Below are 140,267 nucleotides of genomic sequence, written 5' to 3'. Positions count from 1 at the left end.
TAGCCAAGTAAGAATCCCTCATCCACCTTAGGTGAGAATTTAGATGAGCGAGGCCTCTTACTTAAAATAAAACATTTGCTCCCAAAGACACGAAAATATGAAACATTAGGCTTCTTACCACTCAAGAGTTCATATGAAGTTTTCTTTAGGATCTTGTGGAGGTACAAGCGGTTGATGGCATGACATGCGGTACTCACGGCCTCCGCCCAAAAGACATCCGAAGTCTTGTACTCATCAAGCATTGCCCTTGCGGCTTCAATGAGGATTCGGTTCTTCCTCTCAACAATGCCGTTTTGGGGAGGATCATAGGGGGCAGAGAACTTGTGCTTGACTCCTTCTTCATCAAGAAATTCCTCCACTTGAGTGTTCTTGAATTCTCCTCCATTGTCGCTTCGCACCCTCTTGATAGTGAGATCATAGAGGTTTTGGGCTTGCTTTGCGAAGCGCTTGAAGACATCTTGAGCTTCGCTTTTGTCATGGAGAAAGTACACCCAAGTGAAGCGTGAAAAATCATCAACAATGACAAAACCATACTTGTTACCTCCAATACTTATGTAAGTCACGGGCCCAAATAAATCCATATGTAGAAGCTCAAGAGGGCGTGTTGTAGTCATGATGTTCTTGATAGGATGTGGATTCCCAACTTGTTTCCTGCTTGGCAAGCACTACACACACGATCTTTCTCAAATGTGACATTAGTGAGCCCGAGGATGTGTTCCCCCTTTAGAAGAGTTGCCAAATTCCGCATTCCAACATGGGCTAGTCTACGATGCCATAGCCAACCCATGGAGGATTTAGTAATCAAACAAGCTTCTGGATTCACTCTATCCACATCAAAATCGACAAGATAGAGATCACCCTTTAACTTGCCTTTGAATGCTACGGAGGAGTCATCCCTTCAAAAGACGGTCACATCCTCATTGGTAAACAAGCAATTGTAACCCAACTTATATAATTGAGAAACGGATAATAAATTGTAGCTTAATGAATTGACAAGAAGATCATTAGAGAGAGATTGATTATTGGAGATGGCAATTTTACCTAGACCAATTACCTTTCCTTTACCATCATCTCCAAATACAATATTCTCACGAGTTCCGTTCTCCTCATCAAGACTTGTAAACATACTCCTCTCTCCAGTCATATGATTGGTGCAACCACTGTCCACAACCCAACTTGAACCACCGGAGGAGTATGCCTACAAAAGAAATCAAACTTGGGATTTAGGAACCCAAACTTGTCTAAGTTTGGGTCCCTTGATGTTAGTTACCAAAGCCTTTGGCACCCACACACAAGTGCGGTACTCATCATTGTAATTCTCATTAAAATAAGCAACCACTTTTCCCTCTAAATTTTTGGAAATTACATATGAATCATAGTAAAGACCATCTGGCCGGAACCTCCTGGCATTATGCCCGGAACTTCCGGTCATGTCTTGTGCACGGCCATTGCCCCGGAACTTCCTGGCAAACCGGCCGGAACTTCCTGGTGGGAATTTTTGAGAGACAAAGACTCCCACCCGGAGGTTTCGCCCGGTTTGTCCGGATGTTCCGGGTCCCTGGCAGCTCACAAGACCAGTCACCTCACTTGCTTGTGGAGCTTTACCTTCTCGCACAAACATCAAGCATTCTTTCCCATTTACCATCACACGCTTAGACACAGGACTTCCACCCGAAAACCCGAACCCATGTCCATCCTTGTTAGGATGAGCGGTGATGGTCTTGTAAAGGGCATCTTTTGAATGGTATGTCTTCATGCATCCATATTTCACCAAAGTGCACAACCTTTCATTCTCTTTCTTAAGAGCTTGCATAGCATCAATATTAGTAGCATAAGAGTTCAAATCAATATTGTAACACCTAGCACAACCATTGCTAGTAGAAGGGTTAGAAGAATTAGAAACCACATTTGGTTGAGAGGTGCTATTCCAAAGAGTGTCAAATTGAACTTCAAGATCTTTATGACTTTTGTCTAAATTAGCAAATTTTTCTTGAAGAGTTTCATTGACATCCCTAAGGCTAGCTAAAGAACCATTAGCCAAATTAAGCTCATTAGCAAGTTGTTCATTTTTAGCACATTCTTTAGCTAAGCTCTCCTCTAAGGCAAGGTTTCTTTTCTTCTCAAGAATAAGCAATTCTTCTTGCCTTTTGAGTGATTGTTCTTTACTATTCAAAGCTCTCATTAACTTAGCCAAATGTTGCATAGCGGGTTTGCTAAAGCTCTTAAGCACATCATCTAATTCATTATCACTTTCCTCATCACTAGAATCAACATCAAGAGAAGTTTAAGAGGGCTTTTGAGTCATCACCTTGCGGCCTTGGGTCATGAAGCAAGAGTAGTGGTAGGATACGTCGTCGTCATCACTCAAGTTGTTGAAGAGACGCTCCTTGCTTGAAGAGGATGACTTGAAGGCGACGGTAGCAACACCACCTTCTCCTTCAACCTTGTCTTTTGACTTGGGCATGGGCTTGACCTCGGGATCTTCTTCATCTCCGGAGTACCACACTTCCGCCATGTGTGCCTCCGCCACATGAGCACGCTCCGGCTTCTTCTTGCCTCCCTTAGCATTAGCTTCATTTGACTTGGGACAATCGGCAATGAAGTGGCCATATTCGCCACAATTGAAGCACGCTCTCTTTGATTGCCTCTTTCCCTTGTCATCGTCCTTCCTCCCTTTGCCATAGCCACTCTTGCAAAGAAAGTGCTTGAATCTCTTGACAATAAAACCCATTTCTTCATCTTCACTTTCTTCACAACTTGACTCTTCTTCTTGTTTTGCCTTCAAAGCAACTTCTTGATTTTTGATCATGGCGGCATTCTTCACCATTTGTCTCACTTCACGAGCTTCCTCTTCTTGCATCTCATGAGACACTATTCTTCCAAGAATGTCACTTGGGGTGAGTCTCTTGAAGTCTTTCCTTTCCCGTATCATTGATACAAGAGTGGGATTTCTTGGACCAAATGCACGGAGAAGTCTCTTATTGACAAGAATCATCATCCTATCATACATCTCTTGTGGTGTCTCCTTGTCATCCATCACAAATCTTCTAAGCCTTCCTTCCAATAATTCAATCTTGGCCTCACGAACGGCGGGAGATCCCTCATGAGCCAATTGCAAAGTATCTCATATCTCCTTGGCCTCCTCTAGTCCATCAACCTTGTTGAACTCCTCCGGACTCAAGGCGGAGAGAATTGCATTGGAAGCTTGAGCATGGCGGTGGATGAGTTGTTCTTGCTCCGAAGTGAGCTCCATGTCATCATGGGGTATACAATACCTGTACAAACAACTTTCCAAATACTTGGATGCAAAGATATTAGATGCAACTTCATCTTGTGCTTCCAAGCAGCATAATATGTCCCATCAAATTGAGGAGCACGCCCAGAAGGCACGGAGACGAAGTTGTGAGAGGGAATAGTAAGTTTGCTATAATCAAAAGGTATAGTAGCTCCCTTGGGTGGTGGAGTTCCCTTGCTGCTTGCTTCATCTTCATTTCCATTTTCCCCGTTCTTTCCCCCTAACTCCGACATCGTGGATCACTCAAAGCGGTGAAGCTTGAATCAAGAGCACTTTGCTCTAATACCAATTGAACGATCAGAGATGTAGCCTAGAGGGGGGGGGGTGAATAGGCTTTCCTGAAATTTTCTCAACAATCGCAGCGGTTAAATTGACAGGGCCCGGAACCTCCTGGTGATGAACACCGGAACTTCCGGGCAGGATGAGTAGCCCGGAACTTCCGGAGTTCTTGAGCTAGGAACTTCCGGGTAGCAGAGATAAATTAAAACAGAGATGAAAAACAGGTCCTAGCAAGAGAAGTTTAGGCACACAGAGGAACAAGATGAAGATTGCAGAATATCAGCAGATTCACACAAAGATCATGTACAAGAGAGACAAAGACGATTTTTTCCCGAAGTTCGGATCACATGAATCCTAATCTCCGTTGAGGTGCTCCAAAGAGCCGGGTCTCGATTAACCCCTTGCCTCACTTATGCAAAGATCCCAGAAGAGGTCCACAGCCTTCAACTCAACACTTCTAGGTCATTTTCTAGAATTGAGTGACTACCAAGATCCAACTCAAAATTTCTTCTAGAAAAGACCACAAGTGCAAGTTGCTCTACCTAGGACAACCTCTGAAAACTCAGCACAAGAATCTTTACTCACTTACCTCGTTTCCTTGCGGAGGTGAGGAAAACCTTCACAAACTTTCCCGGGACATCCACAAGATCTTTGGAAGCTCACGGGCGACACCTAACTGTCTAGGAGAAGATCTCCAAGAGTAATAAGCCCAAGTGACAACCCACAAGGTATCCAAAGTGCTCAATCAAACCTAATCTTCAAGCCATCTCCAAAACACTCCTACTCTCTCATCTAATCTCTCAATCTCACAAGATAGGCTCTAGATTTGAGTGGAGGAAGTAAAGGAAGCTTGGGAGTGGCTAGAAAACCCTAGAACAAGAATGAGCAGAAGTGGAATGGCCAAAGGGTGACCTGGGGACGAAATCCATATATATAACAACTAGGTGACGTCATCTAGCCGTTACTCACAAGTTTGAACTGGAAACCTGCTAGGAGGTTCCGGGCAAAAGTGCCAGGAACTTCCGGGCAGTACTTAGGAAATTTTTTTCAAATAAACGGCGCCCGGAAGTTTCGGCCAGAACCTCCGGGTAGCCCTCTCTGTCCCGAGGAGAAAATTATTTTTCAAAAATGATTCCAAAAATATTTTGACTCATGGATATGACTAAGAGCACTTTGTATACCCTAGAACCACACTTGAAACCCCTCTTAATAGTACGGTTTTTTCTAAACTCAATTTCAAAAGTGAAAAATCTAGTCTAATCACCTTCGTTGTTTTTTGCACTTAGGAACATTCAAATTGGGGGGTCTCCTTGCATTCTTAGCCATCACAACTCGCTTTGGGACTAAACTCCTATGAATAAACTTGATAAACACGTTAGTCCCCTTTAACCACCTTGTCATTAATCACCAAAACCCACTAGGGGGTTTAAGTGCATCTTCAAAGCCCATTCCACTAAAAAAATTAACCAGTTGAGTTACACTCACTTCGTTGCTTCGGTGTATCATGATAATCTCAATTCAACTTTTAGACATTTTCATGTTTGCCTTGGTGGTTTCCAGAAAAGTGAAAAATTTCTTAGCTTTTTATTATGATCTTTTACCAAACAAACTGTAGAACTTTTTCAAGATCATTTTTCGGTATCTGATTTACCTTTGGCAAAATTTGCTAAAGGACACTAAAAGTTTATGGTCTTTGCTATGAGACATTCAAAGCACGCGTATCTTTTTGTGGACACCGTAAAAACATGGTAATTAGCTGCTGGACACCCAACATATTATATTTTATTATATCCGGTCAAGATGGAGAGAAAAAAGAGTGTTGGAAGTACCATTTTCCCCCTCGGATCGATCGGCTTCTGAAGGTGATTGTGACTATCTCGAATCAGACCAAATTCGATCCCCTCTCCTCGAACCCTAAGTTTTGGGGCAATGATGATGGTGCGGCAGCGAGTTGCGTCGACAACGGTGAGCTCTGGTGAGAGCGGTGGCCGATTGAAGCAACACGGTGTTGGCATCGATGGAGCTGTGAGCTCAGATCACATACGACGATGGCTGGAATTAATGTGGCCCCCCAACGAAAGTCACCCGGGAAGGGGTCACCCAAGGTGAAGAAGGTGGCGGTGAAGAAAATGGCAGGCAATATATCTCTTTTGAATCAACCGCCACTCCCCACTGCTTGAATCTGCCATCACCGCAACTTGTTGATGCACCGTCCTCACCATCATTGACCGCTTGCCGCTGCACCATTCTCAGGAGATTGAGAGTGGAATGGGTCTAGTTCGAACCGGTCCCAATCAGATTAAACAAAGATAGCCCCAAGGGCAAACTTGCCTTTTATTTAAGTTTCTCTCACCTTCTTGACTGAATATAATAAATTATTCATCGGGTGTCCAGCAATACCAAGTTTTTGTGGTGTCCACGAAAAGATACGTGCTCTTTCTGTGTCTCATGTCTCAATAAATACCAAAAACTTTTCAGTGTAATTGTCCTTACCTTTTTCACCCAATGCTCAAGCTTGCAATTGATATTTGGAATGCAACGTGCAAGGGCTTTTACTCAAGAGTGGAAAAAGTATACTTTGACTCCCTTAACTATGGCCCGAGTATGATTCATAACCTTCAACCACAAAACCGGGTATATCAACTCCTCCAACTATCGAAACCAGTGCAAAATATATCCCTGAGTGGTTTTGGAAGCGGTTTTGGCTGACGTGGCGCCTACATGGCAGTGTTGACCCGGTCTTCATCCCACGTGGCGTTGACGTGTCGCTTATGTGTCATTTTATAATAAAAACAAAAAAACAAAAAAATGTGGGACTGACCTGTCATTCACATAAAAAATAGTGGGACCCACCGACATGTGGGCCCCACATGTCATCCCCTTCCTCCTCCTTCCTCTCCCCTCTTCTCTCTCCTTCCTCTTCCCCTTCGACTTCCTCTTCCTCCTTCCTCCTCTTGCGCCATGGCAGTGCTTGTCGCTACCTCCAGTGTCGGGATGGCGCTCCGATGTCGGTCACACGTCGTCTCCGCCGCCGGCGGAGTCAAACCACTTGCGCACGGCGAAGTCGTCCCGCGATGGCTTGAGGACGAGCGAGAAAGAGACAACGCCGGCTGTGTTGACCTTGACGGCCATGGCCATGGCTGAGGCGGTGGCGAGTGAGAAGCTCGGCGGCGGCCGGCTCTAGGAGGAGGCGGCGGACAACGGCGGCTGGGGCGGACACGACGGTCTCGTGGGCAACGGTGGTCCCCTCCCCTTCTTTTCATGCTGATCTTGGTGTGTCCTTCTTCCTTTTATTAAAAATGTGTTTCTCTCTCTTTTATTGGCTTTCTGGGCGCATCTGTTGCTTTTTTTCTTTGAGATTAGTTTCATTGGTTTACCCTGCCAAGCATACAGGTTCTTCCATCTGTTCAGTTCTTGTTCTTCCCTCCCATTCTGATTCGGCTCCTGGGAATTTTCTCATCCCTGCGAAATTTTTTTACCGTTTGCTTGCACATCATCACAAGGCTCTAAATTAATATGTTTTTGTTTAATCGTTTGGTCTTAAGGTGGTTGGACCGTTAGCATCTTCCTCCTCAAGCTGAAATCTGGGAGGGGTCGTTACCAGCGGGGTCCCGAATGCGACGACAGTGGGAAGTCGAACCCTGTGCGCGACGGTGCTCCAGGACAGGCGGCGGCGTCAGGACCGAAGTGGTTTTCGGTGGCGTCGCGGATAGGAGGTGAGGCGGGCAACTCCGGAGCTCGGTGATCAGGCATAAACCGGTGCGGCGCAGCAGGTGGGCGGCGGCGCTTGGGCCGAGAGAAAGGAGAGCGAGGGGAGCGAGGAGGACGCAGAAAGAGGAAGAGGAAGGGGAAAAGGAGAGAGGAGAGGGGAGAGGAAGGAGAAAGGATGAAGATGATGACATGTGGGGCCCCACTATTTTTATGTGTGAATTACATGTTGGTCCCACGTATTTTTGTTTTTGTTTTTATTCTAAAATGCCACATAAGTGACACGTCAACGACACGTAGGACGGAGACCGGGTGAACACTGCCACGTAAGCGCTACGTAAGCCAAAACCACCTGGGATATATTTTGTACCGGTTTTGATAGTTGGAGGTGTCGATATACCCGGTTTTGTGGTTGGAGGTCATGAATCATACTCGTGCCATAGTTAAGGGAGTAAAAGTATACTTTCGCGGTCACGAAAAGTTTGGGCCGCAGGGCCCACAATAGAGGATGACACGGTTTATCTGTGGGCTGAATTGGGCCTTTTTGGTTGACTCGAATCTGCCTTTCCCCGTCTCGCTTCCTGTAGCAGAGTAGGGAGAGCGCAGACACACACCCCCCATACTGCCACAAGGGCCGCCGCCGCCGCCGGGAGCGATGGCCGCCGCCACCTCCATCAACGCCGTCCCCTGCTCCGCTGGTCGGCCGAAGCGGAGGAGCCAGCGCCGCGGCGCCTCTACGGTCGCCGTGCGCGCGTCCGGCGACGCTAGCAGTAAGCCCCACTCGGACCACTCTCCCCTTCAATTCCGGAGCTCGAAGGCGTTTCACTTCACCCATGGCCTCACCGCCGCGTTCGCTTTGCTTTTGCTTCGCTTCGCTTCGCCGTCGGTTCGACGCGACAGCCGTGACGCTGCTGGACTACGGCGCGGGCAACGTGCGCAGCGTGCGCAACGCCATCCGCCACCTCGGCTTCGGCATCCGCGACGTGCGCAGCCCGGAGGACATCCTCGCCGCCGACCGCCTCGTATTCCCGGGGGTCGGCGCCTTCGGCTCAGCCATGGACGTCCTCACCCGCTCCGGGATGGCCGACGCGCTCCGCGAGTACATCCGCAGGGACCGCCCCTTCCTCGGCATCTGCCTCGGCCTCCAGCTGCTCTTCGACTCTAGCGAGGAGAATGGCCCGAGTAAAGCTCCTTCTCGCTCTCGCCTCATCGTTTGTTTGATTGCTATTTGTTCCATTGCTAGCCTGCGAATGAACGATGGCCTCATCGTTTGCTGGATTACTAATCTGTTCCATTGCTAACCTGTGATTGAATGAACCGGAATTGATGGTATTATTGTCCAATGCAGTAAGCGGCCTTGGTGTGATACCTGGAGTTGTCAGGCGATTTGACTCTTCGAAGGGTCTCATTGTGCCTCACATTGGCTGGAATGCTTTGGAGATCACCAAAGACACGCAGCTGCTGAAGGGAGCTGAAGGCCACCATGTGTACTTTGTTCACTCCTATCATGCTCTGCCTGTAAGGAACAGCTCTTTTTCAGATGCTCTTTCGTTAGTGGACTTATGGAATGTGAGTTATTTCTTTCTTTTCACATGCTTAGTCAGATGAAAACAAAGAGTGGATTTCTTCTGTATGCAACTATGGCGAGAGTTTCATATCATCCATCTCAATGGGCAACATTCAGGCAGTTCAGTTTCACCCAGAAAAGAGCGGAGGTAAAATGCAGTTTGATATTGAATGTGTTATGATATGCCATAGCCAAGTATGTACAATGTATTTTAAGACAGGATTGAAACATGTAGATTCTTGAGTTCTGATAACTTGACTGGTCTTGATCACCAAGGTCTGTTAATACTTAATAATGCAGAATATATAGATACTTCAGATTTTTCTAAGCATACCCATTATTGTTTTACTGCAGCTACTGGGCTTTCAATTTTGAAAAATTTTCTCAGTCCAAACTCTTCAGGATCAAAGGTAGCTGCTATATGTATGCTTATTGTTGCTAGTTCCTTTTCATTAACTTCTTCGATGTAAAAGTTCATACTTGCATTTATAACACAGGTCCCATCTCGTAGGAAAGCATCGAACCTTGCAAAGAGAGTAAGCTTTGTATCGCCAAATGTTTTAGCGTCAATGCAACTTCCATTCTCGCCCTTCTTACTGCCTTAAAATTTCCAGGTCATTGCATGTCTTGATGTTCGGTCAAATGATAGTGGGGATCTTGTGGTAACAAAAGGTGACCAGTATGATGTAAGAGACCATAGTAGTAGCAAAGAGGTACCAAGCTCTATTCATTTCCCCTAAGAATTGTTCAACTTTTTACACTTAAGGGTTAGATCTAAGTTCGTGATCTTGAGTAGTTTGTGGTACTTTAGGGATAATTCATCTCCCAAGAATCTGATGAGCCAATGTAATAGTTTTATATTATAAATGCTTGGTATGACTGACTAGTTGTGTAGAAACATTATTTGCCTAGTGCTTGAATATCTTTGCGTTCTATATCTGTAGGTAAGAAACCTCGGGAAGCCAGTGGATTTAGCAAGCCAGTACTACATAGATGGTGCTGATGAGGTATTTCTCTACATAATGCTTTCTTGTTTTCTGTATGTGAACTTATGATCTGATGTTGTGAAAAAAATTCTCCTTTAGGTTAGCTTCTTGAATATAACTGGTTTCCGTGACTTTCCGTTGGGAGATTTGCCAATGCTAGAGGTTTGTTCAAGACCTAAAACCTCCAAATGTTTTCATCATTTCCCTTATCCAGCGAGGTGACATGTTGATATTTATTTCTAGGTATTACGTTGTGCATCTGAGAAAGTATTTGTGCCACTTACAGTTGGTGGAGGTATAAGAGACTTCACAGATGCAAATGGGAGGTCAGTTCCATTTATGTTCATGAGTACCATGGATTGAAATGTTTTTCTGCCAAGCAATCCCTTCTCTTACTGACTTGATGAGATAGTTTTTTCTGCAAATGATTCCCAAAGTACCTTTTCCTTCTCTAGGCAGACTTTTTTTTTTTTTGTATTCGATCTTTCTTAGGAATTAAGATAGCCTGTTATTTTATTTCTTTTTCGTTTTTTCCCTGCAACTCTGCATATTTATGTTCTGATGTTCAATCTTACAACCTTAAGTGCCTCTCCCCCATCTTTTTGAGGTGTTATTTGTTGTTTGTCAATAGTCAATACTGAGAAGGAAAAGGACAGACAGAGTAATTATGTATTCTTCCCTTGTCAGATACTACTCAAGTTTGGAAGTAGCGTCAGAGTACTTCAGGTCTGGTGCTGACAAGATTTCAATTGGTAGTGATGCCGTTTTTGCTGCTGAAGCCTATTTGCAGACTGGTGTATGTATTTTATTTTTCCATACAATCTTCATCTATTTCCCAATTATACAGTTCTTTTTGTGTATCAGGTAAAGACAGGAAAAAGCAGCTTGGAGCAAATCTCTAGAGTATATGGCAACCAGGTTTTCCACGAGAAATCCAGTTACAATTTGTTTATTACCGTATACAACCAAAACATTATTTTTAGTATTCATGTTAGCAGCTAATCTTCATAATATATGGAAAACATTCCTCCTTTTTTTCTTCCTAAAAAATATCACAAAAAAGTTTTTGTTCTTCCATCCATGTGCCACTAATTTCAGAGGTGTATCCATTGTTGGGAACTCTGCTATTTATATTGAATTGGTGACTGATAAGTTTTTTGAATAAAAACATATAATGTATCTTCTGCATTTGCTCAAGACTTGGTGTGATTACTTATGTTCAACCTTGTTATATAGCATTCACCTTAGTCATTGGTATACCATATATCTATTCATGTCCTACTATTATAGTTATTAACCTGTCAATCACTAATTGCAGTGATGATATTTCTCTTATTAGGCAGTTGTTGTAAGTATTGACCCTCGAAGAGTATATGTCAAGAATCCGGAAGAGGTGCAATTCAAAACTGTAAAGGTGTCCAATAAAGGTGCAATTCAACCACTCATCCTGAATCTCTATTTGCATTTCAAGCATTAAGATCTCATGTACTTTTTTCAGGTCCATTAGGAGAAGAATATGCATGGTACCAGTGCACAGTAAGCCATTTGTTTTCCATTTACTGCTAATTTCGCGTTACTCTCATATCCATGCACATAAGGGGTATCTTTGTATATTCATATGAAAAGTTTTTCCCAGTACGCAGGAATATTATTACCCAAAACGCCCATACCAAATTTCAGACTGATTAAAACATGTGCTTTCTTCAGATATTTGGTGTACTACCTTTTAGGCAACATTAAATGACTTTATGCTGGCATAATCTACTGTGGCATGCTGTCCTTTAATAAGATTGCTCTTTTGTTCCAACAAGTGTTGTTTATGTCTTTTCCAGGTAAGTGGTGGGCGTGACAGCCGTCCTATAGGAGCATATGAACTAGCCAAAGCAGTTGAAGAATTGGGTGCTGGAGAAATACTTCTTAATTGCATTGATTGTGATGGTATGTTCATGGTTTTGAACAGTTCAATATTATGCTTTGCCTGATTTTTATTTACGCAATATTTGTAGATTTTCTGCTAAGTAATAGCAAAGTGGAACCCACTAACAATAACCAGAACATTCTAGTTATGTTTTTCTTTCAAGAATCCAAGTTTTCCTTTGAGGCGTACAATCACAGTAAACTTTGTCGTCATTAATAGACCAGTGGTAATCACACATGCATTATTGACTATTGGTAGCAGTTTGACCATGTATGTAACACCTTAAAAGTTTCGGTTAGGGTGGTTTTTGCCGGTTGACTTTAATTTTCACTGTCTCCATTACTCATGTTAAGAGGTACTCCCTCCATCCCATAATATAAGGCATGGTCAAACTTGGCACAGTCTTCAAAACTAATCTTTGACTTATAATTTATCATATGCTATAACATTTATTGCAGCAACATTATAACCATCTTAAAGTAAATTTAAATGTCAATCCAATGATATTAATTTTAACAAATAAAATTTAATTTATATTATAATAATTGTTGGTCAAATGTTTTTAAAGTTGAATCTTGGAATATGTGCACGTCTTATATTATGGGATAGAGGGAGTATAAAAAACAGGTGAATAAAGACAAGACGAATGCCAATATGCCATGATGTTGTTTTATTTTTCAGGCCAGGGCTGCGGATTTGACATAGATCTGGTAAAAATGGTGTCAGATGCTGTGACTATCCCTGTCATTGCAAGCAGTGGTGCTGGTACTGTCGAACATTTTTCTGAGGTCTTTGAGAAAACAAATGCTTCTGCTGCCCTTGCTGCTGGCATTTTCCATCGGAAAGAGGTATTGTCCCGCCTTGTACTTTTTATTCAGCATGCTATGCCTGGAGCTCTACATGATAATCCTTTATTCCTTTTCTTGCAAGTTCTGGAAAACTTTGACCTAGCTTACGTTATTTGCATTTGCTCAGCAGTGTTAGTCTGTTCTATATGATCAACAGAGCTACGTGCTCAGTTAATAATACTTGCCCACGTTATGTTAGAATCTTTGTTCACGTTCCATAGTACCTGTATAGTAAGATTATTTAGGGTTGTTGGACGTAACTGAGCGCTTCTGCTTTATCACAGGTTCCGATTTCAGCAGTGAAAGAGCATCTGGTAGATGCTGGCGTGGAGGTCAGAGTGTAGGATGGAAATCCTTTGATCTATTGGGAAAATAAATCAGGGCTTTGTAACAGTTGTGTGTTCTATTTTGGGAATAAGATGGTAATTCATAGGCCATGGATTGGAAATGCAATTTCGTAATAAATTGTTTGAAATCTTCTGTTTGATTTTTTTTCTGCCTGTATATTACTTTTTGTCTTTTCTTATATCAGACAAAGCTAGAAAAACTAATTCAGTCCCAATTAGTTGCTACTCATGCAAACAAATTTGGATTCTGTTTGGTTTACTGCAAATATTGACAAGATAGTCTGGTAACATCAATATTGTGTGACGAAGCAAAGTGGACGAAATGATCCATTTCAATAATCCGGTGAATGATCTGAAAAGGAAAACGCTCGAGAACCCCAACCTTTAACCAGTAGTCCACAATGTGGAATTTGCATGAGCCTTTGAAAATACTGGCAGTGCCAAGGGCCACAATAAAGAAACATAATTAAATCAGAACAACCAGTCTATCAGGACCTGAGCAAGCATAATAATACAGCTAGCTGCTTTGTATAGATTTTTATAGCCTATCTCTCAACTCACTCATACAGTGGTTAACTCTTCACTATAAATATATGGTCTACCTGTCTGTCTTACAGATTTTCTTGGTTCATGTGTCTAAGCCAGCTGTAAACTTACAACCCGCCTTTTATCTCTCCTCTCCTCTCCCATCCACCTCAGCATTCAGTCTTTTTATAGCTCTCTATTATACTTGCTCTTAGGCTGTGTTCGAGAGGCCTCACCTCCCGCACACGCAAAACGGAGAGACGTATTTTCTTATGATTAATTAAATATTTACTTTTTTTGAAAAATGGATTTATATGATTTTTTAAAGCAACTTTTGTATAGAATTTTTTGTAAAAACAAACCGTTTAGCGGTTTGAAAAGCATGCGTGCGGAAAACGAATGAGGTGAGTTGGGAAATTTGGTGAAAGAACTTGAGTCTCAAAAGTTTCCTGCTAACAATAGTAAAATTTGAAGTTTCTTGCTGACTGTAGTAAAATTTGAGCTAAACCAGAACTTTTAGAGGCAATTCGTTTCGAAGAGAGTATGAAACGGGCGATCGGAATTCTTGCTTACGATGTTTTATGCAATATCCCACTCCCCCGAGCCGCCGCTGCCGTCATCGTCATCATCGTCGCTGTCGTCCCCGTGCACCAGCGCGTCGACCAGCCGCGCCCGGGCCGTGCGGATCACCGCGCTGTGGCGGGACGTACGTGTGCGGCTCCTCCTCGCGGAACACCACCACCGCCGTCCCGTCGCCGGCGGCATCGGCGTCGTCGTCAGCTCAGCCGCGGCCAGTCCCACCCAACGGCGCGCGCGCTGTCCACTCCGGTACGCTGCGCGGCGCCTTGACGGGCAGGCAGCCCCAGCCGACCATCTCGTCGCTGAGGTTCGGGGAAGGATAACCGTCGCCCGGCCTGGCGCCCCTCGTACCCACCCGCTCATCACCGGCTGCGTGAGGACGATGTACAGGGTGCAGCACCCGGTGCGGGTGGCCACGCCAGCCGAGCCTCTGCTTCCGTACCATCTCCTTGCTCAGCCTCCCCTACTGTCCAATATGAGTACTTCATGCAGTAAAAAAAGTTAATGTACAGTACATAATGTAAAAATGCATGTATCAATATTAGTAGACCAACCGCATAGCACACATTTCTCTCTTTTTTTAAGACTCAAGACTTTATTAAAGAATAAAGATAAAGAGTCCCCGGATATGAAATCCCATTCTTTCAAAAGGGAAAGGACAGTCTGGGCGACCGGGGTTTGACTCTAGTGGACCATGAACCAAAACAAGACAAGATATATATGTATGTCTAAATTCATTAACATCTATATGAATATGGACAATGCTAGAAAGTCTTATAATATAAAATAGAGGGAATAATATTTTATTTTCATAAACCTCAATGTCTATTCAACATCGATACATATGAGCATGGTTTCACAATTCACACTAAAAAAAACCACATAACTCGGGGAACATATTTTGCTAAATTTTTCTATATTCAAGAGTAATAGCCTAATAGGTGTTGCCATTTGTTCAATCTCTCAAATAGTATTTGGGTCCACATGTATGTGAGATAATTCGGTGGCATGTGTGAATAAGAAGATGAATGCAAAATACGATGCATGCCACAAGTTATTAGTGGTAAAAACATTTTTTCCCTTGTCTTTCATTTACATGTTTAAGTGTTACATGCACAAGGTTTTGGGGTTGATACTTGACACCTATAGCCCGTTTCTTTCTTAATTAGTTTGTTTATTCTACTTTTGGAATGAAAGATGATATGCTTTGAATAAATTGGGGGAAGCTCTAATCTTCTTGTGCTAGTAGGAAAACATAACTATACTTCTTGTAAAATATTCTTCCATTTAAATAAGAGAAATTTATAGTTGGAGTTATGAATTATAGGGACAGATAAATAAATTTAAAATAATAGTGGTGGTAGTGGTGAATCTCCTGCCATGCCACCACCTCTGCTACTATTCTTTCTACAGAATTCTCCCTAAGCATGCATTTTCATATTATTTATAGGTGTTTTACGCCATTCCCTTCTTATTTCGCTTATTAGAACCACAATGTAACAAGAAAAAAAATCTAAGATGTTCCAAGTATTGTGTATATGTGGAATTACTCTATGGAAAAAAGAGCGAACAATAGATTTGATGCAAAACTAGATGCAGCGGCTAAAAGATATACATTTGGTTATTGATGAAAATATAGGCACTTATATTCTTGAGATCTTGGGCATAATACTAAAATTATATTGTTTATACATGGGAATATTTCATCAACGGCTATAAAAAAATTGTGTCGCATAATTAGATATTTTTGTTGGCATTGGTCACACTACTTCATAAAAAAAACATAATTTTTTCATTACTTCAATGTTTCTTCAACATCGATACATATGAGGACAGTTTCACACCAAAGTAAAGAAATCACATAACTCGGAAATCAAACTCTACCAAAAATTGTCTATATACATACCCTTGAGGGGTGAGACAGCACGACAACGCCCTCAAGAGGAGGAATGAACCATCGTTGTCGGTCCGGCCAAGGCCGGACTGAGTTTTCACCCGCCGCTCACCACCTGCAAATTCACGGCTGACGCACCAATGCTCCACCACCACACAAGCTCTCCCGACATGTGGGATCCCTGCACCGGCGTCCCCCGCCGGCCAACCTTCGTGCGCCGAAGACCGCACCAAAACCACCGGCAGCTCCTCACACCTAGGTCGCCTCCTCCACCGTTGGCCGCGCCTCTCGCGCCAAGCCGGCCTCCATCTCTGCCGCCCACGCCTCTCGCGCCGAGCCGGCCTCCGCTGCCATCGGCTACGCCTCTCTGCGCCAAAGCCGGTCTCCGACCCCTCCACCAAACGATGCCGCGCCGGCCAAATGCAGCCATCTCCCACACCCTCGGCTAGCCGTCCGAGGCCGCCATGCCTCCGGTGACCGCAGTCGCGGCCACCACCACCGCAGCCGCTGCTGTTGAACGCCCAGCCACCTCGCCGTCGCCATCCTCACCTCGCACCCGACTCCTTCCCTGCCTCCACTTGCTTCCACCAGCGACCCGCTTCCACCGACGTCGCCACCGTCTCCACAGTCATGGCCGCCGCAAGTCGGACGCCGTCGTCACTGCCACCGATGCCAGCCACCGCCTCTGCGAACCGCCACCACTGCCAACGGCCACTTCGCTGTCGCCCTCTGCCGCGCCGCCGCCAAGTCCTCCACCGGCGTCGTCAGCCGCCGCCGCCACCGCCAACTGCCGCGACTACCACTGCCGCCGCCGTCGCAAGTCTACCACCACCGCGGGCCACCCTCCAGATCCGGCCGAGAGGCACGGATTTGGGGGACACCGCCACCGTTGCCACCGAGCACCGAGCCGTCGCCGCGCAAGGACCACCGCCGTCGCCTTCGCGCCCTCGGCCGACACCATCCCCGCCGCCTTCAACCATAACCGCCCGGCGGCGCGCGTCCCTACCTTCGCAGCCGCCACCCCGCCAGATCCGAGCGGAGTAGCCCGAAACTGGCGGTCACCACCGCCCCATCGTGGACGCTCCCCTGCCCGCGTGAAGCGAGGTCGGCGAGACGCCCCGCCACCGCCGTCCTTGCGGCTGGCCGGCTTTGCGCTCGGGCGGTGGCGAGACGGAGGGGGAGGAAGGGAGGGGCGGCCGGGTTCGTCGCCTCCCGTGCCGCCCCAGGGGAGAGCGACGCAAGAGTCGACAGTATAATTCCCTGACTTGCTTACAAACTACTTGCAGTCACATGATCCTATGTAGTTTTCTGTAGCAGTGACTATTTGTTCATCATCATCCCGAATATATATATGATCTCTAATTAATATATTATATTGTGTCATAGTAATTGATTTGAATTGCAAAGCAGTAAAAGAAAATAAATCGAAGTAATTCGTTTTCAGAGAGAACAATGACAAATCCTTAATTCTTGCTATGCTGTCACCAATCAAAATACTCCTACGTTCTCCCTCTTCATCTTCAAACCACGAACGCACCTCTTCCTCTCCGCGCCTCCAATGACATGTGCACGGCCAACCGGCCGCGCACGACGTTGGCCGGCGGCCCCCGCGCCGGGAACCTCCAGCCCTGCAGCTTCACCCATTCACCGAACTCCCGGATCCCCTTGACCAGGGCCGGCAGGCCGTCCTTCTCCCTCCTCTTCCTCCCGCGGTCCTCGTCCTCGTCCTCGTCGCCGTCGCGCAGCAGCGCGTCGACCAGCGCCACCCGCGCCCTGCCGATCACCGCGGTCCGGCTGGACGTCTGCGGGTCCTCCCTGTGGAACACCCTGACCACGCCGTCGTCCTCGTCGTAGTAGACGTCGCGGCGCTCCACCTCGAGGTCCAGGGACAGGCGCCCCCAGTGCTCCCGCTGCAACGGGAGCTCGAAGGCGGCGCTCCAGCCTTCTACGCGGAGAGGGTGGTCGCGGCCCTCGGGAAGCCTGCACCATCCCAGGTGCTCGCCGCCGACGTACGCGTGCAGCACGCAGCGCGACGGCCAGACGTCGCTGGAAACACGGATTTCAGAGCCTTCGTAGATCGGGCGCTCGTACTTCGGACGCTCGATGCGGACGTGCAGGTTGAAGCTCCTCGCGCCGTCGTCCTCGACCTGCGCCATTGTTGTTGCGGGTATCGATCTTGCGCATGCAGTGCAGGCGTATATATAGCAGATTCGTATATATAATATATGAAGTCGGATGTAGATCTCCTTTAATAAATAAGAAGAGGTATAACCATGTACGGTGCTCTTAGTAGTATATGGTTTCCAAGATGAGATGAGAGCTTATCACCAAGTACGGTAGTTTATCTCCAAACTTTAAATGGTTTGGTAGAGATGTATATAGATATGCGTATAGCAGTAGAAGAGGCGAGCACCCCAGCGTTCACGTGATTGGTACTCCCTGTTTAGTAAAGAGAATATATATTAGGTATGTGCAGGTGCAAAATATGATTATAAGAATATAAATTAAGTATGTGCGTCCAGTTTTCGATCGTATATATTCTTTTGGCCTTCGAAAGTGAAAGAGAGAATATATTAAGTCCCTATTTATTAGTTAAGAGTGGGACTATCTATATTTATATTGTGTCAAAATTCTTATAAAAATTAATTAAATTTCCGGCATGTATTTACACGGTAAACTATATATCTTGTACAATAAATAGCATGCATTTATTTAACACACAAGAAAAATAAGAAATAATGTCAATAAGTAGGAGATACATATGAGAGACGCAATATACTTAAATATAGAAATTGGATTTGCTAAATATCATTTCATGCACTTGAAGCCTACAATTATATTGTAGGGCTATGCACTGCAACTTTGTTCGGACGCGCCTACGGATCGGTCACCCGATCCGGGGCCGGGGAAATCGGGCGCTGACATCAGCATGACGTCAGCGCCCGATTTACGTGCAAAACTACTTTAAACTGATTTTTCTCTTAAATTACTTATTCAAATCATGATCCGATTGCACCATTAAATTCGTTGCAATTAAATCTTTAAAACAAGACCACACATGGATATATTCCGACGGAAGTTTTTTTTAGCTTATTATTGAATTATTTTTAAATGTTGCACGATGTTTCACCAGGTATATCGGAATTGTTTCACTAAGTAGATCGAAAATGTTTCACTCGTTTAAATCGGGTGTTGTTTCACCTTATATAAAAACAATGTTTCAGCAAATAGCGAAAGAATGTTTCAGTTCACTGCAACATTTGATCCATACATAGGAAAACATTATAAGTACACTAGGTGAAACATTTTTCAGTGGAACAAAAAAATAAAACGAATTCCCTTAATAGGGGTTTCCAAAATATGCGGATTTTTGGTTGCAATGGAATATTTCAGTTCACTGCAACATTAGATCTATACATAGTGAAACATTGTGAGTACACTAGGTGAAACATTTTTGGTGGAACAAAAAATAAACCAAATACCCTTAATAGAGGTTTCCAAAATATGTGGTTAATTTGTTGCAATTGCAGGTGGGGCAGGCACTATGGTGGGGCCCAGCAGCATGCATGCAGGCGCCTGGGGGGAGGGCTGCGCGTGGGGAGCGCCCGATCTGGCTCCCCCGGCGCCGGTCGCCCGGATGGTATCATTTTCCACTTTGTTTCTATGAAAAAAGGATTTTGTATTTATTAATTAATAGTAGGAGCGATGAAAACCATTGGAATGACATCCATTGGATGAGGAAAATGACTAAAATTTTAGTCATATGAAATTTAGACGCCTCTAAAGAATATTTAGCAATCACATGCATGGTGAAAAAAATAGTGATTGCAGTAAAAAAAACATGGGCGTCACATTTTTAGAAAAATGTTTTTTCAACTAGTCTTCCCTTATTACAAGTTGTAGAGAACGAATGAAGCATCGGGATATTGAGTCAAACTTTTCCGTTACATGAAAACATACGAAAATAAACAATGGTCAATAATAGAACTCATAGCTATGCTAATTAGAAATGTTTGTTGACATGAAAAAAAAAAGAGAAATATCATTACTTCGGCTAACACAATGACTTAATAACGACTCTTAGCCTATGAAAAAATGAAAAGAGTAGCAATAAAAATTATCTTTTGGACTAATGGTTAGAATACCTTATAAATGAATATGTATCGTCTAATAGTTTATACCTAGCTCTACCTTTAAATAATGTTACTTAAAATAGGACATGGGAATCCCCAAAGATAATACTCCATAAAAGACTTGTGCCCACTCCATATGTTAATATGTACGTACATCAGAACATCGGCGGAACATAGTCCAATAGAGAACATAATGTTCCTTCGACAAATAAACTATTGTGACCGTTGTACATATACAAATGAGACGGCTACGCTTGTTCGTGTTTACCTATCGTGTCATCTCTTTCTATCTCTATACTAGGGCATTATCAATCGAAAAAAATTACGGGTGAGCGTTCACCCCGCACGAACGTCCTGATCATTTCCATTTTTTTTACTACTACGTAGTTTCTATTTTAAAAGTTTATATACCCAAACTTTTATACATGTAAAGTTTATATACACAATTTTGATTCAGGTTTCGGATTTAAATGTTTATACATAGGATGCTTTTATTGTATAAAGCTTTTATGTATAAAATCCTATATATACAGTTATAGTTATATTTATATGTATAAATTTTTGTTTAAAACATATATGTGAGTCTCAAAATTATGTGGATGAACTTATATGTGAATTGAAAGCCAAAAATCTAAGTAAAAATATATATAGTTTCTGGATTTTGATTTTTTTTAATAATAAGGTTTTAAATACATATTTGTGAATAGAAATATGCAGGATCCACATGAGGTTGGCTATCCGCGCCCACTGTCAACGGGCAGATGCATGTTAAGAAACTATCGTCCATCGGATATCACTTGTATTAATATTGTGGAACCAACATTACGTGCGAATATTAAAAACAATAATTTATATATAAGGTAGTCCGGAAAAACTAGACCGGACTAGCTCCATCCATTAGAGTTCTTGTCAAATATATGTATACAAAGTTAGTTATAAAGTACTCCCTCCGTCCCATTTTAAGGTCCCCATCGTTTGGCTTATTTCCTAATAAGCCAAAACGGCTTATTAGGAAATAAAAATGAATTTGTGGGTAGAACTTTTATAAATGTGTTCTTTGTGACTTAAAAGCCAATGTTGAAAAAGAAACTACGTTGAAAATATCTCAAAATCAATCTCAAAATTAAGCTTGAAAATTCAAATTTTGGCTTTTTCTTTGGCTTATTAGGCCATCCGATGGGAGCCTAAATACAACCATGACTTTCCATGCCCAACTTAAGTCGTCCGTTTTATTTGAAAATTTTTATAATTAGTATTTTTGTTGCTATGAGATGATAAAACGCGAATAGTACTTTATGTGTGACTTATGTTTTTAATTTTTTCAAAAAAAATTCAAATAAGACAGAAGATAAAAGTTGGGCACAGAAACTTATGGCTTCACTCAAATGGGACGAAGAGTTTCTTCACTCAAATGGGACGAAGGGAGTAGGACTTAGGCCGTGTTTAGTTCCTCCTCCAAATCTTTTTTTGATGTATAAGGGCGCACATTTAAAGTATTAAACGTAGACTAATAACAAAACAAATTACAGATTCCGTCTGTAAACTGCGAGACGAATTTATTAAACCTAATTAATCCGTTATTAACAAATGTTTACTGTAGCACCACATTGTCAAATCATGGCGTAATTTAGCTCAAAAGATGTCACGCCCCGAACTAGTCCCGAGCGAAACTAGCCCGTGACGCTCCAAATTAACCTGTTAATCGATATCAGTCCCAGGAAACAGTGCTGGTATCACAGGAAGACAGAATATCACAGCAACAGAGGTCTCTTTATTATAGAGTAGGAGTACAGTCATGTTGGGCTGCGGACAGATCCCGAGCTCACAACTGCATTACAAAAGGGAAGCGGAAGCCTAGACTTGGACCACACATCACAGGCGCGACTTGGGAACTAGGCCGAAACCCTAAAACTCGTCGTAGCCGGCTTGCTCCTGGAAGAACTCCTCATCGGCGGGATCCGCTTCATCTTCTTCAGCAACTGGGGGGATTATTTATATAGAGCAAGGGTGAGTACGGGAGTACTCAGTAAGCCATGGGAAAAAAAGTGTTTAATGCAAGCTTCAAGGAAAGGCTGTTGTTTTTGCAATTGATTTTATTTGAACTTATTTCTGAAACGACTAAGTGAGTGCTTCTCAAACGACACGGATGAGACAGTGCGTCTCGTCCGGTCGGAGTATGTGCAATGTATCAGTCTTTTGAATTGTTCAAGATTGGCACCCGGCCAACAGCTTTCAAACGGCCACCCAGGCCTGGCTGATCCCATCAGCCGCAGATTTTCCAAACATCAAACCCATTTCACAACAGCAATTTCACAAGGCAGTAGTCAAACAAAACTACGCTAGGAATCACCTCACATCCGCCCATGACCGTGGGCACGGCTGTTCGAACAGTTTAATAACCTCTGCAGAGGGGGTACACTTTACCCACACGACATTACTAACCTGGATCATCCAGCCCGTGCAAAACGGCCACGTCTGGAGACCTTGAGGCTTTCATGACAAGGCATTTCGAAAGCCGACACAGGTTCACCATATGCCAACGAGAGGGGTCCCAGACCAACACCAGGTTAGGTCCCAGACCATGCTGTACCAGGAAGCCCGGGGGTTCTCCCCGACACCACCCCGTTGAATCCACATGTCTCTTGGCATCATGGCTCCCCCGATTAGCTAATTACTCAGCCAGGGGCGTCCCATTACACCCATGTGGTCGCACTTGCCTTATGTTCGGATGAAATTCCAAGGAAACGGTCCTTAGTGCAAGAGCGGGAAACCGTACTCCCGATACGTTCCCCGGTCCGCGATTTTGGAAATTCATTTAGTTCGCAAGCACCGACCCAGGTGTCGGGTTTTCCAAGTCTTTTGTAAAACCCTAAGTTTTACCCACCGTTGGATATTTTAAATTTGAGGGGAGGTGTTCCAATGCCCGTGCCCGAAGGCCCGTGCATCAAAGCACAACAGTCGACAAAGGAGGTTTAAGTGTTCAATAATTCAAGGAGGGTAATTGCAGCAATTAGGGTTGGGGCCGCGGCCGAATTACTTGTGTAAATCCTATTCATGCAATATTTGCGGAAAAAAAGTACTTAGATTTAAATTATAGGTGCAAGATGATCAAAGGTGACTTGCCTTGCTCGAGATCTTGAGCTTGATCCTCGAAATCCTCGCACTACGGGTCTTCGGGCTCCGAAACTACACGCGAAACGGGACAACTCAACAAACGGCAAAAATAAAGCCCTATTATTGACCTCTAAGCGTGCCATTGGATAGATCTCGAGATTTGAGGAATTTTGGAAGTCGAACGGAGTCAAACGGACTTACGGTTGGGAAGATATTGAATTTCTAAGATTATTGGATTTTTGGTCTAAAGGAAAAGGATTTATTTAAACCCTTTTTGAAAAAGAAAAGAAAAGAAAAGAAAGAGGGAGGGAAATTAGACTTCCCTCGGGCGGCTAGGGCGCGGCCCGAGAGAAAGGGGCGGCTCGGCCGAGTTTAATGGGCCGGCCGGCCCAAGAGGGCGGCCCAAGGCACGCGCGCGGGCGAGGAGGAGAGAGAGAGCCGGTGGGCCGGGTCTATCCCGCGTGGTCCCGGGTGGGACCCGCTTGTCAGCGGCTCGGCTCACCGTGAGCGAGGTGCACGCGGGGCGTGCTAGGGTTTGCGTAGGGGGGCGCGCGCATGCGCGCGGTTTGCGGAGGACGCGGTGCGGCAGGCCCACGCGCAGCCTCACGGCTCGCGGTGGACCGCGTGCACGGGGAGGGAAACGGAGGGAGCGGCTGGCCGAGTCGGTCGGCCTGGTTGCGGCCGAGGTGGCGCCGACGTGGCGCCTACGTGGCAGCCACGCGGACCGGCGGGAGGTAGACGACGACGCCGGCCGGAACGGACGGCGGACGACAGCGGCGAGCGGCGGAGTGAACCATGGCGATACAGGCGAAGGCGAGCACACCGGGATGTTGCACAGGACGAGGGGAGACGAGCCAACGGCTCGGATTCGCCGGGGGATGCTCGACGGCGGCGGCAACCGGCGGCGGAAGAAGAGGGAAACGGCGACGAGGTCACGAGGGGCCGATTCCCGGCGGTGAGAGCATCTACGCGGCTACGGGAATCCGTTGCTAGCGTCGGATTAAGAGGAATCGCATCGAGGGAGGCCAGCGACGAGAGGCGCTTCCGAGCTCGGGCGGTGACGGCGACGAGCACACGGCGAGCGACGGCAGCAGTCGGGGCAGCGCCGGCTAGTTACGGGGAGGCTACGCATGCTACTACCGAAAACTAAGGGGGGAGATGGAATGAGGAGGGAGAACGGAGGGCGACACTACCGCGACGAGGAAGGGCGCAGTGACGATGGGCCGACGGCACGGGAGCGATCTCTCCGGCCTCGGGCCGGGGAAGAGGAAGAAGAGGGTGCGTCCGGAGTCCCCTTCCGCGTCCTAGCGTGCACCGGCTCCTCCGGCACACGCGACGGCGGCGGTCGGCGAGAGAGTGGTAGAGGGACGGCAATGGCGCAGTGGGGCGAGGGCGAATGGGAAAGGAAAGGAAGGGGGGGAAACTTGGGTTTATATGGGCGACAATGTCGGTTTGGGAGAGGGGAACCGACTTTGGACGGTCAAGCCAGCGAGCTGGCGCTCCGGCTAGCGGCCAAATCGGCGACAGGGAGGAGGGGAATGACGCCGACGGAGGAAGAAAAAGAGAAAAAGGAGGGAAGAAAGGGGGCTTGCCTTCTTGCCGCTTCGGGAAAAAAGGGGGGGAGAGAGAGCGACGCGGCAGAGGGGGGGCGGAGGGCTCTGCCTCTGTCCCTTGGAGGCACGCGCGGGGAGTGGCGGGGCCGAATCGATGACGACGGCGATGACGGCGGAGGCGGCTTGGAGCGGTGCGGCGACACGGGCGGCAGGCGCGGGCAGGCACGGCAGAGGCTGACGGCGGCGGCGACTGGCCGATCGGCCACCACGGCGCGCGCGCGCGGGAAGCAACGGCGCGCGGCGACGATTTGGCGGCGTCGGCGGGAACGGCAGCGGGATGCGGAGAGAGAGGGCTCGGCTCGGCGCGGCTCGCGCGCACGCGCGTGCAGCGCTCGGGCAGAGCGGGGGGGAGAGGGAGAGAGAGAGAGAGAGCCGGGGAGGGAGGGGGAGATGGGCCGAGAGGGATTCGGCCCATCGAACCCTAGGGAGGCGAATTAGACTTTTGCGGAGGGATTTGATTTGGGAAGGATTTGGATTCGGGATTGAACTCGACGATAGATCGGGGATTTTAGATCTGAGATGGCACGGACACTAGACAACAAGCAAGGAAACGGATTTCGCAATTAGGGTTTTTAAGAGATAGTTTTCCCGCTAGGCGCCACAACGGAACGGGCGCTACAAAAGATTCATCTCGCACTTTACATGCAAACTGTGCAAATGGTTTTTTTTCGTCCATATTAATTGCTCCATACATATGTCCAAATATTTGATGTGACGGAATTTATGGAAGTTTGAAGGAAACTAAACACAGCCTTAGGTTTCGTTTGTTTGTGCTGTTGAGGGGAGCTTCTCTCGTTTATCGTGAGCACACGCTTTTCAAACTACTAAATGGTACGGTTTTTCAAACACTTTCTACGTCGTTTTCTTTTAAGAATCGAATATCTCAATTTTTACGTTTATATTTGTTAATATTTAATTAATCATGTGCTAATCACTATTGTGTTTTCCGTGCTACTGATTATCTCAATCAATTAATAATCTTTATTGAGTGGCGTCTCAGTAAACTTATAATATGCATAGTGCAAAGTAAAATTAGTGTCGGATTCTATTCTGGACACACTCTTAAATATAGAGGCACACCCATCGGCCTAGCTAGTTGAGGATTATTGATAACATTGATATGTAATATACACTTCGGTTGAGCCTCCTTTTTAAATATCGTGTTTAGATGTCGTGATTAAATTTAGATCTATTGTTTATTCGCGTTTGATTACGGATTACCGATGATCTTATTGGTGCCATTTTTTATAAGACCACCCAAAGAGTGTTTCCACACCACCTCTGCCTTCCACACCCTTCTGCCATCTCTCATCTCTGCCTCACGGCTCAGACGACGCACTTCCTTCCTCGTATTGCCGCCTCATACTCAGCTAGCTGCACAAGGCTGGTTGTTTAGTGTAATTAACAATCCCCAACTTGGGTCGATTACCGGCCGTGGACTTGATCAGGCCATCAGAATAGTTTTGGGATCGAAGGAGATGGATTCATTATTCGTGTGTAGTATAGTTCTTCATCTTGTATCAGCTGTCAGCATCTTGATTGCAATTGTAGGTAGCCATGTGTAGCCCAAAAAAGAAGATGTCTGGCTCAGATCCCCGTGCAAGTAACAAGTTGACTAAGCTAATGGCAATAAGGTAATGAGACACTAATGAATTTTTCACGATTGATGAACATAGATCTTACGACCTTAGCTTAAGTCTTAAGTCGAACTAAACTTATAGCATTTTTTACATATTGGAAATAGATTATATCTTCAGCCTCTGTCCGTAGGTACACAGCCAAAAAAAATTCAGAAGTGAACAGAAAAAAGCATAAAATGGACGAGATGGAACAAATCCCCAACTTCTACCAATAATATGATCTACTAAAATAATATTTCTAAAACATATGGTATTGATGAACAAAATCCTATGATCCTGCCATCTCGTCCAACAGGCAACAGGAGGAAAGCAAAGAGAGAGTATGTGTGGCAGCGAAGGAACTATGGCGTTGCATTGAACATATGTTAGCTCAACAAAAGCAAGATTGGAATTTGCAGGTGTCACATCAGAAACTGTAGTGATGTTGAGATCTTACTTACTCCGTATTTAGCAACCGGTTTTCTGAATCCCAGGTTGAGAAGTACAGGTTTGTGGACCTGTAGTTTGTACGTACTCCGTTGAACGTTTCAACGGAACGCACATTTGCAGTGTACTGTCTGGGCCTACATAATCATAGAGCAAATTGCTCGTGGTAAAACGCGGTTTAGACTTGGCAGCAGACACAGGCAATGCTGGGGGAGAACGGCATGGCAGTAGTTGACTTGACCCGGACGGGATACCCGAGCGATCCAATCTATATAACCGGCTCCGCCAGGCGCCAGCATCTCCTCCACTTCCACGGTAATCACAAGCTCCATCCCTCGCAACACGCACCCAACGGGTCAGAGCCATCTGCCAATCAATGTTCACTTGTGAATTGTGAGCTGACCTGGTTGAGAAGCTAAGCAAAGGCCGTGTGGCGCCATGGCACAGCAGCATCCGTGCGCGCACCGGGACCCGGGCGGCGTGGAGATGGGCGTCCCGGCCGTGTACCCGCCGCTGCCGAACCCGAACGGGCAGGCCATGGACCAGGAGCGGCTCGGCGGGGGAGGCCCCAACCACTGGGTGGGCAACGACGCCAACACGCTGCTGGTTGTGGCCACGCTGATCACCACGCTCACGTACCAGCTCGGCACCAACATCCCCGGCGGCTACTGGCAGGACACCAAGGACGACCACCGCGCCGGCGACCCCATCATGCGCGACCTGCACCGTCCCAGGTACACGTACTGTCCACAGCTACGTACATGCATCGGAAGGGCTCGACGACAACGATCGAATTGAACGGCACGCGGCTGTGTAATGGTCAGGTACTGGGTGTTCATGGGGGCGAGCTGGATGGGGTTCGCGAGCTCGATGGTGATGACGCTGAGCCTGCTGGTGCGGATGCCCGTGGACTCGCGCAACGTCCGGTGGTCGTTCGCGGTGGCGTACTCCACGCTGGTGCTCACGTTCATCGTGTCGCAGCCCAGGACGCACCTGTCGCTGGACATCCTCGTCTGGGTCGCCGTCCTCGCCTTCCTCTGGTTCACCATCAGCCTCCGCCCGGAGCGCCGCGCGAAAATCGCCCAGGCGATCTGCTGCGGCCACAACAGCTGAAGAAACCGCGCGCACGGCGCACCACCACTGATTCCTTCATTAGCCTGTTGCGATTTTCTCTCTCACTAATCGACGATTCGTGAACGCTCCTGTGCTTACTTGATGGAGATGGTTGGCAAATTGGATGAATTGATGTCTCTCGTCCCTCGATTCCCGTTCCTGTGCAAATTACAAGTTTACAACCGGGAGAGCCTGTTTGAGAAAAGCCAATATCCTGTGCTCCTGGGCCAACTGCAATGAACTCGGCGTCTCGGCTGGCAGGATGGGCCAGGGCTCCAAATTATGAAAGAGGTAACCAACCGTACAGTAGTTTCTTAAAAAAAGAAAAAAGAATAAAAAAAACTCCACATGACATGGTTACACTGACCTTGCGGGCTGCGGCACGTGAATACGCACGTCAGCACGAGTACTTTGCATTCCACGATTTATTCACGAAAAGAAAAGGATAAAAGGTTAGAGGGAAATGGAAAAATGGTTAAGAGGAAAATGGAGAAAAATATAAGGGATTCAAACAAGAGAAAACAAACCAGCTGAAAATATCAACTGACAAAAATTTTGGTTACCTACGGTGCAAATGGTCTCATCGGTGACTTCAATTTTTCGATTCAGCCACTACCACTTTTGATTCCAACCCTCATATTTTTCTCAATTTACAACGAAGGCCAAATTTTACAGTGAACACCTTAAAATGGAGAAAAAAAATACAAATCTAACCCACCAACCACCACCACCGGGTCACAACCCTCTCCACTTCACCGGCGCTGCCGCTGCCTTCGGCCTCTCCCCACTCCCCGCGCCGAGGCGACGAACTCTGCCGCCGTCGGCCTCTCCTCCCTCCCCATCGGCGCCTCTCCACTCCCGACACCGCTCAATCCCAACCCACATGGGGACACAGTGGCGGTCGAGGAGGCCGAGCGAATCAACAACGATGAGCTCCTCAGAGTGCGAGAGGGCGACAACTCGATGAGCTCCTCGGTGCGCGAACGGGGGACGACGGTGAGCGTAAGAGGGTGATGACTCAACAATGGCGGCATGGATCTGGAGGGCGACGAGCCGACGACTCGACGACCAGATACAACGGGTACCTCAACTGTCAAAACCGATACAAAATGAGTCCCAAGGCAGTTTGGACAGCTGTTTCAACTGACGTGGTGCCTACGTGGGTAATTTGACTTGATCTTCATATGACGTGGCACATGAAGCAAAATTTAACAATTTAAAAAAATAAAACAAAATATGCGTGCCCACATGTCAGTCAAATATTAATATTGAAAAATAATGGGACCCACATGTCAGTGGGCCCCACTTCTTCCCCCTTTGTATCCTATCCCCTCTCTCCCACCATGGAAGTCCCATGGGAGCAGGCGGAGCGGTGGTGCAGGAAGTCGACGGGGCGGCGGCAGGCAGAGTGGGGTGACGGCGGCCGGAGCAATGACGGCGCGCGAAGCCGAAGGGGCAGAGCTGGGCGGCGGCGAGCGAAGCAGCAGCAATCCACTGTCGGCGCCGATCTCCACAATGGAAGTTTGTGTCCTCCTCTTCCTCCTCCTCGAACCCATCGCCATCGTCTTCGTCATCTTCAACGGCCACAATGGTGGGGAAGCAGGTGGGAAGCGGGAGCTCACCCGTTGTCGCCCACAGCGAGGACGCTGTCAAGGTCAGAGAGCAGCTCGGAGGATGGCGAAGGTGGGGGCGAGGGCCGCGATGGTGATGGTGAGGTGCGCGTCCTCCTCCTCCTCGAAGTCGTTGTTGTCTTCGGCGGCAGCTATGATAGGGAAGCAGGTGGGGAAGCGAGAGCTTGCCCTCTGTTGCCCCTTTCCTCCGCCGGCGGCCTGCTCCAGCCGCCGCCACTCCGCTACGCCCGTCGCCCGCTCCACTCAGCTGGCCGTCGCCACTCCAATCGGCCCGTCGCCCTCCCCACTCCGCCGCCCGAGCGCTCCTGTGTTTTCGTTGTAGGGAGAGAGAGGAGATTGAGAGGAGGGGTAGGGAGGATGGCATGCGGAGCCACATGGGCCCCATTCTTTTTTTTGTGTGTAACTAACATGTGGGCCCTATAGGTTGTATTATTTCTCAAGATTGAATTGACATGTAAGCGTCACAGCAATGCCACGTGGGACGAAGACTTAGTTAAACGATCCATATAAACGCCACGTCAGCTAAACCCGAGATCAATACTATCGAGGGACCTCGTTTGCATGGTTTTGTAAGTTAGAAGATACATTCTATCCAGTTTTTTGGACCGAGGATGAAGATCAGACTCGATGATAAATTAGGGATTCCACGATTTATTCAAAGTACTCGGTGGATTCCACGATTTATTCAGGAATAGAAAAAGGATAAAGGATAGAGGAAAATGGAGGAAAACAGAAGGATTCAAAGCAAAGAAGACAAGTCAGGTGAAAATATCAAGTGACAAACAGCAAAACTGGTAATATTTGTTACGAAACGTGATTAAAAAGGTGCACATCTTTTCAGATTTATAATTACGACACATACTCCCGGCAGTCCCGGCAGAGAAGGCCACGCAGGTGAAGGAAGGACCATGTGGTCGCGTCTGGGGCAGCTAGACTTTGAGGAGCGCTGTCGTCGGCTCGAGCAGTGTGCTGGGAGGGCAAGAGGAGAGAGAGAAAGAGGTGGGGTCACGTGGGTCTATTTTGCTGATTGACATATGGAGCTCAATTTTTTTCCATTATTTTTTATTTATCTGGCTGACCATATTGCCACGTAACCGCCCGTTTAAACTCAACGTAAGAATTGTTTAATTTTGGACACAAGGAACAAGCGACCCGGAAGCAACAAAACAGAAAGGACTCAGAACTCTCTTCTTGCTCATTGCTTAGGAAATCTGGAAGAAACGAAATGCAAGAATCTTTAGAGCAAAGGAGGCGACAGTACACCAGATGATTAGTCGCATTCAAGAGGAATTAGGTTGGTGGAGTATGGCCGGCGCTAAACACATGGGGAGAATGTTGCCATGAGGAGCTAGGAAGTCTACGTGCAAGCTTGTTTGCATGTTGTCATGTACAGTTTTTCTCTTTCTTAGCCCTTTGGCTATCTGTACTTTTTCTCCTTCTATCAATATAACGCCAGTCAATTCTGACCGGCCGTTCGAAAAAAAAAACTCAACGTAGGACAGAGTGACAGACTATCAATGTGCCATGTGAGTGTTATGTAGTAGGACAAAACCGCTCAGGGACGTAAAATGAGCCAGTTTTAATAGATGAGGCTGGTTGAGGGGTGAAAATCATCTTGGGCGTTAGTTGGAGGAGGACAAATTAACTTATTCCTTTTGGACGTTGGGCCGTGTTGCAATGGGATGGGTTGGATGCAACCGCTATGGTGCAGAGGGACTCCAGCAGGACCGTCACGACTCATCCCAAAGACGTCGGACTCGTCAGCACTCAGCGGGCCCTTGTTCAGATTTTCATGTTGAAAGACCCGATGGTAATTTGTTGGCCCAACTGTCCAAGAAAATCCCATACGTCTGCAATGCACGATAGCAGACAACTAGGAAAGTCATTAGTTGCCCGTATTTCCTAATAAGTCATTTTAACTTATTAAAAATAAAAATTAACTTATAAGTAAATTTTACAAAACTATGAATATTTTGATCGAACTATCGCAAAACTATATATTTAAAAATTTATATCACAAACTACAGATTCAACGCTAAACTTATCACATTGCAACAGATATAGAACATCATATCACAAAACTACAGATTTAGTGATGAAATTATAAAAAAACCTATAAACTTTAGAGTTTATATCCGTAGCACTATTGAATTGCAAAAGTTATTGTTTTGTGATAAATATGATAAATTTATTTTTTTATATTATACCTTAAATATGTAGTTTTAGGAAAAAAAATACGATGATAAATTTGTAGTTTTATGATACACTTTTTTAAATCTGTAGTTTTGTGATAGATTGATCAAAGTATATGTAGTTTCGTGAAATTTTCTCTTAATTTATAGGTAAAATTTTTATATATGTGTTCTTAGCGACTTAAAAGGTGACAATAAAAAATAGAACTACATTAAAAATATATTAAAATCAACTTCAAATTGAAATTTCAAAATTTATCTTTTGTCTTTGACTTATCAGGGCAACCGATGGAGCTCTAGGTTAAAATCAGGTGCAATTACAACTATAGAATCTGTATGTAATTTTCTCAACAATTTTTGTAGTGTGGGGGTACTTCACGATGTTCAGATTTATCGCTATAGTAATATTGTGGAGTACCCCCACACTACAGCACATTGCTACAGTATAACAAACTGTGAACTGTGCTAGTCTGGACAGTTTTATTTGCATCCGATAGCGAGAGCTGATACTACCTACTTCTTCTGTCCCATATAAAATCAGCCTAATATTAGATGTGATATATTTCTAGTACTATAAATTTTGACGTACATCTGTTTAGATTCCTAGTATAGAATGTGTCACATTCAGGGTGTGTTTAGTTCACACCAAAATTAGAAGTTTGATTGAAATTAGAATAATGTGATGGAAAAGTTGGAAGTTTTTGTGTGTAAGAAAGTTTCGATGTGATGGAAAAGTTAAAAGTTTGAAGAAAAATTTAGGAACTAAACCAAGTCCCAATTTTAGTTTCGTTTATTTTAAGATGGAGTCAGTTACTACAGCTGATCCGGATGACAACCACTCGGCAGGTGTTGATTTGGAGTAACCATCGTTCCATCGTAGGTGGTAGGCCTGCATAGTTAACTGATGGCATCCCAATCCAAGCTCAACAGTTGGTGCGGGGTGTTTGGATTGGGCTAAATTTTTTTTTTTCCGTGTCACATCGGATGTGTAGACACTAATTTGGAGTATTAAATATAGATTAATAAAAAATAATAATTTCATAAATGAGAGCTAATCCGTGAGACGAATTTTTTAAGCCTAATTAATTCATAATTAGCAAATGTTTAATGTAGCATCACATAGACTAATTACGGATTAATTAGACTCACTAGATTTGTCTAGCGAATTAATCCATGATTATAGAATATGTTTTATAATTAATTCATATTTAATACTCTAAATTAATATTTAAACATCCTATGATACGAACTAAATTTTAGTCCATCTAAACCACAAACTTGCGGAGGGCCTGGTTGTTTCACAGCGACTGGGGAGGCAAGCTTGACCAGCAATATATAGCGGCCCATTTCGGTCATTGAGTGGAGACTGCGAGGTGCGAACAGTGAGACAGGGCAAACGTGAGAACCCGTGTGAAACAGTGAAGTTCTGTCGGAGAAACACGGCCTCCCCCGGGCAACGCCTTCTCCGCTGCAGAGTCCAGCCCAAACAGCGATGAATTAATCACACGAAACCAAACACGACAATGAGCTCGCGTGAGGCCGGTGAGGCGGTGACACGCTAGTACTCAACTCAAATATCCACAAGGATAGATGCCCACTGCCCCCACGGTTCTCATACATTATCCAGGCAGGGCCCTAGTTTTTGTTATTCTGTAGCAGCACCACAAGCCGTCAAAAAAAGACGATAAATACAGAGCAAACCTCGCTTTAGTATCTCGGCGTTTGGCAATTAGGCAGCATCATCTGGATTTGATGGGAACCGAAGAATATTCATTTACGCTAAGCTCGACGCAGACCAGCGAGCAAGTCAGCAAAGCAGTTACGCATTTCACCTCCCCCCGGTACGCCTCTGCTACGCAACGCCGGCGAGCCTCCGGCTTTTGTTTCGAGCGTTTTTCCTCTCTTCCTCTTCCGGATACAAGCGGCTAGGCGGCTAGCTTGTTCAAAGTTTTTTTAACATGTTCAGCGCAGGGTGCCGGTGTTCGAGTTGCTCTATTGGCGCGTTGCGTTGTGCACCTTCCATTCAAGGAAAAAAAACAGCTTCTAAGGATGAATTTAGATATACTGATATGCATTTATCGAGATTCATATGCTTATTTTTTTGGACGGCGGGGTAGGTCATATCTATTTTTTCAGTTTTGATATATATTTATCAATAATTTTTTTTCTTAAAATTTGACAAATTTAAATATATTGTAACTTACATATAACTACAATATAATTTATATGCAACTTTACATAATTTTGAACTGTCATATTTACTTAAAGATTCGTGCAAACGAAAAAAGTAAAAAATTCATAGTGTGCGCACCAGTGGCGGTGAGGGGATTCGGTCCCGCAACCTCCATTTTGCGAAAATATTGTGTTACCATATGTTTTTTTGAAAGTTGCATGCAACTTACATTGTAAATATAACAAGTTACGATACAATTGCACTATATCATCAAATGATTGATGGATTCAAGTTACAACAAATATAGGTTTTCCCTTTTTTTAATGCAATAAGACATTATATTAATCGATAAATGTTGTTACATACTATTATTACTTGTTACATAGAACACCAACACAGTCTGCAATGCACATATTTCATCGTTACTTTTAGTAAATATATTTATTAAAGCTATTACAATATAACAACATAAAATTTATTTTCATGACAAATTTAATAATATTATTTTCTCACAAATTCTGATATTTGTTTCATAAATTAATCATTTAATGTTTTAAGGTTTGACTGTACATATTTTCAGATGACATCAATTCAGGAACGGAGGTAGTAAAAAAATAGAATTGACTCCTAGCCATCCTAACATCATTAATAACATATGAAAGACAACCCTAAACTATCTTATTACTCCATCTGTTTCAAAAACAGTAACTTAGACATAGATTAGACATATCTTAAGACAATGAAGTTGGATAGATCCTCTATCTATACATATTCATTATCCTAAGATATATCTAATCTTTGCATAAGTTGATGCTCCATATTTTAAGATAAAGGAAATAGGTAGATACAAATATTTGAAATTTTGTTCATAAAAGGTTTAGATCCCCTTACCCTTGTGACCTTGCAACAATGTCAGGACTTATTCGGCTTGAAGAAAAATAAATGATTTGGATTCTTAAGGATTAATTTCTACGAGTGTCATTCGGTTTGTAGGTATAAGGTATAGAAAAATCAAAGGAAATGTTCTTTTTCTTCAAGTTGTTTTTGAGAAATCATAGGATAATTTCCATACACTCAAATATCTTAGAAAAAATCTTATGAATTGATGTGTGCATACCTTTCTATTCCATCATTTTTTTTCTATTTTTATGGGCTAAAATTCCTTCAAACCGAATAAGCCGTCAGCAGTGAGAACACTGGAGTTGAAGCGCGAGTCCACATATTTTTTTATCATCAAGAGATTACAGGTTTTTTCTGATGTTACTTACTGTTTTTTGACCGGACTGGTGTTAGTACTTACTGTTGACTTCTACTGTAGAATTTCTTTTTCGAAGTTATTGAAGACTAGAACGGTACTAGAAGTAATCCTCGTTGTGCGGATCGAAAGTAAGCTGTCATTTCTACGAAGAACCACACCTTGCAAGGCTAAAAACCATAACAAGATAAAAAAAAGGCTTAAAAATCATAACAGAGAAAAAACATGGAGAGTATATCTTGCTTTTGGTAAATCCGGGAAAATAAACCATGTCCGTGTGCTTTACTTTAGTGCTGAATGGTCAGGTTACAAGTTCCAGCCATTTTTTTCTTAGCGTGAGCGTTATTATTCTCCCTTTTCCTCTGGAATCGTTGTCTATTACCGTCCTCACTCGGTTACGCCCTCCTGCATCTTCAAGTCAGCATGCACACGTAGCTTTCATCGAGATCACTGACTCACTCACTGACCCCTGCCTGGTTGGTGCAAGCACCTTGCGTCCATTGAATTTGATCAATGTGAACGAATTGATTCGGCCTGAATAACTTGTGAGTGCCAGGCTCAAAGGTCCTGCCCGGGGGAGGCACCACCGGACCAGACCGGCTATAGAAAAGAAAGCTGGCCTAATCCTGGCGTCTCTGCAGTTCACCACTGCTTGATGTGCCCCTGCAAAAGTCGACTCAAGACAAGTAGCCAACACGCTCTTGCAGGGAAAATATGTTTGCCCCTTTTGCACTTTAATCAAGCGGCTGTCGTTACTCGTCTGGTCGATTTACTGTACTGCTCTTACTCGGTTAAAATGCCAAAAAAAAAAATCCATTAGCTCTAGAATTAGAACTTCTACCGGTGATTTTTTTTTAAAAAAAAAATCTGAAGTCTGAACAGCTACTATTTGAGATTGTTTAGCATGGCATCGTTCGGAGACGTGCAATCACTCGATGCTCCAACGAAAACCACGAGGCCACAGTTGCCGTCAGCCGTCCCAAAGGCACCCCGCACTAGCATACCTGATCCACCCCTTATCTGAGACAGCGAGCCTTGTGGAGGGGGAAAAAACAAGAAGATCGCGCATAGTACTTCTCTAGCAATATCTCTACACTACTTTTTAGTAAATTAATCCCCGATTTGGCAGCGAAACGGCGAGTCCACAAGGGCTGTGTTTAGATCCAAAATTTGGATCCAAACTTTAATCTTTTTCCATCACATCAACCTGTCATACACATATAACTTTTTAGTCACATCATCTCCAATTTCAACCAAAATCTAAACTTTGCGCTGAACTAAACACAGCCAAAAACGCATTTCCCCCATAAAAAGCTGCCCCTTTTATGGCCCGTCGAAAAACGTACCAACAAAGTAACTGACGGACTAGGACTGAAGCTGCACGTACGTACAAGCGTCGTTACGCCGAGTTTAACAGGTAGCGCGAGGGTTTCCAAAAATAAACAATTAATAATAAAACAGGTAGCGCGAGCGCGAGCGACTTCCCCGGTTGAACCTGCCCCGGGCAATTGAAAACAGAGAGGCTCACCGCGCCTGCTTAGGCACGCGCCACAAGTCCTCATCTCACAGCCTTACGCCGTCACGCGCAGCCACGCCACGCAAAAGCGGAGATAGATAGATAGATAGATATGCGCGCGCGCGGAGAGGATAGCGGGGGACGACATGACGACAAGCCAAATGCCGGGCGGTTGGTGTGTATAACTGCCCAGATTACATGCGTGACGTCAAGCGCGCAAGGGCAACGGTTCATGTGTTTGCGAGATCGCGAAGCCTTCAGTTCGCCCGACGCGCGCGGCCATAAAACCCCGCCAGTGCGAGTATGCGTACGCAACAATCGACGTACGCAACCGCTCCCCACCGCGCGCGGCGGGCGTGTGGCGCGACCCTATCACTGCCGCCTGCCTCCCGTTTCCCGTTTCCCCATTGCGCACGACGCCTGTTACCGACGCGTGTGTGCACCGATCTCATGGGATGGCCGGATGGAGGGGGTGAATCCCCATTCAATTTTGCTATATATTTGTTGACAAATTTCCCCCAAAAAAATTGACAGATGTAATTACAGTACAATCGTAGTGTAATTACACTGTAACTTGCATGTAATTACACTGTAACTATAATGTAACTTTCAAAAATCTCTCCGTAACATGTTATTTCAGTAAAATGGAGGTTGTGGGAACAAATTCTTTCACATATATGTGTGCTGTGATTGTTTTTTCTTCCTCACCAAAACAAATCTTGTAATAGATCTAACGATTCAAAATTACGTGAAACTTACATATAAGTTACACTGTAGTTACATGCAAATTACAGTGTAATTACACTAGGATTGTACTATAATTACATCTGGCAAATTTTTAGGGGAAAATTTATCGACAAATATATAGGTGGTCCCATCGCCATTTGGTTTTGGCCCCATCTATAACGCATTAACGCGCGTCCCATGAACAATACGATGTCTTCTTTCGATCGCGTTTCGTGCTACGTCGTCCAAGCTCAACAGGCACGTCTCCTTTCAGAATTAGCCTAGCGGTGCATTGTGCACAACCTGGTGTAGGCGCCGTAGCATATGAACTACTAACTCGTACTATTTCTCAAATCTTGTTTCCTGTTTGGTTGGTCGACGGCGATTGTTTTGAGAGGCCCTCTTTGTTTAGAATTATAAGCCAACTTATAAGTCGAAAAGTCTAAGCCAAAACAAACAAGCAGCTTTTTATTTGGCTTTTTTAAAGCTATAAGCCACTCTAACACTATTAAACCAAAAGCTAGGTTGGAGAAGCTTTTTTGGCTATATGAGATAGATATATGACTCCACCACTAAACTTAGGACATTAAATCCACTGGCTTATAAATCATATAAGCCAATAAACTGACTTAAAAATCTAGACCAATAAGCCTAAGCCTAAATAAAGAGGGCCTGACTGACTAACTAACTGACCTAGTGATTTTTTTTTAAAAAAAAGGAGCAAACTGACCCAGTGATGAATGATCAAAGACATGTCCACTCGTGCGTGCAGTCGTTAGTCGGCTCGATCAATAACTTCGGCGAAACATCGTCCTCCCGTTACTGCCCCAAGAGCAAGGGGCAAGGGCACGCTGCTGCTACTAGGCCATCACGCTCGTGCTTGGAGAGTTGGAGACTCGTTCAAGTCCTGGAGCTTGAAGCCGCCGAGGGCATCCAACTAGGAACACGTTGAGTTTAAAAAAAAAAAGTAGGAACACGTCTAAATAAACGAAGAAAAATCCAGAGGATAATGTTGTGCATAGCCAATGCCATGTAGATGAGGATTGAGGAGTATGACCCGGATTCGCGTCGGATATACACCGTGGCAATTGACTTCCTTTTTTATGAACATAACCAGAAATGTATCTGCACATGGACAGCAAAGACAAACTCATGTATACACACAGGAAGAAGGTAGAATAATCAATAATAAAACGAGTCAAACGCTTACACTTGCATTACGGAGGGATGTAGTACACGCATCAAGCTCCACGTTTCCCTCTGTTCCTCATGTCACCTCCTATACAACAGGGATGCATACTCACCACTACTACTACTTCCAAGCATTATCAAGAGTCATTAATTGACGGAAGAAAAATAAAAGCTTACAAGAAAATTCACCATACTTTTCACAATTCCATTTCGCTTCTGAGTGCAAAATGCACTACTACTAAAATGATCAGGAAAATTAATATTTCCCCGATTTCATGGCATCTGATCCACTACGCTTAACTGGGTTCACGGAACCAACTTGGTTACATGCACCCTAACGTGAATGGATTAACCATTAATTAATTACTCCCTCAGCTTCCCGGCAGTATCCCCTTCATTCACCAAAATCTCGAGAAATCTCATGGTTGAGGAGTTAGCGGTGAGTAGTAAATTGGGGGAGCGATAATGAAAAGGACAGATACACATCCGAAAAGTAGGAAAAAAATGACTAGGCTAAGTAGTTAATGTCTGTCATTAATCGACTGGTGAAGTAGACTCGCTTGAGTTGAATTATGCACAGCAAATTCGTTGCTTTTAGACTAGTATAGTGCAAGTGTTTGAAGACTTGTACTAGTACTACTTTTTTATTTGAGATGGAATACTTATTCACAGAACAAATGTAGAAAAGGGTGTTTCAACTTAAGCAGCGTAGGAGCAATAAGTTGTCGTCCCTATCCAATCCATCTCACGTACACATCTGCATGACTGCAAATCTGCAATTGCATGTTTGCGACGCACACAGACACATTAGCTGGGAGCCTGGGAGTTAGGATCAGGTTCACCAAATCATTTTAGGTAAGTTTACTATGATAAGACTGTTATCGCAGAAATCATCATGAGATTTATTGTGGTTTTAAAAATTAAGAAGATCACCGTACGTGATAACCGTAAAATGACCATACTGTGTTGCCCTTGGTTGGGACTGGATCAAATGTCAACACTGCTCTCTGTTCTTATTACGTATTTTTTAGAGGGCACGTCGGGCTGCTCAGCTGGGCACACCCTTTTTTGTTGGATTATCTTTGTGAGAGATTATTTTTTGTTGGATTTATCTTGAGAGGTTGGATAACGGCTAGATAGATGAACAGGTGAAGGCAGACCTGCGCCGACCCAGGATGGTCAGATTATCTGCGAATGATAATGGCGACCACAAAGGACTTGCATAATCGCACCAGTGATCTAGCTGGATGATTGGCGGTGCAGATGATAAGCATGCATAATAATCCTATTTGTAAATTACTCTACTTTGTAGTACTAATGCCTTTTCCACATACTTGGCCAATTTGTTTACTTATATATCTTAGGCAATCCAGTTCTCACTGCTACGGGTGTTAATCCTATTCCTATCAATGAATTTACAGCTACATCTCGTCATCTCCTACTCAGTTTATAAAACCTAACCACATGAATAATGTTAATCACATTGTTCTATTTGCAATTGAGATTAGTGATGGTCCTTTTCTATCTGCTTCTACGTATCTCTACTAATACTGCAAAATCTATTAAAATCAGATAGTCGTCTACATCTTCTCGCACATCTTCATCCGCCACATGAAAAAACCATATTGCCTAAAAGACAAAATAAAAGAGTGTTTCTGCACGAGAATCAACCCATAAAAAAGTGGATAGATAAAATTCAACCCCATCAAACTAATTGTTAGTATTTCTTTTAGTCCTGTTGAAAAGCAGGAGCATAGTACCAGTTGGTGTAAAAGATAAGTTTTGTAAAAATTAATTAATATAAATATATAGATATACTCTTTTGAGAAGGAAACAACGGTGGTGACTACTGTGAATCACTGAATCTACTGAGCCAAATTTGCTAATTAGGAAAACAAGTTACCACGAATTTGTTTTTGTTGATTTCAAAGGAAAAAAATTATAAGTGTATATGTGGAACGTTTCGATGGATAACTACTGTAAACTATAATTTACTCTGAGCATCTATACAAAAGGAAAAGCGTGTGACAAATCCATCTCGTAGCTTAGCTAATCCAACCAATTTCCAGTTAACCGCCGTCTGAATTCATTTATCCAAGTCCCAACCCTGGTGCAACCGTGCAAAGTGTGCGTGCAGCGAATTTGGTGGTGATTCCTCTCGCTCCGAGCTTCCGACGTTAACCACAACCTCCCGTTGGACAGAAAGTCCGAAAAATATACGGTGCAAATCATATATATTAGAAACTCAAAAATTACCATTAAATTGAAAATTGAATGTATGAGAATCGTCCATGTCAACATAAGTCTCAATAAAATTTTTAGTCATAAGTAAACTTACGAGTAAAATTTTTACCCGTAATAACGTAGATGAATCTTAAACGTTTATTTTTCGATTTAACGGTAGATTTTAAGTTTTCACCGTATACATAGTTTTCACCGTATATTTTCCCATTTCTCAATCCTGATCGACGACGTCGGTATTTCGGCCTCGTAACTCAGGTTGGAACACCTACTCATGGTTAGAGCACCTAACCATGGTTAACTCGCTGCCCCTTTAAAAGCGCACCCGGACTCCGCCCAATACGCCCCACACCTCTCCACTCCTGTCCTGTCATCTTGTACACTACTCGCGTTGCTGATCTCCTCCTCGACTGCCTCGTACGTGTTCATCATCCCTTTTAATTTCTCCGTGGTTTTTGCACCGGCATTTGGATGCTGCAAGCATCAATGGCAGAACCGGGTCGTAAATCGTAACTAGCGCTGTTATGTTGGCGTTGCTAATTAACGTGACTGTTTACTTTTTTTTTTTTTGAAGGTTTCGCGCGACCGGAGACGGCCATGGCGAGCACGCCGAACGGGCTGGCGCGGATCGAGACGCACGGGGCGAAGACGAAGAAGCACGAGAACGGGATATGCCACGACGACAGCTCGGCGCCGGTGCGGGCGCAGACCATCGACGAGCTCCACTCGCTGCAGCGGAAGCGGTCGGCGCCCACCACGCCCATCAAGGACGGCGCCTCCTCGCCCTTCGCCGCCGCCCTCTCCGAGGAGGAGCGCCAGCGCCAGCAGCTCCAGTCCATCAGGTGACTCCTCGGCTCTCTCTCTCTCTCTCTTTTTCTTTTTGAGAACGCTCGTATAATAATAGGCTTTGCCTTTTGCTTCTTAACGAGCAATCTGAATTGGAAATGGCCACTGGCCAATGCATTTGTTAAGAAAACTAACAAGGGAATGACAAATGAAAATGGGAAATTTTAGCCCGGAGAAATGGAAATGGAAAATGAAGAGGAGGAATCGAACAATCCCCTTTTAGATAGGACGAAAGTAAAAAAAAAATAAAATGACGTTGTTGCTGGATAATTTTACTCCCACATGGAAGAGAACGAAAGGATGGACCATGGTAATGGTAGTTGTGCACCTCTTCTGCCACGTGGACATTGGAGGACGGGCGTGTCAACCATATCCAGCAACCTAAATTCGTAACAGACACGTAGAGTTCAGAGCGTAAATGAAACGAATAAAGATAAACCAAAATTAACTCACGGGGCCAAGCCAAGTAATGTGTTTCTAAAAAAAAAGAAGTAATGTTGGGACTATGATTACCGTGGGTTAATCGGCTAATACGCACAAAAAGTTGGACAAAAAAAAAGTAGGTCCGGATTACAATCCCAGGTCGTTTTCCAGCAGAAAGGACCATCATCACAAGATGTCCGCACCGTGCCATGCACGCCCGCTGCCCGCAGGCCGCAGCCTTTCACGTGACATCCCCCGTGCACCGCACCGCATCACAAAATTGCCCAGAACATCCACCCGCTTGCACGCACCGCACAAGTTCGCATTCCCCCTCGCATCGCACCGAATCCACGCAAACCCCCAAAAATCCCAATACGATTTCGCAGTCATGCTGGGGAGCGAGCGAAGAACCTTGGCGTGACAGAATTCGATTGGGCGGTAGAGACAACAGAGGCGTTGATTTTAGCTGTATTTTTGGGAGAGCAATACATGCTTCCGTCATGCACGCTGCCGTTTGTGTCGATCGGCAACGTCGACGATATCGCGATAGGGCTTGTTGGGGGATACGATACGACACGCACCAGCCGCCGATGCGGTGTCTCAGACGTAACGAACGCGGGCGCAATTTGGGGCGGCAACTTGCGCCGCGGGGATACCCGATAATCTCCTCATCAGCCTGACGCGGCGGCGTCGGTAGCTGTTGCCGTCGCGTTAACTTGCGCCTGAATTTCCCCCAAGAAATTAGAGGAAACCTCGTATCGTTCTACACAAGCCGCTCGACACAGTATTCTATTCGGACTAACTAGACACAATGAGTTCATTGAGACATGGTCTTACTTTTATTTAGGAGTAAGTTTAGCAGTGGTAGCAAGCAACTGAGCAAGTGCTGATTTTCTTTGGATGTTCTTATTATTATTATTTTGACCTGATAAAGTGGTAATTAACTGATGGAACGATCCCTGTCACGATGACGTCTGATGCAGCGCGTCGTTGGCGTCGCTGACGCGTGAGACCGGGCCGAAAGTCGTCAGGGGAGATCCGGCGAGGAAGGGCGAGGCCGCGGCGAAGGGCGCGCCGTCGCCGCACCCGCAGCCGGTGCACCACCACCACCCGCACGTCACCCCGACCATCGCCGTCAGCGACAGCTCCCTCAAGTTCACCCATGTGCTCTACAACCTCTCGCCTGCTGGTACGCGACGCGACGCCAGAACGGCTGTAATTTTTGTTCAGGGATTATAACTCGTGACATGTGTGTAAGTGACGTGTTTTCTGGTGGGATGTGGGCGAGCAGAGCTGTACGAGCAGGCGATCAAGTACGAGAAGGGGTCGTTCATCACGTCCACCGGCGCGCTGGCGACGCTGTCCGGCGCCAAGACCGGCCGGTCGCCGAGGGACAAGCGCATCGTCAAGGATGAGGCCTCCGCGCAGGAGCTTTGGTGGGGCAAGTGAGTTCACCGCCTACTCTACTTGTGCATGTCAAAGCTCTGTTTCTGCAGTCTCTGCTTGCTGATTTGCAGCTGACTGATCACTCTGTTTTGCCTGTGTCTCTCCTACTGCAGGGGTTCGCCCAACATCGAGATGGACGAGCACACTTTCCTCACCAACAGGGAGAGGGCCGTCGACTACCTCAACTCCCTTGACAAGGTGATATACGACTCTCAAGTTCAGTGACCGTGTCAGTAATTTTTACATCAGCAGTTGATAACAAACTATATTTTGTTCTGTATTTCTGTAGGTGTTTGTGAACGACCAGTTCCTGAACTGGGACACGGAGAACCGGATCAAAGTCCGTATCATCTCGGCCAGGGCGTACCACTCGCTCTTCATGCACAACATGTAAGTGAAGCCGTCACTTTGCACTATCTTTAGGTCGCTCGTTCGTGTCGCCACCAGATAAGTTCACCTTGACGTATACTGCTCCATGATTATGAGATATATGTGACTATATGTTGTGTGTGTGTGCTGGAATCCTATTGCATGCCTACCAAGACATGGGGGATCATCTCACATCAGCGGCGTACTAAGTAGTAGAATTGCAGTAGTAACCGGAATGGATATGTGGGGGAAATGGGCTTGGCAGGTGCATCCGGCCGACGGAGGAGGAGCTGGAGGAGTTCGGCACGCCGGACTTCACCATATACAACGCCGGGCAGTTCCCCTGCAACCGGTACACGCACTACATGACGTCGTCGACGAGCGTAGACATCAACCTCGCTAGGAGGGAGATGGTGATCCTCGGCACGCAGTACGCCGGGGAGATGAAGAAGGGGCTCTTCGGGGTGATGCACTACCTCATGCCCAGGAGGGGCATCCTCTCCCTGCACTCCGGCTGCAACATGGGCAAGCAGGGCGACGTCGCCCTCTTCTTTGGACTGTCAGGTAATAAGATGGCTCTCCACGGTGGATGAAATGAAAAAACACCCGTGGTGCCGTCACCTGCCCAGTCTCATCTGACGCGTTCCCCTTGATCACCATATATATAATAACTGAATACATCATATCTGTTTGAGATCTTTGTTGCTGTGTGCATGATGCCTGTTTCACTGAAGAATTTATGTTGTTAGTGCCCTTGTTGTTTACTGTCATCTTTTTGGCTGATTTTGTGTGTGTGTTATTTTAATCGGCAGGTACTGGAAAGACTACTCTGTCAACTGACCACAACAGGCTGCTGATCGGCGACGATGAGCACTGCTGGAGTGACACTGGCGTGTCCAACATCGAGGGTGGTTGCTATGCCAAGTGCATAGACTTGTCACAGGAGAAAGAACCTGATATTTGTAATGCCATCAAGTTTGGGACCGGTAGTTGCCTGAACCTTCAGTTTAATTTAGTCGATCATTCTAGTTTCTCCCGCTTGCCATTTCATTGATCGAAATTGTTTGGCGTCTGCAGTGTTGGAGAATGTCGTCTTTGATGAGCACACCCGTGAAGTTGATTACACCGACAAATCTGTCACCGGTAAGTTATCTCCAAAGCGCAATCCGGTTTCAGTCAGTCACAAAAGTTACAGCAAAAAACAAAAAATGGAAATCTCACAACTCTGAACTTTTCTGCAGAGAACACGCGCGCTGCTTACCCTATCGAGTACATCCCCAACGCCAAGATACCGTGCGTCGGGCCACACCCGAAGAACGTCATTCTCCTGGCATGCGACGCTTTCGGCGTCCTCCCTCCTGTCAGCAAGCTGAACCTTCCACAGACCATGTACCACTTCATCAGTGGCTACACTGCTCTGGTAAACAATTTTTGTTCAGAAGCAGAGTCACCTGCCTTACCTTCCTATCACCTTGATGATCAACAAAGGAATTTAGCCTGAATCTTCGTTATTGCATTGCCATTTCAACAGGTTGCCGGCACGGAGGATGGCATCAAGGAGCCGCAGGCTACGTTCTCTGCTTGCTTCGGTGCAGCGTTCATCATGCTCCACCCGACCAAGTACGCCGCCATGCTCGCCGAGAAGATGCAGAAGTATGGCGCCACCGGGTGGCTCGTCAACACCGGTTGGTCCGGTGGAAGGTATCTGCTACTGTCCACTGTAACAGCGTCCACACCATTGCACATTTACCTGTGGCATGAACTAACTCTGAATTCACTGTTCAGGTACGGAGTTGGCAAGCGGATCAGGCTGCCGTATACCAGGAAGATCATCGACGCCATCCACTCCGGTGAGCTCCTCACCGCCAACTACAAGAAGACGGAGGTGTTTGGCCTGGAGATCCCCACTGAAATCGACGGCGTCCCGTCTGAAATCCTCGACCCGATCAACACCGTAAGCTCCGTAGCATCACGCATCAGTTCATGCCATTTCTGCTATACATGTAAAAAATGCAGAGTCTGAGTTGTTCTTCGTCGGAAATGTGGCCTCTGTGCAGTGGACGGACAAGGGCGCGTACAAGGAGACGCTCCTGAAGCTGGCTGGCCTGTTCAAGAAGAACTTCGAGGTGTTCGCCAACTACAAGATCGGGGGAGACAGCAGCCTGACAGACAAGATCCTCGCTGCTGGACCAAACTTTTGAGTTACTGAAGAATAAAAAATATGCAGATAAAGAACGCGATGAAGCTAGTCAGTTGGTTACAATAAAGAAGTGGGTCTATGCGTGTTTGCCAATGATGATGACGAAAATGTTGGATCGATGTGCAGCTACCGGTAGAGTTTAGCTAGCTTCCTATAAGTTTCATGCGCGTCTGTTAGGTTCTGTCAGTTTGTCTAGCTTGATGGTGTGTATGCAGTATGCTCCATTCCCCCTTCCCCTGTACACATCTCTATTTTCTGAATTGGAATTTGAAAGCATCTTGATTTGATCATATGTCCAGTGCTTGCTCCTCTGTTACTATACCATCAGACACCTCCATTCTGCCCTGCTTGTTCCATTTTGATGAATGGATTAATGAGTATGCTTCTTGAACTGTTATACAGTATGATTTTTTATAGGAAAAAAAACTAATTACATATGAATTTCTTACAATACTGTTCTATATTCATTTTCTAACTTGATAATAATTATTCATTTGTTTGTACCTTCAAAAAAATTATTCTCACACATTCAACACAAAAGGAATACACATATTTTTTTACGATAATACAAGTACAACTTACGATAAGGAGGTTCGTTCCCTTCGTCAAACTGAGAAGATCAGAACTGCACGGCATACAAATATCCCAGAGAAATTGATCGTGTCAGCATTAAGGGAATCACTTAAAAAGATTTCCAAGAAATGTTGTTAGTCAGAACTATGACTTTTGAACCTCTCTCCCGAGAAAAAGTAAACGAGAATCTTGTTCACCCACCGTACACTGGTACAGCACTGCTGCTCTGGTACGACAGCCGTTTGACATAGGGGAGATTTCCTTTTCATGGCGACGCCATGGATTAGTGCAATATTTGCTCTGCCAATTCGTTGTCGAAAGGTCAGCGATAATGTTGATTAAACGAGTGATAACCTTTTCAACATAGTGCCGGATCGTGCACGAGTGGCAAACTACCATGGCTTCTTCCTGACATTTTCTCTTTGATTAGGATTATTCAGGCATAACCGCATAAAAGAGTAATGAAGAAGGGGGCTGTTTTTCAAAGAAATGAACGACACCAGGTAAACGTTGTGGTGCTCGACATCATCCCGCACGCTTTATATTGCAGTATCAAAATTGAGTTTCAGCTTCAAGAAACTAAACTAGCTTGAGAAAAAAATAGAGAAAATTTATTTGAGAAAATTCTAGCTTTCAAGAATGGAGATGTTAGCATGGAAGGAACCATTTGCAACCATATCTATTGTCTATATTTCAGCTTGCAGGAGTTTTGGTGAGACCATTCAAATGAAAGCAAAAGTGATATTAGGAATTGTCAAAAAAAACATGCGATTTTTCCCTAATTATTGCACACGAATTGGACCTTCGTCTGTGAAATTCTTAAACCGTGAAATGTGGTCATATAACATGGCTAAATGTTTTCTCCAGACATATGGACCCAATTTCAATATAAGATACTGTGACATTAGTTTTCTTTCTATAAAAGTGCATGTATACATTATCCACAAATATTGTAACAGCAAGGCGACCCTCTTTACAAGTCCTTTATTGAAGTAAATTATTTGAGTTATCACAATTAGAATCTATAATTCAAGTGAGACAAGCTGTTAGAATCCTAAATCCAATCTTATGTAAATGCTCAAAATTTACAGTATATATATAATCACTACCTTGTGGGGCTTTGATTTCAGAAAGCTTCAATACTTCAGTTCTCACTTCTCAGTTGTCAGCAATGAGTAGGACCGTTGTTTTCATTTTCTGGCTGCGCAGAACAATTCTCAGCTTCAGTTTCCAACTCTGATGGTGGATCAGCCTCCAACTTCATTTCCTCAGAGCTCTGATCATGGCAGTTGTGTTCAACACTCGCCATCAGTGGCTCACTGTGGTCATTTTCCTCATCATCTTCACTAGAAGATGACATAGAGGCGACCTCAGGAATTAGAGGTGTCAAGCTGCTTGAAGGCAATTTTGCTATTGTGGCTCCTCCAGATCTGATCTTGGACTCAATAGCCTTGATCAGCGAGGCAGCCTCCTCAGGAGGCACGACACGAGCACCACAAGCAAGAGCAGTAGCATGCACCAGCGAGTTTGGACCTTTTCCTCGTTTGTACAGTTTAGGTAGAAAACCAGGTAGTGGCCCTGAATTAGGAAAACTTCCGTGTGGTTGTTGGATGGGTTCTGCAGGACGGTATGAAATTGGAACTGCTTCAATAGGAGCGGCCAACAACCTGTATCGGCCATCTGCATTCCAGGAAAATGGGAAGATGTCAGGAGAGCATTCTAACGGCAGGTAGCAATCAATCAAGATCCACTGGTAGATAGTTATCAAGTAGGGAAATCGACTAAATGATGAAAAGCTTTATGATGACGAGTAAGCACTCATGTGATCGCTGAGGCATTGAAAACAAATAATACTAGTAAATGTTTTAACAAGTACAGTGCAAATGCTTTATGATAGTAAATACTCACAGTGATTCACTAGAAATGATATAACCTCTTTTTGAAAGCTACCAGCAATGGTATGAATTATAACCATATTTGCACAACTATACAAGCTTTATTAAGTATCCTAAATGACTTATGTTCTTGGATTGCAAAAAAGAAAAAAAGTAACCCAGATAAACACAATGCTCCAAGCCACCTATCATTCCAAAGAAACAAAGAAATGCCAAACTGAAGAGTTTCAAGATCTATCGAACTAAATTGTCAGGCAAACTACTATAGTAGGCAAAACAATTGGTAAATTTTTGCAGATGAGGACAACAGACCACACACGAATATTCTTGTTCCTTCAAAAGAAAATGGTGTCAAGAGGCATTACTAAACATATAATTATTGGGTCATTTCTAAAATTTTAGTGTTGTAAGCTTACTATCTTATCTTGCCACATATGATGAAGAAAACAATTGACAGGCATAAATATCTAATAGATTTCTAAACTGATGCATCTGTAATTTCTATCTAGAATTTTAAATATTACTTTTACACTTATTTCCTGTAAACAGCAGAAGGAAATGGATTACCTGCAGAATCTCCAGTTGGATTCTTCATTATAGGCATGTACAGCGTGAGAGGTATCGCAGGAATAGCAACCGTAGTTTCTTTAGAAAGTACATGAAACCTTTCATCCTTTCCCTGTAAGGCTTGATTACAAGTGGAATCCGCGGTCAGAACTACACATAAGATCTTTCTAGTCCAATACAGAATACACAAATCGTCTAGGTATATTAGGGCCTGTTTGGTACAGCTCCAACTCCTAAATTTAACTCCAGGAGTTGAGTCTGGAGTGGAGTTGTGGAGCTGCCTAAACTCAGCTCCACAACTCTAGTTCATTTTGTGAGAGAGCTCCACCCAACTCCACTCCCAGTTTTGGTGGAGCCGAAACTGTTTGGCTGAGCTCCAGCTCCAGAAGGGGTGAAGCTGGAGCTGGAGCTGTGCCAAACAGGCCCTTAGTAACAGTATGACATATAAGCAAGCAGGTAATTTGTAACCTGGGATTTCTGCGAAGAGTCTTCCTTTCTGTTCGCAGCCAAACAAGAACTTTCTGATACATGCTTGACTTCCCCCGCTGTTGATACAAAAGCAACAGTTACAAATAAAACAATTATCCCAACATCATTCGGTGTGGAGAAAGCACTAACAAAGCAATGGATTAGCTTATCATTATCATAACATAGTTACCATTTATAGTTAAATCACATGAGAGTGGAATATTGTCAGCACAATTCGAGCTTGAATGAGTCAAAAGGTTGGTTGGTATTAGCACAAGACTGGGACTGGGCTCTTGCAAAAACTTGAGCTGTGGTGTCATTGTTTTCTGTTTGTCATCATTTGAACATTGCGAAGCACTCATAGTTTCCATTTGCATAACTTCATGTTTACTCTGTGACATTGTCGGGTGACTCCTTTTGACTTCAGAAACCTTCTCTGCAGCCTCTTTCAAGGCATTCATTGCCACATGGTAAATTTCTTCTGTAACTGACCCTTCTTTTGCAAATTTTATGGCTTCCTGACATAGATGGTTGTAAAGGACAGTTAGTGAATCTGTAGAATTACATTGAATTCCTGTGCTACATCCTTCAGCCTTTACTTCATTAGGATCATTACTCGTTGCAGCAAAATCAATAACTTCTCTAGAAGCATCATTTGATGTAATAGGGACTGCTCTAGAAGATAACAAAGAATGGTTATGCTCCTTCTCAAATTTAGAAACCATCCATTTTCCAGAGTTCATCCTTTTCACTACAATCATAGCTTTGCATCCAACTCTTGTTATCATTCTAGGGCGCTTCGTTGTTTTGCCTCCATCTGTAATATCTTTTCTGGCTCGAACCTCACGGAAGCCTTCCTTGGAACACACGATCTGGCGTGAAATGATTGAATTATCACGTCTTGAACGGCAGTACCTGCTAATACGTGCACGGAAACCATTAACCCTCGCATAGTTAATATAGAACAATTTAGCAGCTTCTTCAGATTCAAATTCCATACCCTCGACTGGCTCATCAATAGGGTCCACCTCAATAGAATGTGGATTTTCCATTAGATCACAATCATGATGTTCTCCAGCATGAGGTTTTCTTGGTGGAACCGGTCCATGATTATGGATTTTTATGAATTTGGTAACAACCCATTTGTCAGGCCCAAACTTTTTAATCATTAACATGGCCTTGCAACCAACTCTAGTTCCTACCCTTGCTTGCTGTTTCTGGTCCACATGGAGGTTTTCACAATCACGAGTTTCATGAAACCCCTCTTTTGAGCAGACAATACGACGAGAAATTATTGAATTATCACGTCTAGAACGAGTGTACCTGCTGATTCGAATTCTAAAACCTGCATATCTTGCATATTTGCTGTAGAAATCCCTCGCAGCATCTTCAGACTCAAATTCCATTCCTTCATAAGGCGTTAATTCAGTATCAGCTTCATGTCCAATTAGCTTTTGAGCTTCAGGATCATGCATGGCTGAAGTCTCCATGTCAGTAATGACTCTGGGAAGTTCTATTGAAGAATCCCTTGGCTCATTGTCTTGATTTGGTTCACCAACTGAACTGGTTACCACACCTTCCATGACTCCTATCCACGTTACAGCACAAATGCAACAACACCCAAGAGAATCAATTACCCATCAAGTCACTAAGCTCAAAGTTAGCAAAGACTTCAGAAACCATCCTGATTGCAGACTGGTTCCTGTGAAGAACTTAGGAGAACTGGTCCAAAATCCGAAGGTAATGATTAGATATTGCCATATTGGGGGAAAAATCATCATATCTTGTAAAGGAAAACTGTAATGACTCGACAGTTATAAGCCCAAAACCTTAGCTTAGCAAAAACATATGAAATTACCGAGAAAAAGTACTCAGTTACTCAGGCAGTAAGTAAATATGGGCATATGGATACCGAAAAGGTATCTGGAACAACTATTTGGATAATGCAAAAACAAAAAACAGATCGTATTTACCTGAATTATTTATTGATTTTCCATAAAGTACATAATTTAAGGATCTTAACAAAGTTAGATTGGGAAGTTAAAGGTATATGGTGACTAAAAACTTTAATATCAGACTGGAACTGCTATTTATGAGCATCAAGAGAAGTACTCTGTGGTGTGAATATTCTTAAACATCTTGAAGATGAAGTTCATAAAAGATATTTAAATGATAATCAAGTGCAATATGCGAACGATTAGTCGGATGATTAAACAAAAAGTGGCTGATTAATCCCTAAAAATGGAGATGAACGGTGCACTGGTCGGAGGTTAAAGCACCTAGTTGTGAGCTCTAGGAGATAAAACAAGAAATTGTCTAAAAAATCCCTTAAGTTTAATGGCTTTAGTATAAGGTAAGATAAGTGTGAAGGGCGTTTTTTTAGCGTGTCCAGGAAACTATAGGGGCTAAAGTGCAGAGCAAACATCCTAGTCATATTGAAAGTGCACCTTTGTTGTTCCTTTTCTAAAACTTACTATTGTTGAATGTGCACTAGTCCCATCAATGAAATTAACAAGATCTTAGAAAGAAATTTTCCAACAATAAACCTTATTCCGCTGCAAGCCTAGAAATAACACATATAATCCCCAGGGATCCACTTCTCACACACATAAAACGGTCAAACACTCCAAAACTGTTCGAGCGCTTAGCCCTGTCCATGCACGATGACAAAAAAGAAACCTTCCATTTATAGCATGCAGAACACACTACTCCCACACGCATATTAAGCAAAGACAGAAATGAACTTTAGCCCAGGTCAACAATACTCCGAAAGGCAAGATGAAATGGTCAAGAAAAGAACTCTTTTGGAGGGAAGAACTTATTATCATGGGTACCTGGAAGAGTAGGATTCCAATACTCCCAATCCCCCAAACGGCCACAGAATAACGCCGAGGAGAGAGCCAGCCAAACAGTCAATAGCTCGAACAGTTGCACCGCAACCAACTACGCCACAGGTGCGTGGGAGCGGTCAAATCGCATACAAACTCAACGACCAGACCCACATCGACCGGCGCCAAGACGAAGACGAAGAAGAAGAACCGCCCCTGCAGCAATTCGTCGCCGGAGAATCGCCGCCGCGGCCGTTCATCGTGAGAGGGATTACCGGGTGGGATTAGTGGGGGGGGGGGGGGGGGAGAGGACTGCAATTGGGAGAAGAGAGAGAAGCAATTAAAGAAAGGAGACGCGACGCGAGTGGGGGAGGAGGAGAGGAGACGACGAGGCGGATGAGGCCGGATCTCCGAGGCGGAGCCCAGCGGACGGCGGAGGATCGCCCGCGCGGGGTGAAGCGGACGGCGGAGGATCGCGTGCGTGCGTGTATCCACCCCCACTGTCCAAGTGGATAAACTTAGGCTCTGTTCGTTCCAGGGTGGTAGGGGAGATTGAGTCTCGTTTTCCGTGCGCACGCTTTTCAAACTACTAAACGGTGCGTTTTTTTAAAATAAATTATATAGGAAAGTTGCTTTAAAAAATCATATTAATCTATTTTTGAAATTTAAAATAGATTAATACTTAATTAATCATGAGCTAATGACTCACCTCGTTCTGTGTATCTTCTCAATCTACTCAATCCCCTTCTCCTCATACACACCCACCTAAAGTACACTTGGAGTAATGCTGACGTGGGAGAGCAGGGCCCACCTGCAGGAGAAGGGGGACGACCTTGACCGTGGCCATTGCATTTGCATTCCGTTCCCAGGTGGGGCCCACTCCTTTTTTGGGGATCGCGGTTGGGCTGGGCCCAATTAGGCCCTGAGAGTATAGGCCCATCTAGGACGAGGAGGAAATCGGAAGAAAATTACGGAAGTACCACCACCACCCTGCGCAGCGTTCTCCTGTACCCTCACCGACGCGACACCACCCCGCCCCCCCTTATCCACGGAGGCGGCCTCCTCCTCCGCCCAGCGCCGCCGCTCTTGGTCCGCCGGACGCGCGGGTCACCTCCCACGGTAAGGCTCCTCGTCTTCGCCTTCTTGACCCCGCTCGATTCCGGTGCGGCGCCGGTGCACCGATGGTTAGGTTAGGACAGGTTAGGTTAGACGCCGGGATGGATGCTGATGCAGGTGCAGGGTCCGTGGGTTGTAGGGTTGGTAATGGCATGTAGGGTTCCGGTGGCACTGTGTGGTGAATGGTGTGAATTTTTCAGGCTACACACCCCTTGATTTCTGAGGGTGACGGTCGGTTGGCTGCTAATCGCTCGATATGTTCCTCCTTGTCTGAATTAATTGCTTTCTTATCCAGGTTCCTAAGTTGTATATTGTGATGATTGTACTTTTTTTAATTAATGGGTGTGGGTAATCTGCTAGCGTTCGGTTGTGTATCTTTGTGCATGGCATTGGTTTTCCTTTGCTAAATTTGTTCTAGGTGATTGATGAATTTACTGTTGTTGTGCTTAGGAGGGGAAGGCCTCAATTTAGGCTGTTCAACTATTCCTTGAGATGTTGGCACATAGTCTAGCAATCAATCCTTCAAGGGCTGCTCGATGTCCGGTTACTTCGAGGGCGTCGAGTGCACCCTTGGGACTTGTCTCTTCGTTGGCCTTCAGCAGGGGACGTAAGGAAAGTGTTAAACTTTTCATCAATGTGGATAGGTATTGTATCTTGTGCTTCTTCTGGCCTCATCAACTCTCTGCCAAAGATTTCTTTAGTTTATGCAGTGGGAAATCTTATTGCGATCCTTCATGCAGATACACAAAGTATAGTACTCCTTTCTGTTATGCACCGCGAAACACCAGAATCACACCGCTTGCTACTGCATCATTTGGTGGCACAGCTGACTCGTCAACTCGTAAGTATTTAACTTCCTAGGGCTATGTAAGAAAAAAATGTAACATAGTAAGTACATATATGTACTTTTACCAACCTAATTTGTCATGTTGAATTATAGTAACGAGCAGTATGGTTTACTAGGAACCACTTGGTATACCTCTGTAACAAATTGTGTAGTTTGCTGTAAGGCATGCTTGATATTAAATTGTAAAAGTATAAATACCTAACTATACCATGGCCAAAGCATTGGACATTATATCAAAATCACGCCATTTAGTCTCACAATCTGTTCCTCTAATGTTTTATTTGAGATCACATATACTTTTTCTCACAATCTGTTCCTCTCATGTTTTTATTTGAGATCACATATACTTTTTCTTGTCCTGTCGGTTTTGTTGTTTGGATTAGTTCTTTTTTGTAATTATCACCTCACTTTTTAACCGCTTAATTTCTTCAGCCATCTTTCCTAGAATCCATGTGAAGGATCCCTATCAGCGACTTGGAATCAGCAGGGAAGCATCTGAAGAAGAAATTCGAGCTGCCAGGAATTTTCTGATAAACAAGTATGCAGGGCATAAGCCAAGTGTTGATGCAATTGAGTCTGCCCATGACAGAATCATCATGCAGAGTTTCTCTGATAGAAAAAAACCAAAAGTGGATCTCAAGAAAAAGTATAGGGAACTTACTCAGTCACGTCCAGTCAAGGCTATTCAGGGAAGATTTCAAACACCTTCTAGTAAAGTGATTTGGCAGACAGCAATAACTTTTGTATTGCTTGGAGTGCTTACCCTTGTTTTCCCTACTGAAGAAGGGCCAACTCTCCAGGTGGCCATCTCTTGTGCAGCAAATATCTATTTCATTTATCAGAGGCTGAAAAGTGGATGGCGAACATTCTTTTATGGGTATGTTTTCTTCCTCTTTGCAGTTTTTTTGTGTGTTTTAGCCTTTAGCTAATGGTATATCCGAGTAATCTATGGTTAGTTCCATACACTATAGTGTTTACACAGCACATGATCACTCCTCTGCTCAAAGCATAACTCTGCATAGTTTCCGAGGACAAATATGTAAAATGCACACAAGAACATGTTCTCACCTCATGAAAGCGAGGACATCTTATTTCTCTCTGTCTTCCACACCTGGCGTGTTGTAAACTTAGTGCTGCATCGTTCAAAATATTCTGGGAGCTTTTTTTATGTTGTGCAGATCATGCTGCACTGGGCAGTTCTAGAACTTCAAGCCCGTAATACAAGGACTGGATTGTAGTACTTGGCTTGGGATTCAATTTTGGATTGCTTTTTGAATCCTAAATATTTTCTACTTTTTTCACTTGACAATTTAATATCTGCCGGTCTGCACTCTATGGTAGCTTTTGATATTTAGGACTTAAAAGTAAAAGGGTTTGCCTCTGAAATACATAATAGAATGTATCATTCTTGTCATATTATGATATCTACTGTAATTAGGCCAGCTTTCTTATCAAAATAATGTTGGGAGCCTGTTTCCACTATTTGATGTATATAATAGAATATATCACTATCATTTTATATTGTCAACTGATAATGCAGCCAGTTTCCTTAATCCAGAATATTCTTCAAATTTTGTTTTTCATTGGATCCATGATCCGATTTACCCCACGAGTTATGAACTCATTCATCAGCCTTCACAATACAAAGTGTCTGTCTATTCAGTGCCAGGTGCTCATCAAATGTTTTGAGAACCTATCAAATAAATAATAGAGTGAAATACATGGCCGGTCTCTAAACTTGTGTGGTGGTGTCATTTAGGTCCGTGAACTTGAAAATTGCATGTTTAGGTCCGTGAATTTGGTTTAATGTACCACCCCGGTCCAAACATCCTTTGACTGCGTTTGACCGCCAACGTGGCATTGCCACGTAGGCAACACTTTTGCTCTCAGCCCCCTCCACATCACAAGATGTTGCATAAACGTGCCACCACTAACCCCACTGCACTGCGCTTCCTCCTGCCACTTATCGCACCGCCGAGGCCACCACAGCCGCTACCTCTCGGCCTCTTTCCGCTAACCTCACCGTTGAAACCCTAGCCGATTTAGGGATATTTTGGGGGATTTGGGTTGAAATGCTCTAGTCAAGGCAAGTTATGTGCGAAGGTATATGTGGAGGGGGCTGAGCACAAAAGTGTTGCCTACGTGGCATGCCACGTTGGCGGTCAAACGTGGTCAAATGACAATTGGATTAGGTGTGGTACATTAAACCAAGTTCACAGACCTAAACATGCAATTTTCAAGTTCACGGACCTAAGTGACACCACCCCACAAGTTTAAGGACCGGCCATGTATTTCACTCTATGCCTATTCATTCTTCTATCAATCTCATTGTTCTTATTATGTGCAAGTGCAACCTAGGCGCCACCTATTATGGCATGTCAATCTCATTGTTTTTTTAGAACTTTTCTTCAATGGGAATGGTGCAAAATGTGTGAATCTTGTTTATTCTACAAAAGTTCTATATTTTGAGGCAACTATCATGAATTCGTGATGGATCAGAGAGTAGTTGTTTTGTGATGGCATACTGCAGTTGTGTGTAATAGACATATGTCAATACTAGTAACACTTTAAACTTGCTTTCATAGGATTCATTTATTAAGGATTGGATGGTTTGAAGTTTATCATATAGGTGACTTTAATGTGTTGTCAACCTTTCATGTATAATTTGTGTAATAGGCAAAAGGATATGGTCTCTGGCTATGCATAGGTGTGGTCAATTCCTGATGCTAAGTTTGTCTGATTTTTCAGGTTCGGATCCTTCTTTGCTTCCTGGTTCCTTGCCACATTCTTGATGGTTTCTGTAATTCCGCCTATACTGCCTGGTCCAAGAAACTTGGAAGTGAGCACTGCATGTGTTACTTACGCACTCCTTTTTGTATCATCAGCCTTCCTGAAGTAGGAAATCTCCATGTTGTCATTTTCTTGTTAGCCACTAGTCTTTCAACAATCAAAATGATTCCCACTTATAATAGCTTGTACAATCCATCGGCATCTTCCTTTTTTCAGAGTTTTTTTCAGAAGTGGAAATGTAGTCCTTTGCTGGGTTGCTAATAGTTAATATAAGGTTGTAATGTGAGGTGTAGAACATTTTTTTGCCCTGGCCCTTGAGAGAGTTTGATACCTCCTCTAGATATTCTCAATGCTGTATTAAATACAGTTGGTTTTGAGATAGATAATATGAGATACTACCTCCGTTTCATGTTATAAGACTTTCTAGCATTACCCACATTCATATAGATGCTGTCTAGATTCATCGACATATATATGAATGTGGGCAATGCTAGAAAATCTTATATAATATGAAACAGAGGAAGTAACATTTATGTGGATTAAAATGTGAGACTAAGTTCAATCCAGTAATCGTCTTTTTGGATTTTATTTCAATCATTTTCCTGGAGTGCGGCTTCTCAACAGTAATGATTGAGCTTGCAAGACCGGAACTGAAGGAGTATCTTAGGTTGTTATGCCTGCTCTGATCAGATCTTGGCAGCTCTGAGTTGTTGTGCCTGCTTTGTCGTTTCGTCGTCAGCTGTTGCAGCTCCAGACTCCAGAGCTGTGAATCCGTGATCCAAAAGCCAGCAATGCATTGGCAGGAAGAATTCAGAGGAACAGTCATCACATTGATAGGTTAGTGACATTCCTGTTGGTGGGGGGGCCTTGCTAGTAGATTAGTAAATCACTTGATCCGATCTCCACATTGCTTCACAATTGCTAATAATCTAAAGGGTTCCTGTGTCGGGCAGGCTTGTTGCATGTGTAGTATGTCCTCATGTGATGAATGGTGATGATGTTGATGCGCTAGCCTTTTGTGGTGGATTTGGCAAGGCGTCAACTGACACGGAAGGATGGCCTCAAACCTTCACATATCTTTTGAGAGCACCCTAGAGGATAGAGTAGCTAATGCATAGTGGCTACGCTTATCAGTTATCAGCAACTTTTCTCACCTACCCACTAATTATGGTCAAACTAAGGTATCCAAAAGAAAAGAAGAGAAGAGGATTGGAAAGGATATTTGGTGTGGCAATGTAATTAATGGTGTTTAAATCTTGGTGGGTGTAACCTTAAGCGTGTGTTAAAACGGACACAAAAGTACGTGATACATATTTGGTTATATATCTATCCGTGGATAGATATAGAGACGGGATTTCTATTCACTATCTTAAAAAAAAGGGTGTATGAACAACTCTTTATGTAATTAGAAAAGTACAAAGAGTATGGACAACTCTCAACTCTCGTCTGCCTTGTTTTAAACCATTGGCTAATTTATTTTCCATGAAATTAGCAAAATTGTTGGTTCCTTTTTCCTTTCTGTTTTAGTCCTTTGTTCTGGGTTGACTCGCCGCTAGGTGGGTTGCCGCCATTGTCCTCTCAAATCTCCATCACTTCGTCGATGACAGATTAGCATCTTACACAAATCTTATCCTGCAACCGCGTGATATTATTATTGTTCACCTGTATCAGGTTGATTGATTCTCTGGTGATGCTTGATGTTATTATACTAGCTGTACATCTGAAGCGCGGTTGTGTGCACTCCATAACTGCAGGTAACTTGCATAATTGCGCAAGGGGAGCTAGTACGTGAACGTGCAAAACGCAGGACGTCAGATCTAATCCTTTTTTCTCCTTTATTTCTCTCCGTTTCTTTTGGCTTCAGATACCGTACTGATCCCTTCTGCTACATTACATGGTCATCAAAGCTGTCGCGTTCAATGATTTGGCCCCGTCCTTTGCTGCTATGACCATTCTCCTATCAGATGGATCTTGACAAGATAATGTTACGAAATCCAGCGATAATAGCCTTTGGCCCTTTCACCTTTCGGCATTCCATTTCCAGAACATGTTTCAGATTTTTAGTGCCAGTGCACCTTGGATCAGGCCCTGCCTGGCTGCCTGCCTCTCCCATTTTTTTGCCTTGTGTTGTACGGTAGATTTCATCGATTAATTCATCATTGTCCTTGTCGATCTCGCTGAGAAACTCTCTCGTGCCAGAAGCTGCGCTGGCGATCGTTTCACGTAGTCTGCTCCTGTCGCGCTGCCTCGAAGTTATTACTAGTAGTATCCTGAGACGTGCCGTGCCGTGCCGCTCTTCGACGACGCTGCCGTGTTGCACGGCAGCGGTGCTCCGTGCATCTTATCTGCTCCGTAGTATCCCTGTCAGCGTGTCACTCTCCCCCTCGCCGAGCTCATCTTTCTCCTTGCTTGCCGCGGCATCATCTACGCTGCAATCGCATCCGTGCAGAAAATGGAGGCTTCAAGCCGGTGAACTCTCCCAGTTCTTTGCTGACTCTTCCAAGCAAAACTCTCCTCATCAATGGCATCACTTGGCTCACCTTGTACGCCCCAAACCCCATACCAGATAGATTTAAAAAAAAAACATCTTAGAATATAGTGAAGATGAAGATGAAGGTAAGGTACGCAAAACGAAAAAGTTATTAACATGTGATCAATTTTTTTTAATTAATATAAATTTGAAAAAATAGGTTTATTTAATATTTTAATGCAACTTTTATATAAATTATTTTTTTAAGAAACACGTCGTTTTATAGTTTGAAAAGTATATATCTTAACGAGAGAGGAACACCACCGAGCAAAGAAAAGGAAAGTTAAGGTAACCAAGAATCAAAAAGAATAATCCGATGAGTTCCCATTACACTGGGAAGTCTTGGACACATCGATCGGCGAAAAATTCTCTCGTTTCGGCACACAAACGCAGCGTGCACATCGCCCACATCCACATCGGCGTGCCCGGCCCGGCCGGCTCTCCCGCACGCTGCTCCAAAAACCCCGACGCGAGATGACGACAAGGAATCGAGTGGAGAAGGAAGGCGCCGTTTGCCCGTTTTGTTACGTTCTCGCGCATTGGTGGCAGTGGCAGTGCCGGTGGTGCCGCACGCGCGCGCCGGTAGCACACCTACGCACGGAGAGCCCGGACGAATCCGCCGCAAAGGACGAGGAGAGTTACATCAGATTCGCACGTCGAGACGTAGAGCGATCTCGCGCCGATGTGCTGCTATTGCTACAAGGATGCCGCAACGAACCGCGGCAACAGTGACGCCGCACCTGCAGCCTCCCGACTGCGAGTTCAATTAAAGGCCTGGACGCTCTGATGATGATGATGATGATGAAGCCCTGGACGCTCTGCTTCACCCGTTTCACTTCTCATTTTCGCTCCCCTCTTATCCGGTTTTTTATGTATTGGAATGGTTGAGGTGGCGAATGGAGCAGCACAAGATTTTGTTTTTGGTAGTCAACAATTTTCAGAAAATATGGATTTGTTCTTTTGAATCCATGTGCCTCCTTTCTTGCACAGCATTCGGATGACACTTCTGGATTTTCCTTGTGTTAACAGATGACAGGACACTATGGTACATCTGTGTCAAAAAAAAGGGTTTAAAGATTGTCAAGGTGGAGTAGGTAATTTCGTTACTACTAAAAGTGAATCGAGAAATGGTCGCCTTCTACATTGACGTGCAAGATGTGTGGTTTGCCCACTGTAAGTAGCAAATCAGCACCAAATACGATTGACTTGAGCTGAGCCACACCTAAGCCGAGCACCTGCTCTGGAGAAGAACCAGATGTTCAATTCGATTCAGGAGCCTCTGTAGTGGGTTAGGTTCAGGATTCGGCATCGCCATTCTCGGTTTTGTGGTTACTATGTGTTCTAATTTCAGACGCTAGTCAATGTGATAGACGGCAATTAGACGCGCCACTGATCGATAAATGGTGAGGTTTGACTCTACAATATCAAGCTAGTGACTGCTTGCTTATCTTCAGTTAATTTGGCTTATCTTCAGTAAAAGTTTTTACTAGAAAACCGTTCTTCGTACGGGAATTTTACAGCGTTCCAAACATCCCAGCTTATGACAGTCCAAACAATAGGCTTCTGCACTACCATAGGTCTTTATATATGCTTGTGACTTGTGAAGAGTACTAATTGCATAGCCCGGGCAAATATGCTGTGAATGCAATCAGGTGGGTCACCCAACTAGGTTAACAATGGTGTGTGCCATGTCGATTTCACATTGAACTACATTATATTCGAGCATCCAGAGAAAGATTATGCAGTCAGTTTCTTCAGTAGCCAAAAAAGAAATATCTACCTCTTAGAAATCCAAGTACTTGAGTGTAGCAGTTGCCTCACGTGGTTCTCATGCCACAAAAACTTGGTTAGCTCTATTAGCTTTTTCTTCAAACAAAAAGGGCGCGTGTATCTTTGGTAGATTTTGTAGTGTTGAGCGTAATGCTTTGGTACAAATTCCATATGAAGAGCGGTTTGGTTTGATATCAAATTTAACCATGCTAAATTTTGGTTGGATACGGAGGCCGTTTAGTTTGTTACCCCTACCTTATTGAATCTTGATAAGATAAAATGGCAAACACGAAAGCTTGTAAGCTTTCGTAGTACAAGCCTTGTAAGCTTGTAACACGAAAAATGGCAAACAAACACAATATATAAAAGTCACTCTCTTGCATCAGCAGTAAAGCTTTGCATACAATTTTCCATGTCCTTTCACTTGCTCCCCTGTGGACGAGTCCGACCCGAGCCCCTTTCCCCTCCCCATGAACCGACGCCACAGGTCAGTGCAGACTGCAGAGACAACTCGCTCTCCCGCTTTCGCACGATTTTTGTCGTCGCCGCGCACCATCATTTTCCACCGCCCCAAAGGATGAAAGAAGGAGGGAGAAATGCTTAGCCTTTTTTTCACGGTCTCACCACCGCCACCGTTTTTTTCAAACCTCCCCCAAACAAAAAGAAGACGAGCAGTACAGACGTACTCCTTCCGTCCAAAAAAAAAAAAGACAAACCTTGGTTTTCGTATCCAACGTTTGACCGTTCGTCTTATTTAATAAAATTATGAAAAAAATTAAAAAGACAAGTCTCACATAAAATATTAATCATGTTTTATCATTTAACAACAATAAAAATACGAATTATAAAAAAATTTCATATAAGACGGACAGTCAAAATTGAACACGAAAACTCAGGGTTTGACTTTTTATAGGATGGAGGGAGTACAATCCATGACACTACCACTATCTACTGCTAGATTGGTAGTGGCAACCGTGTGCTAGTGCAGCATATCATACGCCATCACGGTCGAAGTAGCTATTCCCTCCGTCCCAAAATAAGTTCAGTTTTACACTATTCACGTTCAACGTTTGACCGTTCGTCTTATTTGAAATTTTCTTATGATTAGCATTTCTATTGCTATTAGATGATAAAATATGAATAGTACTTTATGTGTGACTAAATATTTTTAATTTTTTCATAAAATTTTTAAATAAGACGGACGGTCAAACATTGGGTACAGATATTCACGGCTGCACTTATTTTGGGACAGAGGTACTATAGGCGAGCGAGACCGGAAGCGACAAGGGCCGCTTAGCTCTTGGCCCGAGCAGACGCAGTGCTAGTAGTACTAGCATCACTGATAAAGAAATCGAGCGGCAATGAACGCCGGGTCGGGTCGGGCACGACCCCTGCCATGCCGTGTCTGTCGGTCGGTCACACCGGCACCTTTTGTTTACTGGTCCGTCCTAGCTGTGAGCCCGTGCGGCCAATGCCAAGGGCAAATGCAGCAGCGGAAGCAAAAGGGAGGACGGGAGAGAGATCAGATGCGGCATGGCGTGGCCGTGGCGTTTGCTCACCCCCCCCCCCCCCCCCCCAACCCACGCCGTGTGCGCCACCGAACCATCACGTAGTACGCCTCCATTAACTAGCCAAGCCGAGCAGTAATTATGTTTTGCTCGATCCATCCATCAATTCGATCCTACCGCTAGACGCACGGCGCCGGGGCTTTTGCCGTTGCTTGCAAGCAGCCGCGAACTCAACTCCACACCCACCCACCCCATCGCTCGCCGCGCGGGCGAACGATCAGCGCTTTTTTATTAGCCGCGGAGGGAGGCAGCACAGCACAGCAGATGCACCACCACCCGCATCCGCGGGAAAGAGACACAGCCGCTTTCGCTCCCGCTGCTCCGCTAGCGAGCCTCGTCGCTGCCGCTGAGTGCGTGCCATTTATTTCCGTCCCGCCGCGCCACTCCAACCAGCAACTCCTCTTCTTCTTCTTCTTCTTCTTCTTCTTTTCTTTTGCCTCTCCCACCGAGCAACTCTGTTCTTCCTTCCTCCTGCTGCTCCTCGTCATCGTCCGCACTAGCGCCGGTGATAATAGAACGACACCGAACGGGGCGGCGGCGGCAGTAATGGCGGCAGCCACGGTGGGTGTGCTGCTGCGGCTGCTGCTCCTCCCCGTGGTGGTGGTGGTAAGCCTCCTCGTCGGCGCGTCGCGGGCGGCGAACGTGACGTACGACCACCGCGCGGTGGTCATCGACGGCGTGCGACGCGTGCTCGTCTCCGGGTCCATCCACTACCCGCGGAGCACCCCCGACGTACGTCGCCGTCTCTTGCCTTTCTCTCTTTTGCCCCATGCACCGCTCGTTCGGCCTCCTCTGTTCTTGATGAGCAGACAGATTGCTAGTTACAAAAGCTGACATTATGTTGCCATGGCGGCGGCGGCGGTGGCGGTCGCCGGTTGCAGATGTGGCCGGGGCTGATCCAGAAGTCCAAGGACGGCGGCCTGGACGTCATCGAGACGTACGTATTCTGGGACATCCACGAGCCCGTCCGGGGACAGGCACGTACTCCTCTCTCAACTGCTACTTAGTACCACTACTAGTAGTAGTATTATTCTCCATTAATAGTGTACCACAATGAAATTATCAAATTAATGACCTGTGTATATCTTTTCTCTCCTTTTTTTTTCCGTCATCATCTCCTCTCCCTCCTGGCCGTCATGTGTCAAAGGGCGGTGTTTGCTTCCTCTGCACCCTATGCTTTATTCTCTCGCTCACTTCTAGGCTTTCTGCCTCCCGTGAACTGATGATTTACAATTATAACGCTGCAAACATTAACCTTTGCTATAATAACACTAGACTCACATTTTATAGATATAGATGGACCCATTTGTCATTCACTCAGAGTGTCAAAACAGCGAAGCCTCTATGTTTGCAGTCCCAATATTACAATTTTCTCCCTATTTTCTCCCCGTGAACTGCTACTGCTACTAGTATTAGTAATATCATTATCTGGAAATTCTAAAGCGGCATTATCACACTACTCCGCTTCTGCTACACGGACGTTTAACGATCAACTAACTGACTGACTCAAATGAATTTGCAACGAAAAAAAAAGAACAGTACGACTTCGAGGGCAGGAAGGACCTCGTCAGGTTCGTGAAGGCCGTCGCCGACGCCGGCCTCTACGTGCACCTCAGGATCGGGCCGTACGTCTGCGCCGAGTGGAACTACGGGTTCGCATTCGCATCTCTCTCATGCTCTCGCACTGGCTATCGCTGGGCGAATTGATCGATAGATTGGTAAGAAACGCAAGTATTACTGCAGAGGGTTTCCGGTATGGCTGCACTTCGTGCCGGGGATCAAGTTCCGGACGGACAACGAGGCGTTCAAGGCGGAGATGCAGCGGTTCACGGAGAAGGTGGTGGACACGATGAAGGGCGCGGGGCTGTACGCGTCGCAGGGCGGGCCGATCATCCTGTCGCAGATCGAGAACGAGTACGGCAACATCGACTCGGCGTACGGCGCCGCCGGGAAGGCCTACATGCGGTGGGCCGCCGGGATGGCCGTCTCCCTCGACATCGGCGTGCCGTGGGTGATGTGCCAGCAGTCCGACGCCCCCGACCCCCTCGTAAGTCTTTCTTCCCCCTGCTTCGCCAATCGCCATCGATCACCGGTGCCGTGAACGAACCACCGACACGGCGACACAGAAGTGACGTGGCACCGTTTCTCCGTGCTTGCGCATGCAGATCAACACGTGCAACGGGTTCTACTGCGACCAGTTCACGCCGAACTCCAAGAGCAAGCCCAAGATGTGGACGGAGAACTGGAGCGGGTGGTTCCTCTCCTTCGGCGGCGCCGTGCCGTACCGGCCGGCCGAGGACCTCGCCTTCGCCGTCGCGCGATTCTACCAGCGCGGCGGCACGTTCCAGAACTATTACATGGTAAGCAGCTCGCGCGCGAAGACGAGACGTTTTCTTTTTTGTTTTCCTTTTTTACCGCCGTTTTGCCAATTCGCTTGGGTAAACAGAGGCGCTCTGCGATTCTAACTGTGGTTTTTTGTTGGCTTGCAGTACCACGGGGGGACCAACTTCGGACGAAGCACGGGAGGGCCATTCATCGCCACGAGCTACGACTACGATGCTCCTATTGATGAGTATGGTGAGTGTACTGTCAGCAGCTAGCTGTACTTATTTACTGCCACATGTATGCCTGTCAATGGCAGCTATGTTAAATTGAAGTATGTTTGCCGTCTGGGAATACTAGTATTGACTAGTCACAGTTAAAAAAAGAACATGAATATCCATGAGGAACCGTGTCTTTTATAAGAAAGATATGAACCAAAAAAATTGAGCCCAAACGGCTCCCCTATGTGTTGGGGGTGTACCGGTACAACCACACATCTCACTAACCGAATCACTATCTTTTGCAATATTGTGGTTCAGGGATGGTCAGGCAGCCAAAGTGGGGCCACTTAAGGGATGTGCACAAGGCAATAAAGCTGTGCGAACCAGCACTCATAGCAGCTGAGCCATCATATAGTTCTTTGGGTCAAAATACTGAGGTATGTGATCCTCTCTTTCGAAAAGTGACTAACCCGTGTATTAATTAACGAAAAAGAAAGATGAGTCAATCAAAATTGCTGGAGCAGCTAGAGATGTATAGCTAATCTTGTTCAGAGATAAAATATTTGTTTACCTTGATGATCTGTTCCGGTACACATGATGATGGGTGTTTGTACTCTTCTGGCTTCAGGCAACCGTATATCAGACCGCTGACAATTCAATATGCGCAGCATTCCTTGCCAACGTGGATGCTCAGTCTGATAAAACTGTCAAATTCAACGGAAACACGTATAAGCTCCCTGCCTGGTCTGTAAGCATCCTTCCTGACTGCAAAAATGTGGTATTGAACACAGCCCAGGTATGTGCATTCCTTGCCCTCACTTTGCTAGACAATGATCTGCATTTGAGAAAGAACATTGGTGAGAACTGATTCTGATGCATGTGGATGTGGTTGCCCCCTTGCAGATCAATTCTCAGGTAACAACTTCAGAAATGAGAAGCCTGGGATCAAGTATCCAAGATACTGATGATTCATTAATCACACCGGAACTTGCTACAGCTGGCTGGAGTTATGCCATAGAGCCTGTTGGTATTACAAAGGAGAACGCCTTGACGAAACCTGGACTGATGGAGCAGATAAACACCACAGCCGATGCCAGTGATTTCCTGTGGTACTCAACAAGGTACAGGGTTCACACTCACACGCCTCAGGTGTAATTGTCCATATACTCCTATATATATATAAGAAAACTGGCAGTCACAAGGTTACTCACCAGTTTCAATTAATCGTGCTTTCTGCAGCATCGTTGTCAAAGGTGATGAACCATATCTAAACGGCAGCCAGTCCAATCTGCTTGTCAACTCACTTGGACATGTTCTTCAGGTCTACATCAATGGCAAACTAGCAGGTAAAGCTTGAGGTCACAATGCAAAGACCTTTCAAATGACATTCGAATTGTGATGTTAATTATGAACATCGGTCTTACACGCACAAGTAGTATTTGTGTGCTGAAATGTAATTGTTGACACATGCCAGGAAGTGCTAAGGGCAGTGCTAGCAGCTCGCTCATCTCATTGCAGACACCAGTTACACTTGTACCTGGGAAGAACAAAATAGATCTTCTGAGCACAACAGTTGGGCTATCGGTAATTTATTCTTCACTTACTCTAGAAGAGATGCACCAAAACTAATATCCTATTTTACTTCTTTCTATTTAATAAACAACTATGTATTCTGTAACATCAGAATTATGGTGCATTCTTTGACCTGGTTGGCGCTGGAGTCACTGGTCCAGTAAAGTTGAGTGGACCAAATGGTGCCCTTAATCTATCTTCTACAGATTGGACATACCAGGTATTCTACTATCTATTCATATACTGTTTCAGATTTTTTTTGTAAGGAAACTATTGGCTAATGCTGTTTTGAGAATGCCTTCGGTACAGTAGGTCAACCGTAAACATAACATGGTTTGTTTTCCCTCATCATAATTTTCACCGCTTCAGATTGGACTCAGAGGAGAAGACTTGCATCTGTATAATCCTTTAGAAGCCTCACCAGAATGGGTTTCAGAAAACGCATACCCGACCAACCAACCATTGATATGGTACAAGGTCAGTATGATCCTCTGACCCAGTAATTAAGCTGTGTTTGACGTTTGTGTACATGTAAAATGGCTTTGGGCTCAATAAGCTATATCTATACACTCCATTGTTTGATCAATCCTTTTTGTTCAATTATTACCTTGGGATAATGTGCAAAGTTGCTAAATGAAATGCTCCACTTGCAGACCAAGTTTACGGCTCCTGCAGGTGATGACCCTGTTGCCATAGACTTCACAGGAATGGGGAAAGGGGAGGCATGGGTGAATGGCCAGAGCATTGGTCGCTACTGGCCAACAAATTTGGCTCCACAAAGTGGCTGTGTAAACTCATGCAACTACAGAGGAGCTTATAGTTCGAACAAGTGCCTAAAGAAATGTGGGCAGCCATCACAAACTCTGTAAGAGTTCTGCTAAAGCTCAGTAGCACGAGAATATGATCTTCAGTTTTTTTTCATATCTACAATCTGTTTCCTAATGCAGAGCCAGCTCCAATTTATTCTCATGTTCCAATATGAAAACTTTTTAGTGATAATATCATTTAGCTGTGCATGAAAATTCACTTATATTTCAGCACTTACTAAGCATTGATGTATTTAATATACTACAAAATATGAAGGCACACTCTCAAAATTGTATCTATGGTCACCATGAAATCCATTATGCTGACTAATTGAATGCCTTACCTTGTTAAACAGGTACCACGTGCCCAGGTCATTTCTCCAACCTGGTAGCAATGATCTAGTCCTCTTTGAGCAGTTTGGTGGTGATCCAAGCATGATATCCTTCACAACAAGGCAGACAAGTAGTATATGTGCACATGTTTCAGAGATGCATCCAGCCCAAATCGATAGCTGGATCTCTCCCCAACAGACGTCTCAGACGCCGGGACCAGCACTTCGCCTGGAGTGCCCTAGAGAAGGTCAGGTCATCAGCAACATCAAGTTTGCAAGCTTTGGGACACCGAGTGGCACCTGTGGGAACTACAACCATGGTGAATGCAGCAGCTCTCAGGCTCTTGCAGTTGTTCAAGAGGTAATCTGAGCTTATCCACTTCCATACTTGTCATGCTTCAATGCCAGTGGTGTTTTTCTTACTCGTTGAACTCTGCAGGCCTGTGTTGGAATGACCAATTGCAGTGTTCCAGTGTCATCGAATAACTTTGGAGATCCATGCACTGGGGTCACAAAAAGTCTAGTGGTGGAAGCTGCATGCTCCTGACAAGTTTGATAGTGCTCGTTAGTAGGAAACAAAAGTAGTTTGAGGGGGTGAAGCAAGAAAACCTTCTGTGTAGAAAGCAGGCAACAACCAACAAGGAATAAATGTTCCCAAATGCAGGTGGAAAAGGAATAAATAATACCAAATTGCTTTGGAGCCTTGCAAGCTGTTAGATCGTACGTTTAGATTGAGTTGTACTTGTTAACATGGTGAATCTCTACAATTGTACAAGGCAATGAATCTTTTGTAATTCTTTTGAGATATACTTTGTATTTCAATCAAATATAAAGCACACCTTCATCTGTTGAATTGTAAGTTTGCTATCTAGAAATGCACCTGAAACTCTGATGCACTTGTGTGAAGAAAAGCATCTGAAACTCTTGAAGTCTGAACAGAGGTATCTTGCACGCAGCGCCACCTTAAGGAAGTCCATAAGATTGCTGTTCTGTTGCTGCATAAATAACAAAATGCAAAAGTTTTTACTCATTGAATAGATATACCCCTTGACCCCTTGTGTGAACAGCTGAAGAATGCACTTTGCTGAAAGTCGAAAACTTTCGTACCCCGTGATGTTTGCAGCATTATTGTTTATTGTGAAACACTTGCTTCAGCCTGTAAATGTTACTTTCTTTGGTTCCCTGCAGGACCAGAATGATCCATCTTTCATCACTTTCCAGATTGCAATGTTCTAAGAACTGGTTGGTTTGGACACAGAAGTTGCTAATAATAGTAGCTACGGAGAAGCCAAGGATAACGTTAGTGTTCAATGACCATTGATCTGCAATGTTAGCTTTTAGGCATGTGTAAAATAGGAAGCTAGCAGCCAGCACAACTGCACAAGCAATAACAAGACCTGTGTTCACTGAAAGGTGAGGATGTGAAGCATATATCTACAAAAAAGATACATCTAACATTGTCTATAAACAATAAATTAACTTGTTCCCTTTAGCATCAGCTAGGAGTCCTACAACCAATACCCTTTGTTGACCGAACAAAAGCAAGGTGCCTCTGCTAACTTATAATATACTTCTACCTTGCAAACACATATGACCAAGTTGCGTCATCATCAAAATGAGTTTTAAACATGAAACGGCATTTGACCTACCAATAAGTGAGCCGCTAAAAAAAGCGCCCTTCACACTAAAGTACTGGTGCATCTAAACCATATGACCAGACACAAAGATGTACGACAGGTGTAAACCAAACATCAGTCAACACTCATGAACATGCATCAGCTAACCTGTGAAGCTAGAGATATCACACTTTTGATGTACCGGGTGACAAGAAAAGGTTGTTGCATTCTACTATCTTATGTACAAGACAATAGCAAGTAATTGCTACAACTGCCGAACAGAGAAGGATACAACAAAGCTACCAGCACTGCAAGATTAATCTGCAATTACTACAACCTAATTGATTAGTTGCTGCCTGCTGTAGGAACATACATATCAATATAAAATAAGGAAAGGCATCTCCTTTCCAAACAGAAAAGATTACATAGTGGGTCTCTAGACAAGAAACTATCCCACATGCATTCCACCTCCCATAAAGTATGTGTTTGTTTCCATATTGGGCCTCTTATTTGTGTCCATCACCTGATCTCTCATATTGAGGAGTTGTTTTGGATGGTAAACGGGTGGGTGCTGATGCATTTGCATGAAATCAGTTGCAGCCATTGGCAAAGGACCACTTTCTAGGTTCACATTCACCAAATCAAAAGAGTGCATTCCATTCTGAGCAGTAGATACCATATTCATATCCACTCTGGTGTCACCTTGTATCAAGTGAGGGGATGTCATATTCATATCAACTCTTCTGTCCCCTTGTATCAGATGCGAAGATGCCAGGTTCATATCAACCCTTCTGTCGCTTTGTATAAAGTGTGGTGATGCCAAGTTCATATCAACTCTTCTGTCCCCCTGTATCATGTGTGGGGAGGCCATGTTCATGTCAACTCTTCTGTCCCTCTGCATCAAGTGAGGGGATGCCATGTTCATGTCAATTCTTCCGTCTCCATGAATAAGGTGGGGCGTTGGGATCTTCATCTCAACTCTTCTATCCCCACGAATCATAGCTGTGGTGTTTGATGTCATGGAATCCCCATGACCATGAACCATGGCTGTGGTGTTTGAGGTCACATTTGTATCAACCCTTCTGTCTCCCTGAATCAGGGATGTGCTATTTGATGAAATGTTCACATCTACTCCTCTATCTGCGGACACTTGGCCAGTCACTGACATATTTACATCAACCCGCTGATCAGCTTGATGAATATGGTCAGGCCTAACTAGTTTGTCCTTCGCTTCCTTCATAACTGTCAACACAAACTCTTTGAGCTCAGGTTCTCTGGCTCCAATGTCAATGGCATCTTCTAAATACTCGTGGCCACGGACATAGAGATCATTGAAAATGCTCAAATCTCTATCAGATGATATAGAACTGGAACTTGCAGTTGCATGAAGTACTCTAAAATCCTTTCTCCAACGATTGAGGATATACTTTGATGGCAGCATTAACACATTCTCTTGCTTAAGAACGGAGAGAGCATGGCTGCAAAGGATGCCTCGTGACGGAAAGGAGCGACAAATGCACCAGACATCCTTGTCAGCACTGTTGTAGACAACTGTATAGTCGACCTTCTTTCCCTGTATCAACTCACTAGCCATGTAGGTAATTGAATTTCCACTCCTGTCTACCTCTTTACAAATCACGTGTATTAATTGTTTGATCTCGTCTTGGAATGCTTGGAACATAGGTACTGTATAGAGCTCCATGAGTTGTTCCTCAAAGGGTAATCCCGACAGCGAAGTGAGCCTAGAGTAATAGGAGCGCAAATCATCATATGCCTCCCTTTCCAGCTTCCCTCTAAGAGTAGTCTCGTATTGCTCAAGGAAAACTGGTAGGGTAGTTTTAGTTGTCACCACGCCATCAAAGTATGGATCTGGTTTCTCGACCTTCCTAATAGCAGAAGTGCCAGCCCAAAATGAATGGTTGACATAACCAGGTGCCCATTGTTTCCGGCAGCTGTACAAAGCAGAGAACCAGTCATTGTCTTTGAGCTTGTACTGCTCAACCATGGCCCCCCACTCTCTCTCAAAGTCTGTAAGTGTGACTGTGTCATAAACAACCTCCTTGAATCTCAAGGAAATTGCCTCTTTCTCATTTGTGCGTCCGACATTCTCTTGGAGTTTTTTCAAGATATGCCAAAAACAGAAACGGTGCCTCGCATTTGGCAACACCTCAGCCACAGCTTCTGCAACGGCATCTGAATAGGTGGTTGTGATCGCCTCTGGTGGCTTGCCATTCATACAGCCCAACCACCTCTTCAACAGCCAAACATAGTTTTCCTTCTTGTCACTGCAAAGCAGACCACAACCAAGCAGAACAAGGTGACCATGGTTGTTCACCCCAAGGATTGTGGCCAATGGAAGGCTAGCACGCGAATGCTGTAAATACATCACGTCAAGTGTAATGACGTCACCAAAATAACGGTATTGTGCCTGGGACCTCGAGTCAGTCCAGAAAAAATTCTTCACATGAGTTTCCTGATCAAGATCCCAGTAGTGGATAAAGTTTGGCTTCTTGCGCTGCATCGCCTCAATAAACTTCTTCAGTGCAATAAGGTCATCATCCCCAAACCGCTGCACAAAACTGTCGCTTCTACTAAACCTGAACCCACCAACAGAGGCTCCACCACCAACACTCCGCTTGGGCCGAGTTGGGAACTTCCTGGTCTCAGCAATCTCGCTCAGCGATTTCTCCACCCTATCATCCATCTCATCAGAAATCTTGGCCTTCTTCTTAGCTGAGTCAGGCATTTCCCTGTAAGCCTTCAAGAACCTCACCATGTCAGGTGTACACGGATGGTTATGCTCCAACTCAACGAACTCCACCTTCCACTTATCATCCGCCCGCCTGTCACGGATGATCAACATCGCCTTGCATCCTGTCTTCTCAGCCGCACCGCGACGAGCCCTCTTCTCCTGGGCGTTGGCCGCACGCTTGCTGCTGCGGAGTGGGTAGCGGGCGCCTGAGCCATCAGACGGGCTGGCGTCAGCCCGGGCCTTGCCACCATGAGTGCAGGTAAAGGTAGAGCGGTAGCGGAGCCCCTCGTAGTTGTGGCAGGTCCGGCGCACCGCGTGGAAGCCTGTGCGGTAGGCGTAGGTCTTGTAGAGCGAGAAGGCCTCGTCCACAGAGTCGAACACCGCACCCACGCGCGGAACGAGGGCCTCCTCCAGCGTGCGCGGCTCGAAGGCCACAGCCACTTCGCCGCCGCCGTCCGCCTCCCCGTCGCCGCCCTCCTCGTCGGAGGCGACAACCACCTCCTCGTCCTCCTCCACCACCACCTCCTCCTCGTCGTCATCCTCCTCCTCCGCGGGCTCCCCGTTCAGGTCATCCGCGACCTCCCTCTTGACACGCCTAGCCGCAGCCACAGCCGCTTCCTCCTCATCCTCCTCCTCCTCCTCCACCACCACCTCCACCTCAAAGCTAGGGTTTCGCGCACGCGCGGCGCGGGAGGAGCGAGGCCTCTCCGAACCCTCCCCCATGGCTCTCTTCCCCCCCTCCCTCCTATTTACGCGCCCACGCGCTCACCACCACCACCACCACAACGCCACACGCCTCCCAAAAGCATTAACACTAGAGGTACAGGGGGGCGGATACCTCGCGGGGAGAAATGGCGAGGGTTCGGCGCGGGCAGCGGTACGGTGGCGAGGGGGAGGGGGCCGCGGGCGCCGTGGGAGCGGCGGGGGCGCGCCGGAGGCCGCCGATCTGGGCGGGGCCGGCGAGCTTGGGGACGTCGCCGGGGGAGAGGAGGGAAATTGGGGGAGGAGGTGGGGGAGACTGTGGGGGGTGTGGAGGCCTGGAAGAGGAGGTGGAGAGTTTGGGTCGCTGCCTTTCCGGGTGAGTCTAAGGATTTGCGACTAGAGACATGGCTGGGGATGTGGCGGATAGGGGGACGGACGACGGGGATCGGCGCGCGGTGGAGGCTGACGCGTGGGCCCGGGCTGCTCTCTTTCTGTGTCTGAGGGGAATTGTGTATGCTTCTTTGTGTGGATCCAGTTGTTTTAGTTGTAGGGTTTACTAGATTACAAGCAGCAAGTTTATTTTTCTAGACTCTATTTTTTTTTAGAATATGATCGAAAACGTATATTTTTTGTGAGTTATTGATTTTGCAAGAAATTACCAAGAATTTTAGTCTCTTAGGATCAGGTTGACATCTTTAGTATTTTTGAGGGTATTAAATGTGTCTTGATTTTCTAGGTATTTGTTGAAGAAAAAGAATATGAATTTTTCATATTTGTATAGGGGTTAATGTAGTTCTCTTTTCAAGTAACTCTTGGTGTTTTTTATACGGTTTTACTTATTGTTTCGTGCACATGGCTTTAATTAAAAACATAATGATTTCGTAATAACATGTCCAATTTTTATGGAAATAGGGAAAGTTGCTTGCATTCAAAATAAGGCCTAAAATTTGGATATTATGGTATGCAGTGGTGTATTTTATTCGTAAAACCCACGTGCATGTAAGTGCATAAAAAGGCGGGAACATTTAAAATCTCGGGTATTACTATATTTAGTACACTTATCTTTTTTACATAACTCATATAAAATAAATATTCTCTTCCATAACTCATACAAAATATAGTAGATGTATTTTCTCTTACATAATCCATGCAAATATAATAGATGTGTTTTGTCACTTAAGTTCACAATGGCCATATAACATACTGGATGAACATATTGGGTTTAACAGTAACAGTGAGGTAGGGTTGGTGTTTAGCGCTGCTACAAACGCGTACAAGCATATATATCTCACACCCTTACTTAGGATTAGCACTACTCGAAGTGTGAATATGAGAAAATATATGGAGCAACTTTATTAAAAGATAAATGCTCCATGACACTTACGAACAATTGGTGAGGTTGAAATTTGGTTATTTTGAAGCTTAATAGATGAGATAACCACAGCACTCGTACTAATCATATGTAAGTATGATCTTGAGTATCACTATCTCAAAACACTCAAACGAAAGTTTGCAGCTCGAACACGGTACCATTTTACAGTACAGCGCAAAAGAATCCCCCCCTCCTTGAAAACTTATTTGGACTCATATTTTTGTTTATACTTATACTTATCAGCCAAAATTTTAATTTTTAATTTTTAATTTGGAGCTTATTTTGAGGTTTTCCCATCAAAGTTTATTTTTCGGCTTTTACTTTTAGATCGCTAAAACAAGTATATAAAAGTTTTATTCACAAATTACTTTTTGTTTGTAAATATGCCGCGAATAAGCAAAACGATGGGTCCGGTAGATGACATCACTGTTTCTTTTATTGCGGTATGTCCCAAGATTTGAACTTTTTATTTATATGATCAAGTTACTTGGTAAAGATAACAACCTCTTTTAAGGCATAAAAGCATTGGAAGGTTTTCTAAATAAAAGGCAGAAGGCATTAATAAAAATATCCATGGCTTCAGAGAGAATTAGGCCATGTTAGCCTAAGAGATTTTTATTAAATTATACTACTCCTAGAGATCGGTTAGTGTTGTAGCTTGAGAAAACCACAGTTTATATATCCAATCGTCCTCATGCTCCGAAAAACGGCTGCATCTGATCCTTTTTCCAGAGACAATATAGGAGACGGAGAGATGTGATGTGGCCGTAGCTGCTATTGATACAACCATTACTTACATTATAGCTCAATCAGGAGACAAGTCGCACAAGTTCTGGAGACAAGTTCGGCCATTTGCAGCAGCGTTGACTTGAAACGGATGCCAAATGTGCACGACCTCCGTTTTATATCCATGAGTACTTGATGGAAAGCTATGGAAGTTCTCTTCCAACAGATCCAGGCTCATCTCCAAATTCCATCTCAGTCGGCCACAATTCAAGAAACAATGTGTTGCGTCACCTATAATGACCTTTGGGCTTGTAACTTCGTTTCAGACCCCGACCCAAGTTGAGCTCATGTGGGGTGCGCCCCAATCTAGTGGAGCACGACCCTAGTGATCCCTTGGTTATCCTCCCACCTCCATTAATAAATAGGTACCCCTTCAGGGTTTCTCAGGTTTTGTTTAGATTAAAGTTTAGCCCTTGTATTTACACGTGTCGGCTAGACCGCCTAATTAGGCTGTCTTCAGAACTGCTGGTTCCTAGCTCCTCCGCCTCATTTTCCATGTGCACGCTTTTCAAACTGCTAAACGGTGCATTTTTTGCAAAAAAAAATTCTATAGGAATGTTGCTTTAAAAATCATATTGATCCATTTTTGAAAAAAATAGCTAATACTCCTACTTAATTAATCACGCGCTAATGGACTGCTCTGTTTTTCGTGCACAATGTGCTTGTTGGGAACCCATGGTTCCGAACATAGCCTTACTCGTCTTCGGAACTCCACCTTATCGTGAGCTTTAATTCATATTGCTTTTATTTTGTCCGTACTTGTTTCTTCGATTTATACTTGCAAAAAAAATGTTGATATTGCACCGACAAGATGAACAACCCACGGAGAGATGTATCAATCACTAAGGCGTAACATAACAGCGTCTTGTATGATCGAACATTTCTTCTAAATTTTAGTTATTATCAACTCAACAAAAGATCGGGCCAACTAAAACCGCGAGCGTATCGAGTGGAGCTCAAACTTTATCAAAGATGCTGCATGAATTAGCTCAGTTATTTCTTCGGGTTCTGTCCTGATTGATCGCTTCAAGATCTAGGGACTCGTTGTAAAGCCATTGCTCGTCAAAGACTCGGGAATCAGGATAGCGTTTATCTAGTCAAGTAGGGCCATAAATCGATTTTGGATGATGACCGAGCCAGCCAGCCAGCTATAGGGGGTGTTTGGGAGAGAGACCCCTCTCAAAAGCATAAGCCCGAGAGGGGCCTCTCTCCCAAACACCCCATAGTGCATCCACAAAATTGTTGATCCTGCTTCCTGCCACATCAACAAAAGGTGCATAAATTTGAGCATCCACAGTTTCAGGTTAAATCTCCCATCCCATCCATCACCTCGCAGACCTATGCATGGCAGTATGGCAACAGTGTCCTCGATTCCGTCCAATTATTGGCACCTCTACTGCAATTTGTGCACTTGTGTCTGTGCTTTGTTCTAGTCCTCCAGACCAAAGATGGTGAATTGGCTTAATTCTTAATCTGAATTCCACTAGGCAAAAGCTGAATAAGGACGCCTCTGGTTGAGCTCCTCTCGAACCACTTCCCACTACAAAACCCCTCTTTTTCCAAAAAGCTGAGAAAGGAAGAAAAAAAAAATGAAAACGTGGCCAGTTAGCAAATAGCCCCTCCAGGTTTCAGGGTTAGCAAATAGCAATACCTACAAAAGGGATCAGTGCAGGCTGATGGAACCATATGGTCATTTTAGATGTGCATTTTGGAGCTTGATCAGAGTGTTCTAAACTTCGTAGTGCTAGTAGTTTCCACTTTCCAGTGTTCTTGGTAGTGCCAAAGATACTGTGCATAAAATGAAGAGACAAACTTACCATCTTTTAGTAAAAATATATTTTTTACAGGATGCATTTCACCTTTCTTCAGCTCCTGTATTGTTTTATTTTGTATTTTAAACCTAACTATTTCAATACACCAATCGTCGGTTGGTAAGAAAATTATATAGAAATCAATATGGTAGAGTTAAAGCCAAAACAAGCGACAATCATCACAAACAATAGACACTAGGCCATTTGTCTATCGACCTAAGTGTGTACAATAAAACATCACAATCGCATAATTTTTCATTCGCCTCTTTGAAACTACAAGTTTCAAAACATAGGCAATTCTATAATATGTTACTTATATGTCACATTACCGTATATTGTTCAAGGATCTAAGCTGAGGAGTAGGAGTAACTTCTAGTTTATTTACGAGTGCAAACAATAGATCCCATGAGTTATTTCCAGCAATCATGGCTACTAAATAAAAACATTAAATTGAAGGGACAAAATGAGAACATAAGGAAGAAAAAAAAATATCACAGGTAGATAGTGAAGAAACCATAAGACAATTACGGGCCTGTTCATTTTGATGCCAAAAAAAATCTTAACAAATTTTGGCATAGTTGTCAAAATTTTGGTAACTTGCCAAAATTTTGGGAGGATTTTTTTATATAGTTACCAACATTTGGCAGCAAACTAAATGTAGCCACTTGGCAACTTTACTAAAATTTGATAAGGTTGAAAATGGTATCAAAATGAATAGGCCCTACATATCACTGAAGATCTATAAAGATAAAGCAATCTTACCAGTATAGTCAATTTGCATATGAGCGTTTGATGGAACTCATCACATATTCGAAACCTTTGTGTCCATCTCACAATGTTTTTCGGAGTGAAATATGCAAATATGAAGTTGAAAAGCATGCATCGATACAACATTTTTGGAGATTAAAAAAAACAAGTGCACGCTTTACTAGCCGCAAAATCATGGGTAGGCTAACCAACGTGGTTCTCCAACCTCGTTAAAAATAGACAGTGGGCGATTCCAGGATAGAACGCCATGGATCAACGACCGCATATACTCCTTTCTATTCAAAGATTTTTCACCTCCTGTTTCGCAAGCATAAAAAAAAAACGAGAATCACATGCGGCAAAAACCAAGAACATGAGGACCTGGTGATAAATATGCGTATTTGCGAGCGCCAACGCTTAACCCACCGAAAAAGCACAGGACAGTAGTGGTGCTTTACGCGCAACCTTCCATTATAGCCCCAAAAATACAGACACACACAAAAAAAAAAGCAGAGAATTTGTGTGCAAGCATCCCCTTATCGCCTCCCCCCTTGTGTCTCCTATCCTTCGCCGATCGAATCATTTGAGCTTGTGGGTCTCCTCAACCATATTCGATTCGTGAGGGAGGGGATCGAGCTCTGTTGCGGTGTTGTAGATCATTATCACTCTTGGTTTGTGATTCTCGGAAGTCGGAAGTGTTCTTCGCAAGCTCGATTTTCTTTTTTTTGCGATATTTTTTTGTATCGTTAAATCTCGAATCCCGACGGGGGAGGTGGTTGAGTCCGAGTTCGATGCTCCGGGGCCTCAAGATCCAGTCTCGACGCCGTTCTTGAGCTCTCCGTATTGATCTCTGCGCCGCGAAGGGAGATGGGCAACGCCGGTAGCAACGGCGGAGGGGGTTCCCCTGGTCACCGCCGACGAGGCTCCGCCGCCCAGGGCCACGGCCACCATCAGGTCCACGGCCACCACCACCAGCCGTCCTCGCCTCCCCCGCCTCCGCCGCCGGAGTCGTCCCCGAGCCACTACGTGTTCGCCGCCGCCACGCCGTACCCTCCGCCGCAGTACACCAACCCCAACCTGCCGCGGTACTACCCTCAGTACGGGAACTACTACCCGCCGCCGCCGTCCCTGCAGGTGCCCCTCCCGGCGCCGTACGACCACCACCACAGGGGCGGCGGCGCGGGGGTGCCCGCCGGAGGGGAGTTCCCGCCGTCGGCGCACCCGCAACACTACCCGGGGTGGCCTGGGGTCTCTGGGCGGCCGCACCCCTGCGGATTGCAGCCGGCCATGCCGACGCCGTACGTCGAGCACCAGAAGGCTATCACAATCCGCAACGACGTCAACCTCAAGAAGGAGACTCTTCGGATTGAGCCTGATGAGGAGTGCCCGGGCCGCTTCCTCGTCGCCTTCACCTTTGACGCCACCCTTGCTGGAAGGTGAATCTTTTGTTCTTTTGTACAATCAAACTTATGTGCTATATTTCATTTATGTGCCGAAAGAATTTTGCTGTTTAGTTGCATACTTAAGATTTCACTGAGAATTGGTTTGGTTTGTATCGAGTGGCTTGATTCACTGAAGTTTGATGCTAATATGGAATTGGCATCTTGTGACTGACGCCTTCGTGTGCTTTAAGTGGCAATTTTCATTTCAATGATCTTTGATTTATGTTTGTTTATCAGCTGATAATTTCCTCTCTAGATTGTATATAGTAGAAGAATATAAAGAAAAGGAATGTAGAGGCACTCCTCCTACAAGCTAATTTGTTTTGTGAACATTGAAGCTACTAATAGGACCTGGTTTGACCTTGTATTTCGATAGTCTTTTGCAGTATCCTTGCTAGTTGCTACCTTTCTGTCATCCTTGGCTCCTTGCAATTTATGCTTCTTTAGTAGCTTTAATTTATTGGTTGTCAAATTTAGTTGAAAGCCAGCTATTGTTTTGTTCTTGTGTACTCATTGTTCTTGGGCCCTTTGCAAATTAACTATGACTGATGACACTGCAATGAGCCAATGGTTCATTGAGAACCTTCTTGATGAATTCCAATGGTCTCCCCTTGGTAGTGGTTTAACCTAAACAGCTGCCTGTCCGGAGGCAGAACAGTGAACACTGGACCTGATGAAAGTACAATGTTCATGAAAATTGCAAGGGCTTTACTAGAGGCTCTTTGTACATTGTAGGTGATAGATATATATTTTCTCTATTGTCCAAACCTCATTCTTCTCCTTCGTGGCCACATCATTGCCTTAGTAACTTGATTGATTGGAAAGTCCCTCATTGATGTGGCGCATCCACAACACCCATTTGAACCATTTTTTTTATTGCTATTCCTATTACCATATTGTTCGCATCAGTTATATACTTCACTACAATATACTTGATCTCTAGTGTTAATTCGTATAATATTTGTTACTGTACGATCGATAGTTTATTTTATACCTTATATCAACATGTTGTTCTTGGAAGTCTATATTTTAGTTTATAATCACTCTTCATTTAACCTTGTTGACTATTTCATCACCATCTTTACAACACTTACAATTCTAGGTTAGAAGTCTATATGTTATCACAAGACGTTGATTACGGCAAATTAAGTTAGTGTGTGTGGTTTGAGCCCACACTTTGAACGACCTTTGAGGCTTTGATAAGTATGTTTGTCCAACTCTGGCAGGCTTGCTTTCAACTTTTTGTGCACCACAAGACTTTAGTCTAGCAGTCCACTTATCACATTTCAAACTTCTGTTTGCAACTTTTGTGTGATTTATGGCAAACAATCTTTTAGCAACAGAATCTCTCTTATATCAGAGAGAAGCATAACTACTTTGGCAAGTTGCAGTTTGCAACCAAACATTCTTTCTGAGTTGTAGTATATGAGTAGTTGGAAATGATGAGTACAAATACCTTTTTTCCCTTATCAAGCATTTATGTTCCAGAAGCTGTAATAACGTTCTGTTATATCCTGCTTCTTGCTACAGTTTTCTCACAAATAGTTTGAAATGCGATAGGGTGTTAAATATTTGAATGTGTTAGAATTTTTCTCCATTGAATTGTCCGTGGTAGTGGGAATCACATTACCCAGCACAATTTGGCTCATCCTTCCTCGGAATGTGGTACTGATATTCTTATAGAGAATTCCTACTGTTTTGTACTAAAGCCGTGTTATTGTTAATTAGAGCAAGTTTAATAGTATAGCCTACTACTAGCTCCACTTCATCTATAGCCAATCTAATAGCCAATTCATACAATAGTTACTTAATATACTATTAATATATGGTCCCACCTGTCATACACACATTACGTCTTGGAGTCCGTGCTGCAGCTGGCTACAGATCTGTAGCCCGTTGCTCTTCTCTCTCATCTTTTATCTCATTAAAATATGTTTATAGCTGGCTAATAGTATGCTATTGTACCTGCTCTTATGGCTTGTGTCATCATTACTATTCATGTTGTATGTGTCAAGCATTGTGAATATCTTACTACAAGCAAAGTAAATCTTTATTTTTTATACGAACAAACAAAGTGTTTAAACAATTCTTGTTGTTCTACTTCTTTGGACAGCATGACTGTTTACTTCTTTGCAAAAGAAGAGCTCAATTGCAATCTAACGGCGGTGAAAGAAGACCTGATTAAGCCTGTTACTGTAAGCTTCAAAGAGGGTCTTGGTCAGAAGTTCAGACAGCCTTCTGGCACTGGAATCGACTTCTCCGTGTTTGAGGATTCCGAGTTATTGAAGCAGGGGGACATGGATGTATATCCACTTGCAGTTAAAGCTGAAACAACCATGCCTGTTGATCAAAAGTTGGAAGGAGAAGATCAAAAGATGAAAACTCCAAACTCACAGATCACACAGGCTCTGTTTGAAAAGAAAGAAAGCGGTGACTATCAAGTTCGAGTTGCTAGCCAGATCCTTTGGGTCAATGGAACTAGGTATGAGTTGCAGGAAATATATGGAATAGGAAACTCGGTGGAAGGCGATGCTGATGCCAATGATCCTGGGAAAGAATGTGTTATTTGCCTCTCGGAGCCAAGGGATACTACCGTTCTCCCATGTAGGCATATGGTAAGTATCCGATTTGTGTATTGACTAGTTCATGTGCAGCATTAGGGGTCCATGATCAAGTTAAATAAAGCTACAAAGTTATTCTGTTTCTAAAACCATACTTTTTATGCTTATGGCTTACCTGGTTCACATTTCGTATTCTGAAAACTATTTCAAACAAATCGGTGCTGTTTTGCTGACTGTCAGCCATTTCCATGCATTTTTAGCATCTCCAGTAAACCCTGACATTTGTATACTCTGGTACAGTGTATGTGCAGCGAGTGTGCCAAGGTCCTGAGGTACCAGACGACCCGGTGCCCGATCTGCCGACAGCCCGTTGAGCGGCTACTTGAGATCAAAGTCAACAACAAAGCTGAAGAGCAGCAGCAGCCGTCACCCGATTCACCGATCAAAGTCAACAGCAAAGCCGAAGAGCATCAGCAGCAGCCATCCCAATCGCTGCCAATCCCACACAGGGAAGAGGTGTAGCTGCGACAATGTCGGGCGCATATGATCATGATATATGATCCTAGATTGTGGCCTTCCGACCTTCCCCGTATCGCGCTCTGCGCTCTCGCCTTGAGCATGGGGAGGAGATGTAACAGATGTGTACCTTCCAGTGTATGTTAGCATGTAAGCTTCTGGCATAATGTGGCTTCCTGACCTGACCTGTGTGGGTGAAGGTCTTAGATGCCAAGAGGAGTGGAGTGGGTGTACCATATACACATCACATGGATTCATGCGTGTACTATTGCCCTAACCTGAAGAAGTGGAGAACATCTCATACTTAATGGGATTTCCCTCCATCAGGAGTAAAAAGAGTTACAGCAGATGGACTCCAGAATTGTACAAAATTTCCTCATGATTCCCATTATATTTTTGCCTTGATGAGATGAGATGACACCATATATGTTCTGCTCTGATTGCTCTTACCTTTTGCATGGAAATAAACTTGCAACATGGCCAGATAGCTAATTGCAATGGTCAAGCTGCCGTTGCCGTTGGGATCACGCTTCAAACTTTGTTCTTTTTTGCTAGTGGTAAAATCAAAGTAAACGTGTGATCCCAAACCTTTGGTTACCTGGCTGCTGCTGGGAGTTGGAGTAGGCGACCACTTTAGAATGGCCGATGGCGTCCTCGGTTGGTAGGTGTTACCAGATTCGATCACTCCATCAGAATGGCGAGGTCAGATTACAAGTCAAAATCTCACAACGTCTGTCCGGTTCAAACACCGGATCAGTGAATCGGCCGGGCGGTTCAAGCTAGTTCGGCTGGTGAACCGGGCGGTTTTTTTATTGAAAAAGGATCCCATTCCGGTCGGACTGACCGGACCGGTGGTCGTAGGTGAAGAGCCGGGAGGCCGGAGTGGGGAGAGGGGTAGGTGGCGAGGCGACACCCCCGTCGCGTATTAAACCGGCGGCTTCCTTCCTCCTCCCCTCCCCACCTCGCGTCCTCGCCTCGCTTCGGCTCTCACCAACCAAACCAACAACCTCGCTCCGATGGCCGCGCCAACGTCGTCGCAGCCGGTGGCGCGCGTCCTCCCCCGCGGCGGCGGCGGCGGGTTCCGCGCCTTCCCGGAGTCCGCCCCGGCTTCCCTCCGCTTCTCCGTCGGCCGCCGCCGCGCCGCTCGCCTAGGTCCGCCTATTGAAATCGTTTCGCCCCCCCTTGTCTGGGTCCGTTCGGTGGAATTCGGGTAGAATTTGCTTCCTGCGCGGCTACGGGGCAGCTGGGAATTGCTTGGCTGGCCTCTCTCGGCTTTGAGTTTTGTCTGGTCATCTACTCGTGGGTGAAGAGGGTTGCCACTCGTTGTCTGGCTAAGAAAGAATCTTACCATTTTTTAGCATTTTTTTATGCCATGATTGTGTCTATTGTATAGGGTAATTTGAAAGGAGAGAAAAACGGCTGCTTCGTTCTATCCTAGCATCAAGAGTTTGTTTAGTATCATTGAGAATTTAGATCTTGGGGATTAGGATGACAACTAGCTTTAATGTTGCCGTGTTTGGATTTTGAGTGTCATCGTGGATACTGATCACGTATCTTAGTTAGAAATAGAGTATTTAAATCTGCTACTTTGCATTACTTTTGTTCTATTAGAAGGATGGCGAAAGGACTTAATTAAATCCGTTGCTCCTGAAATTTGAAAACAGAGGTGAAGGCGTCTGCAAATGTATTTGGGAACTACTTCCAGGTTGCAACTTATGGAGAGTCTCATGGAGGCGGTGTTGGTTGCGTAATCAGTGGATGCCCACCCAGAATCCCACTTACTGAAGCAGATATGCAAGTAGAACTCGACCGGAGGTTTGTCTCTTGAAAAATCCATTATTTCTGTGCTGACAGCTGGCTTCTGTCAAAAACAGGATTATGCAAATGCAATCCTGCTAACCTCTTGCAGAATATGATTGTTATGTTACATTACACCATAATGTTAACTGACATAAAATTTTGATTATCACAGACGGCCAGGCCAGAGCAGAATAACCACCCCAAGAAAGGAGACTGACACTTGCAAAATTCTTTCAGGGACACATGAAGGTATGGTGTCTTTCAGGACATGGGATAAACTTGGAAAAAATATTTTTGAATTTAGAGTATTAGCTTGTCTCATATTCACGATAGCATTGATGGGTTTTCTGCAGGAATGACCACTGGGACACCAATTCATGTTTTTGTCCCGAACACAGATCAGAGAGGGGGTGTAAGTACCTAAGTTTTTTCGCATTAATGTATTGAAATACTACCTCCGTCCCAAAATATAACAACTTTTGGCTACGAATCTGGACACACAATTGCCCAGATTCATAGCTAAAAATGCTTATATTTTGGGACAGAGGGAGTAACATATTAAAGCTGGAAATAACCATATTCATTCCCACAGGATTACAGTGAAATGGCTAAGGCCTACAGACCTTCACATGCAGATGCAACTTATGACTTCAAATACGGTGTTAGAGCAGTGCAGGTACTTTTTTTCATGTTTTATAATAAGTGTAATATAGCCATTCATTGAACCATCAACTGTAGTACCTAAACTTCTCTTATTTGAATGTCTAAAACTGTGGTACCTAAACTTCTCTTACTTGAATGCCTAACCAACATCTTCTATCAACCGAATGATAGGGAGGTGGAAGATCATCAGCAAGAGAGACCATTGGAAGGGTGGCTGCAGGAGCTCTTGCAAAGAAAATTCTTAAGCTCAAATCTGGAGTAGAGGTGTGATCCTACTTGGCAACCTTTTACTCTTAACTGATCAAGATTTGTATCAAGCATCGCAATTGACATGTTTACTTATCCATGAACAATTGGACGCTGAAGAAAAATGAATCAGCATTCAAATATACATCCTAAATATGCTGAAGCCATGCAACAAATTCTGTCCAATGTCTCATAGCAGCAAAATATTTTCAATTGCAGATCTTGGCGTTTGTGTCCAAGGTGCATCAAGTTGTACTACCAGAAGATGCCGTTGATTATGACACTGTAACAATGGAACAGGTCTGTGGTTCCCACCATTTTCAAGTTTAACACTTCTGGACAGTCTCTGAAGGCATTTGCTGAATATTATATTTATTTTATTTTCCAGATAGAAAGCAACATTGTTAGATGTCCTGATCCAGAATATGCACAGAAGATGATTGATGCAATCGATAAAGTACGAGTTAGAGGTGATTCGATTGGTGGTGTGGTCACATGCATTGCAAGAAATGTTCCTCGTGTAAGTATTTAAACCCTGCAGTTATGTTTATTTTGATATATGTCCTCCAGCTAAAATAAACTAAATAAGCTCATCGTTTGCACTCTCTGCTCATGACCGCCCTGCTTTGGAATTTGCACAAAATCTGTTTGAACATTGAAGCTTGATCATTCATTAGAAAAATATTTTTTCTCTGTTGAGCTACTGATATGATAGAGCAACGACAATTTGTAGGGGATTGGCTCTCCTGTATTTGACAAACTTGAGGCTGAATTGGCGAAAGCTATGCTTTCTCTTCCTGCAAGCAAGGGGTTTGAGATCGGCAGTGGATTTGCAGGTAATTGAATTAATCTGCACATAATTAGTTGATTTATTTTTTGCAAATAGCTGTGCATGCCAACTACTTTGCTACTGGCCTCAATACTAACTAATAACTTGTGCCCAGGTACTGACTACACTGGAAGTGAGCATAATGATGAGTTCTATATGGATGAGGCTGGAAATGTGAGAACAAGAACTAATCGTTCAGGCGGTGTGCAGGTTTTATCCTAGTCCCCTGTTGTTTTACAGTTATATTATTTATTGTTTTCGCTACATCTAGCTGCATTCTAGATTAAAAAAATACTAGTAAATAGTATAACACCGTTGTCTTAGTATTTATAATGTGTATGTCCATGCAGGGAGGGATATCAAATGGTGAAATTATATACTTCAAAGTAGCTTTCAAGCCAACCGCGACTATTGGGGTGAGATATTCCGGTTCAAGTAACTCATTTTTTCATCAGTATATTAAAAAAAATATATCCTTAGAAATAGTGCTATGTCATGTTTTTTAAATGGCAAGCACTATGGTGTTGTAGTCTTGTGGATGCAGCTAAAACCAGTGTTTTCTCATAGTACATTTTGTGTCTTTTACGGTGTATCATATGTAACATTTGAGGATTTCTATTTCTTAAAAGGCTATATTGCTACTTATTTGAGATATTGGATTTCGCTTTTCCAGAAGAAACAACATACTGTTTCAAGGGAGCATGAGGATGTTGAACTTTTAGCAAGGGGCCGCCACGACCCATGTGTTGTCCCTCGCGGTAATGGATCTACGGCTCTACTACCTCCGTCCCAGAATAAGTTAATATAGTACGGGATGTGATATATCCAGTATAACGAATTTGGTCAAACACCTATCCAGATTCGTAGTAGGATATGTTACATCCCGTACTAGATTAACTTATTCTGGAATGGAGGGAGTACCTAAATTTTCCTTCCCTTAACCACTCACTCATGATAGTCCATATAATCTGACATTTTCTCAATCAATTAACTCTTGTAGCTGTGCCGATGGTGGAGTCCATGGCCGCATTAGTCCTCATGGACCAGCTGATGGCGCACATTGCTCAATGTGAGATGTTTCCACTGAACCTTGCCCTACAAGAACCAGTTGGCTCTGCCAGCAGCGTACCTGCATTTGCACCAGATCTATCATAATGCCCCCTACCCCCCCCCCCCCCCCCCCCCCCCCAGCTTGTTTATCATCTATCATATTTCTGGGTTTTCTAAGGGGTTCGCAGTTTTGCCACAAAGCCTGTATCCTAGTTTATATCTCGAGTTATTGTACCCAAGGAATCCGTTATACAGTGAGCATGAAGATAGAAATGCGTTCATGCGTGTTTTGTGATATGGACAATCTGTGCTTACATCAGGTTATTTTGAGCAATAAAAATCTCCATTTATGAAAGAGACTGCCTCCTGTATCACTGAGGATGTATTCATGAAACTTCATTACAAAAGCCAAGTGGAGAGCATCCATCAATCATGAGATGGAGGTTTTACATGTCAAGCCTATCTATCCCAGGTTGATCAGAGAGTCAAGAAAGATTATGGAGAAAACCTCAAGCGTTGGCATAAAAAATACGGCAATTAGGCCCTTCCTACTGAGAGATGTAATTTTTACGTTTTCAAGAGTATCGCATAAGTAGCAAGGCATTTTTACTCGATGGCTGAAATTATTCTTACAATGTGTTGATTCTTTCAATTTTTGTTGTTTCAGATGCCACTGACTATACTGAAAATAATGCACGCATAATTTCGTCACTCACTTCATTAATTCATGATAAAATTACTGACATGCCACTCTAATTAACGAGAATGAAACTCTCGTTAGAAGTGGCCTTATGGTGTGCTCGTGCGCTACCATTCCTGAATGCAGTAGCGTTTCTAGTTCAGTGTTTGGGGGCATCATCCTCCGCCAAGACCGCAAGCATGAAACATGACAAGACCAGTCACTGAGATCCCTATCACGTTTCTGTGTTAAAAAAAAAACATAATATAGAGCTTGTAGTTTACGTACTCCCTCCGTTCCAAAATAAGTGCAGTTTTAGCACTATTCATGTCCAACGTTTGACTGTTCGTCTTATTTGAAAAAAGATTATAATTAGTATTTTTATTGTTACTAGATGATAAAATATGAATAGTACTTAACGTGTGACTAATTTTTTAAATATTTTTCTTAAAATTTTTAAATAAGACGGATGGTCAAAACGATAAATTCGGATATCTATGGCTGCACTTATTTTGAGACGGAGGTAGTACCCTATAAAGAATCCGTCACTACTCAAAATTTAAATTTAAAAATTAATTAGGAGTTAGTTTTCTTTTCCAAAAGCCCATGCAATTTGGATACATGGTCCTTTAGAGAAAAAGATAAATTCTACATGTTGTCGCTACCAAAGAGTTTGGTTCTACAAACTGGATAAAGTTACGGTCTACAAATGCCACCTTACAAGCGTATTTATAGTCCCCTTTTTTTTTCACTCCCGTTAGAATTACTATGACACTTGACATCCGATAACCCCGCCAAAAGACCATTTTGTCCATACAATGGAATTTTGCAAATAATTGAATGGTAAAAAGTTTTGCATATTTTGATATGCCATTCTGAAGATAATTTTGCACGTGCAAATTTGGTAGAAATATAATTTATGAGGCTATGGCCAAATATGTTATTATTTTAAGGACAAAATGATCTTTTTAGAGGGGCTAGTAAATATCAAATGACAATAGAAATGTGAAAGAAAAGGCTTGTACGATGATTTTTTTTAAGTTCTATCAGGGCTTTGCCTAGCAGTTATTTATTAAGAGCAGAAATATATGTACAAAGAAAGAACAGAAAAACAAAAACAAAATCCCTAGAAATTACAAACTTTGTAACCAGCTAAGAATGGGAGAGCTAAGAGTATCCTTCATTTTGCAAGCATGCAGAAGAATTTCATTCTTGAAAGCATCAACCACCTATAATGGTATTTTTGTACAATTCAACTTCGTTGATACCAAAAATAAATTTTCTCACGGCATAATTATCTTTCCAAACTACTTCCTTCCATCCTAAAATAAAGCAAATTTTATAGTTCTTTCGTACCATAATAAGTTCATTATTAGCATCTTCCATTAATATAAGTTCATTTTTAGAATAATTGTTGCATCAAAGTTTGTGAAAGTACAAAATAATTGTATTGTGAGTAGATAAATTGAGAAATAGTTGCATTGAGATTTGATAACGTAGGAATATTTTAGTTTTTTTCAATTTTATATTGGTAAGTGTGGGATGGGTGAAAAATTAATTTATTTTGAGACGGAGGCAGTAATACCTATCCATGAATATAGACATAGGTTATATCTAGATTCCATGTATAAATGTTGGTCTATTTTGAGACAGAAGGTTATTTATAGGTTCCATGTATAAATGTTGATATGTTTTGAGACATTAAGTGCTACATTAGGCATCATATTTTGTTAAGAAATCTTGCTAATAATGGTCAGTTTTGTTTCTTAACCATCAGGTCATTAAACAAAAGGCATTTTTTTGGGTTGTTGAAAGGTCATCAAAAAGCAAATCCACTCCACCCAGCCACACCGGATTCCTTTGCGTCAATGGCTCCAGCGGACCCCCACCACCTTCTCTCCAGCGGACTTATCACCTATCACATCCAGTGGCTTATCACAGTCAATAAGTGCATGAGCTGATTGATATGTTGATAAGCAGATGATAAGTACACGTACTTATCACTCCTAGGGTAAGGTGTTCCATCTATAAATAAGAGCCTCCCTGAATAATTTTCTCATCCCCTTGGTCTCCATATGCTAGCTCGCATACGCGGATCTGCGCCGTCAGCCGCTTTGATTTACATGTAAGGGTTTGCAAATGTTTTTTTTTATTCCATTTGGTTTTGTATCCATGAAGATGGTTGAAGATTTGATTTAGAGGGGAAAGCATATGTGATTTTTTATCAGACAAAAAAAGCTCTAGCCTTGCAAGTATATTAAGATGGACTAAAAGATTTAGATTTTTGTCACGTTTATTTCAAAAATATTAACTTACAGATTTATTGGTTTCTTCTCTAAAGATATGTGGTTATCTCAGGGTTCATGGTATCTTCAATCGTTTACTTTTTTATCTTATACTTATATATCAATTATGTTATTTCTCATCATCATACTTTAAGATCTATAATCATTTTTGACATACTCTTCACGTTTACAAGGTGATACTACTACTCTTGTGATTTCTCTTCTTTCTAGGTGCTATAATAAATTTCGTGTTCGAGACAAATAAGGTTTTCGGACACACATAGGGTATAAGTATAATAACGAGTACAACGTCACGTGTAACGCATTAATACTACCAGAGTGTCGGATCGTTTCGTCCGCTTTCAATTGTTGGAAACGTTTAATTTCGTATCATTGTATCACTTGTTTTAAAAAGGCACATGTACAATAGCCATCCACCACATTTATTAAGGTTTTCCAGTGATCCGTTCATTCTTCGCTGCGCCTGCGATTTGTCCGTTCTCTATCTGGGCGTGTATTACTGTTTCCTTTCCCGATAAGAAAATTTTCCCCCGCCTATTATAAATAGGAAAATTCAGGGCTCCCCCATTTCTAAATTGTTGACTTACCATACTACCCCTCGCTCAGTCTCATCCTCCTTCAGGCTCGCCCTCGTTCCTCTCTCTCTCTCCTCGCAAAGCGATCGAGGCAAATCCGGAGCCGCCGCCGGGCCCTCGATCTTCGCCGGCGGCCGCCCCCACCTCCGTCGACGAGCGAAGCGGCGCCGCCTCTCCCTTCTACCGGGCCGACGTGGAGCTGAGCGGAGCGGCGGGGAGGGGGGGGTGGGGAGGGGGGTGAGGGGAGATCCACGCGAGCTGATCTCTTCCGTGGTGGTAAAGCCCTAACTCGCTCGGATCCATTTCGCGCTGATTCGTGTCGCTGAAGCCCTAACCGGCCTTCTTGTTCTCCTTCTTCCGCAGTGTGCGCCGTGCGGGACGGGGTCGGGTCGTTTTCTGTGACCTGTAGAATAGGGTAGGGTTTGAGGCTTTTGAGCAGAGGCGCATCCGCCGCGTGGGTGGGTGGGTGCGGCGGTGGAGGGGAGGATGTCGTCGCTGAGCCGGGAGCTGGTATTCCTCATCCTGCAGTTCCTCGATGAGGAGAAGTTCAAGGAGACTGTTCACAAGTGAGTGTTTCAATCTAGGCTGAAAAAAGGGGTGAAATTATCACATGTGTCTGTCTAGCGTTTGTTTAACTCAGTTGGGGTTCCGGCGCTGTTGTTCAGGCTTGAGCAGGAGTCTGGGTTCTACTTCAACATGAAGTACTTCGAAGACGAGGTGATCAATGGGAATTGGGATGAGGTTGAGCGCTACCTCGGTGGCTTTACCAAGGTTGATGACAACCGCTACTCGATGAAGATATTCTTTGAGATCCGCAAACAGAAGTATCTTGAGGCCCTTGATAAGTAAGTGTGGGAGGGAACATGTCCCTACAGGAATTTTAGGTGCTGGAGTGGAAAGCGTTGCTAACTGGGTTTGTTTGCTGCTCTGCAGGCATGATCGTTCGAAGGCGGTTGAAATCTTGGTCAAGGACCTGAAGGTCTTCGCGTCCTTTAACGAGGAGTTGTTTAAGGAGATCACACAGCTTTTGACGTTGGAAAACTTTAGGTATGAATGTAATGTACCAAAATGGTAGTCTGACACTTTATTTATGTACATTAGAGCATGGCCATTAATTTTGTGGCTGTAACTATTACTTGGTTGCTCAGTCTATGGTTTTTTATTTTGTCTTGATAGGGAAAATGAGCAACTCTCCAAATACGGTGATACAAAATCTGCCAGAGCAATAATGCTTGTTGAACTAAAGAAGCTGATTGAAGCTAATCCCTTGTTCCGTGACAAGCTTCAGTTTCCAAATCTGAAGAGCTCCAGATTGCGGACACTTATAAACCAGAGGTAGCACATGATGGAGAAACACGGCTTCCCCTTACATTCAATCATCTGGAATTTTGTTTCTTGCAATACAGCTGGTTACATAAGTACATCTCATGAGAGGACTTTAACTCATGTCAGCTCCTGACAGTTCCAGTGATAATGTTATAGTTTATAAGCCAACTACTTTGTTCCACAGGACCCACAATTTTTTTCTCAAGTTTATTTAAATCACTGCTTCTTGTTTAGCAAAGATAACCTGCTATATTTAGCTTGAACTAAATGAGCAATACGGCTCATTTATGACACTCATCCTAATGAAGATTTCTTTTTATGACATATATGGTATAAATACCAAATTTTAAATCTTCTGTTGCATTATTCATTTTCTGGGATATTGGATAGACATATAGAGCTTGAAGTTGAAAACGGAAAATTATCTAATGATTTACTCACGTCACACACCATCGTGTGGTTTATCTGTACTGTTTTCTTTATATGTTGCGAATTACTTATCACTATTTATTATCTGTAAGATTTGGGTGTCTACTTGGTAGGTTGTCAGAACTCAGAATTAGTGCTTGCTGATTCTAAGTTCTAGGGATAACTTCACAGCACCATGCTGTATACTTTTGATTTATCATATGTTTAAAATTTTTAATGTGGAGGAGGGATAATGCATGGACCTTTGACTTTTTTATAATATGTTGCAGCTTAAACTGGCAGCACCAGCTTTGCAAAAATCCTAGACCTAACCCTGATATCAAGACTCTGTTTGTTGATCATTCTTGTGGACAACCAAATGGTGCTCGTGCTCCATCGCCAGCAAACAATCCATTACTTGGATCTATACCAAAACCTGGAGGTTTCCCCCCATTGGGTGCTCACGCGGTAAGTCCTTTTAGCATATTTGGATGCTTCATGTTTATGTGAAGGACACGGTTGTTTTGAAATCGGTTCCATTCCCTTTTTCAGCCATTTCAACCTGCACCTACACCTGTCCCACCTCTGGCTGGCTGGATGTCAAACCCTCCAGCAGTAACACATCCTGCTGTGTCTGGTGGAGCTATTGGATTTGGTACTCCTACAAATCCTGGTACCTATTCTTATTACTGTTACAAACTATTATTAAGTGGTGTAAATTGGAAACAGCACACATAGTCTGTTGATTCATGGCATTCTTCTTTTAAATCTTGTAGCTGCTATATTAAAACATCCTAGAACACCAACAACTGCCAATCCTTCTATGGATTATCCATCAGGAGATTCTGATCACGTCTCCAAGAGAACGAGACCAGTTGGGATGTCTGAGGAGGTATTTGTCACATCTCTTTGAAATACATTTTGCTATTTCTAGTGTACGCTGACACTTTATAATACCATTGCATTTTGCCTAATCATTATTGACATATATACTTGATTGTAACTATAATGATCTAATTTTGCAGGTGAATCTTCCAGTGAATATGTTACCTGTGACATATCCACAGAGTCATAGTTACCCGCAAGATGATTTTCATAAAAATGTTGCACGGACATTGAGCCAAGGATCAACTCCAATGAGCATGGACTTCCATCCAGTTCAGCAAACTCTCCTTCTTGGTCAGTTCTTAAATTCTTGTTGCTTTCTCATGATAAATCAAATTTTGCCCCTTCCATAGCTTCTCATATACACTGCTTATATTTTAGTTGGTACCAATGTTGGTGACATTGGATTATGGGATGTCGGTACCAAGGAACGACTTGTTTTAAGAAACTTCAAGGTTTGGGATCTTACAAAATGCTCAATGGCCCTCCAGGTTTGTCCGTTATACTATGTTATTTGAGTTTTTGTTGCTCTTTATTAGCCTCAATCTAACTATGACCATGTAAAATTGTAAATTCTTCAATAGGCATCACTTGTCAAAGACCCTACTGTCTCAGTTAACCGCATAATATGGAGTCCTGATGGAACCTTGTTTGGTAAGATGATGTGGACTTGTGCCTTTTCTATCCTCTACCCACAGTTTCTAATGTCTCTTTTTAACAGGTGTTGCTTATTCAAGGCATATTGTACAGATCTATTCATACCATGGCGGTGATGATATCAGGCAGCACTTGGAGGTATGAATGCATATTCGTTGTTCTTCTTTCCTTTTTTGTTTTGACAGGAAGTTCTTCCTTCCTAATTGGTATTAGTTTCTTATTGTATAATCGTCTAATCTGATTCCTGAATTTGATTAATCCCTCTTTTCTTAACTAGATTGATGCGCATGTCGGTGGTGTAAATGACATTGCATTTGCCCATCCAAATAAGCAGCTATGTATAATAACCTGCGGAGATGACAAGACAATTAAGGTGAGTTTCTGTGATTGCATGAGTTCTGGGACTGAAAGTCTCTTTGTTTAACCCAGAAGTGCTAAGTTTTATGGGCACCATATTCTAGGTCTGGGAGGCCACTAGTGGAGCAAAGCAATTTACATTTGAAGGTCATGAAGCTCCTGTTTACTCTGTTTGTCCACATTATAAGGAAAATATTCAGGTGCACCTGCAGTTTTTATGCTATAACGATCAATATTAACTATTGGAGGCTACTTTTCCTTACCTGTTGTTATTTTTCTTCGTGCAGTTCATCTTCTCAACTGCTTTGGATGGAAAGATAAAGGCTTGGCTATATGATAATTTGGGATCCAGAGTTGACTATGATGCGCCAGGACATTGGTGCACAACAATGGCATATAGTGCAGATGGTTCAAGGTTCATAATTATTTCTTTGTTAGCATGATTCATGTGGGTAACTGGGTTTTTGTCTTTGTTTTCACTGATTCTTTTTGCCCTTGTGAGTAGGTTATTTTCTTGTGGGACTAGCAAGGATGGCGAATCACATCTAGTGGAATGGAATGAAAGTGAAGGAGCTGTCAAGAGAACTTACCAGGGATTTCGCAAGCGATCGATGGGTGTTGTCCAATTTGATACCACACGGAACAGGTTTTTGGCTGCTGGAGATGAATTCTTGATTAAGATATGGGACATGGACAACACAAGTCTTCTGACTACCATTGATGCCGATGGTGGTCTTCCTGTGAGTGTTTTCCTTTATCTGTAGATACTTTGGTAAATGGTGATTGGTTCAAATGAAATGAGTAAGGAAATTTCCATCTTAATCTAACCTAGCATGCAATTATTAGGCAAGTCCACGGGTCCGATTCAACAAGGAAGGTACTCTGCTGGCTGTTTCTACCCATGAAAATGGTATCAAGATCTTAGCAAATGCTGATGGAGTACGGTTGCTGCGCACATTGGAAAATCGTTCATTTGATGCTTCTCGGAGTGCGTCTGAGACTGTAACAAAGGTAAGTTCTTGTGACCATTTAAAATTACAACTAAATATTTTTGCAAGCTTGACCCAATAGATCCATCTTGGTGCAGCCCCTAATGAATCCATTGACTGCTGCTGCTGCTGCGGCGGCGTCAGCTGCTGCTGCCGGGACTAGTTCAGGAAATGCTGCTCCACCGGCAATAACTGCACTGGTTTGACCATATTCACAATTCCTTTCCTATTGATCTTTCTCTTTCTATCAGAAAACCTTCTATAGTGACCCAACTAACTTGTACATTCTTGGAAAAATTCTACAGAATGGGGATAGCCGAAGCTTGGTTGATGTAAAGCCTAGAATAGCTGATGAGCCATTGGATAAATCAAAAGTCTGGAAACTTATGGAGATAACCGAGTCAAGTCAGTGCAGATCATTGAAATTAACAGATAATATGAGGACAAGCAAGGTGATACTTTATCCCTCTTGTTGCAATCTGCAGTGTAACTGTCTCAGTGGTTCTATAAAATTAATACTTTGTAGTACATTATTAAGTAATTTTTTAGGCTGAGTTCTTTCCTCTCCTTTCCCAACTCATCTCCCTCTTTTTCCGTGCACACGCTTTTCAAACTATTAAATGGTGCATTTTGTTTACAAAAGTTTTCAATAGGAAAGTTGCTTCAAAAAATCATATTAATCCATTTTTTTTAAAAAGCTAATACTTAATTAATCATACGCTAATGAGCTGCTTTGTTTTGCGTGCACCAAGGATTAGTTCCCAACTGTGTCTGCCGAACACAGCCTTAGTGTGTATAGAACAAACACCATATGTTTTGACAAGTTTCCATAGCTAATATTATTTGATTTATTGCAGAGTAGGGGTGGGCATAAAAACACCGAAAACCGTAGACCGAACCGAACCGAGCCGAATTGGCGGTTTCTTCGGTCTTCGGCTGCTTGCTTGCTCGGTTTGATTTTTTACATCATTTGGTGTGCGGTTTTTTCTTCAGTCTTCATCTGCCATAAACCGAACTACCGAGAAAACCGATCTGTGTGTGTCTCCCTCCTGGCCCAACTACACAAGGCCCATTAACTTTTCCCCATATCCCTAATTTGTGCGTGGGGTCGTGTGGGATTCGTGTGGTCGTGCTGCTCGCCGTCGCGGCCGAGCGCAGCAGGGGTTGGCGACTAGCGCTCCTGGAGCTTGTGCTGGACGATTAAGCAGCTTTGGTGATTAGTGGTTGGACGGTGGAAGATCAGAGGCATGTCGTCATCATCGAGCGAGCTCCATGGCTGCGTGTGCGTAGGTCCTCGTTGAGCGCGGCATTCTTCGGTAAAAACCGAAAGCTGATAAACCCGAACTGACATTAATCAGTATTGGAAAGCTCAGTTTTTATTTTTCCATAGCTACCGTCAGTTAGTATTTTACATAAACCGAGTTATATAAAAAACCTAAAAGACCGACCCTATTAAACCGAAAAACCGAGTGCCCACCCCTATTGCAGAGTATGATTGTTAATTGAACTAAAGCCACTGACTGTTTCCGTGAATGATGCTTGCCCAATAGAATGAAATGTTTTGTCACCTCACATTTTGACTAGCATTCTTGAGATTCTTCTGATCCACATCCAAGTACCAACTGCTGGTTTTTATCTGTAAGGGTTTCCATAGATCTTATTTGTTTTGAACTGCAGATTTCAAGACTTATTTACACAAATTCTGGTGTCGCTATCTTGGCTTTAGCTTCAAATGCTGTTCATCTGCTCTGGAAATGGCCTCGCAATGACCGAAACTCAAGTGGAAAGGTTAAATCTGGATTATTTACGCACATAAATATGCTCAGTTTTACCTACCTGCTCTGTATACCAGGTCCAGGGGCAAACAATTTGTGCATATGATTGTTACTAACTTTTTATGTTTGCTATTGACTCTTCTAGGCTACTGCAAGTGTTTCTCCTCAATTATGGCAACCTCCAAGCGGCATCCTCATGACTAATGACATAACTGACAACCCTGAAGAAGCTGTCCATTGCTTTGCTTTGTCAAAGAATGATTCATATGTCATGTCTGCATCTGGAGGGAAAATATCTCTGTTCAACATGATGACTTTTAAGGTTAGTTACAAGTTTATTTCTATTGTTTGTCTCTTATGTAGAAATTGAACTTTAATCATATGGTGACTGCAGACGATGACAACTTTTATGCCTCCGCCGCCGGCGGCAACGTTTCTTGCTTTCCACCCTCAAGATAACAACATTATAGCAATTGGAATGGATGACTCAACCATCCAAATCTACAATGTTCGAATTGATGAGGTATTAGCACATCTAATGGCATTGCTCTGCGTTATTCTTATAAAAAATGGAACAAGATTCAATCAATTTTTTTTTTTGATTCTTTGCACAGGTCAAAAGCAAACTTCGAGGGCACTCTAAGAAAATTACTGGACTTGCTTTTTCAAATGTATTAAATGTGTTAGTCTCTTCTGGAGCTGATGCGCAGGTTATTTACTGAACTATCAACTCACACCATAGAGCAAGCCACTTCTGTTTGTCTTTACTGTTTATACTTTTCCTCCTTGTAGATATGTGTGTGGAGCACAGATGGGTGGGATAAATTAAAGAGCAGAATGTTACAGATACCATCAAGTCGTCCATCATCTATAATCTTAGACACACGTGTTCAGTTCCATCAGGATCAATTGCACTTTCTTGTTGTGCATGAGACCCAGATTGCCATATATGAAACTACAAAATTAGAACCCGTGAAGCAGGTAAATTCTCTCTTCACGTGCAGTTCAAGTTAACTACAAAGGCTATTTCATTACTCACCTTAACTTTACTTTCAGTGGCCTGTCCGTGAGAACTCTTCTCCAATAACGCATGCCATGTTCTCCTGCGATAGTCAATTGATTTATGCAAGCTTTCTGGATGCCACTGTTTGCATATTTAATGCATCGAGTTTGAGACTCCAATGTCGAATTCTTCCAGCATCCTATCTTCCTCAGAATATCAGGTATTCTACAAAAACTCAACAGGACACAATATATCCTTTATATATTCTAACTTACTGGATTAAATTGGTACTCTTGCTTCTGAAAACATTTTGTCTTGCTGTTCTCAATCAATCTCGTTAGTTTAGTCAGTGCACTAGCATATTATGCTAAGAAACTAAGAAAATATATAGAGTCGAGGTAATTGAAAACAGTACTTGGGGTATCAACTACGAACACACATAGACAGAATAGCTGCAATAAATCAATAAGACTAATTGGACTTCGATGAAATTTACCTTAAGCAACCAGATCTTTACAATAAATAGTTGTGTCAACCAATCCTAGGGGATGAGAGATGTCGTAATTATCTTTCAATTTTTTTGGCTTATTTTTCAGCATTTGATTGGCTAATATATTTATTGAGTGCATTAATACATGTCCAATGGGACTGCTGAACTGAAAAAGAAGTTTTTGGAGGAAAAGTGCATATTATCTTTGTTTGCTCAGCCAATGTTTCTTTTGTTCAAACTTATTTTTAACAGACAAGTTATTAACCATTATATGTTCCTTGTTTCCTAGCTCAAATGTTTATCCTGTCGTTGTGGCGGCACATCCTTCGGAAGCAAATCAGTTTGCTCTAGGCCTGACTGATGGTGGTGTTTATGTATTGGAACCCTTGGAATCTGAGAGAAAATGGGGAAATCCTCCACCAGCAGAGAATGGATCAACCAGCGCTTTGTCCACACCTCCTAATGGAGCATCAAGTTCTGATCAACCAGAAAGATAATGATGAGGAGTTTGAAGTGTTACATTTTTTGTACTTGCACGGTACAAATTCACTAACCAAGGTATCCTTCTTACAAGTTAATTCACCGGGCCTTCTTACAAAGTTAACAAAAGCAACAAAAGTCACATATTCGCTGCTCTGTTGAGACATGATATATAGAACAATCATAATGCATCACTTGCAATGATTAGTGTGATAAATTTACCACTCCATGATTAGTTTGATTAATTTACCACAAAAATATCTACTGGATTCCTGAGAAGTGTTTTTGCACGCATGAAGAATAATATATGTTCTCCTTTTCTTTAGTTGAGGATGCACACATTTTGGTTGACATTAGCTGATATCCAAACCTCACCTTTTTCAGCCTGACCCCTCTTTTATTATGCAGACGATGCACTTCACTCTTACAACTTCCCTTCCGTAGAGCTGGTTCCAAGGGGTAGTCGATGAACGGACGGAATAAAAAGACAAGCTTAACAGCAGTTCATTTGTTGCTTATATGTCTCACTGTTATCTGTATTAAGTGAGGGAAGAGTTAGTCCTAGTATTTAATTTTGCTGTCTGTCGTGCTGTGAAAAAAGATGTTTGCAAGTAGCTTAAGCTGTAGCAACAATTTGTCTGAACTTATTATCACCTTTTATTCACAACTAGAAAGTAAATTGCTGCTCCTATCGTTTGCGTTCATCTCTGTTCTCTTGATGCATGTCTTGCGCTGTTTCATCCAGTCGTGCCACTTGCGTAGCACGGTGGCACAATGCAGCTCGACCTTTACATATCCACTTTGCTAGATTCAATTGCTATTTGAGCCTTTGCCTTAAAATTGCTGGGGGGAGATTTTACGCGCATGGGTTATGGTTTCTCTATGCTGCAGTACATGTTGACATACTGCCGTGCCATGCCAGCGAAACAACGGAGCATCAGCCGCTTTTGCAGCGTGCCGTTTCATCGCCGGCCAAAGCAGGAAACTCTGACAAAGCTATCACTACCATATGTACCTTCACGTACTACTCCTTGTCACTTAGGTTTGCTGCGTGCTAGCTGCCGCCCTTCAATTCTTGCACAGCTTTCGGCAGCAAAGGATAAGGCCGTGGCCTGCGTAGTACGTTCGTACCACGTATGTATCGCCGGAAATATGTACATCGGCGAACAAAAGGAGAGGCGATCGCTAGGCAGGCAGGGAAAGATTTGAAAGCGATCGAGCCCACTGCCGCGTCGGCGTCGGGGTCGTCGTTGCACGCACGCACGCACTGGGCGGGCAGGGCAGCCAGATCAGAGACGCTCTCGCTGGGGAAAGGGATGCAAAGGACTGGATGGTGTTTTGGCATGCATGGCTGAATGCCAGGGAGAGACATGGTCGGTGGATCGCCATAGCTGGGGGCAGCTAGCCCAGCTGCTGCACTGCCCTGCACTGGTTGGATCAGTACATGTGACCAGTGTGGTACAGCGTACTAGTACGTGCAGTGGTAGTACTGGTACTTGGGCGTCGCGTTCTGTTTATCGCCCTCGTACACGCACTACTACGCAGCAAATGCGAAGCTGCCCAGGTGGTCATGTGGCCATCCGCTAGATGACCGTACGTTCACGGGGGACAGTCCTGTGTACGGTCGACGCAGGAGAGGTGGAGTTAGGCTGTGTTTAGTTCAGCGTAAAGTTTGTATTTTAGTTGAAATTGGAGATGATGTGATTGAAAATTTGTGTGTGTATGACAGGTTGATATGATGGAAAATGACTGAATTTAGATCCAAACTTTAGATCTAAACACAGCCTTAGAGTGGAGTTGGCGTGAGTACGGCTGAGTTCATTACTTTACTCCTACCATCACAATAAAACCAAACATAGTAACCAATATTATAACACATTATAATACTGCGAATCTTTTGTTTAAATTTATAGTATTAAGATGTGTTACATCTGATATTAGATTAGTTTTTTTAATGAGACGAAGGAGTAGAATGTTAGCAGCTGATTAGTTAAGTACTACTCCTTCCATCCCATTTTGGGTGAGACGGTGGTATAATTGTTATAAATTTTCAAAACAGTTTTGTTTATTTAAAAAATATATATATAGAAAGCATTTGCACGAAATATAGCTTTAGCAATTTGGAAGTATGAAGACAACCGGGTCCATCAACTCAATATCTTGAAATTAATCATCCACGGCTGGGAGAATCAAGATAATTTGATGCAGTACTTCAAAAGAAAAGTTAGGTCACTTTCAAACTGAATGATGGATAGATTATGGATAAAATAAAATTGAACATATAGATGGATTAAATACATACTCCCTCAACAGGAGCATGTCCAGACTCGTATTATTAGAATATATTGTAGTATTAGAATATATCACATCCAGTATTAGATTTGTTTTTATAGGACGGAGGGAGTATAACCTAGAAAAGGTTATCTAAACTATGCTGATGTAGCAAGTTCTTAAGGAAATCATATTTTTGAAAGTGTGCCACGGATACCATGTAGTATGTATCTCAATCGACTACTTAGAACAATCCTACTATACATTTTGACTCACTCATCCGATCAACGAACGACTGAAACAGTGGAACACCACTGAACTGCGGACGGCGTGAGGCTACACTATGACTTGGTCCGACGCAATGCTACTCCCACATCATAGGCAAGCCCATATATATAGTAAGTTTAAACTTAGAGAGACAATGTTTGATATGACTGTACGCCGCTTCTATTTTTAGGGGGGGGGGGGGGTTTAATTAATGGAGTTATTCATCAGGCCTAGAAATTCAGAACCTAAAATACTAGGAACAAATAAATATGCGGCTTTCTTATACCTTTTGTTATGTCATGAACGTGTATATTATGCCATGTGTGTAGCATTTAGAAACAAAGAGAGTATCATTTTATTTCTCAGTCTATTTCTCCATCCCACCTGTAACAAAATATAAGGATTTCATTGAATTTTAACTTTAACCTTAATTTCTGCTAAAATTCTTACTCTAGTACTAGTACTTTCGAGGTGGGGGGAGTACTCCACCCATTACCTACAGTAATTCTCCTCATTGATGATTCGTCCATCGTGGAGGACAAAAATTGCAGTGGCAGGATCTGGCTGCTCTACTCCCACTTTGGATGAATAACAATTGCAGCAGTGGCTGCTGCTGCTGCTGCTGGAGCAGCAAGTTTTCCTCTTTTACAGTCCGGCACCTGGGGAAGCTTTCACGGCGGCCTCGCGATCATGACGGAGAGGAACGTTGCGTTTCAACGAAAACAGAGGAATTGACATGTAAAGATTCACAAAACTGGTGGCCAGTGAGCTGGAGTACGAATTAATTTTCCGGTCGCAAACACGCTCGCAAGGAGCCTTAATCGCAAGGCGGCGACGTGTTAAGTAACGAGATAGTCAGAAAAAAATAAAAAAATGAAAAAAAACGGAATGGTTAGGGTAATTATCAACTGATTATGGGCCTGTTCACTTTGATGCCATTTTCAACCATACCATTTTTTTTGGCAAAGTTGCTAAAAAATGTCTACATTTAGTTCGTGGCCAAATCTTGGTAAATACAAATTTGATAAGATTTATTTTGGCTACAATCTGAACAAGTCCTATGTGCTGGAAATGGCTTGAGATCTTAGGGTCATGGCCCAAACTTCTATGCCGGCGCTAAGTTCTGTGATGTACTTCCTCCGTCCTATAAAATACCTAATTCAGTGTGTGTCCAGATTCAAATTTAGAATTAGGTTTTTATGGGATAGAGATAGTACGGTTGGTTTGGTCAAAATAGGTGGGCAATTTTGGCGCGCCAAGTTGTAAAAATGTTCATCGGAATCGCCGTCGTTTTGTTCTAAGGTGAGGTGCTCGTATTTACTTCTACAAAAAAAATTATGCATCGTGTTGTTTGATCAAACTTAGAACAATCGTCTATGTGAACTTGATTGCTGACACCAGCACGTGGCACTCTCTCAGACGATAACGTCACACCATTGTTGATGGATTGACAATCTCAATTGGCATAAGTTCACTTGTTGACGCTTGAGATCCCTCCCCCCTCCCCCCCTTAATTTTTGGCAGCAATCACACATCTCAGAGGAAGGAATCTGCTTCAATTTCTAGCCTCCTGGAATTGTTGCATTGGATGGAAATTTGGGCAGTCGTCTACTGTCGAGAATCTCTGCGCATCACTGTGCTAGCTAAAATACGTAGGAGTAGAAAACAAACAAGGTAATGTAACCACTCAGGAGCAGAGTGTATTTTGGACATATGAATGCAGAAACATATCATGCACTATACACATGTGACTGTAACAGGCTATCAGATGGCATGAAATCACCCTCCATCAATCGATTTCCGTGGTGTAATGTAACTTTTGCCGGACACATCAACCGGCAGGTTGAGCTTTAGTCATCTCTTGTCTGTCGCCGAAAGACGCCTCATCCACTCAAAATTAGTCTTGACTTTTTGCCAATGGGTCTCCGTTTCATCAGTTGAAATCGACGTTTACTAATGCAACGTAGCTTATTATCAATTTTTTTTAACGAATCGGGCAGGGTGCCAATTTCATTGAATATAGTAGAAAAATATTTCTGTACTAAGTATAATGGAAAAATTGTACAAGGGTGTTCATGCTATGGTATCATCAATGAGAGGTGCTTACTGATCAAGTTATGGGCTCTTCGGCAACTTGCCGGTGGTTCGTGTCGCTCCCGTCCCAGGGGCGACCCGGACGGCGAAAAATCCTCCGCCGCCGCCCCCTCCCTCCTCCTCCCCTTCGTCTTGCTGCCGCCCGAGCGGCTCGTCGGCAATGCCGGACGGCCACAAGGATGGCGGCGGCGGCGGGGTGTTCTCCCCACGAGGATGCCCAGCGGCGGGGAACACCAGGGGCTTCTCCACGGTGGCGGGTCGAAGGAGGTGGTGGCTGGACGGTCGGCGCGGCGGATTAGGCCACGCCGGTTGCGGATCCACCTTCCTCGACGCCGGATCTAGCCTCGCCGCGGCCAGATCGGGTCTAGGCGACCCCGACGATGGCGGCCGGAGGAGGCGCGACGTCTCGGCTATGCTGGGGGTGGTCTTCGAGCGGTGGCAGGCGGCGAGGCTAGCCCCAGCTCGTCTCTTCCCCCTCTAGCTCCCGGTGGCTAGGTTGGCGGAGGAGGGGAGATGGAAAGGCGTTGGCGACGGAGTCCCTTCGGACGGCGGTGGGGGCGGCAGAGGACTGCGGAGGTTAGCGGCGGCCCGACTGCTCCCGTCGGCGGAGGCGGCCTTAGGGGCTGCTGCGGAGGACGGTGATGGCTCTCGTCGAAACTAGCGGCCCTAGGGGTTGTGGCGACGGCGGTTCCAGGTGGTGGCGGCGGACTAGAGGTTGCGATGGAGGACGGGGGCGGCTCCCGATGGCGTTGACGGCCCTAGGGGCTGTGCTGGCGGCTCCCGTCGGCACCAACAACCTTAGAGGTTGCGGCGGAGGACAGCGGCGTCTCCCATTGGCGCTAGCAGCCCTAGGGGCTGCGGCGGCTATCGTCGGCGCCGGTGGCCCTAGGGGCTGCGGTCGCCCAGGACAGCGGCGGTTCCTGTCGGCACCAGTGGCCCTAGGGGCTGCGGCGGAGCATAGCGGCAGCACTTTGAATAGTGGATGTCTAGGAATTCGGTGAGGTCGAAGTCGATCCCGTCGGTTTGTGTCTGGTTGGCTAGTTCCGACTATACGACGAATGACGACGATTGAGAGTGGGCTAACAAGCTGCGTGTGACGTCAGCTCACCTGAAATTGATGAAGATTGCACCAATGGAGGTTTGCATCGACGGCGCATTAGGGGCGAAGGCGACTGGTAGACTTCCACTAGTCAAATCTGGCCGTTTCAAGAGACTATGGCAGGATGCAGAGAAGCAGGATATGCCGAGGTCGTTTGGTTTAGTTTTCTTTTTTGGTTGTGTTCTTCTCCTTGTTGAGGTGTGAGCCTAAGTACTTTTGTATCATTTTGGCTGTATATATCCTTCGTGGATATAGAGGCTAGATTAATGGAAATCTATTATCTAAAAAAAAAGTTATGGGCTCTTCTTTTGCTCCCAGTGAAATACCGGAAAGCTCCTTGTGCAAATTTTGGTCTCTGTTCTGCATGACTAGCCAGACGAGCATTTTGCATTTTTTTTCAGGCCCCATGGTTTATATATATATGAAGATGTTGAAGTTTGGATTGATTGACCCCATAAACGTGGTAAAAGTTTTGTAGCAATTTGATTGGATTGAAATTGAATTGCCCCAGGAGCCATGAAAAAAAAAGTTTCAGCATACAACATACTAGGTGCAATTTTGAAGGGCTCTTGGAGGAATTAAACAAAATTCTATGAAAATTCTGTAAAATTTATACTGTGTTTTACGGAGCCCAAACATTAGTCCGTTAAGACGACATTATGCATCAAGCTAGACAATATATTGCCACGAGCCTTTTTCTAACCTACTGGCTACAAACCCACAGAACCCCTTGTTATGTGCTCTGCACGTCGCGGGAAAGAATTGTCATTGTTTGCTGGGACAGCATTTCTCGTCTTTCGATGCAAAGAGAGCACAAAAATTTGGGAAAAGCAGGGCGCAGATTAAGGGGAACCAGATAACCTATCCGTGCCAGTACTAACGACCAAACGGTCGGTTCTGAAACGTGCACTTTGACCTGTCAAATCTCGAGCAAAGGTGAATTTACCCGGTGGAGTTCATGTTTAACCGTGAGGGAGAGAATGCCTCTGTGGATATAGGCTGCGTTTAGTTCAGCGCAAAGTTTAAATTTTGGTTAAAATTGGATATGATGTGACTGCAAAGTTGTGTGTATGACAGATTGATGTGATAGAAAAGGACTGAAGTTTGGATCCAAACACAGCCATATTGTGGATATATGGAGCATAGCGAAATGGAACCCACGCGGCACAACGTGCTAAACTGCTACTCTATGGCATTTGGATATGGAGTAGAATCAGGCCTATATTTCGTAGGAAAAAAAAAACTAATACTATATCCGTATCGGTACAACTCTGCAGATCATTTCAAAGTTTAGCCACAGAGGTACAGTCAAACAAGTCTACAAAGACCGTGTTTAATTCACCCTAACTACCCCTAACTTCTAACTTTCCATCACATTACATCACATCTAAAACTTTTCTACACATATAAACTTTCAACTTTTTTCAAACTTCTAACTTTTTTCAGGAACTAAACACAGCCGGAGGGTGTGTTTAGGGCCCGTTTAGTTCCCCAAATTTTTTTCCAAAAACATCATATCGAATCTTTAGACACATGCATGAAGCATTAAATATAGATAAAAAGAAAAACTAATTGCATAGTTATGGGGGAAATCGCGAGACGAATCTTTTAAGCCTAATTAGTCCGTGATTAGCCATAAATGCTACAGTAACCCACATGTGCTAATGACGGCTTAATTAGTCTTAAAAGATTCGTCTCGCGGTTTCCAGGCGAGTTCTGAAATTAGTTTTTTCATTCGTGTCTAAAAACTCCTTCCGACATCCGGTCAAACGTTCGATGTGACACAAAAAAATTCATTTTCCCCAACTAAACACACCCTTAGTTCACGCCAAAATTGAAAGTTTGATTGAAATTAGAACGATGTGATGGAAAAGTTGGAAATTTATGTGTATAGGAAAGTTTTGATGTGATGAAAAAGTTAAAAGTTTGAAGAAAAAGTTTGGAACTAAACAAGGTCAAAAGGTGAATGATGTCCGAATCAACCGTGACAAAAATGTGGCTGCTACTAACTAAACGCACCTAATAAAAACCTCATTTCATAACAAGAATGATATAATATGACAAAAGTTATCGAAACCTGCTTCCCAGCCCTAGTTCTTAAAAAAAAAGTTATCGAAACCGAAAAAAGTTCAGCATTTTTTCAGATCCAGCTAATAACAGAGACGCTATATAGTGAAGGATCATGAAGTGGTTGTTGGTTGTGTTGTGTCGGGCATTTCACCCAAGCTGTAACACCTTGACGCCGACGCGAAAGTGATGGTGAGCACTGACGCATACAGAAAGAAATAGTAGAACTTTAACCCCTTTTAGTTTGGCAAAAAGAATTTTAAAGGAGAGTCGGTAGGGGTTTTCATAATTCCGCGGTAATGAGGGTTTGAGCCTTTTCGTCTTCATGTTAGATCCGCCCCTAGGGACGAGCAACGGAGGGAGGAGATGTGATCGCGACGTGGTGTTCAGCGACAGCAACAGCGATGCCATGCCCCGCTCGGTCGCGAGCGGTAGTAGCTCCGTGCGTTGCATGCCGTGCTCCTCCCGCTGCCGCCTCCGGGCGATAACACCAAAAAATACGACCTGATCCAACAAAGGCGGTGCACCAAACACCGTGCAAAACCTCCATTACTACTGCCACTGATCGGTGTACCACTAAACCTCCACTGTTCTGTCTCCACAACCTCAAATCTGCACCGGTACGACGTTTCCGGGTTGCAGTTTTTGACGACCAATCCTTGCATTCCAGACAGTACGTCGAACGCAAATTCTAGTAGGAGTATATATACCTATTAAGTATTAACGGCTGTGAGGAATGACTCTTCTTTTATCTGTTTTTGACATGAATTCAGAACGAGGAGATAAGAAGACTGAAAAAAAAAGGAGGGGCAAAAGTTCAGGGTTAGTAGCAGGGTGCTGTAACAACTAACAACCGAGTGGCACTAATGATCTCTGTCGGTTGACAAAGTTACGGACGGGCGCCCTATTCCGGCATCTTGGCGTTTGATGTGATCCTCTCTTCGGACAGCGAAATATGCTGCAAACTCCCAAACCCAACAACCAGCAATCATGGGGCAGCCACCGCCCGATTCCCATCACGGTCTCCAAACACGACGTGTTCATCTCCAAACCAAAACCAAACCAAACCAAACCCAAAACCAAAACCAAAACCAGAACCAAACCTGCTTCGACAAGAAAGATGATTACAACATCCAAGAACAGCCGAGATGTGGCCTCCAATCAGATCATGGGCGTTGCAATCAACAAGTGCTGCGAGAGCTTAGTGACAGCGACCACGCGTGTCAGCTAATGGGGCGTTGCACAAACAGTAGCGCGACTATGCAACTGAGCTAAGCCGAAGAAACAGCTCAAAGTGACAAAGCTCATTATTGTCATGAAAGGTTTGCTTAATTGTTTCTATGTGGCTGCCGACGGTTTGAGAAGAGCTGAAGAGTGAAGAGTTGTGTGTGTTTGTTGCTGTAAAAACAAAGGTTACTTGATTTAGTGTGCTTGGAGGAATCTTTAGACGCTTTAAACAACACGGTGTACGTTGTGATCAGGATCAGGATGGCGATGGGACATGCATGTACAGTTCTCTCCTTTTTCTTATCGCAGACAAAGATCTGAAATATGTCTTCCCTTTTTTGTTTGCATAGGGTTGCTTCTGAAGAAAATACAGTGCAGCAACATGGCTGAAATGCTGAACGTTAATGTTCATGACCGTGTTTAGTTTTTTCATGAACAAGAAGAAGAGGTTCCCAGACATAATTGCAGGTATTAGGTAGGTTCATCCAGATGTCTGTAGGAACTGATGAATGCTCAAATGGAAGTATATGCAAGTAGCAGAAGCAAGAGTTGACATGGTTGATGGGTCATCTAGTCATCAAGCAAAGGTAGTGGAAATGACAAAGATATTCAGATATTCAGTACTGGAAATGAGAAGTACTTTGAACTGGAAATGCATTTAGATATTCAGTACACCACACCACTGACCACTTGGTAGGTAGACCCATGAAAATTGATCTTCTGAAGATCACCATCAGATATCGCCGTTGCATCCACTTACCAAAGAAGATTAATACTGAACACCAACATCAAAGTATGTGAAGAGAAAACAAAGAAGCATATGATTCTGAAGAAAGATGATACTAGTACAATTCTATGCTAAATTGAAATGAAGCTGAAATTATATATCACAGATGTTCTTTCATATTTTCTCCAAGTCGAATTTCCCATTGGCAAAATGCTTCTTGGAGCAATGCCACTCTGCCACGTAAAAAATGCAGCAGGATTCCAGCGAAAGCAAGAAGAAAGAGAGGGCCTACATGTCCTTACTCCACAGTGCACGCGGCCACCGGCTCAGCCCATCGCCGCCACCGCCGCCGCCGGCGGCTGCTTCCGCGGCGCCTGCTTGAACGCCACGGTGGGGCCAATCCGGGAGCCCCTGCTGCGATGCTCGGCGACGAGCTCGGCGGCGAAGCAGTCCAGCCTCTCCGCGTTCGTCTGCTCGCCGACACGCCTCCCTTCGAACAGCACCGACTCCACGTTCCGGTGCTTCAGCATCTCGTCCGCCGCCGCGAGCAGCGCGTGCACGTTCGCCGGGGTTGGGTCGTACTCCCCGTCCGGCCCGCACGGCGGCATGCTCTCCCGTTTCGCCTGATCATGGCGGAGAATTTGTACCAGGGTTAATCCGAGGGAACGTTCGTTCAAAATGCGCAATGCAGTGGGAGAATTTGCTCACCTGAATGCGCAGGTAGTTGGACGAGCGGCACTGCCCGAAGGCGCGCGCCACGGCGTGGTCGACGAGGTCGGCGGCGCCGTCGGCGGCGATGCGCGCGATGGGGCGCGCCCAATCCTTGGGACCCCAGCGGCGCAAGCGTCGGAGGTCGGCGTCGGCCGCGGCCCCCGTGCCACCGGCGGAGCATCCCCCGATGGAGAGCACGAGGAGGTCCTCGACGCCGCGCACGAACGGGAACTCGTGCTTGTTGTGAAGCACGTGCGTGATTGCGGCGGCGGCGGGGCTGCCCATGATCGGCCCGCCGTCCACGGCGGCGCAGGACGTGGCGCCGTCGACCGACGCGACCTCGGCGGGCTCGAATCGGCCGGCCTCCGACCACGCCGCGCGGCCGACCTCGCAGAGGCGGAAGTCGTAGCTCTCGCTCTCCAGGGCGTCGGCGCGCGAGAACACGAGCGGCGCGGACGACTTGAGGTCGTAGCAGGAGATGAGCACGGGCTTGATGGTGTCCCGCAGGGTGAGCTCCTCGCCGAACGCCGTCTTCATGGCCGCGTCCAGCGCCGCCGTCGGCGCCGCGAGGGGCCGCTTCTTGGGTCGGCAGAAGAGCGACGTCGAGCCGCCGACGGCCTTGCGGAAGAGCCGGGGAGCGTGGTCAGCCACGAGGCGCCATGTGTCATCGGCGTGGAACAGAGGCGCGCCGCGCGAGTGCGTCGAGAACAGCATCGCGGCGAACACGCCGCCGGCGCCCGTACCGGCGACGAGGTCGAAGTAGTCCGCGACGCGGGCGTCCGGGTCGCCCGACGCGCGCCGGAGAGCGGCCTCCAGGTGCGCCAGCGCGCGGCCAGCGAGCAGCGCCCGCAGCCCGCCGCCGCCGCCATCCACGCATAGCACGCACACCTTCCCACGCTGCGCCGCCTTCCCCGACGGCACGGCCGTCGCCGCCGACGCCTGCGCCGCCGGCGCCTTGGGCAGCCACAGCTGGTGCGGGTCCGTGTACCCGAACAGGAACTTGCTCTCGAGGATGGAGAAAATCTCGTAGCTGAGCTTATCCGTATCCGCGCCGCCTCCCTCCACCTCCTCCTGCATCCTCTCCACCTGCATCTCCTCCGCCTCCTCCATGCCAATTGCCAAAAACCCCCCCTCCTCTCTCCCTTCCCCCTACAAAGAAACAATCGAATCGCACCAAAGAAAAGACAGAATCCCTTGATGATTCGCAAGGATTGCCGCCCCCAAGTCTGCCCACTTCGCTTTGCCCCTCTCTCTCTTTTGAGATCACAGCCGATGGTCGATTGGTCTCTCAACTCTCAACTCAAGCCACACACACACAAACACACACTCTCTCTAGTGGCCGGCGCCTTTTGATTCTTGCGCAGCGGCAGAGCACGCGAGGAAAGAGACGACCAACACAGAAAGGCGCGCGCCCGATAGAGAGAGAGAGAGAGACGGCGAGCGCGAGAGGAAGCTAAAGAGGAGGATGAGGAGAAGAGAAGAGAAAGAAGGAAACAACAACAAAGGTCGTCGTCGTCTTCCTCTCTCTCTCTCTCCTTTGATCGTGTCTTGCTGCTGCGCCGTAACCGATGGAAGAAATGCTCCCGCTTGTCCTCCAGCGCGTGGACGCTCCGCACCAGGTCGGGAGACGTGGAGGAATCTCCTCCGTCCGCCGCTGCCTCGAGATCCGCGGGTAGACCCCCGCGCCGTGCACCAGGTCCACGAGTAGCCGCGGCCGCCGCGCGCGCGGTCGTCACCTGGGGTTCGGCGGGGTGATTAAACATACAAAAAGTAATTAAAAGCGAAGGAAGGAGGTGATTAATCCGGATTAAAGATGCGTGGTCAAGTGAAAATCATCTCGGAGGCAGCGTAAGTGGCGAGTTAATAATGATGGCTGCCGTTGGCTGGGTGAGGTGACGACGTGGACGCCAGTTCATCAGCTGGGGAGCGGGGTACCTACCTTGCATGCACCCGGTCCACAGCTAAGCCGCGAGGATGATCTGTCGGGAGCAGAAGCAATGGACATGTCAGCGTGTAGGCTCTGCTTTGTTGGTGTGGAAACAGTAGAGCCTTTTAGCCGAAGGCTGCAACCTCAGGTAGGATTAGACGGACCTGCGCCTGCGTGTCCCCGTGTCGCGTACGGTCCGTTTTGCTGCTGTGGTGTACCGAAGGCTCGGTCCACGTCCACCCCCGGGGCAGGCGGTTTCGCGGCGGAGACAAGAGGAGGATATGGGGTCGGGTCAAACAGTGTGTGTAAGTGTATCGGCGCAGCGGCGGTCCGTGAGCCCAGAAAACCCTCTTTGGCCCGATCCGCCGGGTCCACGACTCGCGCGCGGCGCTTTCGGTTACGGTCAAACGCGAGCGGCGGTGGAGTCGCGCGGCCCGGGCGTGCGTGCGTGCGTGCGGGCGGCGCGGGGGATATGGCCGCGCCGCGCCGACCAAGCAGGCAAGGCAAGCACGGCACGGTGCGTGCACAGCAGCGAAGGCGCCGCGGCCGGTCGCGGAGGCTGGAGAGGGGGAGGCGGCACGTACGATTCGATCCCCTGTCCCCGTTGGTGGCACGAGGGCAGGCAGCCGGCCGCACGCTATTCTTTTGGCCTATTTACTTTTGATGCTATTTTCAAACTTATCGAATTTTAGTAAAGTTGCTAAAAAAGTGGCTACATTTAGATTGCTGCCAAATTTTGGTAACTATATAGGAAATCCTGCTAAAATTTTGGCAACTATGCCAAAATTTTTGTAATGCCAAAATTTGGTAAGGTTTTTTTTGCATCAAAGTGAACAAGCCCTTTTTCTTGTCACCGCTGCTTCCACGATCGGGAGCGTGGGGGGGGGGGGGGGGGGGAGGCGGTGTGGACATCCCGCTGCGCGTCGTAGATCTTGTTTGGAAGCTTCTAATGGCTATAGGTTCTCCTATAATCTTCAGCTATCAAAAGTTTTTTCTAACAATTTAGTTTGTCGTACAGATTCTAAGAAATCAAAAAAAGTAAATTAGGCCCTGTTTAATGCAGCTTAGGATTATTATAATATGGATTATTAGGAGTAAGCTGAAAAAACAGATAGCTTATTACGATAGATTATTATAATTTATAAGCCAAGTTACTATAATCTGGTAAGCCACTCTAAAGGTGTTTATTTTAGATTATTGGGTGACTAACAACTAACAAACAGATAATAATCCAGAAAAACTAGCAGCTTATTCTATATCGGTTTATTATAATCCGGCTTATTATAATCTAACTTATAGTAATCTAGTTCTATAATCTAGATTATAATAATTTTAAGCTGAAACAAATATGGCTTTAGAAGATAGAGGTTGTATAATTATTTTTTTTAAAGATTTCCACAAACTGAACAGAACCGTCTCGTCCGCGCCTCTCCCGGTCGTCGGTGTGGGACTGCATCGTGAGACTAGCACACGTGTGTGCCGGTGTGAGCGGCGGCGGTGATGGATGGAATGACTACCTCGTTGTCAACGAGCTGAGGCAATGATCAACGTCAGGGCGGCGTACAGACGAGATTGACGAGCTGAATGCACGGTGACATACAAATTTGATTTCACGATAAGCTAGCTAATTTCTCATCAAATAGGTCTTGGTTTCTTTTCTCTTTTTTTTTTTTGAACGGACCGACTACTGCTCGATGGGGAATTGGGGATCGTGTGCATTTACGGGGTACGCAATAGCTACCGTACCGATGCATTCCGGAATGATTTGGTTTGCTATAATTAATGTTTTGTACTATGTGGTTCATGTCTTGCTTGATGTCGAAGTTGCCTGATACTATGAGTGAGAGTAACCGTGGAGGTACGGGGAGACGGATAGAGAGATGTCAGTGATAAATGTATGGTGCAGTCAATTGTAGAGGATCCTGATCGCAAGAAAACAGCTACAAGTAGGAGAGTATACTACATTGGATGCATGGTGGTGGTACTCAAATCAAGTGTTGTTCATCTTTTTTACCACCTCCGTTCTAAAGTAAATTCATTTGTCATCCATTTAATACATACCAATACAAAACTAAAAACCTAAAATATGTCTGCTTTATCAAATCCCAATATATAACCATTCCTCATTTTATCTACTTCAAACACAACTATTTTCTATTTTCATAAACTCTAATACAATGACCACTCTAAATATTTTGGGACAAATGAAATGAGCTAAAATAAATTTATTATAGGACGAAGGAAGTAAGTATACTTCTATTTTACCAAAATAACTGTTATTATACGGGTTGCAGAATTGATATGCTTATTATGTAATCGTCTAGGTCTATCGGGTGTTAATTTACGACCCTGGGCGACTTAGGTGAGAGTTGTTTCCTTCTGATTACAAAAGGCGTATACACACAACTGTGACTTATTCAAGAGTATTGCATTATTGTAAGTGCTGTTATTAATAGTCTCAAGCTTAGGTGCTGTTATTAATAGTCTGAAGCTTAGGTGGCCCTATTGGAAAATACTGCAGCTCGTGCAGTTTTTGTATGGTTATGTATCACCAAACGTGTTAAGGTGTTGGTCCACGCACGTTTACGTATAGATTAACTCAATTTCGTTTATCGATCATTGGAATTAAAAAAAAAAGAACCTGTGCGTCTTTAAATTAAGAAACAAGATAAGCAGACAAGAAAAGGAACAGCTGCTCCTCAGCACATAGAAGTTAGAGAACAACACGAGACCAACTTTACATAAACAACTACAGTATCAAGGGCCAGATCACATTAACAAAAAAAAAAAACCTTATCGATACACTGCACCTGCAAGAGACACCACTGCTGCTAGTGCTAATTTCTTCCTGTTATTGCTGAACAGAGCCAAACGGAAGTTCCCGATTTCCCGGTTCATATGGAATCTGGTATAAGAACATTGTCCTACCTGACAAGCTTGCCAAGTGATTGCATCCTATTATATGGCAAAGGAGTGATGGGAGTAGACGGTGATAAAAGTAGAGCAACCAACAAAGATAATTAAGTAATTAACTACACCTCTAATCATCTTGGCGACAAAAAAAAATAGGGAATAAGACTATAAGAGGAGTTCTCCAGCATGCATATTGCTCAATTCGTGTCTAATTTTGATCATGTCGCCAACACGATTCGGATTCACCTAAAAAATTTAGGAAAAATTGAAACCATGCCATTATAATTTTGCAAAATTTGATATATGACATCTTGACCCACATGTCATTGACTCATGTGGGTCCTACAAGTTATTGAGATACCGATGGCATATCTCAAACTTTACAAAATTATAATGGCATGATTCCAAATTACCCAAAAATTTACGGCGAGTCACTAACAATCCTAATCTTGAGAAAAATCCTCAAGTCAAGTTTAGAAGATCAAATTCAGGTAGCGGAGCTCATTTACATAAATTGAGACAAACTCCCGTCTTATAGATGTAACGGAAGATTCACAAGACAAATGTTTAAAGAGGATTCGCACTCTCACATGGAGGATGGATGTCTTACAACGCAAACAGGTGAAGATGAACGAATTACATAAAAAGTATATACAAAACTGATTGAATGATTCTCAATTAGCTAATGCGTTGAGTGCAGATTATCTCTTAATTAAACTAGCCATGAACGTTATAAAAGGGTTGGTCTTGCCTTTCATTGATCCATCTCCATGTCTTACTAGGACAATAAACCAATTATGACTCGAGAGAACTCAAACCCAAGCAAGAAGGTATGAGAACCGGCAAATTAAACTCAGAGTCGAATCTACCGGTCAAATGTTATTGGTTCGACCAGCCATCTGCCGTCGGTCGAACCGGTCCTAAGCCGACTGTTAGATCAGCTTCACTCACGCAACACACCCTGAATCTTTTTCAAACTTTAGCCGTGTTTCCTTTTTTATTTTGGACGTCAAATTTGAGGTTTAATACAGATATTTACACAACATCTCTATTTCAAAATATTTAAGAAAGCAGACGCACGGATAGCAACTGGAGCATCGTCTAGAATCACATGGTAGCTAACCTTTTATTTTGAAATAAAGTTTAAACCCTATAAGTTAATTTATTTTGCCACAAAGGGAACATATATAAATAGTGCGTACCATATGCTTATGAGATGAGCCGACCAAATATGAAAAAGTACCACATTAATTCGATCTAAAATATAGAAGTAATCAAAATTTGTTTAAAAATCAGGCATTTTCTCTATCGATATTCTCTTCTTAACCAAACAAAATATTCTCCTATTTAATTTTGCGATCTATATATTTTCTCTTCGTAACCATTTGTAACATTCTTTGAATTAATTTCATGTATTATCTTCGTTGTAGAATATAGCTACGTAGAAGTAAGAGAAATTAAATGGTTATGTTCCTATGGTGTAACCATCCCACCTGGACTCAAGTGCTAGACTTAACATGGGTAGTTGGGTACTCATATTTACGGCTAAATTATTATCTATTATATTATTAAATGAATAGAAAAAGGAGCCTCTACGTTCGCTCTCATGGCCTAGAAATTCTCATATTAATCAGAGAAAAAGAAAAAGCAGAGTCCATATAGAAATATAATTTAGAAATAGCTAAAATTTGGAATTAAAAAATAAGGAATATTAGAAGAGGAGACTAGAGTCCATATAGAAATACAATTTAGAAATAGTTGAAATTCGGAATTAAAAAATAAGGAATATTAGAAGAGGAGACTAGAGTCCATATAGAAATACAATTAGGAAATAACTAAAATTCGGAATTAAAAAAAAAGGAATATTAGAAGAGGAGACTAGAGTCCATATAGAAATACAATTAGGAAATAACTAAAATTCGAAATTAAAAAATAAGGAATATTAGAAGAGGAGAATAGAGTCCATACATGTAGCGCCCGTTCCGTCGTGGCGCCTAGCGGGAAAACTATCTCTTAAAAACCCTAATTGAGAAATCTGTTTCTTTGCTTGTTGTCTAGTGTCCGTGCCATCTCAGATCTCAAATCCCCGATCTATCGTCAAGTTCAATCCCGAATCCAAATCCTTCCCAAATCAAATCCCTCCGCAAAAGTCTATTTTGCCTCCCTCGGGTTCGATGGGCCGAATCCCTCTCGGCCCATCTCCCCCTCCCTCCCCGGCTCTCTCTCTCTCCCCGCTCTGCCGTGAGCCGCGCCGAGCCCTCCCTCCCGCTCTCGCTGCCATTCCAGCCGATGCCGCCCAAATCGCCGCGCCGCCCGCGCGCGCGCGCCGTGGTGGCCGACCGGCCAGTCGCCGCCGCCGTCAGCGCCTGCCGCGCCTGCCCCGCGTCTGCCGCCCGTGTCGCCGCTCCACTCCAAACCGGTCCGCCGTCATCGCCGTCGTCATCAACTCGGCCCCGCCACCGCCGCGCGCTGGCTTCCAAGGGACGGAGGCTGAGCCCCGCCCCCCTCTGCCGCATCGCTCCCTCTCCCTCCTCCTTTTCCCCAAAGTGGCAAGGAGGCAAGCCCCTTTTCTTCCTTCCTTTTTCTCTTTTTCTTCCTCCATCGGCGTCATTCCCCTCCTCCCTGTCGCCGATTTGGCCGCTAGCCGGAGCGCCAGCTCGCTGGCTTGACCGTCCAATGTCGGTTCCCCTCTCCCAAACCGACATTGTTGCCCATATAAACCCAAGTTTCCCCCCTTCCTTTCCTCTCCCATTCGCCCTCGCCCCACCGCACCATTGCCGTCCCTCTGTCTCTCTCGCCGACCGCCGCTGTCGCGTGTGCCGGAGGAGCCGGTGCGCGCTAGGATGCGGAAGAGGACTCCGGGCGCACCCTCTCCTTCCTCTTCCCCGGCCCGAGGCCGGAGAGATCACTCCCGTGCTGTCGGCCCATCGTCACTGCGCCCCGTCCGCACGGTAGTGCATCTCCCCGTTCTCCCTCCTCGATCCATCTCTTCCCCTTAGTTTTCGGTAGTAGCATGTGTAGCCTCCCCGTAGCTAGCCGGCGCCGCCCCGACTGCTGCCGTCGCTCGCCGTGTGCTCGCCGCCATCGCCGCCCGAGCTCGGAAGCGTCTCTCGTCGCCGGCCTCCCTCGATGCGTTTCCTCCTAATCCGGCGCAAGGAGTGGGTTCCCGTAGCCGCGTAGATGCTCTGACCACCGGGAATCGGCCCCTCGTGACCTCGTCACCGTTTCCCCCTTCCCTCGCCGCCGGCTGCCGCCACCGCAATCCGCCGCTGTCGAGCTCCCTTCGGCGAATCCAAGCCGTTGGCTCGCTCCCTCTCGTTCTCCCTCGTCTTTCCGGTGTACACCCCGTCGCCCCTTGTCGTCGCACGGCGTCCCGGAGAAACCGCCGCCGCCCGCCGTTCATTCGCGGCCGGCGCCTTCGTCTTCCTCTCGACGGCCCGCGTGGCTGCCACGTAGGCGCCACGTCGGCGCCACCTCGGCCGCGACCGGATCGGCTGACCCGGCCAGCCGCTCCCTCCGTTTCCCCTTCCCCCCGCGCGGTCCACCGCGAGCCGTGAGGCTGCGCATGGGCTCGTCGCACCGCGTCCTCCGCGAACCGCGCGCATGCGCCGCGCCTCCCCTCCCCAAACCCTAGCACGCCCCGCGTGCACCTCGCCCACGGTGAGCCGAGCCGCCGACAAGCGGGTCCCACCCGGGACCACGCAAGGTGGACCCGGCCCACCGGCTCTCTCTCTCCCCTCCCCGCCCGCGCGCGCGCCTTGGGCCGCCTTCTTGGGCCGGCCGGCCCATTAAGCTCGGCCGAGCGGCCCCTTTCTCTCGGGCCGCGCCCTAGCCGCCCGAGGGAAGTCTAATTTCCCTCCCTCCTTCTTTTCTTTTCTTTTCTTTTTCAAAAAGGATTTAAATAAATCCTTTTCCTTTAGACCAAAAATCCAATAATCTTAGAAATTCAATATCTTCCCAACCGTAAGTCCGTTTGACTCCGTTCAACTTCCAAAATTCCTCAAATCTCGAGATCTATCTAATGGCACGCTTAGAGGTCAATAATAGGGCTTTATTTTCGCCGTTTGCTAAGTTGTCCCGTTTCGCGTGTAGTTTCGGAGCCCGAAGACCCGCAGTGCGAGGATTTCGAGGATCAAGCTCAAGATCTCGAGCGAGGCAAGCCACCTATGAACATCTTGAGCCTATATTTGAACTTAATTATGTTGCTTGAAAAATATTATGCATTGATAGGATCGCACTTAATCTGCTTGTCCCGTCTGCAAGGCAGATTGGCGGACCTACCTAATTTGTTGCATTTGACCCTTCCATTGTAATTGTTATACCATGTTCCCTTGTACCCACCTTAATCGATACCAGTCTCAGGAAATAGTGCTGGTATCACAGGAAGACAGAGTATCACAGCAACAGAGGTCTCTTTATTATAGAGTAGGAGTACAGTCATGTTGGGCTGCGGACAGATCCTGAGCTTACAACTGCATTACAAAAGGGAAGCGGAAGCCAAGACTTGGACCAATCATCATAGGCGCGACTTGGGAACTAGGCCGAAACCCTAAAACTCATCGTAGCCGGCTTGCTCCTGGAAGAACTCCTCGTCAGCGGGATCCGCTTCATCTTCTTCAGCAACTGGGGGGGATTATTTATATAGAGCAAGGGTGAGTACGGGAGTACTCAGCAAGCCATGGGAAATAAGTGTTTAATGCAGGCTTCAAGGAAAGGCTGTTGTTTTTGCAATTGATTTTATTTGAACTCTTTTCTAAAACAACTAAGTGAGTGCTTCTCAAACGACACGGATGAGACAGTGCGTCTCGTCCGGTCGGAGTATGTGCAATGTATCAGTCTTTTGAATTGATCAAGATTGGCACCCGGCCAACGGCTTTCAAACGGCCACCCGGGCCTAGCTGATCCCATCAGCCGCAGATTTTTCCAAACATCGATCCCGAACCACATCAGCAAATTTCACAAAGCAGTAGTCAAACAAAACTACGCTAGGAATCACCTCACATCCGCCCATGGCCGTGGGCACGGCTGTTCGAACAGTTTAATAACCTCTGCAAAGGGGGTACACTTTACCCACACGACATTACTAACCCGGATCATCCAGCCCGTGCAGAACGGCCACAACTAGAGACCTTAAGGCTTTCATGACAAGGCATTTCAAAAGCCGACACAGGTTCACCATATGCCAACGAGAGGGGTCCCAGACCAACACCAGATTAGGTCCCAGACCATACTGTGCCAGGAAGCCCAGGGGTCCTCCCCGACACCACCCCGGCGAATCCACATGTCTCTTAGCATCATGGCTCCCCCGATAAGCTAGTTACTCAGCCAGGGGTGTCCCATTCCACCCATGTGGTCGTACTTGTCATGTGTTCGGATGAAATTCCAAGGAAACGGTCCTTAAGTGCAAGAGCGGGAAACCGTACACCCGGTACGTTCCCCGGTCCGCGACTTTGGAAATTTATTTAGTTGAGGAGACTAGAGTCCATATAGAAATGCAATTAGGAAATAACTGAAATTCGGAATTAAAAATAAGGAATATTAGAAGTAGAGTATAGAGTCCATATAGAAATACAATTAGGAAATAATAAAAATTTGGAATTAAAAATAAGGAATATTAGAAGTATAGTATAGAGTCCATATAGGAATTTAAAACTAACTAAAATTTGAAATAATAAACATAATAAAATTAAAAGTAGAGTTTAGAGTCCGTATAAAAATACAATTTACAAATAACTAAAATTCTAAATTAAGAAAAACATAGGAAGAAGGGTTTAAGGTCAATATATGAATAAAATATAGGAATACAATTTAGAAGTAACTGAAAATTCGAAATTAAAAATTAAAGAATATTGAAAAATAAGTTTAGAGTCCACATAGAAATATAATTAGAAATAATAAAAATTTAGAAATAAAAATAAATAATATTGGCAGAAGAGCATAGAGTCTATATAGAAATACAATTTACAGAAAATTCGGAATTAAAAAAAGAAATATTAAAAGACGAGTCGAGAGTTCATAAAGGAATATATATAATTTACAAATAACTAAAATTTGATATTAAAAATAATTAATAACTAACACGTATATAAAATATAATATGAAAATTCAGAAATAAAAATAAATAATATTGGAAGAAGAGCATAGAGTCTATATAGAAATATAATTTACAGAAAATTCGGAATTAAAAAATAAAGGAATATTAAAAGACGAGTCTAGAGTCCATATAAGAATATATATAATTACAAATAACTAAAATTTGATATTAAAAATAATTAATAACTAACACGTATATAAAATATAATATAAATATTACACATTAGTAGTTTTGTAAAGTTATTGCAAAATTTAAAATTATGTTGTCATTTTAATATATTTGAATAATATAATGAGAAAACATATATGCTATTATATGAGAGAAAATATAATGATGCTAGCCGCGCAATCTGCGCGGGCCACCTTGCTAGTTCTTTTAATGGTAATTGACATACCCATCGACATTGATGGATCTAATGTTGACTTCGTAAATATGAAGATACGCCGGCCCAGTCTTTGGGAGATGCTAATAAGGGTAGATTATACACACGTATTTTCATATGGGTGAATGTGCGTATGACAGCGAGATGCTCCGTGGTGACTTCGTGAATCTCATAATATGCCAGCCCAGTCTTTCATATGTGCTCGTACGGGTGGGATGTACGTGTGTGCTTTTATAGGGGTGAGTGTGTGCGTGTTAAAAGTTTCTACGTTTATACTGCGTTTCTAAAAATATGTATACATAATACTTTTTTAATATTATGTTCAACCTAGATTATTTTTTATATTTTAGCACGGGGCAGCAGTAGGAATGATAAGCAGACGGGTGCTCATGAAGTCGTGATTTGGCATAAAAGAACAGTTCTCCTCGTATCTTCCATAATGGTGACGAGTCGCCGTCAGTATGCGCTAGATCAATTCATCAATACGCTTCAATCTAATATCTTGCGTGTCTAAGTCCACTTACGGTAGGCTGTACATCCTAATCCTTATACAGGTGACAATACATCGATCCATCAGGATATTGGTCCCTGCCTTTTTATGGAATGATAAGCTAGTTATTTAGTAGCAACTTGCAAGCGCAGACTGATTGTCTTTGGTGCCTGAAATAGCATGAGATTAATATCCTGAGACGCTCTGTCTATGTTGCCGTTGCAAGTATATATAGTACTAGTAACATCTTCCTTTAAGATTGATGTTCGGTGACCCACTGTCCACTGACTTATCAATCTAACCATGGAGTAAAACAAATGGGCAGGGCATTAGACAAACGCATAGCTGAATAATTGACTGAAATCACCAACAACAAGATAGAGTAGATAGTGCTACGGGTATAAGATAATTGCAAGTCTGGAACCAGCTGAATGGTAATATATACATTAAAAGAAGAATCGAGGTTTAGTGGGAACGGGCTAGCGGTCTTGGACTAATTACTAGGACATGTATCCGGAATCATGATTTGCGAAACCATTCAGTCACAGAAATCACTGCCTACCGGAATTGTTCCTTTTTCATTCCTGTATTAATCGACGAGATACTCATATAGGAAAAGAAAATATCGTTTATGGACTAAATTATTCTCAATAGCATGGTGCGCAATTTTAAATTATTTTATTGTTACAAAATAAAGAGCATTAGATTTCAACTATATACTAGCATAACTAATACTACCTCATCCCATAATTGCATAATCAAAATCTCTTATACTATAAGACGGAGTGAGTAATATGGTAAAAGAACTTTATCTATAAAGCCGGTAGAGAGTGGTAAGTGGTTTCTTTGATCTTTTTCTTAGTATTTTTTTCTGTATTGTAATTTATACGGGAAATGATCATGTTACTGTTAGAAACAAATCCAAACAGTTGCATATCCTACGCTTATGCGTAGAAGAACGGACATGAATCCTGGCCGTATTGGCCGTCGGCGAGACAGCAAGTCAACCAGCTCGCAGTTGAAGCCATGATTTTCTCCAGGCTTACTGCTCCCCTGGCTGGTAAGGTACGTAAGTACAGTCGTACAGATGTTCCCCGGATCTAGGCTTTAGGGTGTGCTACATGTCAACCCCGTTGGATTTCTAACGGGTTTGGTTTAGGTGCAGTAGCTAGCGTGACTGCAAGTTAAGCAGTCACACATGCACCACTGGATTTGAAACGAATGATCTAGATGCACCACAATGCTGTAGCAAGTACTGTAGCGTTTTTCTGAAAAAAATATATATATTTCGGAATTCACTAAGGCAAACAATTTGAACCATTGGATCACGAAATAAAAGGCTCAAAATATGTGCAGTGGCAATAGCAACTGCACTGGATCTCAATCCACTTCTAACACAGTGCCACTAGCCATTTTACAGGATAAGAGCCACATTATATACATGATAAGCCACCCGTTACCATAGGTACTCCTCCATATGGCCGTTTGCACCGACGATACATGGATCGATCAGAGGGAGAGACTAGAAAACAACGACGTAAAGCTAACCAACCATCTGATCGATCAGATCGATGATGGGCCGGTCACGTCTAGCCATGTCGCTTCTCCTTTCTCTTAACGACAAGTTTGTGAGTATAATCAACCAACCGACGACGACGATATGTTTGCACTGTCGCGCTCGATAAAAACGTTAAAAAAGCATCCAGCTCGACTTAAAGCACTGTGATAAACTGATGGCCAATTGTAGCTAGTTTGACATTAGTGTTTTTATCCTATACACACGGAGTAACAGGATCGTGCAGGGGCAAGGACACGTGTGACCGCCCCGTCGCATCTTGTTCGGCTAATTTCTCTCATAAAAGAATTAAGAGGATTTATTTCATGTCTATTGTATATAAAATTATTCTTCCTCAATACTACCTTTTTTGGGGGGATTAACCTAATAAAGCCTGATGGATGGATTTTGTAGGCATCTATGGGTGATGATGCAGCAGGGGCCAAAACCTGTGAGAGCTGGTGCTGGTTAGTAGGGGACAGGGGTGACTGTTCACTCGTTCATTCGCCCAGTGCGTGCACGCGCGTAGTATATATTTTATAGTAGGAGTAGGAGTATTTGTCTTCCTGGGTGGTGTTGGCTGTAATTTTGACAAATTGACCCTTTATGAAAACTTATTTTCAAATTAGTCCTTGCCAAAAACTTATTGCAGAAATGAGCCGTTCGCTCAGCGTCATCGAGGTTGGCGCTAAGGTATAACGTGTCAGCGCCGAGATCCTAGCTGAGGTGGTAGTGGATTTGACGTGGCGGGTATCAGCACCAAAGTATTTGGCGCTGAGCGCCTATACGTGTTAAAAACAAACTAACAATGAACAATCACAATCGGTGGTTGGCAGGGGCGGATCCAACGTGGGTGCAGCGGGGTGCAAGGGGGACTCAAGTCCCCCCTACACCCACAAAACCTATGGATACCCCCTAAGCCCCCCTTAAATTTTTTCATCATAGTTGATAAGATAGGAGGTGCTAAAGGTCTTAAATAGCATTTTAGCATAGTTTAATACTGAGATTATGTGTTTATATCGGTGTACTCGGTATGTTGAGTCCCCCAACTTTTTGTTTCTGGATCCACCCCTGGTGGTTGGTGGTGAGCAACTTTTTGTTTCTGGATCCGCCCCTGGTGGTTGGTGGTGAGCTTTTGCATGCATGGCATCCTGGGTTCGATTCCCTTGCTATGCAAATTGTCTTTAATTTCCCTTGGTGTATGCTCGCTCTTTCTATTTGAATCAGTGCCATATTTATCTTATTTTGTCTTTAATTTCCCTTGGTGTATGCTCCCTCTTTCTATTTGAATCAGTGCCATACTTATCTTTCTATTTGAATCAGTGTCATATTTATTTTTGAAAGAATACAAACAAATGAGAGAATAAAAAAGAATACAAACAAGAGAATAAAAAAGAACAGAGAAAAAAATGACTTGCCTAGCGATCGGTGAGATTCGAACGTAGGACCATGTGTACACAAGGCAAGCAACCAAACCATGGCACCACAAGGTAGGTAGGCTACACAGAACAAATCAAATTGTTAATTAGCAAGTATATGGCGTCAGCGCCGAGGTATTTGACGCTAACCCCGTGCCACGTGAAATTCAATGCCAGCTCAACAAAAATCTCGGCGCTAATGTTTTCGGCGCTGAGACGTTATACCTCAGCGCCAACCTCAATGGCGCTGAGCCGACGGCCTAGTTTTGGTTGAAGTTTTTGGTAGGGGCTATTTTTAAAATAAGTTTTTATAAAGGGCTAATTTGTCGAAAAAACGATGTTGTTGGCGTGTATTGATCAGGTCAGGTGGATGGGAAGAGAACGGACACCGGAAGAGCGTTCCCGTTAATTGCTGCTCCTGATTACTTATTTGCTCGCTGTTAACCGCGACAGAATTGTGTACGTGCGAGAGGCCGTTTTTAAAGTTGTGCAAGAGATTATCTGTTAACTCGATGGCGAGATGCCGATCGATGGCAATGCAAGACGCGTCCATCATCTCCAAACCCGTGCGAGCGCGACGCGTCGGAAATATTGTGCACTCTGTGCCTACTCCGCGTCCTCTAAACGTACGGCCCAAATTCTTAGTCCCTCCGTTTCACAATGTAAGTCATTTTAACGTTTTTATATTTAAATTAATGTTAATAAATTTAGACATATATATCTATTTATATTTATTAATATTAATATGAATGTGGAAAATATTAGAATGATGAAACGGAGGAAGTATACAGTACAATACCGCCTCGGACGGGCACCTCAGGGCGCAACATTACTGCATCCTATTAGCCCACCCAAATCTAGAAAATCTAGATGGAATAAGATCACTTTGACTCCCTCAACTGACCACTGAATCTAAATCGTATCCCTCAACCACAATACCAGAAATCTTAACCCCCGAACTTGCAAAACCGGTGCAATTTGACTCCCTTGGTGGTTTTGGAGGGTGGTTTCGCTGACGTGGTGCACACGTGGCAGCATTGATCCGGTCTTTGTCCCACGTGGCATTGACGTGGCCCTTATGGGGCATTAAAATAAAAAAAATATGCATGGCCCATTTGTCATTCACCCAAAAATAATTGTGGGACCCACTAACATGTAGGTCCCACATGTCATCCACCCTCTATGTCTCCCTCTTTCGCTTCGTGAGTGGGGAGCGGCGTCCGGATCGGCGGCGGCGACGGCGGGCGATGGACGAATCAACAGCGGCGAGCGGGCGGCCTGTCACGAGAACACTAATTCTTCAGTGAGTTCGTGGAGATTTGAGGAATTGAAGGGAGGAAAGAGCAGCTTGAGGAGGAAGAAAGAACAGAACAAGATAGCAGGAAGAGAGATTTGAATCAATTGGGAATTGTTGTGTACAATGTTTTTCATATCCCTCTCTCTCCAATCCTGCCGACCTTTATAGCAATGCGCTCAAGGTCTCTCTCTCTTACCGTGGCCTGGTCTCTGACTACCGGGTCCACACACTCTGTGGGTACATGGTCGAGGGCCGCTTTACACGGTCCGATCTTTTGGGTTGACTTGTGTCCCGAGCCGATGTCGTGACACGCACAGTAGATGGCGATGGCGTGACATTCTTCCTCCCTTGCGACGAAGCTTGCCCCCAAGCTTCTGCAGTAGGAAACCGACGAAGCAACTCATGAGGATTTTCCCAGGTGATAGCCGCCGGATCTGCACCAGACCATTGGACTTGGACCTGTTCTACCATCTTGGAGCCCTTGCGGATGAAGCGACGATCCAGGATGTGCACAGGCGTAGGAGAAGCCGCTGTTGTCGGAGGAACAACGGGTAGAGATGCATGAAGATGCTCACCGGGTGCCAATGCTTTCTTGAGCTGGGACACATGGACAACCGGATGAATCAGACTTGTTGCCGGAAGAGCCAACTTATAAGCCACCTCTCCAACGCGAGCCAGAACCTGAAACGGTCCATAGAAGCGAAAAGACAGTTTACGATTAGCTCGGGTGACCACCGATTGTTGTACAAACGGCTGCAACTTCAAATAAACCCAGTCGCCAACAGCAAAAGAACGCTTAGAGCGGTGCTGATCTTCCTGAAATTTCATGCGAGTTTGCGCGCGAAGAAGATGATCTCGAATTAAAGCTTGCATTTGTTCCCTTTCATGTAACCAATCCATCAAATCCTCAGATTGACAAGCAGCTGAAGCAGAAAGGCCAAAATATCGGGGCTTATGTCCATAGAGAATCTCAAAAGGTGTTGTTCCCAGGGATGAGTGAAAAGATGTATTATACCAATACTCCGCTAAGGCCAACCACCGACTCCACTGTGAAGGACAGGCATGGACAAAACAGCGAAGAAATGTTTCTAAACATTGATTGACGCGTTCCGTTTGTCCGTCCGTTTGTGGATGGTACGAAGAACTCATACGAAGCTGAGTACCAGCCAACCGGAAGAGAGTGGTCCACAATGTGCTAGTGAATATCCGATCCCGATCAGAAATCAAAGACTGAGGTAAACCATGGAGACTGTGAATATGTTGCATGTAAGCTTCAGCCACATCCAAAGCTGTAAACGGGTGAGCCAATGGCACAAAATGACTGTACTTAGAGAACTTATCCACGACCACCAAAATGCAGTTAAACGAAGAAGACTTTGGAAGTCCCTCAATAAAGTCCAAAGACACCATTTGCCAGGCATGCTCGGGCACGGGAAGAGGTTGTAACATGCCTGGGTACCGGACGTGTTCAGATTTAGCCCGTTGACAGATGGAACAAGCTTGCACATACTGAGTAACTGTGGCACGCAAATGAGGCCAAGCAAATAATTGTTTGATGCGCTGGTAAGTGACATGAATCCCTGAATGTCCCCAATAGCTGCGGTGTGCAAATTGGCCAGGATCTTTTGCTGAACTGCAGTGTTATTACCAATCCACAATCGATTTTTGAAATATAACACACCTTCTTTCAACACAAAATTTGGAATGGCTCCAGAGTTGATACAGAGAGTCTGCACTTTACTGCTTGCATCGGGATCAGAGGTATAACCCTCAATTACTTCCTGAATCCAGTCAGGAATTGCGACAGATAAAGCGGAAAATTCACTGTGAGAAGTATCGGGATACCTCGATAAAGCATCTGCCACACTGTTGTCAGCTCCCTTCCTGTAGAGGATCTTATAACGTAAACCCAACAATTTAGTTAAAGCCTTATGCTGCCATGGTGTTGTGAGACGTTGATCATCCAAAAAGGAGAGGCTCCGATGATCAGTTTTGATTAGGAATTTAGCATGCTGCAAGTACGGACGCCAATGATCAACAGCAAGTATAATAGCTAAGCTTTCTTTCTCATAAGTGGAGAGCCCCTGATGGCGAGGTCCCAAAGCCCGACTGAGAAAAGCAATTGGATGGTTATTCTGCATGAGAACGGCACCAATTCCTTTGTTTGATGCATCAGTTTCAATAACAAACGGAATGTTGAAATCAGGCATTGCCAAAACTGGAGCTGAAATCAAAGCATGCTTTATGGCCTGAAAAGCAGTTTCAGTTTCAGTTGTCCAAATGTAAAGTTGTCCCTTACGCAAAAGATTGGTGAAAGGTTTACTTAATAAACCATAATGGCGCACAAACTTGCGATAATAACCTGCCAATCCAAGGAAGCTGCGCAACTCCTTGACTGAAGCAGGCGCTGGCCAGTGCTGAATTGCCTGAATTTTCTCACTGTCTGTAGATACCCTATTTGGACGAATGATATGGCCCAGGTAAGCTAACTCTTATTGAGCGAAAGAGCATTTACTGCGTTTCACTTTCAGCTGATGTTTCTGAAGTATACTAAAGACAGTCTGAAGATGTTGCACATGATCCTCCAATGTCTTACTGTAGATCAAAATATCATCGACAAAAACTAAAACACACCTGCTGAGCAGGGATGCCAATATACTATTCATCACACTCTGAAATGTAGCCGGGGCACTAGTGAGTCCAAAAGGAATTACTCGAAACTCAAAATGGCCATGATGCGTCTGAAATGCAGTTTTATGCTCGTCAGTGGAGTTCATTCGGATTTGATGATAACCGGCTCGCAAATCAAGTTTTGTAAACCATTGTGCCCCAGCAAGTTCATCCAACAACTCATCGATTATAGGCAAGGGATACTTGTTCTTCACTGTGATGGCATTTAGATGTCGATAATCAACACAAAAACGCCATGTGCGTCTTTCTTCTTAACCAACAGCACAGGTGAAGAGAATGGACTTGAGCTGGGCTGAATCAATCCCTTAGACAGCATTTCTTGGATTTGAGACTCAATCTCATCTTTCTGGGATGGAGTATAACGGTAAGGCCTCACGTTGACAGGCATTGCTCCAGGGATTAAAGGAATGGTGTGATCAAACGATCTCACAGGTGGCAGACCCTGAGGTTCCTCAAATACTGAAGCAAATTTAGTGAGCACCTGTTGTACTGCAAGAGGAAATTCTTCTGAAGGTTCCAGGTCTGTAACACAACACAGTTGAACAAGATTTGCTACTGCCTGTCTATGTTTCAACCCATTCAACTGTTTGGAAGGAATAAGTCCACACTGTGCAGTGTTTGACAAAATTCCCTGCAAAGTAACAACTGGATTCCTGCCTTCAATTGTGAGAGATTTAGTAACCCAATTCACAGTCATTGGGCTGTGCTGCATTAGCCAGTCCATTCCTAATATCATGTCATAATTTCCCAATGGTAATATCTTGAGAGTAGTGCAAAATTTCTGTCCTTGAGTGCTCCATTCACAGGCCGGAATTTCAGACTGACAGTGCAAAGTAGCTCCATCAGCCACCTTCACTTGCAAATTAGTAGCAATCTGAGAAAGTTCCGATAACCCTTCTGCCACTCTAGCACTAATGAAACTTGCAGTGCTACCAGAATCTACCAAAATAAGAATGTCCTTGCCTTGAATCTGACCCAACATCCTCATGCATCCACTAGCTTCAGATCCTTGAACTGCATGTACAGAGATTGCCATCAACACCTGACTGTCCGATAAAACAGAATTCTCAGGACTGCAAACTGCCTCATCACAAGCTTCATGCAAAACAGAAAACAGCTCCTGAACTGCATGCAATTGCACAGTGTTAGCACACTTATGAGTGGGAGACCATTTCTCAGCACATATATAACATAATCCTTGTGCCCGACGCTGTGCTTTAAGAGCTGACACTTTCTCTGAAGATGCAGACAATCTTTTAATTTCCCCTTCTTCTCATCCACTCTTGCACTCTGAATTACCCCCAAATGACGACCAGGAGGCAATGGTAAAGGAAAAGCTCCCTTAAAATTTCCACCAGTCTTGTGCTGCCCAGAACTCTCAAACTTCTTGCCCTCCTTCACCGGTGTGGAGTCAGATGATTCCAACACTTCCTCCTGCAAGGAAGCAACAGCCAGAGCAGACTCGAGATTCTTGGGTCTCTGAAGTAAAACAGCATTTCTAATCTCCCGACGCAACCCATCAATAAATCTATGTGTCAAGTAACGCATATTTACCCCAGGATCATAAACTAGCAATTGATTCATCAATTCATCGAATCGTTCATAATACTCCCAAACCGAACCCGTCTGTTTAATTTGATCCATCTGTCTAATTAGCGAATCATGCTGGTCTCTATCAAACTTATCAGATACTGCAGCGCAAAAATCCTCCCAATTAGGGAACCGCAAGTGAGCTCTAGTTGATCTAAGCCACGAAGCAGCCCTCCCAGAAAAGTAAATGATAGAGACTCTAACCCACAACCCTGGATAAGTGTTATTCACATCAAAGTAATGCTCACACTTCATTCTCCAATCCTGTGGATCTGAACCATCAAATTTTGGGAAATCTAACTTAGGGACTCTATGGTTAAACCTACGCTCCCGAATCAAAATCATTTTCCCAATCCAAAATTCCCAAAGATGGAGCAGGTGAACTGAACGTACCCTTGACCAAGATCGGGACCATGGTGGTAACCACACCTGGTGCCCTTCCCGGTGTTCATGTGGATGTTGGCGGCCACTGGCCCACTTGTCTCCGCCGTCCCCCGCTGCAGCCACGCGCGAAGCTGGTGGCGTAGGAAGCAACGGCGCCTTCCTTTCCTCGTCCGTCAACGGAACTCGAGGGGAAGACGTCGCCGGCGGCGCGGACTGCGATTTGCCGAGCAGGTGCATTTGCTGGCGGAGATCACCCACCTCCTCACGCAACTCCTTCACCGCCGCTTCTACTTGCGGTCTCCAGTTGGTCACGCCTTGGTCCAGCTTGTTGACGGCGGCTTGCATCTCGCCTTGCGCCCGATTCAGCGAGACAAGCGACTCCTGAATCTCCGTTAAGACCTTGCCAAAGTCGATGTTCTGCTTCTCCATCGCTTCGACCTGCAGCTGAAGGCGAGATGTATAGCGTGGCTTCTCCAGGATCGATGCTCTGATACCAAATTGTCACGAGAACACTAATTCTTCAGCGAGTTCGTGGAGATTTGAGGAATTGAAGGGAGGAAAGAGCAGCTTGAGGAGGAAGAAAGAATAGAACAAGATAGCAGGAAGAGAGATTTGAATCAATTGGGAATTGTTGTGTACAATGTTTTTCATATCCCTCTCTCTCCAATCCTGCCGACCTTTATAGCAATGCGCTCAAGGTCTCTCTCTCTTACCGTGGCCTGGTCTCCGACTACCGGGTCCACACACTCTGTGGGTACATGGTCGAGGGCTGCTTTACACGGTCCGATCTTTTGGGTTGACTTGTGTTCCGAGCCGATGTCGTGACACGCACAGTAGATGGCGATGGCGTGACACGGCCATTGGAGTTGCAGATCCGGAGGCCGGATCTGCCCCTCGCTTCATTCCTCCTCCCGATAGACTGCGCCATGGCCGTCGCCGCTGCGCTGCCGACCGTCGCCGGGGAGCTAGCCATGGACGAGACTAAACATTCACAAATCTCACCAGGGCTGGCCGCCTGGGCCCAAGGCAGAGCTGGCCGGCTACTAGGAGGACGCGGGAGCTCAGGTCCCTCGGCGGCGGTGCGGGCGCTCCAGCTATGGCGGAGAGGGTGGCTTGCTTTGGAGGGGGATAGGGAAGAGGACAAATATTGCCCGCTGAGCAGTAGCCAAAAGCAAAGGAGTACTGGGGCACATCTATATACGAGCTAGACAAACGACAGATCCTACAATGCTCAAAACCAAAACCACTACATCAGTTCAACATCTCGAAACAAGAAATTGTAAATTGAAAAAACAAAACAAAATAAGCCACGGCAAATTGTCCAAATTTCACACGCCGACGAGGATGCACAAGGAAGGAACTAAGAGTACTAGAGGTTTACTTGCTCAAATCGTTAAACGATTGGTTGGAATTAGTGGGAGGTCATCGGGAAGCGTCGACGGTGAAGGCCTAAACCGTCGGCTTGTACCCCTGGCCGCGCCGAGGCTGACCAGCACGGACTTGAGGAAACTCCTTTCCCAGCGACATGGCTCCGGCGCCCTCAAAGGACACCGCTTCTGACGTCAACAAGGACGGTCGCTGCTCCATGCACGGCTCCGGTGACGACAGGAGGGTGTCATTAATGGCGCTGCTAGAGTAGGCGGAGCGGTGGCGACGGCGGCCGGGGACGCCAGCCTGAGGCGCATGATGAACGCCGTCTTGGTGACGCCCACGCCGATCGTCGCCGCGAGCACCGAGTTGCGGCTAGCTATGCTGGCTGCCTTGAAGATGCTCGGGCCATACAACACCACGGCCTCGATGCCGGTGAGGTGCTGGAAGAAGTGGATCCCCAGGGCAGCGATGACGATGCGCTGCACCGGCGGCGGCGGGTGCAGGAACGCCGAGGGAGCTGACGCTGACGCCGGCGACGCAGCGGCCGGCGAGGAGCGCGGCGAAGTTGGGGGTGAGGCCCATGAGGACAGAGCCCGCGAGGAAGATACAGGCGGCGAGATGGAGGAGGGAGAAGAGGGAGGAGGAAGAAGGGATAAGAGATGATGACATGTGGGACTTACAGGTCAGTGGGTCCCATAATTTTTTTTGGGTGAATGATAAATGGGCCCCGCATATATTTTTTTATTTTGATGCCACATAAGCGCTACGTCAATGCCACGTGGGATAAAGATCTGGTCAACATTGCCACGTGTGCGCCACGTCAGCGAAACTGCTCTTCAAAACCACCAAGGGAGTCAAATTGCACCGGTTTTACAAGTTCGGGGGTCAAGATTTCTGGTATTATGGTTGAGGGATACCATTTAGATTCGGTGGTCAGTTAAGGGAATCAAAGTGATCTTATTTCAATCTAGATCGCGACCATCCGATTTGGGCCATCTAGTCTTATGCCCGAGAAGAGATGCACCGCAATCAAAGTGATCTTATTTCAATCTAGATCGCGACCATCCGATTTGGGCCATCTAGTCTTATGCCCGAGAAGAGATGCACCGCACCAGAAGGCCCATTAAAACTTCAGTCGCGCATGCATCCAGTTGAGGCCCACAATATATCTAGTGCCCCGGTCCGGCCAGCCGTGAGCCCACGTGAACCGCCAACCGTCTCCCTCGCCGATCTCGGCGTCGCGAGTCGTGCGTGACCCAACGCCGCCCGCGTTGGCGGCACGGCGCGCCGGCCACCTCCACGGCTCCACCCTTCGCCGCGCGTGCCTCAACGATGTCACGCCGTGGCGTGCATTCCCACGTCATCCGACGAGGGCGTGCGGCGTGCCTAATCTACGGGCCCAGCGAGCGAGCGGCGGCCGTCGCCGCCGCGCCGCGCCGCGCTCGCTCGCGTGGCCAAGATCAACGGGAGCAAAGACGTTGTGGTTGGTCCTCGTGGGCCGCGTCAAAGGGGACACGCACGCGACGGTCGAAACTGTACTGGTCAGTCTCAGTCTCAGTCCGGAGTCATTGCTATTTACAACTCAATAGCGAACAAAAGCGATTTATTTACATACGTACAATCGTATATACAATCTATACTAATTTTTCAGGAGATATGCAAGCTACACTGACAAATTACATGTTTAAACCTAACGATTATTCTCTGAATCATTAGTTCGTGTACACTTGCTAGCAGCTACTTCTTTCTATACTGCAATCTAGCCTGTCCATGCAAGGAGATAGGACTGAAAACTAACGAAATCTTGGGACATTTGCTCAAAGACCATGAGCACAGAGAACACCCCCATCCCTACTAAAACTGGCTTTGCACTAGTCAAGTCCACATTGCCACTGCCACCGGCGACAGATGATTCCGCTTCGACAGATCCAGCTCTCGAATCTGACATCCTGGAGGCGATAGCCCACGCCATCAATGGAGGAAGAACGCCATACAAGATGGTCATGCAGTAACCGCCCTGAACGTTAGGAAATCAACCCACCAAGTAATTAATCTTCTGTAAGTGTCGGAACCATGCTAGCTAGGATGGCAAGAACTGAAGGATTTCACATGTATTGGTGTACACTCACTGCAATGTCAGTAGCAATGGAGAATGAATTCGGAACGGTAGCTGCAATTAGCACGGTTGGGGCAACCACAGCCCCTGCAGCGATGTAGCTGAGCCTGTTGTTGTCCACAGCCGTTTTCGCTCCACGATGCCTTAATGCTTCTTCTTCCTGCACTCATCGATTGTTTGTTCATAAAACTGAACAGATTGTTCTTAGATATAAATTAATGCAAGTCCTCTGGCTGATGAAGCATACATGTCCTTGGGCTGAAGAAGAGACAAGATTGGTCATCTGCTCAATGAAGAACTGTGAAGCTCCCAGCAGTGTTCCGATCAGCGACGTCCCGACAGCAAGGAGTGAGAACGTCTCCACAACAGTATAACTCCATCTACAAAAGAAAGAAAATTTTGTCCTGTTAGGATTCAACGCCTCCAGCTTCATACAGAGAAGCAGATTGCAGGTGAAGCTGTACACAACGTGTTCTTGCTAGTGCAGTAGTGCTACAGCGGAGACGCTCACTCTGTATTAAGCATATCCAGGATGTCAAACCCATCAAGATCCGTGGAGATGCTGAGCGCGATGTCGTCCCACACGAGCAAGGACAGCAATGGCACGATGCTCCCGACGAGTATCGAGAGCCGAATCCTCACGAGGTCCCCTCCAAGGTACGCGCATATCACTGCGACAATTGCACACTGAATCTTCAGTACTTGTACCTCTTGCAAGTTGCAAATTTCATCCGTGGGATGATTACATAAGTTGCATTGCATGTACCTGGTGCGATATCATGGAAGACCAGCGTGAAGATGATCACCGGAAGCGTTGCAGGGACCTGCTCCCAGTTGGTGTTAGCTGGCAGGGTCAGGCCGGCACCGAATGCTACTGCAGACACCTCGATCGTCAGCAGTAATCCTGCATCAGTAGACAGATCACGATGGTAGTTAGTACTTAGTACTAGTGCGCAAGACAGATCACGTTGATGACAGCAAGAACATGAGGTGTATGGATGTAATATGGTTATCAGCTACAGTAGGTTTGCTCTTACTTCAGCACAGTGCATTGTGTTGCAAGTAGTATGGAGCTCCCAGTGGGGAGAGTGGGTGTTTGTTCGTCATTGTCTCTACACTTTCAGAAATGAGTTACTACTCCACTACATGCCATCTTTGAATTCCAGTTGGGCGAACCAGTGTTTGTTCATCTCTGTTTTCACAATTTCAGAAACGAGTTACTGTTCCATATGCTGCTACCATCTTTAAAGTTACATTTTCTTTTTCTTGCTTAATTAGCTTGGAGATGTTCAGACAGCAGAATTTCTTCTGAAAGAAGACGGCTGCAGATGCCAAAATTTGTCATTTAAGCGTATTAATGCAGATCTAAACAATGTGGTATTTAGTACCGTTGGCTGTTCCAAGTGTTGATCACAACGATAGCTTACCAACCTATCATGACGAAAGTGAGCAGCTGGTTCACTTTGTCGGTGACGCCCGTGCCACCGGCGGCGATGAGGAGCGCGAGGGCGGCGGTGAAGGCGCCGCCGGAGACGGGCTCGGGAACGCCGGCGACCACGCGGGAGAGCACCTCGCCGGACTTGGACGTGTAGGCGACCATGGAGGTGTAGGACAGGAACAGGTAGGCCGCGGCGGCCAGGTTCCCTCCCCACTCGCCCAGGGTCTCCTGCGCCATGCTCTTCAGCGATATGACCTCCAGCTGCCCGCCGCCGCCGCCGCCGCCGCCATCGCCGTCGCCGCCGGCGTCCTTCCCCTTCTTCCGCCGCAGGTGGACGTTGATCTCGACCAGGAGGAGCGCCTCGATCACCAGGAACGCCCAGCAGGTGACCATGCACGCCGCGCTCGGAACGAACCCCTGCCAATTGCACGACCATCAGCAATGCCAGCGACCCTAGTAAGAGTCACATCGGCGGACCTTAATAAGTTAAAGCCAAAGTTTATTTTCTTAAAACTTAATTTTTAAGATGATTTTAAGATATTTTTAATGCATTTTTTTCAAGTATTAACTTTTAAATCTCTAAAAACATGTATATAAAATTTTTACCTATAAACTAATTTTTATTTTATAATAAACCGTTTTGATTTATTGGAGAATATGAGTAATCGACAAGAACTTAAACATCCACCATACAAAGGAAAAGTTCAAGTTCAGATTTTTCTTCTTGTTCCATTTCTGTTCGGGAGATTTTTTTTTTTTTTTTACGAATTTGCCAGATCAAGAATGCTTGAGGTTGGTGGGTCGACAATTAACCAAGTGAACCTTGAATGCTCGTAACTACTCCTCACAACAAAGACAGAGAAATTCAGCTGTTTGTGGGGGGTACATGTGGACGGCTACTTCAGATCTGTCTCATGATAGTACTACTAGAACTGCTGCTACTACTTTCATTTTTGGCGATCAGATATCCTGTCAGTTCCGTGCCAAATTCATGGTCCTGAATCCTGATAGATGGGCCATCACTAATTACTTCACCGTACGTTGTAGACTAGTATTAGTAGTATAATCTTTCGGTGTCACGTGGAAAGGTCAAGGCAAGGGAGGGACCTGTCACCGGTCCGAGATATGAATATACTTCCTCCGTTTCACAATGTAAGTCATTCTAGCATTACCTATATTTATATAGATATTAATAAATCTAGATGAATATATATATTTAGATTGATTAATCTAGATTTATTAACATCAATATGAATACGAGAAATGCTAGAATGACATTGTGAAATGCAGAGAGAACTACGATGAGAGGGTGATTGATTCCATCGATTTTTTCGCGTTGTCTTCCTCTAAAATCATGCACCGTGTTGATCACATGTCGAAATCGGCGCAGGCGATCGTTCGTTTTAGGGATTCTGATTGTGATGATGCTAGCAATAGGCTCGTCAGGTGTGGGGTAGTACGGCGACTCACCGCGGGCGCCGTGCGCTGTGGCACGGCGAGGATGCCGGAGCCGATGCTGGTCCCGACCACGAGCGCGGCGGCGCCAACCACGCTCCCCCGCTTCGCGCCACCGCCCGAAGACGGCGCCTCTGCCACGCCCGCCGCCACATCTCCCTCCCCCTGAGGCGGCGGCCGCGCGTCGCCGCCGCGCGCTCCCGCCGCTCTCACCTCGGAGACGGCCCGGGCCCTCTCGCCGGTGGCTGCACTACTGCCGCACCACTGGACGCCGCCGCCGCGATGGACTCTCCTTTCCGGCAAGCATGTCGTGGTCGTCACTGGAATGCACCGGTACGGGGCGCGGTGGAATCTAGCTGGGCGGTGCTGCAAGCGGGCGCGCGTGATGGCGCCTTGCATCGGGGAGGTTTCTTGGGTGTTTGTGAGCTAGAGCTGCGGACTGGAGGGAATCCCCATGGCGGTATATTCATCGTAAGGAGTGACGGAGTGCGTTGTCGAGTGTCGACCACACGATCATGTGGAATCTTGAGCTCCGGTGGTGGGCGGTGGAAGCGGAATCTTTTGCAGTTGTGGAGCAGGAGCGCGCGCGGACGGACAAGGTTGCCGTGAGACTCTGGACCATGAAGGCTGATTTTGTTTGGAGCTATACATCTCCATCAGTGGTTTGTGGCTGACAATATGTGAAAAATAAACTTCGAAAATAGAGTAAACTAGCATGGTGGTCCGGTCCGCGCAGATTCCGCGGCTAGCATCATTATATTTTCTCTCCTATAATAGCATATATGTTTCTTATTATATTATTCAAATATATTAAAATGACAACATAATTTTAAATTTTGTAATAACTTTACAAAACTACTAATGTGTAATATTCATATTATATTTTATATACTTGTTAGTTATTAATTATTTTTAAAATCAAAATTTAGTTATTTGCAAATTATATATATTCCTATATGCACTCTAGACTCGTCTTTTAATATTTCTTTTTTTAAATTCCGAATTTTCTGTAAATTGTATTTATGTATAGACTCTATGCTCTTCTTCCAATATTATTTATTTTTGTTTCTGAATTTTCATATTATATTTTCTATACGTGTTAGTTATTAATTATTTTTAATATCAAATTTTAGTTACTTGTAAATTATATATATTCCTATATGGACTCTAGACTCGTCTTTTAATTCCGAATTTTCTGTAAATTGTATTTCTATATAAACTCTATGTACTTCTTCCAATATTATTTATTTTTATTTCTGAAATTTTATTATTTCTAATTGTATTTCCATGTGGACTCTAAACTCATCTTTCAATATTCTTTAATTTTTAATTTTTAATTTCAGTTACTTCTAAATTGTATTCCTATATTTGTATTCCTATATTGACCTTAAACTCTTCTTCCCATGTTTTTCTTAATTTGAATTTTAGTTATTTGTAAATTGTATTTTTATACGGACTTTTAATTTTATTATGTTTATTCCAAAATATAGTTAGTTTTAAATTCCTATATGCACTCTATAATCTACTTCTAATATTTCTTATTTTTTAATTCTGAATTTCTATTTTTTTTCTTAATTGTATTTCCATATGGACTCTATACTCTACTTCTGATATTTCTTATTTTTAATTCCAAATGTCTATTATTTCCTAATTGTATTTCTATATGGCCTCTATACTCTACTTCTAATATTCATTATTTTTAATTCCGAATTTCAGTTATTTCCTAATTGTATTTCTATATGGACTCTATACTCTACTTCTAATATTCCTTATTTTTAATTCTGAATTTCAGTTATTTCCTAATTGTATTTCTATATGGACTCTAGTCTCCTCTTCTAATATTCCTTATTTTTTAATATTCCTTATTTTTTTAATTCCAAATTTCAGCTATTTCTAAATTGTATTTCTATATGGACTCTGTCTTTTCTTTTTCTCCGATTAATGTAAGAATTTCTAGGCCATGAGAGCGAATGCGGAGGCTCCTTTTTCTATTCCTTTAATAATATAATAGATTACTGTTCGTGCTGTATATTCTTGCCAAATATTTTTAGGAGTGTTAATTTAATAGGGGGTAAAAGAGAAGGTTGAGAAATAGGTAAACGGGATGATTCATTAGCGCATGATTAATTAAGTATTAATTATTATAAATTTGAAAAATATATCACTATGATTTTCTTAAAGTAACTTTACATATAATTTTTTTCCATAAAACACATCATTTAGTACTTGGGAAGTGTACGCGTGAAAAAGTCAAATCTACTCACACAATCTTGTGCAAATGAAGGCACCCTTAGGCCATCACTGATGCGTCTCTGGGTCGTTCCCTCGCCGACGGACATCCGCTTTTCCGTCCGCGTCGGCTCCCTACGATGGAGCGCGTCCCCCGGCCGAGGGACGCGTCTCTCGCCACTTTTCAGCCGAGCGATGCAGCCGAGGGACGCATTGGGGGGGGGATGGGCTCCTGTGGACATCGGTTCCCCCAACGAGTTTTCCTATTTCACCCCTTGGTAGAGCTGGAGTATCCGCCGGTCGAGGCGGACCCACAAGAGAGATAGAGAGCGGCGGCAACGACAAATCCGCGGCGGAGTAGGCACCTCGTCCACCTCGTGCTGTCACGCCCCGAACTAGTCCCAAGCGGAACTAGCCCGTGACGCTCCAAATTAACCTGTTAATCGATACCAGTCTCAGGAAATAGTGCTGGTATCACAGGAAGACAGAGTATCACAGCAACAGAGGTCTCTTTATTATAGAGTAGGAGTACAGTCATGTTGGGCTGCGGACAGATCCTGAGCTCACAACTGCATTACAAAAGGGAAGCGGAAGCCAAGACTTGGACCAATCATCACAGGCGCGACTTGGGAACTAGGCCGAAACCCTAAAACTCATCGTAGCCGGCTTGCTCCTGGAAGAACTCCTCGTCAGCGGGATCCGCTTCATCTTCTTCAGCAACTGGGGGGGGATTATTTATATAGAGCAAGGGTGAGTACGGGAGTACTCAGCAAGCCATGGGAAATAAGTGTTTAATGCAGGCTTCAAGGAAAGGCTGTTGTTTTTGCAATTGATTTTATTTGAACTCTTTTCTAAAACAACTAAGTGAGTGCTTCTCAAACGACACGGATGAGGTGCGTCTCGTCCGGTCGGAGTATGTGCAATGTATCAGTCTTTTGAATTGATCAAGATTGGCACCCGGCCAACGGCTTTCAAACGGCCACCCGGGCCTGGCTGATCCCATCAGCCGCAGATTTTCCAAACATCAAACCCATTCCACAACAGCAAATTTCACAAGGCAATAGTCAAACAAAACTACGCTAGGAATCACCTCACATCCGCCTATGACCGTGGGCACGGCTGTTCGAACAGTTTAATAACCTCTGCAGAGGGGGTACACTTTACCCACACGATATTACTAACCCGGATCATCCAGCCCGTGCAGAACGGCCACGACTAGAGACCTTAAGGCT

General features: G+C 44.6%; 12 protein-coding genes and 1 long non-coding RNA gene across 14 annotated transcripts; 9 read left to right on the top strand and 4 right to left on the bottom strand.

Moving 5' to 3' along the window:
• Nucleotides 1-7,874: 7,874 nt before the first annotated feature.
• LOC127769034 (imidazole glycerol phosphate synthase hisHF, chloroplastic) lies at nt 7,875-13,152 on the top strand. The gene is made up of 17 exons (XM_052294730.1): nt 7,875-8,052; nt 8,183-8,464; nt 8,631-8,800; nt 8,883-8,997; nt 9,204-9,259; nt 9,347-9,385; nt 9,464-9,562; nt 9,794-9,856; nt 9,935-9,997; nt 10,079-10,161; nt 10,523-10,631; nt 10,700-10,753; nt 11,175-11,262; nt 11,334-11,371; nt 11,668-11,773; nt 12,435-12,601; nt 12,886-13,152. Exons 1-17 carry the CDS (start codon nt 7,938-7,940, stop codon nt 12,943-12,945), a joined length of 1,707 nt encoding a protein of 568 aa, XP_052150690.1. The 5' UTR covers nt 7,875-7,937; the 3' UTR covers nt 12,946-13,152.
• A 14,039-nt stretch (nt 13,153-27,191) lies between these two features.
• LOC127767907 (uncharacterized) lies at nt 27,192-29,362 on the top strand. Its single transcript, XM_052293390.1, has 2 exons — nt 27,192-27,606; nt 27,697-29,362. Exons 1-2 carry the CDS (start codon nt 27,311-27,313, stop codon nt 27,983-27,985), a joined length of 585 nt encoding a protein of 194 aa, XP_052149350.1. The 5' UTR covers nt 27,192-27,310; the 3' UTR covers nt 27,986-29,362.
• Nucleotides 29,363-41,252: 11,890 nt separating this feature from the next.
• Nucleotides 41,253-46,484, top strand: LOC127765825 (phosphoenolpyruvate carboxykinase (ATP)). Its single transcript, XM_052290784.1, has 13 exons — nt 41,253-41,327; nt 41,485-41,752; nt 43,163-43,368; nt 43,471-43,624; nt 43,739-43,823; nt 43,915-44,015; nt 44,260-44,558; nt 44,807-44,980; nt 45,072-45,137; nt 45,236-45,414; nt 45,526-45,695; nt 45,780-45,948; nt 46,052-46,484. Exons 2-13 carry the CDS (start codon nt 41,508-41,510, stop codon nt 46,193-46,195), a joined length of 1,992 nt encoding a protein of 663 aa, XP_052146744.1. The 5' UTR covers nt 41,253-41,327; nt 41,485-41,507; the 3' UTR covers nt 46,196-46,484.
• Nucleotides 46,485-47,046: 562 nt separating this feature from the next.
• On the bottom strand, nt 47,047-52,825 carry LOC127765824 (uncharacterized). Of its 2 annotated transcripts, XR_008016172.1 has the most exons (6): nt 52,532-52,825; nt 49,888-51,419; nt 49,698-49,774; nt 49,230-49,341; nt 47,877-48,447; nt 47,047-47,175 (listed from the first exon to the last, which is right to left on the bottom strand). XR_008016172.1 is itself a non-coding variant. In XM_052290783.1 (5 exons), the coding sequence occupies exons 2-5, from the start codon at nt 51,278-51,280 to the stop codon at nt 47,933-47,935; spliced, it is 2,097 nt and encodes a 698-aa protein (XP_052146743.1). In that variant the 5' UTR covers nt 51,281-51,419; nt 52,532-52,825; the 3' UTR covers nt 47,718-47,932. The 2 variants fall into 2 exon arrangements, 1 of the variants encoding a protein (XP_052146743.1); XM_052290783.1 differs by lacking the exon at nt 47,047-47,175 and having other exon boundaries at nt 47,718-48,447.
• Nucleotides 52,826-53,491: 666 nt separating this feature from the next.
• LOC127768781 (protein CHAPERONE-LIKE PROTEIN OF POR1, chloroplastic) lies at nt 53,492-57,823 on the top strand. The gene is made up of 5 exons (XM_052294427.1): nt 53,492-53,644; nt 54,092-54,285; nt 54,382-54,482; nt 54,921-55,365; nt 57,237-57,823. Exons 2-5 carry the CDS (start codon nt 54,134-54,136, stop codon nt 57,385-57,387), a joined length of 849 nt encoding a protein of 282 aa, XP_052150387.1. The 5' UTR covers nt 53,492-53,644; nt 54,092-54,133; the 3' UTR covers nt 57,388-57,823.
• A 5,466-nt stretch (nt 57,824-63,289) lies between these two features.
• On the top strand, nt 63,290-69,252 carry LOC127768321 (beta-galactosidase 6). Its single transcript, XM_052293878.1, has 16 exons — nt 63,290-63,878; nt 64,028-64,123; nt 64,686-64,798; nt 64,890-65,193; nt 65,312-65,506; nt 65,636-65,723; nt 66,008-66,126; nt 66,318-66,485; nt 66,593-66,810; nt 66,929-67,035; nt 67,164-67,273; nt 67,374-67,481; nt 67,631-67,738; nt 67,915-68,126; nt 68,424-68,760; nt 68,839-69,252. Exons 1-16 carry the CDS (start codon nt 63,411-63,413, stop codon nt 68,944-68,946), a joined length of 2,859 nt encoding a protein of 952 aa, XP_052149838.1. The 5' UTR covers nt 63,290-63,410; the 3' UTR covers nt 68,947-69,252.
• Nucleotides 69,253-70,214: 962 nt separating this feature from the next.
• LOC127768320 (protein FAR1-RELATED SEQUENCE 6-like) lies at nt 70,215-73,783 on the bottom strand. Its single transcript, XM_052293877.1, has one exon. It carries the CDS (start codon nt 73,488-73,490, stop codon nt 70,464-70,466), a length of 3,027 nt encoding a protein of 1,008 aa, XP_052149837.1. The 5' UTR covers nt 73,491-73,783; the 3' UTR covers nt 70,215-70,463.
• Nucleotides 73,784-78,614: 4,831 nt separating this feature from the next.
• LOC127766516 (probable E3 ubiquitin-protein ligase LOG2) lies at nt 78,615-83,127 on the top strand. The gene is made up of 3 exons (XM_052291575.1): nt 78,615-79,621; nt 81,741-82,242; nt 82,489-83,127. Exons 1-3 carry the CDS (start codon nt 79,053-79,055, stop codon nt 82,708-82,710), a joined length of 1,293 nt encoding a protein of 430 aa, XP_052147535.1. The 5' UTR covers nt 78,615-79,052; the 3' UTR covers nt 82,711-83,127.
• A 506-nt stretch (nt 83,128-83,633) lies between these two features.
• On the top strand, nt 83,634-87,647 carry LOC127766514 (chorismate synthase 2, chloroplastic). Its single transcript, XM_052291574.1, has 13 exons — nt 83,634-83,856; nt 84,369-84,519; nt 84,677-84,753; nt 84,858-84,916; nt 85,097-85,180; nt 85,339-85,431; nt 85,633-85,713; nt 85,802-85,933; nt 86,147-86,249; nt 86,358-86,452; nt 86,593-86,658; nt 86,916-87,000; nt 87,243-87,647. The coding sequence occupies exons 1-13, from the start codon at nt 83,721-83,723 to the stop codon at nt 87,395-87,397; spliced, it is 1,317 nt and encodes a 438-aa protein (XP_052147534.1). The 5' UTR covers nt 83,634-83,720; the 3' UTR covers nt 87,398-87,647.
• Nucleotides 87,648-90,860: 3,213 nt separating this feature from the next.
• Nucleotides 90,861-99,911, top strand: LOC127766073 (protein TPR3). Its single transcript, XM_052291100.1, has 27 exons — nt 90,861-91,128; nt 91,216-91,418; nt 91,518-91,697; nt 91,786-91,899; nt 92,029-92,187; nt 92,877-93,054; nt 93,139-93,259; nt 93,363-93,478; nt 93,612-93,765; nt 93,853-93,962; nt 94,056-94,125; nt 94,193-94,266; nt 94,406-94,501; nt 94,590-94,685; nt 94,773-94,900; nt 94,991-95,225; nt 95,332-95,496; nt 95,573-95,674; nt 95,780-95,926; nt 97,152-97,262; nt 97,395-97,571; nt 97,644-97,772; nt 97,864-97,959; nt 98,042-98,230; nt 98,306-98,472; nt 99,032-99,300; nt 99,631-99,911. The coding sequence occupies exons 2-26, from the start codon at nt 91,339-91,341 to the stop codon at nt 99,237-99,239; spliced, it is 3,402 nt and encodes a 1,133-aa protein (XP_052147060.1). The 5' UTR covers nt 90,861-91,128; nt 91,216-91,338; the 3' UTR covers nt 99,240-99,300; nt 99,631-99,911.
• A 9,140-nt stretch (nt 99,912-109,051) lies between these two features.
• On the bottom strand, nt 109,052-111,236 carry LOC127765252 (patatin-like protein 6). Its single transcript, XM_052290116.1, has 2 exons — nt 109,683-111,236; nt 109,052-109,597 (listed from the first exon to the last, which is right to left on the bottom strand). The coding sequence occupies exons 1-2, from the start codon at nt 110,793-110,795 to the stop codon at nt 109,301-109,303; spliced, it is 1,410 nt and encodes a 469-aa protein (XP_052146076.1). The 5' UTR covers nt 110,796-111,236; the 3' UTR covers nt 109,052-109,300.
• A 22,147-nt stretch (nt 111,237-133,383) lies between these two features.
• On the bottom strand, nt 133,384-137,419 carry LOC127766008 (uncharacterized). Its single transcript, XM_052290997.1, has 7 exons — nt 136,822-137,419; nt 135,345-135,768; nt 134,680-134,817; nt 134,425-134,584; nt 134,161-134,293; nt 133,927-134,073; nt 133,384-133,814 (listed from the first exon to the last, which is right to left on the bottom strand). Exons 1-7 carry the CDS (start codon nt 137,203-137,205, stop codon nt 133,557-133,559), a joined length of 1,644 nt encoding a protein of 547 aa, XP_052146957.1. The 5' UTR covers nt 137,206-137,419; the 3' UTR covers nt 133,384-133,556.
• On the top strand, nt 134,250-134,788 carry LOC127766009 (uncharacterized). Its single transcript, XR_008016197.1, has 3 exons — nt 134,250-134,365; nt 134,445-134,570; nt 134,705-134,788. It is a non-coding gene; the product is annotated as an uncharacterized LOC127766009 (long non-coding RNA).
• Nucleotides 137,420-140,267: the final 2,848 nt, after the last annotated feature.

Source organism: Oryza glaberrima, chromosome 3, assembly GCF_000147395.1.
Source record: "Oryza glaberrima chromosome 3, OglaRS2, whole genome shotgun sequence".
Lineage (NCBI taxonomy): Eukaryota > Viridiplantae > Streptophyta > Magnoliopsida > Poales > Poaceae > Oryza > Oryza glaberrima.
The sequence above is the reverse complement of the archived record's forward strand: the minus strand, read 5'-3'. Positions and strand labels throughout refer to the sequence as shown.

Excerpts from the sequence above, each read along its gene's own strand:
- LOC127768321 (XM_052293878.1), top strand. The coding sequence starts at position 63,411 with ATGCACCACCACCCGCATCCGCGGGAAAGAGACACAGCCGCTTTCGCT. Across the intron at positions 64,124-64,685 it reads ACGAGCCCGTCCGGGGACAG|TACGACTTCGAGGGCAGGAA; the intron begins GCACGTACTCCT and ends AAAAAAGAACAG. Across the intron at positions 66,127-66,317 it reads CTTTGGGTCAAAATACTGAG|GCAACCGTATATCAGACCGC; the intron begins GTATGTGATCCT and ends TTCTGGCTTCAG.
- LOC127768781 (XM_052294427.1), top strand. The coding sequence starts at position 54,134 with ATGTTGGCACATAGTCTAGCAATCAATCCTTCAAGGGCTGCTCGATGT. Across the intron at positions 54,286-54,381 it reads CTTTTCATCAATGTGGATAG|ATACACAAAGTATAGTACTC; the intron begins GTATTGTATCTT and ends TCCTTCATGCAG. Across the intron at positions 55,366-57,236 it reads TGGCGAACATTCTTTTATGG|GTTCGGATCCTTCTTTGCTT; the intron begins GTATGTTTTCTT and ends CTGATTTTTCAG.
- LOC127765252 (XM_052290116.1), bottom strand. The coding sequence starts at position 110,795 with ATGGAGGAGGCGGAGGAGATGCAGGTGGAGAGGATGCAGGAGGAGGTG. Across the intron at positions 109,598-109,682 it reads CCAACTACCTGCGCATTCAG|GCGAAACGGGAGAGCATGCC; the intron begins GTGAGCAAATTC and ends CGCCATGATCAG.
- LOC127767907 (XM_052293390.1), top strand. The coding sequence starts at position 27,311 with ATGGCACAGCAGCATCCGTGCGCGCACCGGGACCCGGGCGGCGTGGAG. Across the intron at positions 27,607-27,696 it reads CGCGACCTGCACCGTCCCAG|GTACTGGGTGTTCATGGGGG; the intron begins GTACACGTACTG and ends TGTAATGGTCAG.
- LOC127765825 (XM_052290784.1), top strand. The coding sequence starts at position 41,508 with ATGGCGAGCACGCCGAACGGGCTGGCGCGGATCGAGACGCACGGGGCG. Across the intron at positions 43,625-43,738 it reads CAGGAGCTTTGGTGGGGCAA|GGGTTCGCCCAACATCGAGA; the intron begins GTGAGTTCACCG and ends CTCCTACTGCAG. Across the intron at positions 44,981-45,071 it reads TGCCATCAAGTTTGGGACCG|TGTTGGAGAATGTCGTCTTT; the intron begins GTAGTTGCCTGA and ends TGGCGTCTGCAG.
- LOC127766514 (XM_052291574.1), top strand. The coding sequence starts at position 83,721 with ATGGCCGCGCCAACGTCGTCGCAGCCGGTGGCGCGCGTCCTCCCCCGC. Across the intron at positions 84,520-84,676 it reads CAAGTAGAACTCGACCGGAG|ACGGCCAGGCCAGAGCAGAA; the intron begins GTTTGTCTCTTG and ends TGATTATCACAG. Across the intron at positions 87,001-87,242 it reads CCCATGTGTTGTCCCTCGCG|CTGTGCCGATGGTGGAGTCC; the intron begins GTAATGGATCTA and ends TAACTCTTGTAG.
- LOC127766073 (XM_052291100.1), top strand. The coding sequence starts at position 91,339 with ATGTCGTCGCTGAGCCGGGAGCTGGTATTCCTCATCCTGCAGTTCCTC. Across the intron at positions 94,686-94,772 it reads ATTATAAGGAAAATATTCAG|TTCATCTTCTCAACTGCTTT; the intron begins GTGCACCTGCAG and ends TTCTTCGTGCAG. Across the intron at positions 97,960-98,041 it reads CTTCTGGAGCTGATGCGCAG|ATATGTGTGTGGAGCACAGA; the intron begins GTTATTTACTGA and ends TCCTCCTTGTAG.
- LOC127769034 (XM_052294730.1), top strand. The coding sequence starts at position 7,938 with ATGGCCGCCGCCACCTCCATCAACGCCGTCCCCTGCTCCGCTGGTCGG. Across the intron at positions 9,386-9,463 it reads CATCGAACCTTGCAAAGAGA|GTCATTGCATGTCTTGATGT; the intron begins GTAAGCTTTGTA and ends TAAAATTTCCAG. Across the intron at positions 9,857-9,934 it reads ACATAGATGGTGCTGATGAG|GTTAGCTTCTTGAATATAAC; the intron begins GTATTTCTCTAC and ends ATTCTCCTTTAG.
- LOC127768320 (XM_052293877.1), bottom strand. The coding sequence starts at position 73,490 with ATGGGGGAGGGTTCGGAGAGGCCTCGCTCCTCCCGCGCCGCGCGTGCG.
- LOC127765824 (XM_052290783.1), bottom strand. The coding sequence starts at position 51,280 with ATGGAAGGTGTGGTAACCAGTTCAGTTGGTGAACCAAATCAAGACAAT. Across the intron at positions 49,342-49,697 it reads ACTCTTCGCAGAAATCCCAG|GGAAAGGATGAAAGGTTTCA; the intron begins GTTACAAATTAC and ends CAAGCCTTACAG. Across the intron at positions 48,448-49,229 it reads TCCAACTGGAGATTCTGCAG|ATGGCCGATACAGGTTGTTG; the intron begins GTAATCCATTTC and ends CCTGGAATGCAG.
- LOC127766516 (XM_052291575.1), top strand. The coding sequence starts at position 79,053 with ATGGGCAACGCCGGTAGCAACGGCGGAGGGGGTTCCCCTGGTCACCGC. Across the intron at positions 79,622-81,740 it reads GACGCCACCCTTGCTGGAAG|CATGACTGTTTACTTCTTTG; the intron begins GTGAATCTTTTG and ends TTCTTTGGACAG. Across the intron at positions 82,243-82,488 it reads TTCTCCCATGTAGGCATATG|TGTATGTGCAGCGAGTGTGC; the intron begins GTAAGTATCCGA and ends ACTCTGGTACAG.
- LOC127766008 (XM_052290997.1), bottom strand. The coding sequence starts at position 137,205 with ATGCAAGGCGCCATCACGCGCGCCCGCTTGCAGCACCGCCCAGCTAGA. Across the intron at positions 134,818-135,344 it reads GCTCACTTTCGTCATGATAG|GATTACTGCTGACGATCGAG; the intron begins GTTGGTAAGCTA and ends CTACTGATGCAG. Across the intron at positions 134,294-134,424 it reads CTGGATATGCTTAATACAGA|ATGGAGTTATACTGTTGTGG; the intron begins GTGAGCGTCTCC and ends TTTCTTTTGTAG.